This window comes from Eutrigla gurnardus (assembly GCF_963514095.1).
Source record: "Eutrigla gurnardus genome assembly, chromosome: 3".
Classification (NCBI taxonomy): domain Eukaryota; kingdom Metazoa; phylum Chordata; class Actinopteri; order Perciformes; family Triglidae; genus Eutrigla; species Eutrigla gurnardus.
The window spans coordinates 32,240,099-32,367,598 of NC_139917.1; the positions used below are offsets into that span (position 1 = coordinate 32,240,099).

The window sequence follows — 127,500 nt, forward strand, 5'->3', positions numbered from 1 at the left end:
GATAAAAAGTGAAGTATTTAATTACAGATTTGCATGTGCAATGTGCATGCCACTATGTGGGGTAACAAGTCAACTTCAGGAATTAAAAAATAAATAAATATAAAGAAAAAAGTATATATATATATATGTAAAAATATATATAGATAGATAGATGTTTTTAAGAGCAATGTGTTTCTTTTTCTTCTATTTTTAAAAACAAAAAAAATAAAAAAAAAACATGACTAAAAAAAATATATATAAAAATAAAAAAAACAATGGAAATGACTTTGGTGATGAAATCAAAGAATGTTTGTTTGTTATATTTGCCGGTTATTTCATGGGGGGGGGGGGGGGGGCACCGTGGGGGAACGAGAATAGATAACACTAACTAACATTGCAAAAAAAAAAATGAAGAAAAGTGATTTTAAAAAGGGGGGAGACGGAGTAGAAAACTTAAAATAATCCCTCTGAGGGTAAAGAGCTGCCTGAACCTGAATCTGGTGATGTTATTCCCGTTTGTTCCGGATATGAAATCCCTTCTTTCTCTCTCTTTCTCTCTTTCTCTGACCATCTCTGTCTCTCCCTCTGTTTCTTTCTCTATCTATCTCTGCTGTTTCTACCAGTGCATTTTGTAATTTCAAACAGAACTCTTCCTAAAGAACCTGAATAAACCAGAGAGAATGCATTCTACCCATCTTGTCTTCTTTATTGATCCTGCACCAGATCACATGAGTCCAGAGACCAGACCAGACTATGTGGAGTATTGCTGTATTTATGTCTAGATGACCTTATATGGAGTGTTGATGGAGCAGCTACCATGTTAGCGTAGCCTAGCACCCATCAACCAGACTCCATTCAGAAAACCAGCGTTTTAACAGTAGTTATCTTGTGGTCTTGCAGACAGACCTAACAAAGCATGACTCAGCACTTTTTACTGATCACCATCATGATGGAGTTATTTCAGCATCCTTTACATCTGGTTATTGATATTAAATCACAGATACATACTTTCTCCTTCAGGGAGTTTTACTGAACAGAGCTTCATTTGTTCCCAGAGAAGCAGGTGAGACGACGGGTTTAAAAGGCGTTGAAATCAAACGCCTCCTCCCAAGTGTCCTCATATTGCCTCTCTCTTTCTCCTCTCCGTCTACGTCACCGACACACACACACACACACACACACACCTCCCCCCTCCCTACGTAGTCACGTTTTATTGACTTCCCTCCTCCTTTCCTTCCCCTTCCTTCTCTTTGAACGCTACTGCTCTTCCTGCAGCCCTCCTCCTGCTCCTCCTGCTCCTCCTGCTCCTCCTGTCTGTCTGTCCGTCTGTCTGTCTCTCCTCACATGTCTGTGGGGGAGTCACATCTTAAGAACAATTATGCCCCAGTTTTTGCAACTATCTGTCATCTTCAGGGACATTTAAACGCTTAAAGCATCACTGTTGGCCATTCGCCATCCTACTGCATCATCACACACACACACACACACACACACACACACACACACACACACACACACACACACACACACACACACACACACACTCACACACACACTCACACACACACACACACACACACACACACACACACACACACACACACACACACACACACTCACACACACACTCACACACACACACACACACACACACACACACACACACACTCACACACTCACACACACACACACACTCAGAGTCATACAAGGCCAGATGTACCGGAGAGCTCGGTCCTCCTGCGGCTGAGTCTTAAAATAGACTCCTCCTACACATTCTGTTGTCCGCCGCCATCAGCGCATCACTTCCTGTCCCTGACAGCTCTGCTGCTGCTGCAACACACATGCACACACACACATGCACACACACACATGCACACAGACACACATGCACACAGACACACACACACAGACACACACACACCAGCATTCTCACTTGTTGACATTCAGTCGGTCCTCTGCTGTAATGAAACGTCTCAGTCAGACAGACAGCCGCCGCAGTGAGACGCATCAGGTCATGTGTTCACCGCCCTCCCAACATGTGATCATCAGATGATGACACACACACACACAGATAGAGAGAGAAACAGACGAGCCACTTTCCAACCAGATTAGCAGTAGCGAGCGTGACGTGCTGCTCACAGAAACACACTCGAGGCGGATCAATAACACTCGCTGGAGGAAAATATTCATCTTGATTCAGTTTTCTTTAACCGCTCAATTTAGAGATTTGTGTTCTATTTATCTTCCATAACGTCCACGTCTTCTGCCTCACGAGTGGGAAGACAACATCCAAAATACACATTCATTTGACTACTTTGTCTGTTTGTGTCTGTAGATTTCTACTAAATTCACTAAAACTTCACCATTAGATAGTTAGCCTCATTTGCATATTTAAACGTAAGATTGGTATCTTAATGGTGGTGTGTGTTTTTTTACGTTTTCTCTGAATGACATTTTTCCTCAGATTCATATCCAACTTTACACCTCCATTCCTTTCATTGATCAATAAACACCCATAAGATGACAGTTTGTCCTCATATGAATAAAAGCAACAATAAGCATCAACATCTTCACCCTAAGGACCTTAACGAGGTGATGTCACACGTTGGGATGGATCATTAGAAACATAAATGTACATTCATGGTAGCTAGCATAGATGTTAGCATCGGAATAAACTCACAAATTTGAGAATTCTTTTTTTCCTACCGTGGCCCTGATTTAGGCTAATGATGCCGTCGTGGTAAAAACGTTTTCAACTGATAGTTTCATGGCGATATGCATTTGTTAACTCTTTTTTTTAATTCACCCTCATTATTAGTGTTAACTGGTACAGTTTTAGTAATTAATGGTGAAACCAACACTTTGTGTGTAAAGTCCCTTTATATATAAATCTTAAACTTAAATCTTATTAGTATTATATTATTATAATGTATTATTATTGTATTATAATGTTCATGTATTTGTGTTATTATTATTATATGTATATATATATTTAAATGTTTTTTAAATCCACATTAATGTAATGCAGAGATAATTTACAGTATGAATTCCCACATAAATGTGCATTAAAACGGCAGTACTGTCGTCATCGTGGCTGTGCACACACACACACACACACACACACACACACACACACACACACACACACACACACACACACACACACACATCTGCACTTGACTCCCTCGCCCTGATTGGCTGCAGCGCTGATCTGCCAGGCAGCAGCTGCAGTGTGGCGGTCGATGCATGCATGCATCCGGTGTGCAGACGCGTCCTGCGGGTCTTTTTTTAGCTCGGAGCTGTCGGAGCTCCGCGTCACTGCGACTGTTCGACCTCGGCTCGCGCATCTCAATCAGTTTGCCTCACATCTCGCGGCCGGATTGGACCGCGGCCGGAAACGTGTCTACGGTTTTTGCTTCGCCTCTGTTGCAACAGCATATTTTAATAGAGAATAGATTTGTGCAGCAGGAAATGTTCCTTCCCTGGTTTTTAAAGGGCTATATTCTAGATATATTTATGTTTATCATAAAATCCTTCCAAAAACCTTCATATCAAGCCTCGTATATTTTATTTAAATAGTCGTCCAAAAACAATTAAACCCTCACAACCAGACTGTAGAGGAAGTGGACGTCGTCATGGTGACGTCACCCCTCGGTTTGTGGATTACGGATTTGAGGCCTCGAGTTGGCATATTAGCAAAACTAGTCAATTCAAACACTGAGAGACGGATCGATTCACAGAACCAGGAGGCGACCTCCAGTTCTTAAAAAGTGAAGCCAACGCTGGAGCGCCTTGAACCTGCGTTCTCTCTGCTGGCCACCGGGGGGGTCTGCTTGCCTTTTCTTTACACAGGGTTCCCTGTAGTAATCACGGAAAGAAGAACCCTCGATACGCCGCAATGGCACCGTTCTAAAGAACCAGAGAGGCCGTGACGTGTAACACATTGGCGTCGGTGGCAGTGTGAAGTTTTAAATAACCTTAGATTAGCTCGAGTGCACAAAAACAACAATGAAAAGGCAGCATCGAAGGGACTTTAGTCAACAGCTTCACCCCAGAATCCAGATGGATCCAGAGCTAGTAACGGTGCTGCTTGTGTTAGTGCAGAGATCTTCAACAGGGGCTCCGGGACCCCTTATTATTGGTTCCTTATTATTGGTTTAATAAGGAACATTATATGACATGTAATAGGGTCCCTCCACCAGGTCTCTATAGGCCTTGGGGGCCTGAAAACGTTAAAGACACTCTGCTCTAATCCACAAACTGACGGATGACGTCACCATGACAACGTTCTGATAAACAGTCAGCCAATGCACAGAACAGCCAATCAGCGGTCCTTGAGATTGTGTGATTTTTATTATGTTACAGAGCAGATTCTCTCAATCGACAAGCGACAAAACAAAAAAGGAGAAAATGATCCATCAGTTTCCCTTTAAAGGGAATATTTGCACCATTAGAGCTCCTCATACTAGCGAGTTGAGCCAGAGCGAGTTCCCTTTGTACAAGAATATGTCAGTAACACTGTTTACTGTCCAAGGACACGTTGTATTCTCCGGCCATGTGGAGGAACACGATGTACCAGACAGACAGCTCTCACACAGACAGACAGCTCTCACACAGACAGACAGCTCTCAGACAGACAGACAGACATCCATCTCTTTTCTCTGATCGGAGGAGCTGCATGTTTCACGTTCATTCCATCAGTCGTTATTGAAGTTTGATCATCCCTCACCTCGTTCATCCCTTAAACAGTGAAGCTGACGCTGCCTTCTCTTTGCTGGTCACCAGGGGGCGACTCCTCTCTGGTTGTATAGAAGTCTATGAGAAAATGGTCCTACTTCTCTCTGCTGGCCACCAGGGGGCGACTCCTCTCTGGTTGTATAGAAGTCTATGAGAAAATGGTCCTACTTCTCTCTGCTGGCCACCAGGGGGCGACTCCTCTCTGGTTGTATAGAAGTCTATGAGAAAATGGTCCTACTTCTCTCTGCTGGCCACCAGGGGGCGACTCCTCTCTGGTTGTATAGAAGTCTATGAGAAAATGGTCCTACTTCTCTCTGCTGGCCACCAGGGGGCGACTCCTCTCTGGTTGTATAGAAGTCTATGAGAAAATGGTCCTACTTCTCTCTGCTGGCCACCAGGGGGCGACTCCTCTCTGGTTGTATAGAAGTCTATGAGAAAATGGTCCTACTTCTCTCTTGATGTATTATCTCAGTAAACATTGTAAACATGAGTTTATGGTCTCAATCTCTAGTTTCAAGTCTTCTTCAATCCAGCATGATGTTCATTTAGTACATTATGGTCCATTTAGAGTCCACCAGACCAGAAAGCAGGGGATGCTTTAGGGGGCGGGGCTTACCTGCTGATTGACAGGTTGCTACCATGCTACCAATGCTAGTTAGCTACTAAGATGACTTTAACACTTTGCTGTAAAGTTGATCTTGAATCATGAAGCTAACTTTGTTAGCAGCTTCACACCAGAATCCACATGGATCCAGATCCAGTAAGGGTGCTGCCTGGGGTGCACGCTCAGATCCGACCGTCGCTCCTCCACACTCCTAATATGGTCATTGGTCACTTCCTTCTACTGGTTGCAAGAATCCAAGATAGCAAGAACTCGTAGTCGACAGGTGATGACGATGTCACCTTCTTATTGACAGATTATGAATGATATCAGAACAAACTTAAAACCTTCAGAATATTAATTTAGAGAAAAAGGCCTTTAAAGATAAAAAATATTGTAAAGTTACAAATATGCACATGAGACGTTATGTAATGGTAACTATAAATAGAGGAAGTAGTAAAACAGCACTCTGCACTAACAATAAACAGAAGGATGGCAATGAGAACCGGATCAACCGGATCCATATCACCGCCGCGACTCAGGTCGTAAACCCCTATACCTGCTGCTGGCTGCGTTATTCAGATTCAGGGTTTCCTCCCCAGCTGCTGCTGCGGTGTTGTTGGTGTTGCGTAACCCTTTTATTATTATCCCTCTGGATCTGTGTCGGGTCGTGTCGGGAAGGAAGGATGTGATTCAGAGTCCGTAATCCACAGGAAACTCCACGACCTGCTTGTGTGTTTGTTAGTGTGTGTGTGTGTGTGTGTGTGTCACTGTAACCATGAGATTAGCTCGGCAGGTCGGCCCGGCGCTGGCTTGCACCGACATCCTCCCTCTTATGAAAGGATTGACCCGGTGAACTGTGGCCCGATATAGACCGACGGGCTTTTAATTTGGAAGTAAGAGGGACAGTGTGTGTGTGTGTGTGTGTGTGTGAGAACTAGAGATGGACCAATTAATCAGCCAACATCAGATTAATCAGTATATGCAACATTTTCATTATATATCATCTACTTCATAATCAAAATCCTGTATTGATCAGGTTCAATACTCCAGAACAAACAGAGCAGGACAACTTTGTACCCTTTCAACGTGTTTATTACAAATATATACAACATTAATTCACACATTTCAAAATAAAGCAGCTTGTGAATGTGAGGTAATCTTATTTTTTGTTCACAGAACCATTTCTGGGCTTCCAGCTGGCTCGTTCCCGTGGGAACACAGCAGACCCCCGATCAGGAGTATTGATCGATTCAAAAGTCCTCCAGCAGCAGTTCGACGTGTGTGTGTGTGTGTGTGTGTGTGTGTGTGAAAGTTTCTTCTTCCTCTTTCGTGTGTGAGAGTCTGGTATTCCCGGTAAGAAGGCAGGAAACTCCCTCTGCTCTGTGTGTGTGTTGTTGCTCTGCGGTCTGACTCATATCACTCATGCTGATTCACACACACACACACACACACACACACACACACACACACTTTGACTCGGCCGGTCTCTTGTCCGGACTCATCTGTCTGAAGGTGAATCACCAGAAAGTGACTCGACTAGTTCCCCAAAACTTTCCAGCTTTAGTTCTGGTCCAGTTTTTCTTCTTCTTCTTCTTCTTCTTCTTCTTCTTCTTCTTCTACTACTCGGCGTGTTGCTCCAGCAGCCCGGCGGGCTCGCTCCGGTAGAGCTCGGTCCCGGTAATCCCTCTGTAACCGGGACCCGCCGATGTAGGTCAGCTCCTATAGGTTCCTATAGGTGCCTCAAAGGGGGCCAGGCCGCCCTTAGTTCAGAATCACTCCGCTCCAAAGTCCCATTGGAGGTCATATCGTCCCCCGCCCCCACCGTGCGTTCAGAAGGCGGGGATGACCCGGTTCAGAGACAAGGCGGCCAGCGAGTCCCCGACGCCGGCGCGGCAGCAGCCCAGCGGGGCGGCGTGCCGCTCCTCCCCGGGCTCCAGCCTCGCCCTCTTGCTGGGGAGGAAGTCGGGCGCCGCCGACGCCTTGCCCCGCCGCTTCCTGGACTGCCGCGTCGGGCTCATGTTCTCTTTGTCCTCCGCGGTTTCACCCTGGTCGCACCCTTTGTCCTCGCGGTGCGGATCCTCCTCAGGGGCCGGCGCGGCGTCGGCGGCGGAGTCCAGGACCGGCTCCGGCTGCGGAGCCTCGGGCAGCACCGTCTCCATCGGCTCCTCCTTCGAGGAGGAGGTCGGTGTCGGCTCCTCGCTCTCCCGGGAGGAGTGGTAGATGTCCCGGGCGGACCTCATGACCATGGAGAGCAGGAGGCTCCGGTGGAGTCTCAGTCCGCCTCTCTGGGTCCGGGACGCGTACAGCTTGCTTATCGACACCGCCAGGATCCGCCTGGCTTCGGCGTTCACTTCCATCGCGGTCGTGGCATTCATTCTCCCTTCTTCCTTTGTGTCGTTTTATGCGTAATTACGCACGGCTGGTTGGTGTTTCTTTTGGCACGACAAGATTTATCCGTCCGACTTCGGTGTCTGGGTTTTTTAGTGATCCGGATCAGCTCGGACTGGCTGCTCGGAGAAATGAGAGCTTACAAGTAGAAGGGTGGCGTTTTATTTCCTCTTTGACGTAACATGGACTTCATTCCTCAGTTAGTGACAAACAGGCGCCGCCCACACCTGCTGTAGCTGCAGCACACACACACACACACACACACACACACACACACACACACACACACACACACACACACACACACTCTCACACACACACACACACACACACACACACACACACACACACACACACACACACACTCTCTCTCACACACACACACACACACACACACACACACACACACACACACTCTCACACACACACACACACACACACACACACACACACACACACACACACACACTCACTCACGCACACACACACTCACGCCATCTGTTCTGTCTACCGGTTTTTCCCACAGTTGTTCTCTTTATTATTTAGATTTCTGCTGCAGCTTCTGTCGAATCAAACCCGGAAGTTTTTAAAAACTAGTATGTTGTTGTTGTTGGGCGTCGCATGTTCAACAAACATTATTATAAATGTCTTCTTACATTATTTATAGGACATTTTATTCCAGGATGTGAGAGATAATATTATTTTGTATTAGATTCGATTGGAATTCACAGAAAGGCATTACAGATATACACACATATTAGAAATAGTAATAATAATAATTATTATTATAATAAAACAGAGATACATTCTCAATGATTTAGTAATATTTAAGTGTTTCACAATTAATAATCTACAATATCAGGTTTTTATTCTACAATCTGACTTAAGTTTCTTCAGGATGAGTCATATTATTCGAAGAAGGCAGGTTTTAAATATTATTACATTATATTATGGTGCATAATGTGTATATGGTGTTTTTTATTTTTAATATTTTCTTGTTGAGTAATTTTTTTATTTGTATTTATTTTTTAATTTTGGGTTATTTTTTATTTGTATTATTCTTTTTTTCACGTTGGGTCATTTTTCTGTGTTATTTTATTCATGTTCTTGACTGCACTACTTTTCTCTATGGTTTATTATCGTGTATTCTTTGTAAATATCGTGCGCAGTGAAGACGAGGGAAAGTCCTTGTACACGAGGAAGAGTTTTAATGGTTACGGGACTAAAAGGGGGCCGCTTGTGGATCCGGATCCGGATTATGTCAGATGTGTTTACATTCTGTAGAAAACCAGCGAGCAGCGAGAATCTGTGGAGCAGAAAACGTGTCTCTCTCTCTCTCTCTCTCTCTCTCTCTCTCTCTCTCTCTCTCTCACACACACACACGCACACACACACGACGTCACTCACTCGCATGCTCAGCCTCCAAATATGGTCTTTCCGGTAGTAACCCCCCCTATCCTCTGGGGACGCGCATACACTGGAAAAGCCATGACGCGAACGCGCAGCCGCAGCCCTCCCCCTTCTCCTCCGTGTGCGCGCACACAGCGGCGATGGCGTCATCTCTGCGCCATATATGGAGTTGCCACCGCCGTAAATTAGGTTAGCGAGCAGCTGAGGTCAAACGGCAGGCGGCCGTCAGTCGCGGGCGCCGTGATGAGGCGTTCAGTGCCGCTGGGAAACACCATGTCTGAGTCAGTCTCTCCCTGGTCATTTAATAATGTGAAGTATTAATGACCACTTTATAGACGCACTATTGGTTTTGCACATTTATATAAACTTGCTATTATTGATCTCTTTTAGATGGCCGCTCAAGCGCTATATATATACACACACACACACACACACACTTTATTTATTCAGTTTTGTTTTGTTTTTTAATAAAACTCCCTGAAATTAGAATAAAATGACATAATAGTCCTAATAATAATCATATAGCCTAAAAATATTTTTCCCCACTGTATTGTTACATTTTCACACATCTTTTTAAATTTTTTTAATGGTAAACAAAGTCAGTTAAAAATGGGTACATCAGCATGGAAGTCTGGAATTATATGAAATAATATGACATAATAGTAAGTAAACTGTATATATTTGATCACGGCTCGACTCGGGTGCTGATAACTTCACACCCGGTCTGCTAATTAACACTTGTTATCAGTAACGACTGACGACGAAACTGTAAAAAAAAAATACATGCAAGCCGTAACCGTGGAAACCCCACTACTTGTTTTCCCTTTCCCACATGACATGAGCATTAGAAACAACCTGTCAGGATCTGTGTTTTGTCATGTTCTGTTTCCTTGGTTTTGATTTCCTGTTTTATTTTGTCCTCAGTGTGGTTCCCTGTCTCGTACTTCCTGGTCCTTGTTGTTTCCGCTGTCTTGACTCCCCCACCCTCTCGTGTTGATTACCATGCCTGCCCTGATGTGTTTCACCTGTCCCTCGTCAGCTCCCTGCCTCCCTGTGTATATAGTCTGTGTGTTTCCCCTGTCTCTTGTCGGATCATTGTCGCTGTCGATGTCGTCTGTCGTTGTCACTGCATGTCACTCTGTCTGCTGCCCCACGTCTCGTCCTTGGATTTGTTTGTTTCTGCCTCCCGTGTCCCTTCGTGTTTTGGTTCCTGTTTAGTAAGTGTTTCTTTGATAGTCGTTTTCGCCCTCGTGGTCTCCTTAGTTTGATACTTTGTTTGAGTCTTAGTTTTTGGTTTGTATTTCGTTTATTATTAAAATAAAACCCTTTTTCACTGCATTTGGGTCCTCACCTCCTGCTTCCTAGCCAAACCGTGACAGAATGATCCGACCACAGGAGGACCCAGCAGTTGATGGACTGAAAACCATGGAATGGTATGTGGACTACATGGCGAACCCTGCTAGCAGGGCTCGCCAAATTGCTGCCAGCTGACTTTTTTTTGGAGCCGCAGCTAAGCCACCAGACTATGTTGTAGCCACCGCACAGCTTCCCGGCTCCGGCCCCGACCCGTTTTGGGGTACTCGCCTGGCCCGGGGAGGGCCAAGGAGCGTCCAGCTGGCTAACCGGCAGTTGGCTCGTCGGTTGCCGGCCTCGAGGAGGGGCGGCACGAGGAAGCGAGCCTCCCCGATTCTGCGCTCATCGGTTCTGACGGGGGTTCGTCCGTCACCAGTTCCAGCGGAGGCCTGCCCGTCCAAGCCAACGGTCCAGGCCTCAGCCACAGCCAAGCATCCAGTCCAGGCCTTAGCCACAGCCAAGCATCCAGTCCAGGCCTCAACCACAGCCAAGCATCCAGTCCAGGCCTCAGCCACAGCCATGCATCCAGTCCAGGCCTCAGCCACAGCCAAGCATCCAGCCCAGGCCTTAGCCACAGCCAAGCATCAAGCCCAGGCCTTAGCCACAGCCAAGCATCAAGCCCAGGCCTTAGCCACAGCCAAGCATCAAGCCCAGGCCTTAGCCACAGCCAAGCATCAAGCCCAGGCCTTAGCCACAGCCCAGCATCCAGCCCAGGCCTTAGCCACAGCCCAGCATCCAGCCCAGGCCTTAGCCACAGCCCAGCATCCAGCCCAGGCCTTAGCCACAGCCAAGCATCCAGCCCAGGCCTTAGCCACAGCCAAGCATCCAGCCCAGGCCTTAGCCACAGCCAAGCATCCAGCCCAGGCCTTAGCCACAGCCAAGCATCCAGCCCAGGCCTTAGCCACAGCCAAGCATCCAGCCCACGCCTCGGTCACAGCCCTTGTCTCGGCCTGTGGTCTTCAGTCGGCGGCTCGGCCGACACCTGCCAGTGGTCTTCAGTCGGCGGCCCGGTCGACACCTGCCAGTGGTCTTCAGTCGGCGGTCCGGTCGACACCTGCCAGTGGTCTTCAGTCGGCGATCCGGTCGACATTCTCCAGTGGTCTTCAGTCGGCGGCCCGTCCGTCACCAGTCCCGGCGGAGGATCGTCCGGCACCAGCCCAGACAGGGGACCGTCCCACACTTGCTCCTCGCAGCCTATTGGGGGTTCGCCTGTCACCAGTTCCTGTTCCGACGGGGGACCGTCCCACGCCTGCTCCACGCAGTCTTCGGGAGGTCCGCTCGTCACCCGTTCCTGTCCAGACGGGGGACCGTCCTACGCCTGCTCCACGCAGCCTTCGGGAGGTCCGCTCGTCACCCATTCCTGTCCAGACGGGGGGCCGTCCGACGCCTGCTCCACGCAGCCTTCGGGAGGTCCGCTCGTCACCCGTTCCTGTCCAGACGGGGGACCGTCCTACGCCTGCTCCACGCAGCCTTCGGGAGGTCCGCTCGTCACCCGTTCCTGTCCAGACGGGGGGCCGTCCTACGCCTGCTCCGCGGAGCCTTCGGGAGGTCCGCTCGTCACCCGTTCCTGTCCAGACGGGGGACCGTCCTACGCCTGCTCCGCGCAGCCTTCGGGAGGTCCGCTCGTCACCCGTTCCTGTCCAGACGGGGGACCGTCCTACGCCTGCTCCGCGCAGCCTTCGGGAGGTCCGCTCGTCACCCGTTCCTGTCCAGACGGGGGTCCGTCCGACGCCTGCTCCGCGCAGCCTTCGGGAGGTCCGCTCGTCACCCGTTCCTGTCCAGACGGGGGGCCGTCCGACGCCTGCTCCGCGCAGACTTCGGGAGGTCCGCTCGTCACCCGTTCCTGTTCCGACAGGGGTCCGTCCGACGCCTGCTCCGCGCAGCCTCCGGGAGGTCCGCTCGTCACCCGTTCCTGTTCCGACGGGGGTCCGTCCGACGCCTGCTCCGCGCAGCCTTCGGGAGGTCCGCTGGTCACCCGTTCCTGTCCAGACGGGGGTCCGTCCGACGCCTGCTCCACGCAGCCTTCGGGAGGTCCGCTCGTCACCCGTTCCTGTTCCGACGGGGGTCCGTCCGACGCCTGCTCCGCGCAGTCTACGGGAGGTCCGCTCGTCACCCGTTCCTGTCCAGACGGGGGGCCGTCCGACGCCTGCTCCGCGCAGCCTCCGGGAGGTCCGCTCGTCACCCGTTCCTGTCCAGACGGGGGTCCGTCCGACGCCTGCTCCACGCAGCCTTCGGGAGGTCCGCTCGTCACCCGTTCCTGTTCCGACGGGGGTCCGTCCGACGCCTGCTCCGCGCAGTCTACGGGAGGTCCGCTCGTCACCCGTTCCTGTCCAGACGGGGGGCCGTCCGACGCCTGCTCCACGCAGTCTTCGGGAGGTCCACTCGTCACCCGTTCCTGTTCAGACCGGTGGTCGTCCTATGCCTGCTCCACGTCGCCTTCCTGAGCAGCCACGTCAGCTAGGTCGTCCTCAGGCCCGGCCTCCTGAGCGGTCCCGCCCGCTAGGTCGCCCTCATGCCCGGCCTCCTGAGCGGTCCCGCCCGCTAGGTCGCCCTCGCGCCCGGCCTCCTGAGCGGTCCCGCCCGCTAGGTCGCCCTCGCGCCCGGCCTCCTGAGCGGTCCCGCCCGCTAGGTCGCCCTCGCGCCCGGCCTCCTGAGCGGTCCCGCCCGCTAGGTCGCCCTCGCGCCCGGCCTCCTGAGCGGTCCCGCCCGCTAGGTCGCCCTCGCGCCCGGCCTCCTGAGCGGTCCCGCCCGCTAGGTCGCCCTCGCGCCCGGCCTCCTGAGCGGTCCCGCCCGCTAGGTCGCCCTCGCGCCCGGCCTCCTGAGCGGTCCCGCCCGCTAGGTCGCCCTCGCGCCCGGCCTCCTGAGCGGTCCCGTCCGCTAGGTCGCCTTCATGCCCGGCCTCCTGAGCGGTCCCGTCCGCTAGGTCGCCCTCATGCCCGGCCCCCTGAGCCCCTCCTCCTGGCCCCCTCCACCCGCCCTACGTATCATGGACCATGGTGACATCTGGGATCTGTCCCTTAAGGGGGGGGTACTGTCAGGATCTGTGTTTTGTCATGTTCTGTTTCCTTGGTTTTGATTTCCTGTTTTATTTTGTCCTCAGTGTGGTTCCCTGTCTCGTACTTCCTGGTCCTTGTTGTTTCCGCTGTCTTGACTCCCCCACCCTCTCGTGTTGATTACCATGCCTGCCCTGATGTGTTTCACCTGTCCCTCGTCAGCTCCCTGCCTCCCTGTGTATATAGTCTGTGTGTTTCCCCTGTCTCTTGTCGGATCATTGTCGCTGTCGATGTCGTCTGTCGTTGTCACTGCATGTCACTCTGTCTGCTGCCCCACGTCTCGTCCTTGGATTTGTTTGTTTCTGCCTCCCGTGTCCCTTCGTGTTTTGGTTCCTGTTTAGTAAGTGTTTCTTTGATAGTCGTTTTCGCCCTCGTGGTCTCCTTTGTTTGATACTTTGTTTGAGTCTTAGTTTTTGGTTTGTATTTCGTTTATTATTAAAATAAAACCCTTTTTCACTGCATTTGGGTCCTCACCTCCTGCTTCCTAGCCAAACCGTGACACAACCAACAACTGTAATGGAGACCAAATGTCTGAACAGTTTACAAAGTTAAGGAGGGAGAAAAGGAGAGAAATGTTTTGAAAAGCATCTAAAAAAACGAAGATTCCAGCTGAATGTTTGACCTTTAACTGCATAATGTAAACACTAAATATAGATACATGATACCTGAATGCACTTAGAGAAGAATAAATGCTCATGTTCATCATCATCACCATCATCATCGTCATCACCATCATCATCGCCATGTGTCATTTAAGGAGAACTCATCTTTTGTTTGGAACCAAAACCAAACCTGAAAGAAAAAAAAAAAAGTTGCCCTGCAAAGAAAACAGGCGAGCGTGAGCTCAGGTCTGTACCGGACCGGTCGCCATGGTGACAGTGTTATGTGTGATCATACTAACGCTGCTGCCTCCGCCTGAGGCCCAATGGGCGGTGGAGAGTGTGTGTGTGTATGTGTGAGTGTGTGTGTGTATGTGTGAGTGTGTGTGTGTATGTGTGAGTGTGTGAGTGTATGTGTGAGTGTGTGAGTGTATGTGTGAGTGTGTGAGTGTGTGTGTGTGTGTGTGTGTGTGTGTGTGTGTGTGTGTGTGTGTGTGTGTGTGTGTGTGTGTGTGTGTGTGTTGGAGGGTGGGGCCTCTGTGTTTTCACTCATGACCTACAGAGCTTCTGTGACCTAGTTGCCATAATACAACACTTAGAGACGGAACGCGTGGAGACTGTTGCATAATTAACGTGGTATAACCGTAATAACCATTAAATGTGTTTCATAAACAACTTCCTGGCACTTCAGGTCGTCGCTGCAGATTTTAAAGGAGCGTGTTTGCAGGTTTTTAGATTTTTTTCAGGGGGAAAATATTTATTTTAATTGCTGCCGTTCGTTTCCGTTCGTTTCTGAAAATTTGATTCACATTTTTTGTCATCAATCACCATCTCATTTATACGACGGCATATCAGGGTCACTGTAGCAACGAAAGCAGAAAAAACGGAGCCGAGAGAGGGCGGCAATATTCTGAGGAAACAAGTGGCAAATTTGCGAGTTTATTACGATGCTAACAACCGACATATTTGTCATCTTATGGGTGTTTATTGATCGGGCAGTTAGGCTAAGATGCTAGCGGTAGCTTTCACTTGTTGTCATAGCAACGGCAAACATCCGCTGTTAGCGGAACCAAGCAACTTTGCTTACATCGGCTACAACAAGTGAAAGCTACCGCTAGCATCTTAGCCCAACCGCCCCGATCAATAAACACCCATAAGATGACAGTTTGTCCTCATATGAATTAAAGCAACAATAAGCATCAACGTCATCACCCTAAGAACCTTAACGAGGCGTCGTCACGTTGTCACTTCATCTGTGAAACAAAAACGACAGCAAAGCAAAGAGGCTAACAACCTGCTCTTTGTTTTTGTTTTTTTTACATTATTCCCGCCTGAATGCGTTCAGCAGCAGCAGCCGGTTACAGATGATGAAAGTAGGTCATCCTTCCAAGGAGCACTTGAAGGCATCATTAAGGAATGGGTCACATGTCTATTTATAGACTCAAGGACTGTTTCCTGCTGTTGACTTGCAGCCAGATTCTCTTTTGTCCCTGTTTGAGTCATTTTAAAACACAACAAAGTTTCCAGTGAGGCAGATCTGGAGTCAGCTGAGCTGAAACTGTAGAGATCAATTAAGTGATGCAGCGAGTGGAAAATAATGAGCAACTGTTTTATTTGTTTTGACTTTTTCAAGAAAATAAACTAATGATTCTTTTAATTGGCTCCACCGTTCCAACAATCACCGACTTTCCATCGAAATAAACCCTTAATTCATTTTAGATGTGAAATAAACTCTTCAAAGCCTGCAGACTCCGGTGACAAAAACAGTGGCGTATGTGTGTGTGTGTGTGTGTGTGTGTGTGTGTGTGTGAGTGTGTGTGTGTGTGTGTGTGTGAGTGTGTGTGTGTGTGTGTGTGTGTGTGAGTGTGTGTGTGTGTGTGTGTGTGAGTGTGTGTGTGTGTGTGTGTGTGAGTGTGTGTGTGTGTGAGTGTGTGTGAGTGTGTGTGTGTGTGTGTGTGTGTGTGTGTGAGTGTGTGTGTGTGTGTGTGTGTGTGTGTGTGTGTGTGTGTGTGAGAGTGTGTGTGTGTGTGTGTGTGTGTGTGTGTGTGTGTGAGTGTGTGTGTGTGTGTGTGTGTGTGAGTGTGTGTGTGTGTGTGTGTGTGTGTGTGTGTGTGTGTGAGTGTGTGTGTGTGTGTGTGTGTGTGTGTGTGAGTGTGTGTGTGAAGAGTGCCGTTTATAACTGTGAATTTTCACAGGGCAGGAAGGCAGGAAGTGGAGAAGGAGGAGGAGGAGGAGGAGGAACCAGGATGAAGACAGGAAGGAAGGAGCTGGGTGGACTGAGAGAGAGAGAGTGAGACCCACAGGAAGAGAGACAGATGGGTGAGACAGGAAGCAGAGCTGTAAAGAGACAATGTGGAGGATTTTGCTGAGCATGACTTTTTTTTCAGCAACACTCTTTGACCGACTCCGTCCATCGATGAAGTTACTGATGACTTTTTAATGGGAGTATGATGTCAGATTTCATGTTCCTCTGATTGAGTTCCTGAGTTTTGATGAAGGAGATCCATGTATCCTATAGATGGGCGCCCATTGTATGAGCGGGGGATAAGTCCCACCCACTTTCTAAAAGCATTACATTGGAGTCGACCCCCCCCCCCCCACACACACACACACACACACACACACACACACACTTTTACCACGTGAGAATAAATCAGACCATAAAGAGATGCTAAATAACTATTAAACATGTATTGTAAGTATTTTGCATCTCTGTGCTCATTGTCTCATAATCATAATCTTCTTATAACTTAATATTGTTAGACAAGTCATCATGAAAGGTTTACATAAATGTAATTTATATACAAAGTATTGAGAAGAGTTCAAAGCTTATATAAATGGCTTGTTATATCATTGGATGCACAAATAATCTCATTACACACAAAGACAGAAGTAGAATGCATTTTTTGACAATTAAATATGAATAATCTCACCACAATGTCAAGTTAGTGAATGGACCTTTTGGGTCATTTGTCCTGTTCTTCTTCCCTGAGGAACTCCGTCTGCTTCCAGTCTGCTGTATGAACATCTGGACAACGTGTCACACAAAGAGTTAAACACTTTCTACCATCTTGTGTAAACTATATCTGCAGGCAGTTTACTCCCATGTTACCATAGCAACTAATCTCATACAGATGTGTACCAGTAACTGCTCCTCATTTCTTCACATTTACATGTACAGTTTGCTGATTTGATTGGTATGTGGCCCATTTTTTTTCAAGGAGGAATAGGAAATAAATGATGTGTAGCTGAAAAAAATTGGACTGTGTTGTTATTTATACAGGTGTCATTCATAATAAATGTGTATAATATAATATATTGTAATATATAATGTTGTCCTTCAACTCTACACTTCTGCTAATAAAGTCGGATATTTCAAAGAAAAGGGACATAAATAAGAACTGATATTTATGTTATTAATTATTCATTTTTAATTAACGCAGAGAAATTCTGGAAATATTTTTGCAGATTTGTCTTTGCTTATATCCTTATCCTCCTTTTTATTCATGTTTTATTGCTTAAACATTTATATCTTATTTTAAAATTCAACTTACAGAAAAATGCTTCCAGGATGCTTATCATTTGTATTTTCTGTATTTTTTACATGTATTATATTTTTGTCTAGTGTTTTTTTTTAATACGTACATTTTTTTCAGCTGTTTTTAACTGTTAATTTGCTGTTTTTATTGTTATTATTGTATTTTGCATCTGCTACTGATGCTTTTAGTATTTGCACTATCCCCTTTTTGCTGCTGTTACCCTGTAAATGTCCCTACTGTGGGACTAATAAAGGATATTATCTTGTTTTATTAATGTTTTATTGCTCAATGTAAATTAAACATTTCTATTTTATTTTTTTAAATTCAACTAACAAAAGCTGGCTTCCAGGAAGCTTATTATCTTTATATATATATATTCTATTTTTGTATAGTGTATCTGTTTTGTTCTTATATCAAAAAAACGAAGAAGGAAAAAAGTTTGAGCTCCGTCTTACTGCGCATGCGCTCGGAGTGAAGCGGAAGTAAAGCATCATGTCGGTAGAAGACCCGTTTTTCGTTGTGAAGGGGTAAGAAACGTCACAATTAACACCATAAACCCGCCGACACGTCACGCGAGTTGACGCAACGACGCGTTAAAAAGCTCGACTCGACTGTCGCGTTAAAGTTTTCCCCTCGAGACCAAGTTACGTTAGCGAAGTTGAGGCTAAGCTAACTAAGGCTAACGAGCTTTGCAGAGAGTCCGTGTTGATGTTTGGTTTAGTCCGGGACCCGAATCATCTCTGAGATGTGACCTGTAATCTGTTGTAATTTAGTCTCGGAGGGAGGAGGTTACACGCTCGCAAGGATGTGACACGATGTGACACGTACGGCGGAAGAGTTCAGCCAGGTGTGTGGAGGTTAGCTAGCTAGCTAGCAGTTTCCCTGTCATTCATGTGTGTATTTGTTTGTGTGTCTGTGTGTGTGCGCGCGTGCCCAGGGAGGTGCAGAAGGCCCTGTCTCGTGCCCGGACCCTGTTTGACAGGTGGGAGGAACTGTTGCAGGAGGGATCACAGGTGAGCAGAACCCCCCTCCACCTCAACACACCTGTCAGTCATCAGAAGTGCCTAAAACTCTGGTTGTATAGAAGTCTATGAGAAAATGGTCCTACTTCTCTCTGCTGGCCACCAGGGGGCGACTCCTCTCTGGTTGTATAGAAGTCTATGAGAAAATGGTCCTACTTCTCTCTGCTGGCCACCAGGGGGCGACTCCTCTCTGGTTGTATAGAAGTCTATGAGAAAATGGTCCTACTTCTCTCTGCTGGCCACCAGGGGGCGACTCCTCTCTGGTTGTATAGAAGTCTATGAGAAAATGGTCCTACTTCTCTCTGCTGGCCACCAGGGGGCGACTCCTCTCTGGTTGTATAGAAGTCTATGAGAAAATGGTCCTACTTCTCTCTTGATGTATTATCTCAGTAAACATTGTAAACATGAGTTTATGGTCTCAATCTCTAGTTTCAAGTCTTCTTCAATCCAGCATGATGTTCATTTAGTACATTATGGTCCATTTAGAGTCGTCCAGACCAGAAAGCAGGGGATGCTTTAGGGGGCGGGGCTTACCTGCTGATTGACAGGTCGCTACCAATGCTAGTTAGCTACTAAGATGATTCTAACACTTAGCTGTAAAGTTGACCTTGAATCATTAAGCTAACTTTGTTAGCAGCTTCACACCAGAATCCACATGGATCCAGATCCAGTAAGGGTGCCGCTCTGCTGCTTGTGTTCATCCGATCCACCCGTCGCTCCTCCACAGTCTAGATATGGTCACTTCCTTCACTGGTTCCGATAATTCCGATAATCATCGCAATATGTTATAAGTTATAATGGCACTTAAACATACTGGAATCACTTTGGTTTAGAAAGAAATATTTTATATTACGTCGCAAATAAGACACATACCTTTTTCTAGTGAAAAACAATCAAATAAAATGTGATCATTTATATATATATATATATATATATATATATATATATATATATATATATATATATATATATATATGAATGATATATATATATATATATGTGTATATATATATATATGTGTGTGTATGTATTCATAAAGTAGGTATATATAATTATATATTTTATTATTATTTTAATTTCTTTTAATTATGATTTTTTAAAATAAAATTATTTAACGCTGTATAATGTAAAAAAAAAATGTGATCATAAATCATAAGGTCTCCCTGCATAAATAAAGGATTAATACATTTAAAAAAATGTGATAAAACGATAGTGAGACTCGTGACAATATTATCCTGATAATGTAAATTTATATTGGGAGTGTGTTTTTTTAATAATTTTTTTATTGAAGCTAAGAAGGCGGGGCTTATAGCATGAGTAACAGGTGTGTGCTGGTTTCTGGTCTCAGGTGAGTCGGGATGAGCTGGACTGGAGCACCAACGAACTGAGGAACTGTCTGAGGGCTATAGACTGGGACCTGGAGGACCTCAGTGAAACCATCAGTATCCTTCAGACTCATTTAAACCTCAATAACAAGATCACTCTCTTTTTACTTCCTACACAAGGATCACATGATCCCCTCGGCTGCTTGCTTCCCATTGGCCGACAGTTCTCTGGCTCTGATTGAATCTGGACAAAATGTAAACAAACTATTACAATATCTGAAAATAGACCAAGTTTTGAAACATGGTGGAGGTTTATGTAAACTAGGTGGTGATGATGATGACATTTAATAACACTGACTGATCTATTAAACAGGGAAATCTCTCATCCTAACAACCGTATCTTCACATGACCAACTGTACTGTTAAAACAAACCCATGCTTTGTGCTATATATATATATATATATATATACACATAAATTAAAACATAAGAATCATGTTTTTACCAAACATTAGAACAAGTGAGTTTCTACTTATTATTAGTGTTTTCTTTTCCAAACCAATTTGTCTCCATAAATGATTTGAGTTAATGTTGCACGTGTTGAACGTGTTTGTGAAGGAGTTTTAACAGGAAGTACGCGGGGGCCAGCGGACGTTCCTTAACCAGCTCTCAGGTATCGTGGAGTCGAACCCGGGGAAGTTCAGACTGGGAGACAACGAGCTCCAGGAGAGGAGAGCCTTCGTGGAGCGAACCAGGACGTCGGTCCAGGTAAAACCCAGCTTCAGGTTATGTAGGGAGGAAAAGTACAAAGTAGTCAGATACCTGAAAACTCCACTGAAGTACGCTAACAAAGTATTTGTATTTGATATTAGTTCATCACAGATGTGTGTCTTCACAATTTGTATATAGATTTATTGATCCCGAGGGAAAGTCATGCATCATAAAAAAGAACACACGACAGACCAACATATATCACATAATAATAATAAATAATTGTTTATTATTATTAACATTATTATTATTTATGTATTAATTATATTATTAATTAATAAGCATTAACCTTATTATAAATGTATTAATTATCAATTATATTATTAGTTATTAGTTAGTTATTACTTCATTATTCTCTTCATTGTTGTTGCAGTTTTTATAATAATAATAATAACAGAATTATATAAAAGAAAAAGAAAAACACAAATATTACCTTAAGTGAATATATATATAATTAATTATCCACGCTGACGGCTGAGCTGAGTCAACGGCCACCCTGTTGTTAAATATGAGTGGGACTCTAACTAAGGGTACCCTCGTTACAGTCTTATTATAGACCTGAAGAAAGACTCTTATTGTTATTTTATGTTTTCTCTCTCTGTGTGTGTGTGTGTGTGTGTGTGTGTGTGTGTCTGTGTCTGTGTCTGTGTCTGTGTGTGTGTGTGTGTGTGTGTGTGTCTGTGTCTGTGTCTGTGTGTGTGTGTGTGTGTGTGTGTGTGTGTGTGTGTGTCTGTGTCTGTGTCTGTGTCTGTGTCTGTGTGTGTGTCTGTGTGTGTGTGTGTGTGTGTGTGTGTCTGTGTCTGTGTGTGTGTCTGTGTGTGTGTGTGTGTGTGTGTGTGTGTGTGTGTGTGTGTGTGTGTGTGTGTAGAACATGAAGGATCAGCTGTCCAGCCCTTCTGCTGTGGCTCAGGCAGAGAAGAAGAACAGAGAGGTCGGTTGATGTAATAACCTTTAACACTTGTACTTACATATCAGTACTTATACTCGCATGTCAGTACTTGTACTTACATGCCGGTACTTGTACTGACATGTCAGTACTGGTACTTGCCACTAGAGTAAAAATATGAGTACTACTACTATAATACTGTTACAGTTCTAACAATAACTTCATAACTTTCTGACTGTAAGACATTTAAAAATACAACATGTTGCTTGTCACCTTTAAAGGAGAATAGCTCTGGTCTACCATAAAGGTCAGTCCACCTTAAGTGTTCCTGAGCCGGAGCAGCTAGTTGTTGCTAACTGTGCGTGTGTGCGTGTGTGTGTCCCTCCAGGCTCTGCTGACCTCGTCAGGCCAGGACCGGTCAACGGGACTCGAGGCTCATCTGGTTTCTGCAAACTCCAGATATATGCAGGAGCAGCAGGAACAACAACAGGTGGGGGGGGGGGGGTTGTTGTTGTTGTTGTTGTCAGTAAAACGGGGAAAATTCCAATGTTGTTGATGCGAAAATGGACACGAAGCAAAACCATGTTTAAGAGGTGTGTGTGTGTGTGTGTGTGTGTGTGTGTGTGTGTGTGTGTGTGTGTGTGTGTGTGTGTGTGTGTGTGTGTGTGTGTGTGTGTGTGTGTGTGTGTGTGTGTGTGTGTGTGTGTGTGTGTGTGTGTGTGTGTGTGTGTGTCTGTGTGTGTGTGTGTGTGTGTATCTGTGTGTGTGTGTATCTGTGTGTGTGTGTATCTGCGTGTGTGTGTGTATCTGCGTGTGTGTGTGCGTGTGTGTGTGTGTGTGTGCAGCTGATCGTGCAGGAGCAGGACGAGCAGCTGGAGTTGGTGTCTGGCAGCATCCGAGTCCTCAAAGACATGTCGGGACGCATCGGAGACGAGCTGGATGAGCAGGCGGTGTGAGTGGTCACCAACCGGCAATGTTCAGAGAACACAGTAGTAGTTTACAAGAAAAATGACCCAAATTTATGAGAAAAAAATAGCAAATTTACAAGAAATATGTCCCAAAAGGTTGCAGAATTAAGATGCAAATGTACGAGATAAGACGCAAATAAACGAGAAAAAAGTCAAATATTTACAAGAATAAAGTCACTAATTTTTAAGAGATTATACATTTGCAAGTTTACGATAAAAAAGTAGTACATTTATGAGAAAACCGAGGCAAATTTATAAGATAAGGAAGAAAAGTAGGAACAAAGGTCCCAGAAGAAAAAAGTAGTACATTTATGAGAAATTAGTGGCAAATTTACAAGAAAAAAGTCCCAAATTCACACAATGAAAGTTGCAAATTTACGAGAATAAAGTGGCAAATTTATGAGAAAAAAGTTGCAAATTTACAAGAAAAAAGTCGCAAATTTATGAGAAAAAGGTAGCAATTTACGAGATTAGGAAGAAAAATTCTTTGCTCTGTTTGAATTATTGTGCTTTGTCAAATTAGTAACGTTCGTGTTTTGTACAGTAAATGATGATGCTAACAACCGGCATTTATGCTAGCGTAAAGTGTTATGATTGGTCATAACACTTTTAGTCTGGATAAAGAAGTCAGTACTTTTATTCCTATATGTTAATGTTTATTTTCATGCGTTTTTTAAAATGAAGTATCTGATAATTTGTCGGTGGATTCAGAACGTTTATTCATTTACACACAAATGAACGACATGAACATTTCCTGTTCTGGTCCAGGATCAGTTCGTTTAGACAACAGAGGACTTGATTGTCTTCAGGAAGTAGCACCACGATTATTAGTGTTTATTGTGACGTTGTTTCCACGTCAGCGAACAACAACAACCGTGAACACGAGCAGGAAAACACTCGTAACTGTATAATCACCACTGACTCACAGTAGAGTCACTAAATTAATTTAAATATTCTGACCTCGTTAAACTCTCACTCACACTTGAGCTGCTTAAAAATAGATTGTTTTTGTTGGTTATTGTTGTGCGTTCCCTGAAGTGGGCGGAGCCTCTGCTGAGTGTGTGTGTGTGGTTGTCTCCTCTGGGTGTCCAGCATGTTGGGGGACTTCGGGGATGAGATGGACCAGACCTCGTCCCGGATGGACTCGGTCCTGAAGAAGCTGGAGAAGGTGTCTCACATGACCAGCAGTAAGTTTCTCTCTCTGCTCACAATCATCCACGTAAACGTGTTGGGACGAGTTGTCGTAGCTGAAGAAAGACGATGATTATGAATATTTAATGAAGTCTCTCCTCTTCTGTCTGCAGGTCGGAGACAGTGGTGTGCCATTGGCGTCCTGGTCACCATCATGATCGTGGTCCTCATCCTCTTCTTCGCCCTCTGATGCCAGCGACCTCTGACCTCCCATCTACGCCCCCTCAAAGACAAACTGGTGACCTGCAGAGAGAGAAGTCAGGACTCAACCCTCCTTCTCTCTGCTTTTAATCATTCTGGTGGGAACAAATTAATATAGCTCGAGCCGAGGATCTGAACCCCGACGGCGTCGACACAACGGCTGTTGTTGGGAAATAGCGGTACCGGAGGGTGGGGGTTAAAACCACAAATACTTTAATCATCATTCATAACTTCTGAATAATGATGAACTCTGAACCACAATCTTAAAAAGAAAGTAGTTTTTCATTTTGACGGGGGGGGGGTTCAGTGTTGCCTTAAATATATTTTTATATAATTAAACGTGCAGTATGTTAATGTGCCTACATGTGTTATGATCGGGTCAGGGGAAACCACCGGTCGGCCGAGAGTCGCTGACGAACGAGTTTGTGTACAAAACAAAACAACCATGGTGACTCGTCGTCGTCGTGGTGACGCGGTGACATGGACTGGCTTTGTCAGATTCCTGGCCTGCGGACAGAAACGGGTTTGTGTTCTCTCCGTCCTGATTGGCCGAGACTCCGTCCGTCTCGCCAGGCGACGAGACAACCTTCGGTTTTTACTGAGAAGCTTTAGAGACGATGACGACGATGATGATGAGGAGGAGGAGGAGGAACGGTTGCTGGGCAGGACGCCTCCACGTGCAGCCCAGCTTCAGGCTGACGGCGCCCTCTGCTGGAGGCTCTGGGTCATGTTTCTTTGTGTGCAGCAGAGCTGTATAAATACAAACGTGTTGTGTAAATGGACATAATTCATGTCCAAAAGCTTTTTATGCATTTTATTCCTAATTTCTTCTCACTCTTGCTTTTTCTTTTCTTTTTTTTTCACCCAGTTTGAGAGAATGATGAAGTCGTCTGACATTTCTCCTGAGACATTTCCTATTGTTTTGTTTTGTTTTTAACCAAAGGGGTCAGAGGTCAGACATCCCAGGATTTAATGGGTTGTTTTCCTTTCGTTCCCTCGCTGCCGGAGCTCTTTAAATCTCTTCATGTCTGTTTTTTTTTTACTTATTCAGGCCGTCGTTTCCTTTATTAAATGGTGAGCTGAGAAATGTCTGCAGGGGGGCTGCACGGTGGTGTAGTGGGTAGCACTCTCGCCTCACAGCAAGAGGGTCCTGGGTTCGATTCCCGGGTCGGCCCGGGTTCCTTCTGTGTGGAGTTTGCATGTTCTCCCCGTGTAAGCGTGGGTTCTCTCCGGGTTCTCCGGCTTCCTCCCACAGTCCAAAGACATGCAGGATGGGGATAGGTTAATTGGTGACTCTAAATTGCCCGTAGGTGTGAATGTGAGTGTGAATGGTTGTTTGTCTCTACATGTCGGCCCTGCGATAGACTGGCGTCCTGTCCAGGGTGTACCCTGCCTTCGCCCAATGACAGCTGGGATCGGCTCCAGCCCCCCCGTGACCCTAAATACAGGATAAGCGGTAGAAAATGGATGGATGGATGGATGTCTGCAGGGAATAAATGAAGCACTCCGGTCACGAGTCTCTCTGCAGACGTCTGAGCAGGTGACGGCTTTTTAAATTGCATTTCTAGTCTCCGGAAGTGATCCTCTCGAACATAACCAAACCTTTTTGTATTCTTTGATTAGTGCTCTTGAACGTGTCCTGTTGGAGGATCTGAATGTTGCTGTTTTGTGTCTTCATTTGTTCGGCCGCTACTAAAAAGAAAAAGACGGTGGCTGAACATTCACTTTTCAAGTCGCTGCTCTGCTCTGTGAGATTTTTGTAAGCGTTGACTTTTACAAACACTACATGAAGAATAAACGAGCAGCTGCTGTTGCTTTGAATCCAATATGATTGTTTTTCTTTCTGGCTACCAGATATTTTCTCAGATTGCTCAGCGGGGTTTTAACTTTCAGTAAACTTGTTAAACGTGATGCGACTAAAAGGTGATTTCTCATCGTGAGTTTTCCTCCGATTATTTTGTGTTTAAGAGGTTTTTAACGTTAATTTTCAGACTTGAACAGGAGGTTTGTTCCCGTGTGTTTGGATTTGATCCATTTCCTCTGTGATTCGGATTTTAGATAAAACCTCCAACCTCACTGATGACTTAAATACCATAAAAAAAATATGTTGTACTATGTCATACAAAAATGTCCCAAAAATCATAGTAGTATTTCATGAAAATGTCATCAAACATAATATACTGTCATAAAAACTCTTTAAAATGTCATCGTATATATTTCTCAAAAAATGTCACAAAAGTAATAGTATGTCATAAAAATGTCAACATTATATACGTCATTAAAAAAGTCATAATTAATCATATAATTTCATGACTTTTCGACATTCTATTCTATGATTTGATTAAACTTTTCATGATGTTCTTTCTTCGATATACTATGACTTTTCGACATAGAATTTCATTAAAAAAACAAACATAGCATAGTATTCCATAAAATGACATAAATCATAATATACCATGTCATTAAGTCATAAAATATGTAATAAAGTACGTCATAAAATTATAGTTTGTCAAAAACGAATTAATTAGTCATAATATACTATGTATGACAACATTTTATAAAAACATGTTTTTATAGGAATGTGATAAAAATGATGTCATAAAAAGTCAGAAAAGTTAGTCATAAAAAAGCTCATTTAACACATTTACAAAGTCATACAAAATGTCACAAACAAAATCATCACAATATACCATATCATTAAGTCAGAAAATATGTAATTAAAATGATAGTATATGATTTTTTTTACTTTATTATAGTTTTTGACAAACTTTTAATAAAAGATTAAAAAGTCATGATATATGTATTACAAAATTTAATAAAAAATAGAAATGTCTTAAAAAATTATAATATACATCAGAAAATCTGTCATAGAAAAGTGAAAAAAAGCTAATTTAAAACAGTTACGATGTCATAAAAAATGTCACAAACATATTATTCTATAAAAATGTATAGAAAAAATGTAGATCATAATATACCATTAAAAGTCCTATATGTCAAAGTAAAGTATGTCATAAAATGATAGTTTGTCAAAAAATATAAGTTAAGTCATAATATACTATGTATTACAAAATTTAACAAAAAATAATGCTTTTAGAAAAGTGTTTATACTAAATAAAATATGTCAGAAAGTCAGACGATTTGTCATAAAAAGTTATTTAAAGGTGCTATTGATAACATTGATAACTAGCTTTTTTAAATTATTCGTTAACATAAAAATGTTATCCATATGACTTTTTAAAAGTCAGTTACGATGTCATACAAAATGTCACAAATGTCATAAAATAGAATTTAATAAAAATTCATAAATCATAATATACCAATATAAGTCAGAAAACATGTTGATCAACATTCATTTTAGAGATCTTACAATAATGGTACGATAGAAATCGGACAGTATTTCCATGACAACCGTAGTTGGTGCAGCAGCTCACCTGCACAGGTTCTCACCCCGGTCGGCGTTCAGCTGCATCGTCTCGGGCCGGAAACTCAAAACTCCTGAAATGTTCAGACACAAAATAACAGAAACACAGCAGCGGGTTCTTGTGAACGCCTCCTGATGACAATTCATTTTAATTAACAGGCACTTTTTTTTGTAATATTCTGATTTTCATACCGTCTGAAAATACACTTTCAAATCCAAGTCCAGTGATCTATAACAGTGAACTCCATCATAAAGAGTCTGTTTGGGTGCCTCTTTCCTGATGGCCAGCAGAAAGAATGCAAGTCTGGGGCACTTCAGCTTCGGCTTCACTGCTGAGAACTGGGAGGTTTCTGTAAACATTAAATGCAGCAGAAAAATGAGCTTTAACTCTTCTTAATGGAGGTAAATAAAAACTCAACATGGTGGTTAGGTCAGTCCTGTTTGTTAAAAACATTTTTATTAAGATATTCAGATTTTTCCTCATGTTTAATCAGTCGGGTTTCTTTTTCTCTTTACAGTAGTTAATGTGCAATAATCTGTATTACTGGGTCACAGTTAGGAATTCACAAAGTTATTGGCACTTGGAACACATGGGGAAACACTGGCATGTACACGGGGTGGAGCAGGGGGGCGGGGCGATTGGTTGGATGTGGGGGGCGGGGCAACACGGGAAGGGTTGGGGCAAGGGTCTGGGGGGACTTGTGTGTGGCGGGGGTGAGGTCGGTATTTTCTCTGACATCAGTAGACACTACTGCATCGCTTACGGGGGGTTTTAATTCCTTTTTTTTAATTTTACCTCCAAAAACTGTTTTTTCACTTTTTTTTTTTTTTTCTGGGTTATGAAGAATAATAAAGAATAATACCTCATGCTGCGAGTGCACATCTAACAATCAAACTTCGATAGTGCTTCTATGTCATAATGTACAGTTTATATATTTATATATTTATAGTGGGAAAAAAGGAAAAAGAAATAGTTTTTTCACCCAACGACACCAGAGACAAGGAATAAAAAATATCATTCACGGTTGCTATGATCATATGTAAGGTAAGCCCCTCCCCCCACCTCCACCCGCATCCTGTAGTAGATTTCTGAGGTAAGACTGTGTTGACGAGGACTCTCGGCTTTGTGTCCCGGTTCTGGTTTTGCATTCAGATGGTCCCGAGCGCTCTGCTGAGGCTGCTGGGTTTGGTTCCTGAAAAACAACTAAAGGAAGTGGACCTGCTTCGTGACGGCAACCACAGCAGCAACATCTCCGCCGGCTTCAAGGTCTGCTATGGCTGAGAGCTCCCGAGGTAAACTGGTACTTTTTTTTTTGTTTTTTTAAAACTGCATCAGTGACACGAAGACAAGCTTCTGTATCTCAGAGGTTTGCCCGTTTTGTATCCATTTATACATATACAGTATATATATATATATATATATTTATTTGTATTTATATTTGTGAGTGTGTTTTGTCTCTGGTGTGTGGGGGATTCTGGGAAATAGAGGAGTAAATGTTACTACAGCGGGGGTTGATGAGGTCACGCTGCAGCGCTGAGGAAGGTGAGGTGGGGGGGGGGATATAAACGATGAGGCTTCACCTCAGGACCAGAATCTCAGATCTAAGAAAGCGTCTCACATCCACTTCCCTCGCTCCGTTCCCAAGTTTAGCCAGTTTTTTTTAGTTTTTTTTTAACATTTAACGACAAGTTCCTGGAGGTCCTCAACCAGGGCCCCTCAGGTCCTCAACCAGGGTCCCTGCAGGTCCTCAACCAGGGTCCCTGCAGGTCCTCAACCAGGGCCCCTCAGGTCCTCAACCAGGGTCCCTGCAGGTCCTCAACCAGGGTCCCTGCAGGACCCTCCGCTTCCAAAAGTTAGCCAGGTATTGAGTGTTTTTTTTGCAGATAAACAGCCAGATATATTTCCATAAGATGGTGGAGACCAAACATGGAAAAGAGGAATCGTGGGTATCGGACGTAGCTTCGTCCAGGAGGGGGGGGGGGGGGGGGAGGGATATGACGGAACGAGTCGAACCCAACAAGCATTTTAATGGTAGTTGAAAGGACGTCAATGTCGCCCATCTTTGCTTCACTTCATTAATTTTGAAGTCGGACGTGAAAATAAATGTTATGTTTATCGTCACGCTGAAAGTTTTGTGCTTTTTTTTTCAGATCGAAACCAAAATCATCAAATGCTGCTGGGTGATTGTAAACTTTGGGATTTTTAGATCTACAAACTATCAGGACTGTGTAGGAACCCCGTATGAATCTTTTACTGGAGACCCCTCCCTCACCTGAACACCCCCCCTCCCCCATGCAGAGGGGAGTTTGCACAGTCGGTGCTCCCACCTCCCACCTGGAGGGGGAGACAGGTCGATTGGGCACATCATCATCATCATCATCAACATCATCAGTTTACAGTAAACAAATGTCATAAAGAGAAAGAAGATAAAACGTACAAAATAAAAAGAATAATAGTACAAAAAGATAAAAACAACAAAAATAAAGGAACTTACAAATAGACCCCCCCGCTCCTCCCCCAAACAAAAGTCCCACTTCTTCCACCAGCATCCAAACCACAGACAGGAAGTGACATAGGAGCGTGCTCAGAAAGGTGCAGAGGGCTTTGGCCCAAAGGTGCTTCTTTTTTTGTGTTTTGTTAAAGATGATTGGCCCCGCTCCTCGTCACCTCGCTTCCTCTCTGTGGATCGGCGGCGGCGGCCAGGGGGGTCGAGCGGTCGCGGACGGACGAGTCGAAGCACGAAACATCTACGGCGCTCTTTTTTTAATCTTTTGGAAGTCACGTCAGCAACTTTCAAATCTGCTGACAACTTTATTTGGCATCTCGGGCCGCGTGCGGCGGGTGTTTTGGCGGGTTTTGGCGTCTTGTGCGTTTTCGTAAAATGAGCAGTTAGAAGCCGTTCTGCTGTTTAAGGTGCTCGCATGGATACAGTGATCAAGACTCTCGTTACAATCGTGGCTCGTGTGGTCACTGCCTCTTGGGAGAGCAACCCCCTGGTGGCTGTCGGCAGCTACTGCAGCCCCCCCCCCCTTCTCTAAGCCGCAGTAGCTGTTTTAAGCCACCAGGTGGCGTCTAAAACAAAACAATAAAACATGGAAGCAGCAGTAGCTTATTCTTTGTAAAAAAAAAGCTGGTTCGAAAACCAGGTCAAGTAGACTTTTGGTCGATTTCTAATATATATTTCTATAAATTTATATTTAGAAATATATTTGTCGTCACAAGACGTCGGATTTCATCCGTGAAGAGAGATTTAAACAGACATTCAGACTTGTAGCCTTAAAATGATGTGAGCGCCGACGGCATTTTTTTTTTTTTTGCCTCGTCCGTCCATCCGTTCGTGTTTCCACCCCCCCCATGTCGCCATGGCAACAGCTGCAGTACAGTAACATCTGGTCCAGCATTAAAACCTCCACCCGCCCCGCAGCACCTCAGTCGTACAACAATTGCAATGCAAAAATATGTGGTTCTCTTTCTCTAAACTATTTTACAGCTAACCATGTCTCCCTCTTTTATTCTTTTTTAGCACTTTAAAAAAAAATTAAACACAATCTGCAAAAATCTACGTACACATGTTAATGTTGAAATATTAGTAGCATCCGTCGTAAAGTAACGTAAAAAAAGGACTACAGTACACTAGCGAGAATGTAGAAAACAAAACAACAACAGAAAACAAAACAGTAGAAAGTAAAATATTGAAATGTGTACAAAGCTCTTCTAAAACATTTAGTAAAAAAAGCGTGACCGAACTCGTATCGCTTTGGGAAAAATAATAATAAAAAAACGTCTGCTGTGGCCCCGCCCACCCAAGTGTGCTCAGACATCGAGGTGAAAAGCTGCAACGTGACGAAAAAAAACGTTCTCTCTTCAGTTCCGTGTTTCAACTTTGTTATGAAAATCACTTCTCGTTGCCATAGCAACCGGCTACGAACGTTTTCCAAACCAAAAAGAGGAAATAAAACAGATGTGGAGGACGCTAACAGATCCGACTCGGAGACAACTTTTCTTAATAAAAAAAAAAAAAAAAAACGTTCACAGCGATGATCAGAATAATATCGTGAATCATTTTTGGCCGGAGAAACGTGACATGATATTTTTTCCATATATGGCCCCACAACTTCCACATAATACCTTATTGCTTATTGTTCTTAATGAGATTCTGATCATCACTAATGAGGGCTGCAACTGTTATTTTTATATATGAGACGTCTTCAAATCGTCTTAAAACCGACTGAATTAAAAAAAATAAAACATTTAAATTATCATCACAGAATATTTAAGAAATCCAATTAAGGTCCAATATTGGTTTTAACTAAAAATGCATCTAAAGGAGGCGTTTTGGTTCCATTGATAGGGATGGATTGATTTTAGACGTGATTGTTGTTATTGATTAGGAGGACCACGGTCCTCATAAACACCCCGGGGTCCGACGTGCGATTTTAGAGACATTTTAGTGCAAATTTCAGCTTCAAAAAGCTCGTTTTTGTAAAAGTTTTAGATCCTCGCCGATCGACCCCGCCCTGGTGAAGAACGCCACGCTACAGAAATACAACCAGCGCCCAGGTATTTATCTTGGTGGCACAGGGCCAGAGAGAGAGAGAGAGACGATCACCCCCCTCCTCCTCCCATCATTAGCTCCTCTCTCTCCTCTCCTGTCTCTTTGTCTGGATTGTGGCTTCGCTCATGTGACGGCAGACTGCCGCAATGCCTCATCTGTCCTGGGAGATTCTTAACAAACATCTCCTCCTCAGGAAGAACGGCACCCCCTCCTCCGACTCCTCCCCCCTCCTCAAGTCAAGGATGATTATAATTATTCTTTTAAGCCCACTTGGTCACTTAGTTTTAACAGTCTGGTCGATATTCGCCTCATGATTGCTGCGTTGTCACACACACACACACACACACACACACACACACACACACACACACACACACACACACACACACACACACACACACACACACACACACACACACACACACACAAATGCAGCAACATATTTGGCAGCTGCATCTGTTGTTGTAGACAGGACACACACACACACACACACACACACACAGTCACACACACACAGACACACACACACACACAGAGACAAACACACACACACACACAGGGGTGAGGTTGGCAGAGATTTGCATTCTATGAAGAAAATGGAGTCGACACAGAAAGGAAGCGGCGGCGGAGAGAAGACGATGGTTTTACGTAATGAAGCGATGAGGGAGCGACGCTACTTAGCTGCTTCCTGTGTGTGTGTGTGTGTGTGTGTGTGTGTGTGTGTGTGTGTGAGATGGAGACAGCCATGTATACATGAAGAGAGAGAGATGTAAAGAAACAGTGAGAGATGCAGAAAAGGACAATTGAGGGGAAATGAAGTGATGAAGTGTGTCTGCAGGACGTCCAACCAGGTGGAGACGGGACATTTAGGGAGGGGAAGAAGAGTCGATGGAAGAGCTTGTGATCCACTGGATCCACTAGATCTAAAGAAAAGACGCTGTGTGGATTCAGTGACACATATATTATATATATATATATATATATATATATATATAAGTGACTGCAGATGTGTGAGGCAAAGAAAACAAACAGCCACTCATCTCAACCTCCACACACACACACACACACACACCTTGCAGAGTCGAGTACCCAAACCACCCACACACAGTGACAGACATGCGCAGTCGCCACACAAAGCCAGACGACACACACACACACACGCGCGCGCACACACTCCGAGTCAAAAGCTCTGTGGAGTGAGGAGGCAGACATTAATATGCCATAAATGGAGATGGAGGGAAGCGACCGAGGAGGGGAAAAACCTGCATACATACATTAATATGCACACACACACACACACACACACACACACACACACACACACACACACACACACACACACACACACACACACACACACACACACACACACACACACACACACACACACACACACACACACACACACACACACAGCCTTTACAAACAGCTCCCAAAACCACACAAGCTCACGCTTACGTACACACCAGTATGCATGCATTCACACCAAATCATCTGAGCGTCCCAGCCAACACCCCCCCCCCCCCTCTAGGGAGGCTCACACTGTCCTCTTCTTGCCTTTCCATCTCTCTCATTTAAGGCGGTGCTTTTGAACAACGCGTTGGAATAAAAGGATTCCAACAGAAATGTGCAAACTATCCCCCCCCCCCCCTCTACCTGTCTGTCTCTCCCTTTCTTTGTCTTTCTGTCTCACTTTTTCTCGTCTCCCTCCTCCAGTTAATGGACTTGGTTACATCTCCATAAATCGTACCATGAACCTCCAACCAGGAGGACCTTTAGGACCCAGGGGCTATTTGACCGACAGCCTCATTTTAAAAGAAATAATAATCATTAAAAAAAAACCTGATCTACATGGAAATATATATAACAAATAGTCATGCAGAGATCTTTCCCTGGAAAGCAGACGATGTGTTCTTCGATTACACCTGAAGTCGTTTTTCTTAGTTTTGGTTCTTTTTTGGGCGCCGTGGCGTTCTGATGGGGTTTTATCGATATAAACCTGTGATATTAAACAGCCGTTATGGTTTTCTTCTTATTTAAAAGAAAAAACACAAAAAGAGGCCAGATGTGCATAAAACAAAATATTAAAGTTTACAACAAAACAAATCCTGATTGTTTTTTCTCTTTAAAGATTTATGTCATTATTTCTGAGATGTTCTATAATAATCTAAAACATCTCTAAATGATCTGGATCAACTTAACCCGATGTTTTCAGCCCGACTACGTGTTTAACTTCTTCCCATTTGTCTCCACTGTAATCACAGTTGTGTATTCCATTAAGTATCTGATATGTTTGTGTGTTTATAGAACAGAAGATAATTGATTTGTGCCCTCGGCCGGCGGCTGAAAGCAAATTAAGTATGAATCTAAACTCCTAAATCGAAGCAGTGAGAAGTAGTATTTCAGAGTTTTAGAGTTTGCATGCTGATGATGGATAGAAAGTGAAGCAGGTGTTGTTGCCTGGCAACAAAATCCAGCTGAAGAAGCTGACACACAAGTGAACTGATGATGCAAATATATAAGAGAATATATACTAATATAGAGATTTATTGTGATTGTGGTTATATAAATGTAATTAATATTGTTGGAGTGCTGCTAGGCCGTCAAACAGGTGTGTGTGTGTGTGGTGCATGCTGGGAGTTCATCTCATTTGAAATGTTAGTTTTGGCATGATTAGATATTAATCATTACAGTTCATTTATTAAGTCTGTTGCAGCTGAAATAATAAAAGGTTACACACTGATTTAACAGAATACACACAAAGATATTGTGATATTATTATAGATATTATTATTATAGATATTATTATTATAGATATTATAAATCTCCGTCATTCACGCTGGATTAGGCTTTTAAATCATTTGTATTTCTGTGATATTATCAGGTTACATATGACAAATAAGCCTGAAGCTCTGATTGGTCGGCCTGCGAAGTCGATCTCGTATTGAGTTAGTTGAGCCGTTACCATGGCGATGCAAAGCCGTGAACCACCGAAGTCACCTCAAAGAAGCAGATATGTAAATTAAAAGGCAATAAAAACAGAAGAAGTGATGTATATTTATAGACGTGAACGTATGCACGTGCATGTGTCATTAAAGAGTTGCACCATATGACCAGGGAGGTTTATTCTCACAGATCAGTGACATCAACATCAACATGATAAGTGAGGTCATTCGATAATAAATTCAATTAAATCTACGTTTATTCAACGCGCAAGTCTGGGACCAAAACCAGGGGCCGGCTCAGTGAAGAATAGACGTAAACCTGTTCCCTCTACGGGACAGATTCTGATCTGTTTTACACGTAAAGATGTGCCAACGCTAAAACGATCGTCTGCGATTCATCTTGTGATTAAAAGGCCGAGATGGAGCTCAAATCTGGAGAAAAGGGCGCCACCAATAATCAAATATTCATCGCAGGTAAACTAACGTCATCGGGTTAAGATGCTCCGCCTCTAGAAAACTCCGCTGCATATCAAATCGCCCCTTCTAGACTAACCAGCAGGGGGCGATCCAGAGGTTTGGATATTTTGGAAGAATGAAATACACTATTCAAAGTCGTATTTTGACATTTTGATGGTATTTAACATATAAGTGAATTTTAAATCTTTTAATTTGTCCCTAAAAATCAGTGAATAACTGTGAATAATAATAATAATAAATGAATATTGATTGTTCATTTTGGCCATAACGGTATTGATAATAAAATGGTATTATAAGGACCAGAGGAGCTCCTGAACTCAGACTGAACCAACGACGTTGGTTCAGGGTCGATCCTTCGCCTTCGTTCTTCCAGAAGGAAACCAGGAAATCAACCGTTAAAACATCTCGGCTTCTGTGTAATTCCCCTTTAACTCCCATCATGCTCTGCTGTACTGTAGCTGATGCGGCTGACGGCGCCCAAATGCGTATTAGCACGTGTGTGTGTGTTCACTGCATTAATGGGTGAATGAATCGACCAAGCGTGTGTGAAAACACACCGTCTGGCTTCCCGCTCTCTCTCTGCATCTCACACACACACACGCGCACACACACACACACACACACACACACACACACACACACACACACACACACACACACACACACACACACACACACACACACACACACACACACACACACACACACACACACACACACAGCTGTATTCCTAGCCATGTAGCGATGCCTGGATTAGCACCTTTGTGTTCGCCAGGCGAGCATCCAACAGCAGCGGCGCCCGACAAACGCACTAACTGGCACAACGGCGAGAAACAATTTAAACATGAAGAGACACACAGACACAGACACAGACACACACACACACACACACACACACACACACACACACACACACACACACACACACACACACACACACACACACACACACACACACACACACACACTTCCTTTCCTTCAGACTTGTTGAGGGGGGGTATTTTCGTTGCATTTTCAAAATAAAAGCCTTTTCTTCTCTTTCTGATACGCAACAGAAACGTAGTTCGATTGTACTCATACCGCAGGAAGTAACAGTGCATTTATATCGTCCTTACAGGTTTCCTCTCAAACAAATAACATATAGAAATCACACAAAAATAAAAGGGAACAATTACGAATTTGACAAATGTCCTTTAGAGGATCAAAAAGGAGCTGGGGAGGTTTTTTTTTTTTAAATCAAGTAAATATTAGTTCAGTCAGAACTTACCAGCAGCTCTCTCTCTCTAAAAAAAAAAAGGCTGCTGGAGTTTCCCAGCATGCCCGGCGGAAGCGTTTTGGTGGGTTTGAGTGCAGGAGGTCGGGTAGATCATAAAAACCGTGCCCAATATACAAATCAATATTCACCTCGAACCCCTGACCTCATCAATCCCACGCTCAGAGAAGCTTTCAAAATAAGGCAAAATAATAATAATAAAAAAGGGAACAATCTGACTCACGACGCTGCGGTCCGGATGCTTCGCCATGCATACATTCAATATCAAAAACAACAGTGTTACCGGAGATTGGGAAAGGAAAGCCCCCCCCCCCCCACCCCGCCCCTCCCTCAGGAATGTCTGACTGACGATGTAAGAAAAGAGCCTCAGTGACAGAACACGCTTTTAAAACAGGAAATACTCAGGTGAAAGGTAGCGGAGGAAGGAGGAGGGGGGGATCCGACCTCTTCCCCCCGCCATCTTTCTCCGTCTCTCGCCACCAGAAACCCGAAGTGAGGTATTCTGGGCCGCCAAGAGACAAATGTGGAGAAATGAAGCAGAACAAACTGACCAAAAAAGAGGTGTAGAAGAAGAAAAGCCCAAACACATGGCGTTGCCAGGGGGAGGCGTGACTCATCATGACCACAGCGGGCCGCCGTTCTCTCTACTCACACCCCCCCCCCCCCCCCTCAAAGAGACATGGCATCCCTCCCTCCCTTCCTCTCCATCAATCTGTCCACTCTTCTGTCCCGTCCAATCAGAACAAAGTGCTGCCGTCTCCTCCCGCCCCTTGCAGGCCGTCTGCGTGCGTGACGCCGCTGACTCCACCCGCTTCGTTGTGATTGGCTGCCGCAGCGGCAGCCGCCGCCGCCGCCACTGCTTCCAGGGAGGCAGGGTCAAAGCCTTGCTCCGCCCCCAGCGCGTCAGCCTCCATCTTCACGCTGTCGGCGAGGAAGGCGGAGTAGGCGTCGCTGTCGGCCATCAGCAGCTTCAGCTTGGGGATCCAGCTCTTGCGGACGACGCGGCGGGCGTTGGTGCACATGTCGGCCGCGATGGCGTTCATTTCACTCTCCTTGAAGCTCGGAGCAAAGTTCTGGCAGTAAACTGGGAGGGGGAAGGAAGAGGAGGAGGAGGAGAGAGGAGAAGAAGATGAAGGAGGAGGATTCTGAAAACGTATGTTTTTAAAGCTGCAGGAGGCAACTTCACTTATGGGCCAAAATATCAAGAAGAAGAAGAAGAGAAGAGGAGACGAAGAAGAAGTGTGTGTGTCCTACATTTGACAGCGTGCAGCACCCGGTTGTCCAGCGGTTTGCGACTGGGGTCGTTGGTTGAGGAGCGGATGCCGGTTCCACAGCTGTTAGCCAGCGTGCTCCTGAGCAACAACACAAACACATGACATCACCTTGTGAGTGGATGGACTCCATCTTTGTAGTCCTGTTGGCGGCGGGCCGGCCACTGACCTGTCGAAGAAGGCAGCCAGCAGGCGGCGCAGCAGCACCTTGTGGCGGGTGCCGGCGCTGACGTGGCAGTTCATCAGCTGGGCGCGGGAGATGAAGACGGAGGTGCCGCTCACCAGCTCCAGCTTCTCCGCCGGGTCGCCCTCCTCGTACATCTTCGGGTGGCAGCGGTTGCCGATCTGGCTGATGAGCTCGGCGGGCAGAGAGGCCAGGTCCTGCCGGGCCCGGGCTCCCCTGCCCCCCCGCCCGCCGCCACCACCGCCAGAGTCCGGGGCCAGGTCCGGGAGAGCCTCCACCCGCTCCCCGACCACTGAGGAGAGACCGGGATGGGTTTCATTAACGATGCAAAAAACTTTACTGTAAATATTACACAAGAAAACCTCAAAAATAAGAGAAGAAGTGAGTGAAAAATGTTGTCTTAAATAATGACTTTCACACCGTTAACTAGCTAATTATCATCAACACATGCTGATAATTAACATCTGTTTATAAACAAAAAGCAGATACGTACTTACTAAACCCCCATCAACGTTTCATTTATGACCTTTCAAAACATTCAACAGGAACAAAACGCTGATTTTAACCCGAACCAAGTGTTTTTTTTAACTTTGCATTAAAATCACTTCCTTTTACTCGTTTAGGGACATGTGGATGCAGGAGGAGAAGAAGTAGAAGAAGAAGACAGAGAAGGAGAAGAAGTCACCTCCGTCCTGAAGGTGAAGCCCATGCTGAGGTGCCTAAAAACACGTTCTTGTAAAATAGCGATGACCGTGCATCTCTAATATTTAACAGCATGTGATCGATTACAAAAACAGCTGATAAGAGTTCAGATAAACCGAGAGCGTTGGACGTCCTCGAACGCCTCGCCAGGTGAACTCACCTGCGGCGCCGGCGTTCAGCATGCTATACATGGTGTACATGTTGCAGATCTGTCTGTACTGCTCCTCGGCGCTCTCGTCCGCCACGTCGTCCTCCTCCTCGTCGTCGTGGTAACTGATTGGCGAGTCGCTGGTGTACATGCTGAGTGTGCCGGGGCTGGTGCCCTCGGGGGTCCCACTGTTGTTGTTGTTGTTATGGTTATGGTTACTGTTGAGTCCTGCTCCGCCCATCGACGTGGCGACGCCGCCGCCCAACATGGCAGCGTTGGCCGCGGGTCCGCGTCCAGATGCATCCTGGGTAGTGTTGTTGGAGGAGGAGGATGAAGAGGATGATGAAGAGTAGCGTGCTGCCTTCCTCATCCCGCCTCCCCCGCCGCCTCCGGACCCGCCTCCGTTGTCACGGTTACCTCCCTCCCACAGACGCTTGGCGACGGGGGTGCAGACCACCGAGTAGGGGGAGCCCTCCTGCTGGGGGGGCAGAAACACCCGATCTGTAGACTTTCTAAACACATAACTATAACTAAGTCTATCAACCCGATGCCACGCTCCTAAAGGACGTTAATAATGAATCATTAAGTCGTTGATGACCTCATCAACGCGGCGGTGGCGTACCTGCTGTGAGTGCGGGGTGGGCTGAGGTGTGGATGCCATCTGTTCCGTCTTCACCTTGGACACGAGGGGGAGGGGCGTCAGACAGGAGGCGGGCCTCCCCGCTGCCGGGGCAGCCACGCCGACCCCGCCGCCGACCCCGCCGCCGCCCATCGTTTGAGTGACGGGGCTCTGGGGCTCGGAGGGCGGGGTCTCTTCGACATGTAGACCCTGGGAGTCACAGCTGGGGGACGAGACCTGCAGGGGACAGTTTCATTACTTCTACATCATCGGGAAAGTATAGACTGTATGTGAGGAGTGGACGTCGTCATGGTGACGTCACCCGCTAGTTTGTGATCACCAGCAACGCATCACATCCTGCAGAAGTGCTTTATACTTAACGTAACGTAGCTGGTACTACATTAACCGTGTCTGCAGGTGTTTACGGGGACTTTCAAGGAAATCAGTTTTTCCTCATTAATATGTAAATTTATGCAGCACGGGTACTTCAAACCAAATCAGATCATGTGCTCCTCTTATGGAGGGAACCTGCAATGTTTCAATTATTCTCGAGAGAAGGACACGTCTGCAAACACAGACACTGCCATCTCTCACACACACACACACACACACACACACACACACACACACACACACACACACACACACACACACACACACACACACACACACACACACACACACACACACACACACACACACACACACACACACACACACACAGACACACACACACACAGACACACACACACACACACACACACACACACACACACACACACACTTCATGCATAATTCATAGCATCAAACTGTTCTGGATTTATATATTTATTACCTTTTAGCCAACTAGTGTTCAAAACATGCCGAATGCAACCTCCGGTACTGAGAAGTAAAGCAAATCTGAAGTGCCTTTAAACTGTCATTCTCTCTGCTGGCCACCAGGGGGCGACTCCTCTCTGATTGTATAGAAGTCTGAGAAAATGAGCCAACTTCTCTCTATATGTATTATCTCAGTGAACATTGTAAACATGAGTTTATGGTCTCAATGATTGTCCTCTAAACAACCAACATGATGTTTGGAGACAGCTTTTTACAGAAGGACCACAAATGAAAGGAAAACTAATTCCACTAACAGATCCACAGAAATATAATCACCAACTATTTTCATCATCTGTTCATCATCAAAAGTCATTTTTCATAAAGAAATGTCAGAAAATGCTGTTTTCAGTCCCTCAGATATTCAAGCACTTTGTTCTAAATCAAAGCACTTTTTATAACCTTGAAAACACTACACTAAAATTCACGTGTTTTCAGGGATATAGTGACGCTCTTCTTCGTGGTTACCTTGAGGAAGAACTCGGTGCCTTTCTCCATGATCTGCTGGATCTGCAGGAAGCCGGCGGTGTACATGAGGAGGAACTGGTCCCCGACGTTCATGCTGAGGCGGCCCGTGTAGCAGAAGGCTAGGATCTGCTGGAAGCTCTGCGGCTGCACGGCCGGGGGGAGCTCCACCACCGAGCTCTTCCCCCCGGCGTTGAACAGGTCCCGGAAGTAGGAGCTGCTGGCTGCCAGCACCGCGCGGTGGGCCTGGGGGGTAAAACAGCGAGTCATTAGATTCAGACTCAAATCCACATCACAACACACAGCTGATCTGGTTCTACTGGTCTGCACTGTCAAGTATAACTAAGTAGAAAACTCACCTCCACCTCCACCATGTTTGCAGCTAACCTGCCGGTTCTTTACGAACAGCAATGGGAAAACTATTTCTACTGACTGTATGACTTGTATGTAACTTGTCAAATAATACAGCCAAATATCTACTTACAAACACCAGAGATGTATTCCCCTCTGTGAGGGCGGAGAATCTATTACTGATTATTAAAAGCACGACTCCAGCAGATTTTGACCTGAACCATTTTTCGCCCACCAACGACACCAAAAGCCTGCCAATGCTGGTCTAACACAGAGAGTGCATGCAAGAAAGAATATCTGCAAAAACTAGAAACGTTTAATGACTTAAACTCTTGCCTTTTCTTTTAAAAGTTCTTTAAAGGGCACTTTAACAAACTGGAATTAATTATAGATTTTGTTAAGAAAGAAATATCATTGAATCACTAAGACTTCCGTGAAGGTATATTTACTTCTAACCCTGATAATCTAAATCCACCAGCATCATGTAATCATTGAACAGTGAGAAGGAGGAAGAAGGAGAAGCTGTGACCTTGAAGGCGTGTCCCTTGACGACCACGGAGACATCGCAGTAGAGGCCCTGCAGACGCTGCTCGTTCAGACACTCCAGGATGTTGTTACCAAAGTTAGGGATCGCCATCTGCAGCGTCTGAGCCATAACGCTCTGCTCAGCACCACAGGGTCTGCCGGGGACAGAAGGGGACGTTAGAGGGACAAGGGGACAGAAAGGGGACGTTAGAGGGACCACAGGGTCTGCAGGGGACAGAAGGGGGACGTTAGAGGGACAAGGGGACAGAAAGGGGACGTTAGAGGGACCACAGGGTCTGCAGGGGACAGAAGGGGGACGTTAGAGGGACAAGGGGACAGAAAGGGGACGTTAGAGGGACCACAGGGTCTGCAGGGGACAGAAGGGGGACATTAGAGGGACCACAGGGTCTGCAGGGGACAGAAGGGGGACGTTAGAGGGACAAGGGGACAGAAGGGGGACGTTAGAGGGACCACAGGGTCTGCAGGGGACAGAAGGGGGACGGAGGAGGGACTACAGGGTCTGCAGGGGACAGAGAGGGGGACGTTAGAGGGACAAGGGGACAGAAGGGGGACGTTAGAGGGACCACAGGGTCTGCAGGGGACAGAGAGGGGGACGTTAGAGGGAAAGGGGACAGAAGGGGGACGTTAGAGGGATCACAGGGTCTGCAGGGGACAGAAGGGGGACGTTAGAGGGACCACAGGGTCTGCAGGGGACAGAAGGGGGAGGGAGGAGGGACTACAGGGTCTGCAGGGGACAGAGAGGGGGACGTTAGAGGGACAAGGGGACAGAAGGGGGACGTTAGAGGGACCACAGGGTCTGCAGGGGACAGAAGGGGGACGGAGGAGGGACTACAGGGTCTGCAGGGGACAGAGAGGGGGACGTTAGAGGGACAAGGGGACAGAAGGGGGACGTTAGAGGGACAAGGGGACAGAAGGGGGACGTTAGAGGGACCACAGGGTCTGCAGGGGACAGAAAGGGGGACGTTAACAGGACCACAGGGTCTGCAGGGGAGAGGAATTGCATTAACGCTTCTTTAAAACATCGCACTACCCCCGACGCTGGGGGTACACGTCTCACTCTCTGGTTACACGTCTCACTCTCTGGTTACACGTTACACGTCTCACTCTCTCTGGTGCCTCAATGAACCATCGGATGTTTGTGTAAAAAATGAAGTTCAGTATAAACGGTGCGATTGCAGCATATTGAGGGGGTCTACTTTCTGTGATTGTGGAAGGATATCTGTGTAAAAACACCTTTAGGTGAAGGGACGGTGAGTAGCGTGAAGGATGGGTGAACGGAGAAATATCAGAGAAAGAGCTGAGGGGGAAATGAAACATGTCAAAAAGAAGTAATGACAGAAAAATAGATGTTTAAAAGGCAAGAGAGAAATAAAGAGGAGGGAAGTGAAATAAAGGAACGGGGTATGTGAAGCGTCTGATCATTAATGAACGTAGTATTTTGGTAAACAACTTTAATTCAAAACTAACTTCCAAATGAAGGAGTTTTGGGGCCCCAGCGGCAGTTATACAAGACGCCTTTCTGTTTTTTTCCCTCTAACCTTGTTTCATTACATCTAATTCACAGTTAATAAACCGTTTGGTGCTTTTTGGCCTACTTTGTTATGTTCTCGTCGCTGCCTCTCAAAACACAGCCGCTTACATAACTCATCTATTTCACTCTTCCTCATCATCCAGCAAACGGGAGCGGGGCAACCGGAAAATAAACAACCGAACGGATCTCTGAATTCATTTTGGGGGTCAAAGGGTGTCGCTTTCCACCGGACCTAAACGTAAACACGGAGCCGGTTTAATGTTCGGTTTGATGGAGCGGAAGTAAACAGACGAGAACAAAGGGTGAGTCACCAGGGCTTTCCACCAGGAGTATTTATTATATATTATTATTATATACATTATTTATCACAATATATAACAATTATTAACATCAGCGTATGTGATGGAATAGTTGACCCAACTCTGTTTTATATATATCCAACTATTCCATCATATACGCTGATGTTAATAATAGTTATATATTGTAATAAATATTATCTATAATAATAATACATAATAAATACTTTTGCGTATTGTGTTGAAAACGTCTTGTAAACAAGTAAAATAACTTCACTACTGAGATTATTAATTTTTCCTTCAAGTGCTGGTCTACAGAAACCATCGACTCTGAACACAGCAGGTTCCTCACTGCTGCACCACCCGGCTTCATTATCAGTTAATATACCATTCTTCTACGACTGCTTGCACAGTCAACGAATCAACAGCCAACGAAAGGCCACGCTCTCCACTGCCACGTTACCGCTAGAAACCCAAAGAGATATATGTGGAATGAGGTACGAACACACTACAAACTCTCCTAGTGGAGCAGCTGGAGCCTTCTAAATACCTATCAGTTGATCAAGTCATTATTAATCATTAATAAAATAATCCATTTCGATAACAACAGATTAATTACTCCTGTTGTTCCCCAACATTTTAAGTTCATTTTGGAAAAAGGAGGTCCTTACTGGATCTGGTTCCATGTGGCTAACTAGCATTGGTAGCTTGGTAGCGACCTGTCAATCAGCAGGTAAGCCCCGCCCCCTAAAGCATCCCCTGCTTCCTGGTCTGGTGGACTCTAAATGGACCATAATGTACTAAATGAACATCATGCTGGATTGAAGAAGACTTGAAACTAGAGATTGAGACCATAAACTCATGTTTACAATGTTTACTGAGATAATACATCAAGAGATGCCACCTGAGAATGTCAGAGGTCGAGTAAAGGCTCATTTATGCTCTACGCTAGACACGCATACGGATACGGACGGAGCCTTCTGTCCGTTCTCTGCGTACATTTCGTCCGTATTTCTGTCCGTATCTGCGAGCTTGCGGATGCGTACCGATACGGACCAAACGTTGCAGTTCCAACAGAAATCGTGGGGGCAGTGTCGGGCATTGTACACAGAAAGTGCCGTGAATAGCATACACAAATTAAAAAACGTTTTAAAAATGACTGATCCCTGACGCGAGGAAGCGAATGGTGACCGCTAGTCGCTCAGCCGGCGTCACCGGTGAATTGTGCGAGTTCCCATGCTTAATGGGAGGAGCCACCCGGCGAAGCCAGTTGTCGAAAACCCCGACAGACATCCTGATATACTGAAAATGACGGTCGTGATAAATTTCTCTCATCGGTAAAACCAATGACTGGAAGTCTCCGTCCACACTCGGGATGTATTCAGTGGTCTCACAGACCACCGCCGTCTACAACGCTGCCTGCCATCTTGCCTCCTTCTCAATAGATGCAGGATCGTTATCTCCTCCATTGTCCAGTCGCCATGTTTGATGTTGTGATAAGCTTATTTTTTTTAAACTTTATTGGAGTAACGTTTTAATGTGAACGACGCCCTCTAGAGGATGTTTTGCTCAACGTCCATTCCAACGTAGAGGACGCATGAAAGCATGAGGGCAGCGACGTTTAGAACGTTGATAACGCACGTCTCTATTTACGCACGAAATGGAAGCAGAAATGAGCCTTAAAGAAATCAAATTGAGCGAAGCAAGAACTGCAGACTTGGAATGAGGAACAAAACCAGTGGAGCCTGTTGTTGATGGTGTTCATTTTGGTTGAAGCTCACCAATTGGCTGCTGCGACTGAGTCTCTGAGCCCCACTTCTACTACAGGAAACATTTAAAGGCGGTCTGCACCGACAACCAGGTCCAACTGGAGTTGTAACTTTAATAGGACGATTACCTCCACATCTGGAGAATGTAAACACCTTCCATTCACAGCACCGCCGGCCTCACATAACACCAGAACCAGACGGAAACACCTCGAGGACAAACACGCCGCGACCACCTACATCTACCAGAAGCATTGAGCCCCGTTCTGCTCCGTCAAAGGTTATTGAAGAGTTAAAATGTAGACTATTGAAGGATCAATAACAGGGCTTTAATGGTGGTTGTGCTAACGTGCATCAGCTTGCTGAAACTAAAATATATAGTTGCCATTTTTAGTCACGTTAGACTTCAGAAGTTAATCTGATCTTCAGTTTAATTAACACACACATGTAGGGATGGGACCATATGAGATTTATCCAAAAATATTCACAATAAAGTTGAGTGTGGAGAATTTTCATCGTCAGAATAATCGTGAAAAAAGCTGTCTCACTCTCTGTCATGATGAAAAATAGGACAAAGAAACACAGGACACAAATGCATTTTAAATTTATTTATCTATCTTATTTTAAGTAATGAAAAAAAAGTCCATTCGTGAAAAAGTGCTGACTAATCACTAATGACTCCATTGTATCCAAGAGAAAACTCATAATAGAATAAAGTTCTAGTAAATCACTCGCCACTTGACATCAATCAGCATCTCCTGTATTTCTGAGACGCGCTTCCCTCCACTTCCTTCTGGATCCAGCAAGACCCACGTGGGCTGGTTTACCACAGCTGGAGGAACCAGAATAATTTATTTGTGATTTAATATCAATAACCAGATGTCATTCTTTGTTAGGTCTGTCTGTAAGACCACAAGATAACTACTGTTAAAACGCTGGTTTTCTGAATGGAGTCTGGTTGATGGTGCTAGGCTACGCTAACATTGTAGCTGCTCCATCAACACTCCATATAAGGTCATCTAGACATAAATACAGCAGAGACCTTGTTGTTTGGACCACAGACAGTCTCTGGTTCCTCCACATAGTCTGCTCTGGTCTCTGGACTAATGTGAGCTACTATCTAGACCTCTGGGGGACCACAGACAGTCTGTGGTTCCTCCACATAGTCTGGTCTGGTCTCTGGACTAATGTGGGCTACAATCTAGACCTCTGGGGGACCACAGACAGTCTCTGGTTCCTCCACATAGTCTGGTCTGGTCTCTGGACTAATGTGGGCTACTATCTAGACCTCTGGGGGACCACAGACAGTCTCTGGTTCTCCACATAGTCTGGTCTGGTCTCTGGACTAATGTGGTCTACTATCTAGACCTCTGGGGGACCACAGACAGTCTGTGGTTCCTCCACATAGTCTGGTCTGGTCTCTGGACTAATGTGGTCTACTATCTAGACCTCTGGGGGACCACAGACAGTCTGCTGATCCACCCTAACTCAGCAGTCAGCGGCCTATCTCACGGGTGTAAAAGGTCAGCATTTCATCATCATTAATTTTAGTAAGTTAATAGCAACTCATTAATGTTAATAGATCACATATTTAGTTAGTGGGGCAGTGGGTGACGAGAAAGGGTAATGCATGACTATTAACTGTCTCGCTGTTACACCTGGACCCGAGCCCACGCAGATAAACCTGAAAAATAACCTCAGTTATCACCAACTCTGGAAGCTGTTCAAACAAAGCACTTAAAGATTGGCCAAAATGCTAATATTGGAAGGAGGTACTAATTGTGTAAAGCACCATTATAAAATTAATCACGCTTAATTAATTGAGCAGACACATTCAGGACAAAATACTAATTAAGATTGCAGACTTATTGGAATAAGAGCACTTTGTACATTTTGATCTGAATAACAGTCGCATCAAAACATGATTAGCGCCCGAGTGTATAAATTACACGTTAAGTTATCTTTGTTTAAAAATCAATAATGTTTTGACATAACTTCCCGTCTGCTGGGGCTCGACACATTATTGTATCTCCACAGTTTGTGTTGATGTGAAGAAATCAATATGCGTAAATGTAATTATCATCCGAGCGAAGAACGATGTATTTTTCTCCCTGTGCATTCTGGGTATTAACCAGTGATTTGTTTAGATGCATTACTCCTGCGTTAATTAGTTAATTAATGGCAACGTGTTTTTTTTTGTCTTATCAAAACAGGTTATAACACTTAATTCTGCTGACGGAGGCCTGGGATTAAACGCTGCTGGATTTGACCTCTGGGTCACAGGGTTCCTCCACCTTTTCCAAAGTCAAATTCAAGCACTTCCAGGTGCATCTCCATGCTTTTCCAGCACCTTCCAGCTGTGGTAAACTCCATCTTTGTACCAATCCAATGGTCAGTATTCAGTCTACTTATTATGTCACTTGTTCATCACATTAAATGAGATGTTATTGTCCTCTAAACAACCAACATGATGTTTGGAGACAGCTTTTTACAGAAGGACCACAAATGAAAGGAAAACTAATTCCACTAACAGATCCACAGAAATATAATCACCAACTATTTTCATCATCTGTTCATCATCAAAAGTCATTTTTCATAAAGAAATGTCAGAAAATGCTGTTTTCAGTCCCTCAGATATGGAGATCTTCTTTTCTCTGTTCTATCATAGATGTCATCACATACAACACACATCATATGTCATCATACAAACACCACACTAAAATTCAAGTGTTTTCAAGGATTTCCAGCACCCGTACGAGCGGACACCTTCGGCTAGTTTCCAGGTGTAAATCTGTGCTATCGCATGAATAATAATCAGCCGGCTGCTAAGACAAAGTCTATGTGTGAAGAAAACCTTCCTTCAATAATCAAAACGTTAAAAAAAAGAAAAGCACAAAATCTCCCATCGTTCATAATACGGCAGCAAAACTTCCAAGTTGGTATATTTGTCGCCCCTCAAAAAGTTAACTTTTCTTTTTCTCCCATCTTGCTCCCAACAGCTGATTTAGAGGTTTAGGTGTCAGCCGAGGTCACGCTGCCCGCCACCTTCTCTTCCTCTAAGGTCATAGGTCACGACGACTTCCAGGAAACATAAAGAGAGAGTTAATTCTCACCACTTGACCTTTGCCCTGCTGTTCCCATGTGCCCCATTATGTGCTCTGACTTAATGCTAAACTGTCTGTGTGTGTGTCTGTGTGTCTGTGTGTGTCTGTGTGTGTGTGTGTGTGTGTGTGTGTGTGTGTGTGTGTCTGTGTGTGTGTGTGTAACTGTTAAAGTTCATCTCCAGGTTACTGCATGCAGACTTTAACAGCCAAATACCAACTAATGTAAAAAAAAAAAAAAAGGAAAGAAAAAGTAACTTCACTGCATTTCATCTCTCTGGTTGTAATCAATACATATGACTCAAACACCAACACGATGCACGTGCATCAATCACAACCTGATCATAATCGGTTTCCTGTTTTTTTAGTGGAGGTTAAAGGTTAGCCTATTAGCAGGCTAAAGCTAAAGCTAAGGCTAACACTGGCATTAGGGAAAAAACACTTGAACGGCACATTCAACGCGCAGGAAAAAACACCTTTAAATCACACGTGATGGATTTTACAGCCTCCGTTTAAAAATATAAAAGGACATTTAAGGGCTGAAGACGCCGTGCGTGGCCGCTCGTTCGCGGGGAGACGGAGTGCTGCTACCGGTGTAGCCCCCCCCCCTATCCAGGAGCCCCGCTACGGAGCAAACTTCCAACATACACCGACATTGATTATACATTAATTAAAATCTCACGTGAAAAGACTAGCCGATGTCTCGCCGGGGTAGACGCCTCACGAAGGTTGGGGGGGGGGGGGGGGTGTAAAGAGCCGGACCACCAGCGAGCAGAGCTCTCGGTTGCCCCGCCGTGTGCCAGCCTCAATGCCCGGTTGAATTTTTTGGGAGTCCTCGGCTGGCCCGGGCCGGCGTGTGCGTGCTCTCCGCGGCGGGAGGGATTTCGGGAGGGAGGGGGGCGGGGGAAAATCTTCTTTATCTTGTATGCCAGCGCCGGGTTGAATTCCCTTAACACACACACGTTGACACAAAAATAGTCCCGAGGGGATCAAATATTCAGCCCGGCTCCACGGCTGTACGTGCCGGCGCGAGACCGACTCCCCTCCTCCGGGCCGAATGGTAGCTGCCGATACGGGACAGACACACGCGCCCCCTCCTCCTCCTCCTCCTCCTCCTTCCTCCTCCAAAATGTCGCTTATGATATATCACAGCGAATACATTATTTATCAACTCGAGGAAGCCACTCCGATCCCCTTTGGGACGGGGGCCGGGGGAGTTCGCGTGTTTTTTACCGGGGAGGAGAGCGGGGCGCCGCCGCCGCCGCGGAGGGAGACACCGTCTGATACTCCATCTTTTTTAGCCCGACATCAACAGGTCATCCCGGGACACAAATGCGCTGCAACTGTGGGGCGAGACGGACGGATGGATCCGGCATGGCGAGGCGGAGGAGGAGGAGGGGGGAGGAAAGAAGAGGAGGTGAGGAAGGGGGGGGGGGGGGGTAAACGGGACGATCTTAACCCGTTTACTGTCAGTTTTAAACATTAGAATAAATTGCGCTTCATCTCCACCGGAAACACCGAGTTCTACTTGTTTTAGAAAGAGTAAAGTTGAGAAGGAGCAGAGGACTTGAAGTGACTCACCGAGGCAGAGGAGGGGGACAGCCCGCGGCGAGCAGCGAGTGGAGCCGGTGAAGTGGTTAAAGTTTTGGTCCGTCCCGACGGAGCCCATCCCCCACCGCAGCTAGCGCAACTTTACCACCCAGCACCCGAAAAACCCCACAATAAAATAACAATAGCCCCCCCCCCCCCCCCCCATTCACCCATCCGAATTGAAGAACCCCCCCCCCCCCCACACACACACACACACACACACACTAACATATACAGTTCGTTCGGGATAAGTGACCGAGGTCTCGCCGGCCCCGAGTCCGAGCCGGTGTCCTCGTTGACCCGCAGAGCTCAACTCACCCCTTCGGCGTGTTAGTCCGCTGGAGAGAGATTCAATGGAGCCGGGATCAGCGGTCTAACGTCTCCCTCCGCTTCGCGCTACAGGCAGCCATTCATTGTGACTGTAAACGCTCTTCGCACGCGCATCCATACACATACATGCCTGCACGTGCGCGTTTTCTCTCTCTCTCTCTCTCTCTCTCTCTCTCGCGCACACACAATGCAGGAGGAGGAACAGAGCGCAGAGCGATCGAGTGAGGGAGGACGCAGAGGAGCGGTTTTTTTATTGTTCCAACTCTCCCAGGGGGTGCAGACTGATCGCAGAGCTACCGATCGGCTAGACAGACAGGCAGGTAGACAGACAGGCAGGTAGACAGACAGGGAGGCAGGCGGAGAGGCATTCTGCATCATTACTTTGTCACCGCTGCAATTGAGTCACATATGTTGGCTACACAGGAACTATAATCCCCCCCCAAAAAACTAAAACTTCCCCCATTAAAAAGAGATTGTTTGCTCCCTCCTATGTAAACTACCGGTATGTACACACACACGTCATCATCCAGACTAAATGATGATCATTTTAAAAATGTGAGTTTACCTGATACAATTGGACTCGGCGACCAAATTTGTTTTCTTCAGCATTTTCTAAAAATAACTTGAACACATGAATAATTTGGATGAGCGATGGAAAAGTTGTCTCTAAAGTGCACGTGGGAACACTGTGTTTATTATCCAGTCACAACAAAGAGATTCATGCTTTTTTTTATGGCATATCTTTTGTTTTTATTTTATGGTATTTTAATTTGTCTAAAGATTTTTTTTTTTAATGTAACGTAATTACATGTGAGGGGGAAGTAACTGATTACAGCCCACGCGCCGCTGCAGGCAGGTAGACAGGCAGCGTCCCCAGCCGACCCGACCGCCGTCTGAGCCCCACCCACCAGTCCACCCACTCAGCCCCACTCACCAGCCTCTCTCTCCCTCGGGGTGGTGGTGCTGGAACAGACACCCACGTCGGACCGTGGTGGTGGAGGGGTAGAAGGGAAAAAAAGCCGGAGTGGTTGCGCCGTGTGTTCGATTCCGCTGTCCTCCTCCTCCTGGCGTGTGTGATGGCGCGTCTAGACTCCGGGCAGGTGAGCCCTCCGGGGCCTCCAGGCGCTGCGCACAGTGAATACTAAACAGGATGAGACTGCATTCGGGCACGGCACTGCGCTCCCTCCCGCTCCCTCTCCCTGTCATGCCAAATACTATTAACTCTATAATTCTCCCGTGTCAGATGTATAGCGCCACGCTCTCTGGGCATTTATTGTCACAGCGCCCCCATCCAGATGTGCAGGCTCGTGTGCGTCATTCTACTTTATAGGAAATGGCTGCAAAGTACTAAATAAAACATATATATGTGTATATATATATATATATACTTCAATGGAGGTCGAGCATTTATCACAGACGTTTATCTCATCTTCAATTACGGAGTCCCAACGTGTTTCAATAGTTTCAAATTTAATTACTTTTTTTACTTGATCAATTCAGAATGTTTTATTATTTCACTACTTCTGTGTCTAAAGTAGCCTCATTTAAAACACACTGAGCGAAAAAAAAGTACTTTTATAAACGTTTATAAATTAATCAACCGATAAACTGTTTTTTAATTGTAGTAAATTGTTTATCAACAAAATGTCAAAACACCAAAAGGAAAGGTATTATGCAGGTAAAAGTGGACTGCTAAGTAATAGTTTTATTATTTATGTAATGTAGAGCAGGTGAATTCATTTGGTTGTAATGTGTAGCAATTTTTTGGAGATTGTTTGGGGAGGAGATTGTTGGTGAAAAGCACTATAAAAATGTATTATTATTATTATTATTATTATTATTATTATTACAATTAGTTTCCCCCTAAAATGATCACATTTTTTTAATGTGAAATCTGAATTCTATGAATCTACATGTTAGTAACTAAAGCTGATGAGTAAAGGCAAAGTATAATATATCCATCTTAAATGTGGTGAAAAAACCATAAAAACCAGAATATTCGTGTAAAGCACACTGATTAAATATATTAATTGAATTATTCAACATATAAGCAGAAAAAAGAAACCTGTACATTTGACTCAGTGGCTCTCTTTCAGAGCCTCAAGAGCACATCAGCTGATATTGTGCTTCCGTTCAATATGAACATAAAAGTAATTTTAACTTGACACATTAGCAAATACAACCTGCATCTTTGAGGCCGTCTGCATTTTTACACATTAAACATAATTCCAGGAATCAGCGCTGTCGAAACTAAATAACGTTGCCACATCTAATGAATATACGATGCATTAATTCATCCGCTTCATAGAAGTTGAGTTTAGTGACTACATTAACAGGACATGAATGATCCAGATGGATGGAGATGAGGAGCTCAGTGTATCTGAGGAAGTCCTCCACCAGTTTAGGTCTGTATCAGCCTCACTAAGGGCTGGTCAGAGGCACGCCTGAGCCAGCCCTTAGTATGGTTTTCCAATGTGCACCTGCCAACTACTGCGGTCAATCCCTAAATTAATATCAAATAAGGGTTTTCATCTGTATCAGCCTCACTAAGGGCTGGTCAAAGGCACGCCTGAGCCAGCCCTAAGTATGGTTTTCCAATGTGCACCTGCCAACTACTGCGGTCAATCCCTAAATTAATATCAAATAAGGGTTTTCATCTGTATCAGCCTCACTAAGGGCTGGTCAAAGGCACGCCTGAGCCAGCCCTTAGTATGGTTTTCCAATGTACAGTTAAACCCTAAATGAATGTCAAATAAGCGTTTTCACCCGTTTTCTTCGTGCTGTGTGCAACACATATATTCATAATGTTGTCCTTAAAGCGCATCGTGTCACGAAGAACCTAAATTGACTTCACGATTCCCACATCCAGCCTGAGCTGCTCGACATGCCTTGACAATATTTCCTCCAAGGCAGGTTTTTTTTATCCTCACATCATGGACCTGGGGGGTGTATTCTGGTTAATCCATAGGCTATGTTTAGCCCTTTTTCATCAGAATGCATCACCAACTTTGAGGCGCGCTGAGATTAAATTAGATTATTCATGAAAGCGGCTGCTGATGTGTTTTCCAGTCTCCTCACATGTTCACTGCGGAGGGAAAGTAGGCCAGTCCGCGGGCTGATCGACCCCCTCTCTCTCTCTCTCTTGTCCTTACATCACACCGGCTCCCTGACGTGAAGCGGCTCTGGCTTCGCGTTTTCCCTCTCTAACATTGTTTTGACCTTGCGGGCTTTCCGTAGAGAGAGACGCTGGAATGAAACATGGCGGCCTCCGTGTGAGCTAACGTGAGAAGTAACCCGTGGGGAGAAGCAGCAGCGAGGAGCTGAATCACAACATCACCGGACCTTTTTACATTTAAAACCTCTCCGCGGGCGGCAGCGTGCGCGCGGAGCGACGCGTCACAGGTAAACGTTGTGCACGAGGCGTAGCGACGAGCTAGCAGACGAGCTAACAGGCTAACGAGCTGCATTCCTGTGTTTAAGAGCTGAAGTTTCATTTAAGCAACAATTATACTCTCACGTCGCTGTGTTGGCATGGCAACTGGTTGCCCCTATACTGGAAGACACGACGATAGCAAGCTACAGGTCGGATTCATCTAATTTAATCTATTTGATCGATTAGTCGACGACGTGAATCAGAAGCTAAAAAGGTAAAAACTCCTGTTATGAAAAACTCTTATACGTTTTTGTGAATCGAAACATCTCAGCTCCACCTTAAACCCATGAAAACACACAAAAAATAATATATTCACTGCGTTTTATCCACATCTAGACCACATTTGACCTTTAAAAATACAACTAGACCTCCCTAACCCAGACTGGAAAATGTCACGTCACTGTTATCCTAAAATGTAAAACATTATGGTCGTTCTATAATCATGTTCTGTATTTAAAATCTAAAAATAAATCCAAAGTATTTTGCAGCATCCAGATGTGTCGTTTGCCTTCCAGTTGGCGAACCTTCATGCTGGTGAGGACGACTCGGCCCCTCCTCCTCCTCACCTCCTATCACCTGCATCCTTCCTGCACCCGTGGGACCAGACGCACATTTGGGTGCAGGTTCACCTCCGCCAGCCGAGGACTGAGATCCATGGAGCCCCTCAAAACCGGCCCCGAGGTTCCCCCCGCAACCACACCTCCTCCCCCCGCTCCCGCTGAGTCCATGAGTGTGGCGGCGCCCGTGGACACGGGGGAGGAGACGGTGGGGCTGTTGCCGGGGGAGACGGTGGTCAGGGAGGGCAAGGCGGCAATCTTGTTTCCCAGCGCCAACGAGGTGTTTTACAACCCGGTCCAGGAGTTCAACAGAGATCTGACGTAAGCAAAAAACACACAAGCAAGAATGAAAATGTGATGGGGCTTCAACAGAACTGGTCTCCAGTCCAGATCCCAAACCAGTGGTGCAGCTCCACTCACCCAGAACTCCTTTCTAACATCCACTGATAACAAACACCACAAAGGTCACAAAGGTCACAACAGAAAAATATAAACCTGCATGATGCTCCAAAAGAAATCACAAGGGTAACAAACCAGACACTAAGGTTACCATGACAACGTCCTCTTCTTCTAGACTAGTCTGTGAATAAATTGGAAAAAGTAAATGTAAACATATCATCTTCCAGGTGTGCTGTGATCACAGAGTTTGCCAGAGAAGTGTTGAGTCAGCGCGGCGTGAAGGTGGTGGTGCCCGGAGAGAAAGACCGGGTGGTGGTCTCTCTGTCGGAGGAGACCAACGACGCCGCCGACGCACCGACGGAGGAGAAAAACGGAGCAGAGACGCCGCCGGACACGGAGATGGAGACCGCCACGGTCGGGGAGAAATGCGAGGTATGGCGGTTTATTCTAACGTAGCGGTTTAGTAACACGCAGATGATGTACAACACAGACGGGGTGGAATATTAAGAGGAAAAATCCATACAAATATCAAAGGTATATAAGGATAACATTATATGGGAAAATAAATAAAAGAAGAAAATCTAAGAAAAAAAATTGAGATGTTAAAAAAGGTGTGAACTTCTTTTTCATTTTTAACAAATATTTCAGCAACTTAAGTTTGTATTTATAAAGTATTTTACATGAACCCAGTGGAAGAGGGGGTATAAATATATATGTGTGTAAATAAACACAAGATAAACAAAATCTAAAATACCACATGAACATTCTCCTTTAAATAAACAGAATTCAATCCTTCTGGGTGGAGTTTGCATGTTAGCCCTGTGATAGACTGGTTACCTGTCTGTCTCTACATGTCTCCCTGTGATAGACTGGTTACCTGTCTGTCTCTACATGTCTCCCTGTGATAGACTGGTTACCTGTCTGTCTCTACATGTCTCCCTGTGTTAGACTGGTTACCTGTCTGTCTCTACATGTCTCCCTGTGATAGACTGGTTACCTGTCTGTCTCTACATGTCTCCCTGTGATAGACTGGTTACCTGTCTGTCTCTACATGTCTCCCTGTGATAGACTGGTTACCTGTCTGTCTCTACATGTCTCCCTGTGATAGACTGGCTACCTGTCTGTTTCTACATGTCTCCCTGTGATAGACTGGTTACCTGTCTGTCTCTACATGTCTCCCTGTGATAGACTGGTTACCCGTCTGTCTCTACATGTCTCCCTGTGATAGACTGGTTACCTGTCTGTCTCTACATGTCTCCCTGTGATAGACTGGTTACCTGTCTGTCTCTACATATCTCCCTGTGATAGACTGGTTACCTGTCTGTCTCTACATGTCTCCCTGTGATAGACTGGTTACCTGTCTGTCTCTACATGTCAGTCCTGTGATAGACTGGTTACCTGTCTGTCTCTACATGTCGGCCCTGTGATAGACTGGTTACCTGTCTGTCTCTACATGTCAGCCCTGTGATAGACTGGTTACCTGTCTGTCTCTACATGTCTCCCTGTGATAGACTGGTTACCTGTCTGTCTCTACATGTCTCCCTGTGATAGACTGGTTACCTGTCTGTCTCTACATGTCAGCCTGTGATAGACTGGTTACCTGTCTGTCTCTACATGTCTCCCTGTGATAGACTGGTTACCTGTCTGTCTCTACATGTCTCCCTGTGATAGACTGGTTACCTGTCTGTCTCTACATATCTCCCTGTGATAGACTGGTTACCTGTCTGTCTCTACATGTCTCCCTGTGATAGACTGGTTACCTGTCTGTCTCTACATGTCAGTCCTGTGATAGACTGGTTACCTGTCTGTCTCTACATGTCGGCCCTGTGATAGACTGGTTACCTGTCTGTCTCTACATGTCAGCCCTGTGATAGACTGGTTACCTGTCTGTCTCTACATGTCTCCCTGTGATAGACTGGTTACCTGTCTGTCTCTACATGTCTCCCTGTGATAGACTGGTTACCTGTCTGTCTCTACATGTCAGCCTGTGATAGACTGGTTACCTGTCTGTCTCTACATGTCAGCCTGTGATAGACTGGTTACCTGTCTGTCTCTACATGTCGGCCCTGTGATAGACTGGTTACCTGTCTGTCTCTACATGTCTCCCTGTGATAGACTGGTTACCTGTCTGTCTCTACATGTCTCCCTGTGATAGACTGGTTACCTGTCTGTCTCTACATGTCAGCCTGTGATAGACTGGTTACCTGTCTGTCTCTACATGTCTCCCTGTGATAGACTGGTTACCTGTCTGTCTCTACATGTCTCCCTGTGATAGACTGGTTACCTGTCTGTCTCTACATGTCTCCCTGTGATAGACTGGTTACCTGTCTGTCTCTACATGTCTCCCTGTGATAGACTGGTTACCTGTCTGTCTCTACATGTCTCCCTGTGATAGACTGGTTACCTGTCTGTCTCTACATGTCAGTCCTGTGATAGACTGGTTACCTGTCTGTCTCTACGTGTCTCCCTGTGATAGACTGGTTACCCGTCTGTCTCTATATGTCTCCCTGTGATAGACTGGTTACCTGTCTGTCTCTACATGTCAGTCCTGTGATAGACTGGTTACCTGTCTGTCTCTACATGTCTCCCTGTGATAGACTGGTTACCTGTCTGTCTCTACATGTCTCCCTGTGATAGACTGGTTACCTGTCTGTCTCTACATGTCTCCCTGTGATAGACTGGTTACCTGTCTGTCTCTACATGTCAGTCCTGTGATAGACTGGTTACCTGTCTGTCTCTACATGTCAGCCCTGTGATAGACTGGTTACCTGTCTGTCTCTACATGTCTCCCTGTGATAGACTGGTTACCTGTCTGTCTCTACATGTCAGCCTGTGATAGACTGGTTACCTGTCTGTCTCTACATGTCAGCCTGTGATAGACTGGTTACCTGTCTGTCTCTACATGTCTCCCTGTGATAGACTGGTTACCTGTCTGTCTCTACATGTCAGCCTGTGATAGACTGGTTACCTGTCTGTCTCTACATGTCTCCCTGTGATAGACTGGTTACCTGTCTGTCTCTACATGTCAGTCCTGACGATGGATGTTATCAAAGCTGTTTTTATAGCTAATAAAAGACAGTAAAAGTATAAAATCGTATTTCTCTGACAAACCTGAAATGTTCTGAGGCGGGCGACTCTGCAGCACGGTTGGTTGCTCACCAACACGGTCCGGGTCGGTGGTTCGATTCCCACAGGGTCTTTCTCTCCCAGATAAAAACACACTGCTGCCGCTCTGGATAAGAGCTTCCATTAAATGACTTATGTTAATTTCACACTCGGCGGCGCCCAAGTGGCAGACGGAGGTAATTAGATCAGCTTTAAACTTTGAAGGATTTCATTATGTTGAAATAATGTCATTACATGTCAGTGAAGACCGGAGTTTGATTCTGTTGTTTACAGTGATGAGGTTTAACATGCAGGATGCTGGAAAACTTAAAACTTGAATTTTAGTGTGGTGTTTTCAAGGTTTGAAAAGTGCTTGCATTTAGACTAAAGGTCTTGAAATGTGTGTTGTATGTGATGACATCTATGATAGAACAGAGAAAAGAAGATCTCCATATTTGAGGGACTGAAAACAGCATTTTCTGACATTTCTTTATGAAAAATGACTTTTGATGATGAACAGATGATGAAAATAGTTGGTGATTATATTTCTGTGGATCTGTTAGTGGAATTAGTTTTCCTTTCATTTGTGGTCCTTCTGTAAAAAGCTGTCTCCAAACATCATGTTGGTTGTTTAGAGGACAATAACATCTCATTTAATGTGATGAACAAGTGACATCATAAGTAGACTGAATACTGACCATTGGATTGGTACAAATATGGAGTTTACCACAGCTGGAAGGGGCTGGAAAAGCATGGAAATGCACCTTGAAGTGCTTGAAAAGTACTTAATTTTTACTTTGGAGAAGGTGGAGGAACCCTGCCGACTCTACAGTTCTCCTTTAGCGTCTTTCAGCTTGTTGTTTTGGTTTTTACAACACCTTAATGGTCTAAAAACAGATTTTTTTACCTGTCCGTTTCAGCGTGGTCTCCGGGTGCTCGAGGGCCTAGCGGCGTCCGGCTTGCGCTCGGTGCGCTTCGCCCTGGAAGTCCCCGGCCTGCAGTGCGTCACCGCCAACGACTTCTCCGCCAAGGCGGCGGCGCTGATCGCCAGGAACGCCCAATACAACGGCGTCGGCCACCTGCTGCAGGCCAGCTGCAGGGACGCCAGGTAAGTTAGTTAGTTAGTTAGTTTCATTTATTGTCCACGGTGTGGAAATTTGTTTTTGGTCTCATAAAAACAACAAGCAGGACAACAACAACAACACTTACACACAGACATCTTCAGGGCAAAAAGCAGGACAGCAGTGGCAGTTAAATTACAACGCATCAATGGGGCATGGTGTTCAGTGCCCCAATTGCATTAGGAATAAAGGATTTTAAAAAAAAATTACGATTTGCCCTCGGCACTTTGTAACGTCTACCAGAGGGAAGAAGTTCAAACTCCCTATTAAGTGGATGAGAGGGATCGTTTGCTATTTTGACAGCTTTTTTCCTAAGCACTCCTAAGCATGACTCGGCACATTCTGCCTCGTCTTCACGCCTCTCTTCTTCTTCACTTCATCTTCCTCACTCGTTTCTGCTCTGTCTCCTCCCAACTAATCCCAGGGTTCCTCCACCTTTTCCAAAGTAAAATTCAAGCACTTTTCAAGCATTTCATTTCAGTCCCTCAAATATGGAGATCTTCTTTTCTCTGTTATATCATCTAGCATGCTGATGTACGAGAAGCGGAGTAAAAAGGAGCGCTATGATGTCATAGACCTAGATCCCTATGGAAGCCCCGCCTCCTTCGTGGACGCGGCGGTGCAGGCCGTCGGGGAGGGAGGCCTGCTGTGTGTGACGTGCACCGACATGGCGGTGATGGCGGGAAACAGCGGCGAGACCTGCTACAGCAAATACGGCTCGGTGTCCATCAAAGCCAAGTACTGCCACGAGATGGTGAGACACAGACAGGCACACAGACAGGCACATGGAGAAAAACGCAGACGCATCATAGTGTGTGTGTGTGTGTGTGTAGGCTCTCCGGATCATCCTCCACAGTCTGGACCAGCGGGCGGCGGTGCACCAGCGCTACATCCAGCCTCTGCTCTCCGTCAGCGTCGACTTCTACATCCGAGTCTTCATACGCGTCTTCACGGGACAGGCCAAAGTCAAGAACTCAGCCAGGTATCACTCTCTGCTGGCCACCAGGGGGCGACTCCTCTGTGGTTGTATAGAAGTCTATGAGAAAATGGTCCTACTTCTCTCTGCTGGCCACCAGGGGGCGACTCCTCTCTGGTTGTATAGAAGTCTATGAGAAAATGGTCCTACTTCTCTCTGCTGGCCACCAGGGGGCGACTCCTCTCTGGTTGTATAGAAGTCTATGAGAAAATGGTCCTACTTCTCTCTGCTGGCCACCAGGGGGCGACTCCTCTCTGGTTGTATAGAAGTCTATGAGAAAATGGTCCTACTTCTCTCTGCTGGCCACCAGGGGGCGACTCCTCTCTGGTTGTATAGAAGTCTATGAGAAAATGGTCCTACTTCTCTCTGCTGGCCACCAGGGGGCGACTCCTCTCTGGTTGTATAGAAGTCTATGAGAAAATGGTCCTACTTCTCTCTGCTGGCCACCAGGGGGCGACTCCTCTCTGGTTGTATAGAAGTCTATGAGAAAATGGTCCTACTTCTCTCTTGATGTATTATCTCAGTAAACATTGTAAACATGAGTTTATGGTCTCAATCTCTAGTTTCAAGTCTTCTTCAATCCAGCATGATGTTCATTTAGTACATTATGGTCCATTTAGAGTCCACCAGACCAGAAAGCAGGGGATGCTTTAGGGGGCGGGGCTTACCTGCTGATTGACAGGTGTGATATATCAGGATACCTTCATGCTCCTGTAGAAACGTGGTCTCTGGTCTTGTGTTCAGTAAACAGGCTCTGGTGTACAACTGTGTCGGCTGTGGGTCGTTCCACCTGCAGAGGATGGGGAGGAGAACGAGCAACGGGAAACAGTAAGGACATGTCTGTCTGTCTCTCTCTCTCTCTCTCTCTCTCTCTCTCTCTCTCTCTCTCTCTCTCTCTCTCTCTCTCTCTCTCTCTCTCTCTCTCTCTCTCTCTCTCTCTCTCTCTTTCAACATGAATCTCGTTGTGATTTCAGTGTTAAGTATTCTGCTGCCACGGGACCCCCGGTAGGACCCGAGTGTGAACACTGTGGTCAGAGACATCAGGTGAGACTCCAGCACGCACTCGCACACACACACACACACACACGCACTCGCACACACACGCACACACACACACACACTGAGAGACTCAGTCTTCTTCTTGTTGCCTTATAAAACTGATAGTTTAAAGTTGGGATGTCGGTTTTGGTAAAAAAAAAAAATTCTCGCTCCTCCAAATTGCTCATCTTGCGGTCACATGACTTCATTCCTCTGCCCTCCTTCCTGTCTGCAGCTGGGCGGTCCCATCTGGGCGGAGCCGATCCACGACGTGGCCTTTGTCCAGAAGGTTCTGTCTGCCGTGTCGGGGAACCCGACCCGGTTCGGGACGTCCAAACGCATCGAGGGGATGCTCAGCATGGTGACCGAGGTATTCATCGTATGTGTGTGTCTGTGATGTCATACGTGTGTGGTTGTTGCATCACTGACCTGCTGGAGTTGGTCCTGGTTCCAGGAGCTGGAGGACGTCCCCCTCTACTGCACCGTGGACGGTCTGAGCAGCACCCTCCACTGCAACACGCCGCCGCTGCTGCAGTTCAGGTGAAAACGCCAGGAAACCGGCTCGCCGTCACGCACACGTTCATCACACAGAATAATAAACACATGTCACATGACAGCAGGATGGATGATTCCCAAACGGTTGAATTATGCAAATGAGAGCGTTTGAGAAGAAGTTGGTCAAGTTGACGAGCTTGAAGTGATCTTAAGATCCTCACATTATAAGCTAATCTGCTGTTTTAATGTTCCTACCCTGAACCAAATTGTCTGTCTCTCTGTCTGTCTGCAGGTCTGCCCTCCTCCATGCGGGTCACAGGGTCTCCCTCTCTCACGCCTGTAAGAATGCCATCAAGACGGACGCTCCTCCCGCAGTCCTCTGGGACATCATGCGATGCTGGGTAACCCTACTCTTCTAACTCAGACCCCCCAGAACCCCTTACGGTCTGGTCTTTACTGCAGCCATGTTCACATGTTCTGATTGGTCGTCTGTCTCAGGAGAAGGCCAATCCTGTGAAGCGGGAGAAGTTGACAGAGACTAGCCCCGCCTTCAAGATCCTCTCCACTGAGCCCAGGTCAGTTCATCACATTGTGGACTACAGTTTCGACACCGCCATCTTGGATTGTGACAAGCGTGTGTGTGTGTGTGTGCAGCTCAGAAGCCTGTTTCACCGTGAGGGAGGACGCCAACCCGCAGTCCCGTAAGCGCCACCTGACCCGGTTCCAGGAGAATCCACAGGCCTTCTGGGGTCCCAAAGCCCGAGCCAAAGCCGGGTAACTAACACAACCTTACACACACACTAACACATCCTACACACTAAAACAGCCACACACATGAAAGTCATTAAAAATCATGAACCAATAAATCACATTTTAAATGTCACGCTGAGTTTAGTCGTTACCTTTTGGACCTCACTCGTCCGTCCACCTCTCTGACCTTTGACCTCTGACCCTCTCTCCTCCAGAGGCGGCATTGCCACCGACCTGCAGGACAAGAGGAGGAAGTGCCAGAACAAGAGGAAGAACCAGATCACAGACGCCAAGAACTTCCCCTGCAAGAGGTTCAGACTGGTCAGTTCAGATCACAGCTTTACAGTTACAGATCCACCCGTCGCTCCTCCACACTCCAATATGGGCACAACTCGAGGCTTCAAAACCATAGTAAAACTATGATCAAATCATTGTTTTAGGAGTTGACCAAACTTTTAGGTGTAAAATCTTCTGATAATTAAACTTTTATAGGACAAAAAAATAGTCTATTGTTAAAAAAAGTCCCATGGTGGGATCAACAGGAAGGGGCGGGGCTTAGCCTCTCTAAAGTAACGTTATGTTACTTAAATACTAATTCAACACAGTGGTTTAGTCGTCACTCACAGTTTTGGTTTCGTGCCAGAGAAGCTGTCTCACCTCACCTGTCTCACCTCACCGTGGTGTCTGTCTCCTTCCAGGGAACCTGCACACACGGAGAGCGATGCAGCTACTCTCACAACCTGGAGCCGACGAACCAACAGCCAACGGAGTGACTTCTGTCTTTTTGTTTTTTTGTTAATAATATTTTAGTTTACGGACAAAATCCTTAAATCTGTTGATAAGCAGAAACCTGTCCGTCAGTTTGGTTTTTTGTTTTAAGGTTCTTTTGTTATTTGAATCCAATAAAATCCTCAGGCTGAATTGAAATGATTCCAGGAGTTTATTTATTCACCACTGTGTTGATCAAAATTTCAATCATCACCGCCGTGCAATGCATCCTGGGATACTTCGGGTCGTGACGGATCCATCGATGTTTGATTTCACTTGAAAATGACAGCAGAAAAATGCAGTTTTAAAAAAGGTTCTGAAAGCTGTTTTCAGAATAAAAATATCCGTGTCCTGATGACGGATGGCTTTAAAAAAAACAACGTAACTTTAAAGGCGTGTTTGGGGGAAAAGGGGCGTCGCCATGTTCACATAGCTGTGACTTTAACACGCAGATTTGACACAAAGTAAGAATGATAAAACTTTATTGTCAGCTGCTTTATGATCGGTATAAAATCAACTATATACAGATTTAGCAGATATAAAAAGGTTACACTTAATGCACCAGTCAGTATGAGTCAGCACTTTGTGTTGTAGAAGAGAAGGTCTTTAAGGATTCGTGTTATTTAGAGGTTTACTATTGTTGTGTTCGGTACAAAAAGGCAGCTTTTTCTGATTGGACAGCCGGGTTTGTTTTCTTTGCTTGAAGGCAAATCACAAAATCACAGCCATGTTGTTTTTGTATCGTGATCATGTTTCTGGAATCCCAGACTTGATTGGATTGATTGTCATTCTTTGTAATCGTTTCTTAAGAGTCCAGAGATTTTCTATCTGTCTTCGCCTGATCGAATCAAACACAGGCGAGAGGCTTCCAGGAGCATGGAGGCGTGTGATTGGCTATCTGCGTCGGACCCTGAGCAGGAAGGTCCGGATCTCCATCGGCCTCAAGCTGAACTCCCACACCGACGGGTCTCGCTGCTCCTTCTTCAGCTTCTTCCACTTCTCTTCTGTAAAAAACCAGACTCGGCGTGTAAACGTGAACTAAAAACACACCGAACTTCCTGGAATTATTTGAATAGCAAGTTCAGTACCGCTAGCATGTTAGCCCAACCACCTCGATCAATAAACACCCATAAGATGACAGTTTGTCCTCATATAAATAAAACCAACAATAAGCATCAACATCATCATCCTAAGGACCTTAACGAGGCGTTAGATGCTGGTTGTTAGCATCGTAATAAACTCATACATTTGAGACATTTTTTCTCAGAATATTGCCCCCCCTCTCTCAGCTTCGTTTTTTTTTCTGGCCCTGAGACGCCGTCATAGATTTATCTTCCATAACGTGTTTTTGTTCTAACGAGTAGAAAGAAAACATCCTAAATACACATTTAGCTGTTTATATTTTACTACTTTATGTCAGTAGATTTCTTCGAAAGTTAAGTTACCAGGAGATAACGACTCATTTATATATTTTAATGTAACATTTCAGAAAACCAGGATCTAATGGGCAACGATCAGCTTTGACCGGGTTGAAGGAGAGAAAAAGCGGAAACATGAGAAAAACACATTCTTCAAGAACTCTGAAGGTGGGCTGACTTTTAAGGTGGACTGGCGTTATTCTCCTTTAAGTGACAAGCTTTTTTATTTATTTTTTTAAATTATTGATTTAAAGTAATTTTGTGGGTGAAGCATGCCGACACATAACTGCAGCGTAAATTATTTACTCAAAATATAAAGGTGGCATTTTTAGCCAACTTTATATTTTGAGTAAATAAGACACAATACTCACGAAGAACCATATTTTCAGTTTCTCCAGCCTGCTGACTCCCTGAATAACGTATTTATCTAGAAACACGTAGGCCGCCACCAGCTGAGCTTTTTAACATTTTTACTCTAATTTTTAACGTTTTATTACCCGTCTGTGCCGTCCAATCAAAACGCGTCATCTCTTCTTTCCACTGATTGGCCGACAGGTTCATCTCAGACACGCCCAGAACCTCCAGAGAGGAAAACAGCTTCTACACAGACAGAAAACAGTGGAATAGAAACATTTATTTATTTTTATCCTACTGTAACGATACGTTGAAATAAACAGGATCATTGAGGTGCGTCGCTGACCTGCAGGTTGACGGTGACAGGCTGTGAGTTCACTTTGCTCTCCCGGACCTGGAACTGGTGCTCGAGTCTCAGCAGCACCGAGTCCTGGTCCCACTGGGTCAATGTGAGCAGGTGGACAGCAGGGGGCAGCACAGCCTGCAGGCCCGAGAACTGTAGAATAGAGAGGAAGTAACTCCGGTCACACGGGCCAATCACAACACTCGGCTGCATAACGAGGACCCACAATGCACTTCTGCTGCTTCTGTGTTTAGTTTAGCCTCTCTATTGCAGCTCCCAGGCCAGTTTATCAGAGCTCACCTCCAGTCGGGTGTTCGGGTGCAGGTCTCCGTCGGTGAAGGTCAGCAGCGGCTGCAGTACCGTCTCCTGGGCCAGGGGGCGGTGTGCATCGGCCGCGCTGGCCGGGCGCTCCAGGGAGAGCAGGAGGCGGCCTCGGACCACTAGACCCTCCGGGAACACGGCAGAGGTCTCGTTGAGGGGTTCAGCCACACCGCGGACGTCATCGTACAGCAGCCGGCGGTGGAGCTGAGGGGGGAGGGGGGTTGAGAGGGGTGGGTTCAAGAGGGCAAGACTGGGTTTAGGTGGGTCCGGTTAAAGAGGATCGGCAGACCTGAACGGTGGCGAGGTCTCACCATGATCTCCAGAGAGCCGTTGTGGATGCTGCCTCCTCCCTGAGAGCGATCTGTCACTACGGTCAGCTGATCCTCGTCGTCCTGGAAACGCAGGGAAAAGAGAGGAAGATGAGCAAAAAGAACAAAGTGATGATGATAGAAGATACCACGAAGCCTAATACGCTGCAACAACAACCTGATGAACAAACACATCATCATCGTTAGGATGGAGTCAGCAGTAACGCTGCAGCAGTGCATTGTGGGTAGAGTTTGTTTCTCTATGAGTAAATGCTACAACTAGGTGCAAGCTAAGTGCCTTGATAGTTAAAGTGAAGTAGGTAAGCTACGAATTTAGCTACAAATCTGGCTGCTCCAGCTCACACTTAAGGTGGACTGACTTTAACGTGGAGCGGTGCTATTCTCTTTCAAACAAGCTTTTTATTATTATTATTATTTTTAACTTTAGTTTTTCCAAATAAGCTTTTTTTATTTTTACATTACTTTTAACATTTAAAATAGTTAATTAATCAAGGAAAACCAATAATAAATAGAATAAAAAGAATATTTGATGAAAAAAAAAATATATATATTATTATTAAGTAGTGATATCGGTACTCTGGTCAACGGGTCAAAGAAGAACATGCTGCTCACCTTGATGAAAGCGCGGGAGTTGACGGGGTAATAGTTTCCAGCGATTGGCTCTGACTGCACGAGGTTCCAAGTGGGCCGGAAATCTTTCCTTCAACACAAAACCACAACACGCTCGTTAGTAGTCCTCATTAGTGTGAAGTTAGTTACGATGTATTTTTAAGAAGCTTACTTCCTCTGCAGCACCTCTCGGCCGTTGGAGTCGGTGTAGAAATACTGGGAGGTTTTGATGCTGCTGTCCAGACGAGTGATGACCTCCTTCCCAAGGTCGTCGCTAACCGGAGAAGACAGAGACGTGAAGTTTAGCCACAAAACCCAAAAATATAGCTTGAAAGTCAGGTTTTTAGGTTTTTAATCTATGTGGAGTTTAGAGAATCAGAGTAAGTCCAGCGGTAGACCGATGTTGGACTCCTAAGAAAAAATATCTGTTTAATATTTCAACTCGAGCAAGAAATTAATTTAAAGCTGCATTCTCCCTGCTGGCCACCAGGGAGCGACTCCTCTCCGATTGTATAGAAGTCTATGAGAAAATGACGGTCCTCTTGAAATACGTATACTTTGGCCGGTTTGGATGCGGTGAAGTTGTGGTATTCCTCAAGGTTCCTTTGTGGGACATGTGATGTTTGCTGATAAACCTCAGATGAACTAGATGAACCATCTAGATATTTAAAAAGTCCTGTCCGAAAAATACACGTTTTCTGATTTACGTCGTCTATGCAAAGCAGTTTTATTCTATTTTCTTTTTAAATATTTGTATACTCTCTTTTATTTTCCACCAGGGGGCGACTCCTCTCTGATTGTATAGAAGTATATGAGAAAATGGTCCTACTTCTCTCTTGGTGTATTATCTCAGTAAACATTGTAAACATGAGTTTATGGTCTCAATCTCTAGTTTCAAGTCTTCATTTAGTACATTATGGTCCATTTAGAGTCCAACAGACCAGAAAGAAGGGGATGCTTTAGGGGGCGGGGCTTACCTGCTGATTGACAGGTCACTACCGCGCAACCAATGCTAGTTAGCTACTAAGATGACTTTAACCTCATACATCTGTCTAACACACTTACTGGATGGGCACTGGTCCGACGGTCCACTCCAGCTCAAGAGCTCTGCTGTCGGCATAGAGACGGACCACCTGAGACACCCAGGGAGAAAACCACTGTCTCACCTCCTGCAGCACGGCGGTCTGGACGACAGATAGAAAGTCAGATTAACCGTCGTTGGATGTTTTCTACCTGAACGTTTTCTACCTGAACGTTCTCTACCTGAACGTTTTCTACCTGAACGTTCTCTAGCTGAACGCTCTCTAGCTGAACGCTCTCTACCTGAACGTTTTCTACCTGAACGCTCTCTACCTGAACGTTTTCTACCTGAACGCTCTCTACCTGAACGCTCTCTAGCTGAACGCTCTTTACCTGAACGCTCTCTACCTGAACGCTCTCTAGCTGAACGCTCTTTAGCTGAACGCTCTCTAGCTGAACGCTCTCTACCTGAACGTTTTCTACCTGAACGCTCTCTACCTGAACGTTTTCTACCTGAACGCTCTCTACCTGAACGTTTTCTACCTGAACGCTCTCTACCTGAACGCTCTCTAGCTGAACGCTCTCTACCTGAACGCTCTCTACCTGAACGCTCTCTACCTGAACGCTCTCTACCTGAACGCTCTCTAGCTGAACGCTCTTTACCTGAACGCTCTCTACCTGAACGCTCTCTAGCTGAACACTCTTTAGCTGAACGCTCTCTAGCTGAACGCTCTTTACCTGAACGCTCTCTACCTGAATGTTTTCTACCTGAACGCTCTCTACCTGAATGTTTTCTACCTGAACGCTCTCTACCTGAACGCTCTCTACCTGAATGTTTTCTACCTGAACGCTCTCTACCTGAACGCTCTCTACCTGAACGCTCTCTAGCTGAACGCTCTTTAGCTGAACGCTCTTTACCTGAACGCTCTCTACCTGAATGTTTTCTACCTGAACGCTCTCTACCTGAATGTTTTCTACCTGAACGCTCTCTACCTGAATGTTTTCTACCTGAACGCTCTCTACCTGAACGCTCTCTACCTGAATGTTTTCTACCTGAACGCTCTCTACCTGAACGTTTTCTACCTGAACGCTCTCTAGCTGAACGCTCTCTACCTGAACGTTCTCTACCTGAACGCTCTCTAGCTGAACGCTCTCTACCTGAACGGTTTCCGTCTTGGCCATGGCGCTGACGAGGAACGGCGTAGAGGAGTTGGGTCTGAAGATGTACGCTCCTGAAGGTTGGTTGCTCTTCGAGTTGTTGCCGTCGCTGGCGTTGTACCTGGAAGGTGCATATTAAAACAGGAAATAAGTCACATGACAACTCAGATCATTGGCTCAAAGTGTGTTTTGTGTACCAGTAGAAGTTCTGCGTCAGCTTAATGGTCTGTTTGGTCTCCAGGTTGCTAAGACTGCTCAGGAGGCCGGTGTCGGGGTCAAAGGTCACCCGCAGAAACTGAAGAACAAAGGTTTTTTGTTTTAAAGAGAGATTTTTACAAATCTTCCATCACAGAAGATTTTCTTTCTTTCTTTCTTTAGAAAACTCAAAATTATCGTTGGATTTTCACATTTCTGACAGTCCTTGAACACATCATGTGTTCCAGGAAATGCAAAGTGAAGCTTTAAATTCTAATATTGTTGCGGTATTGTGGTGGTACTAGTGTGGTGGTGAGACCTGGTTCTGGATGGTGGGGGGAGTGCCGTGCCGGGTGGAGGCCGGCGGAGGCACGTCCTGCAGCCGGGACACGGAGTATGTGGAGAAGCCCAGAGGAGGAGCCTGAACCTGGAACACCAGCTCGTTGGCGGCGAAGCCTCGGTTCCGCCGAACCGCCCGCGTGGCCGCCGACACAGGAACCACCTGGACATTGACAACTGATTTTGCGCTTGCAGCTAAATAAAATTTGTCAACATTGGTGGTCAGATGATGATGATGATTTCTTAGTTGGAAAGTAGTTTGTAACAATTATAAATAAAAATCAGAGGTAATTATAAAAATGGTGATGCATTTTCTGAATCAGATCTAAATAGTTTAAGAACAGGTGATATGAATGGTTTTTATTTATTTTTCTACTTAATAATTAATAATAAAAATTCTATATTTCCCTAAAAAACACACTTACCTGACAGGCTACAGGTTTGCCGGCGGCGTCCGACACGGCGTACGACGAGCCGTTCACCGGCAGTCTGACCGACCATCTGACGGGGCGAGCGAGAGGGTTGTACACGTTCACCGAGAACTGAGAGAGAGAGAGAGAGAGAGAGAGAGAGAGAGAGAGAGATCAATAACAATACTGATTCATACGTTCACATGTCTGATGTGTGTGTGTGTGTGTGTCACCTTGCTGCTGGACTCGGTGAGAGGACACACACTGATGTTAAGGTTGTCGCAGTAGATCCGCTCGGCTGAGGATCCACTCAGAGCCGCCAGACTGTTGCTGACCAGAACCTGACGGACAGAACAAAGGTCAGAGGTCAAAGGTCAGTCGGCATCTCACATTCTCACCATCATATAAAAAAATGAAAGCAGTACAAACGATACCTGACAGCGCTGCCAGCCATTGGCGAGCCTCCTGGCGTAGTCGTTGGCGACGTGCTGCTTCTCGGTGCCCGACACCGCGTCGTGGTGCTGAGCCACCGCCATGGCCTTCTCTGACGATGACATCACAGATGAGAAGGTCAGCCAGAGAGCGTTGGGGACGTTTTACACAACACAAGTAATACAAATAAATAAAAACCTCACTCAGGGTCTGGCTCTCGCCCCGACCGAAGGGTCCGGTCCTGGAGGCCGGACCGCCGAGGACCTCCAGCTGGTTACAGGTCTGTAGAGCAACAACACAGTTACCAGTGTTCTACCTGAATGTTCTCTACCTGAACATTTTCTACCTGAATGTTCTTTACCTGAACATTTTCTACCTGAATGTTCATTACCTGAACGTTCTTTACCTGAACGTTCTCTACCTGAATGTTCTTTACCTGAACATTTTCTACCTGAACGTTCTCTACCTGAACATTTTCTACCTGAATGTTCTTTACCTGAACATTCTCTACCTGAACGTTCTCTACCTGAACGTTCTCTACCTGAACGTTTTTGTACCTGAACGTTCTCTACCTGAACGTTTTTGTACCTAAACGTCCTCTACCTGAACGTCCTCTACCTGAACATTTTCTACACGGACGTTCTCGACCTTAACTTTTCTACCTGAATGTTTTCTACCTGAACGTTTTCTACCTGAACATTTCAGTCATAATCTTCTCAGACTTCTATAAAATCAGAGAGGAGTGGCCCCCTGGTGGCCGGCAGAGAGAATGCACCTCTAGGGTAATTGTAGTTGTTTACCTGCAGGTTTGCGTTGCTGATCCTCTCGTAGCGTTTGAGCGCCGGTCGGCTGGTGAAGTATCCGGTCCAGAAATCGTGAGCGTCGTCTGCGTATGGGAAGAAATCGTCTTCCTTCAGCGCCCTGCGTCAAAAAAGTTGCGTTAGAAAACATTGGAGATGACTACTCCCTGCCGTCGCCATGGTAACTCGGTTTTAAAAGGCATGCCGCTACCAGCTGAGGTTGGCTCGGTGCAGCTCCTGCAGGTAGCAGGACGGCGTTGAGTACAGCAGGTTGACTCCGCCCCCGTCCGCCTGCCGGGCGTTGACGTAGCGGATCAGCTTGTCCAGGTTCTTGTACCACAGGTTGGCGTTCTCGTACTGGAAGTCCGAGCCCATGGTCATGATGATGTGGTTGGTCTTGTAGACGGCGGCCTGGCGGCGACAACACACATGTTTGGATTAGTTTTCATTCCTGGCTTTGGGTTGTTAATGAATGTCGCTTACAATTAAATAATTAACATTTCTACATCTTTATTATAATGAGCTAGACATTAGTCATCGTTAGTGGGACGATATTTAACATTTCATCTCACGATTAACCTGATAATCTTCAAAATATGCTTAAAACTCTTAAAATGGTGTGTGTGTTTCCGTGTGTGTGTGTGTGTTTGTGTGTGTGTTTGCGTGTTGAACCTGACTGTTGGCGACAGTGAGGAAACGTTTCACCACGTCGTCCACATTGTAGTCCTCCAGGTCCGGGTCGTCTCTGATCGGTGGATCATCACAGGACTGGTCCCAGCAGAAGCCCTCGGGGGGGTTGTACCCGTTGGGGAGGATCCCTGTCAGACGGGGCCAAGGTCAAAAGGTCAACTCGGCCAAATTAACCTTGAAGATCCACGTCATCCATGAGTCATTATGTGAAATTGTCACAATTAGCATATAAGTTATGGCCAAAAACGTGTTTTGTGAGGTCACAATGACCTTTGACCTTTAGACCACCACATTTTAATGAGTTCAGGGTGACTCTTAATGAACTATAGAACGGACCACAGGACCTGACAATGTAATGAGTTTAGTCACCGGTGAAGAGGTCTGCCATGGGGGGCGTGAGGCTCTCGGAGGCCCTCCACAGGAGCTCCTGCTCCCTCGTCACCATCCGGCGAGTCCGGTCCTGGTAGTCCAGACGGCCGAAGAAGAACCCGTCGTAGCCCATCTGGAAGAACCACACACAGGAAGCAGCTCAATGGCAGAGCAGGAAGTCACGGAACCCACAACATACCCACAGGACATTGTCATGGTGATGTCACCCACTGGTTTTGAAGCCAATTAGCTTAGCTTAGCATAAAAACACAACGTTAACTTATGTTTTTAATTGCTTAAGTTGTGAAGAAGGAGTTGGATCTATTTCACTCCTATTTTTAATAGATTTAATATTTATTTATGCTGCTTATTAATTTTGTTTATAAAAATATTTTTTTGAAAGCTTGCTGTATTTTTATTTAATTGTATTTATTATTTTAGTATTGTTTTTTATTAGAATTTGCTCAATCTACCTGAGCAAACATGGAGGCGTGTTCTCGGGCGTGGCCGAAGGGGTCGATGTGCCAGGCGACTCGGGGTCGACCGCAGTGCCCGAATGTGTCGTTGAGGAACCGGAGGCCCTCGGTCATCTGGTCGATGACGGCGCTGTAGTGGGTGGTGGCCTCGTCACTCATGCACCAGCCGCCGTTCACGAACTCCAGACGTCCTGATGGCGGGAAGCGAGGAGACGTTGGTGAGGGGTTTTTTTGTATTCAAATTTTTATTGGAATCTAAATTGGAGTACATTATACAGCACAAGATATATACATAATTTTCTTTTTAAAATAAATAAATTAAAAATAAAATAATAAAAAATAATAATAAAACCAATAATGATAATAATAATAAAAACTATACAGCACAACATAATAAAAATGAAACATTAAATAAAAATGTAATTATTAAAAAAATAATTACAATAAATTCTAATAATTATATATACCTACCTATATTCACATACATGTGCGGGTTTTGGGTTCACATACCTTCGTTCACCAGCTGTGTGACCGTCCGCTGCATGGCGGCGCTCTGCTGCTTCCACCAGCGGGAGAAGAACGCCGTCTCCACGTAGATGAACCGCCGCTCAGAGTCCTTCAGCAGCTGATCCACCACCGAGTCCAGGATGTACTGGACCCCCGCATGCTGGATGTTGTTACGGTCTAGACACACACACACACACACACACACACACACACACACACACACACACACACACACACACACACACACACACACACACACACACCAAACAAGCTGCAAAATCTGACGTTTATTTAGAATTTTCTTAAACTTTAAAAATAAAAAATCACATGGAAGTGTATGAAAGTTCAAACACACACATCACCATATAAACTGATCCCAGGTCAGTCATAAGAACACTATAAAAGACATGTGATGCTGAAACGATTATTGCCGTGTTTGTCCCAACGAGGAGACACATCGTTGACATGGATCAAATTAAATTGTATTTTTTAGAATTTTAAATGATTAATATTATTTATTTTTTGGCAATAGAAGAAATGTTAATTACAGCATAGTAATATATTTAGTATCTGTGTTTGTGAAGATGCTAGTGACCCAGAAGTTGGCTCTGTCCCCAGTTTTCAGGGTACAAGAAATTTCCGGTTTTGTGTGTGTGTGTGTGTGACTAACCTCCATAATAGTACTGGTCAACAGTCTTGAGCCAGCCAACGTCATCGTGTGTGTGTGGTACCAGGTGGACGTTCAGCATGTTGGGTTTGGTGGCGTGACATGACTGTAACACACACACACACACACTCACACACTATGAGGACAAATCTACAGCTCTGGACTAACACACCAACATCGACTGTAAGAAGTGGAAGTTGTCATGGTTTCACTTTTTTTTAGCCTCAAGTTCGATATTTTGGCACCAGAATCCAGATGGATCCAGATCCAGTAGGTAGCCCCGCCCCCTAAACCCCAACCATAATGTACTAAATGAACATCATGCTGGATTGAAGAAGACTTGAAACTAGAGATTGAGACCATAAACTCATGTTTACAATGTTTACTGAGATAATACATCAAGAGAGAAGTAGGACCATTTTCTCATAGACTTCTATACAACCAGAGAGGAGTCGCCCCCTGGTGGCCAGCAGAGAGAAGTAGGACCATTTTCTCATAGACTTCTATACAACCAGAGAGGAGTCGCCCCCTGGTGGTCAGCAGAGAGAAGTAGGACCATTTTCTCATAGACTTCTATACAACCAGAGAGGAGTCGCCCCCTGGTGGCCAGCAGAGAGAAGTAGGACCATTTTCTCATAGACTTCTATACAACCAGAGAGGAGTCGCCCCCTGGTGGCCAGCAGAGAGAATGACAGCTTTAAGGAACTTCAGCTTCGGAGGTTGTTGTCTGCACACGACACTATCGTCCGACAAGTAAACAAGTAAACAACAAGAGAAACACGTCCTCCTTCTGAGATTAATCTCACTTCAGACGAAAAGGCAGGCGAGTGAAAGTGAAAGCAGCGGGAAACTAACGGCCATTAGCCGTTAAAACAACTCGACTACGCGCATAAAAACGGCGGGAAAAGTGACAACGACTGACCTCATATCCGCAGGTGGGCGTCGGGTCCGTGTCCTGGCCCAGAGGGAGACTTAAAACCCCGGTCAGGGTGAAGAGGAGCGCGGCGACCCGCTGCTGCTGCGACCCGGCCACCATGTTGAAAAACAATCCAGGCGCGAGTCATATGACTTGTGTTTATGTTAGCTGGGATCACGTGATGAGACCTCCGTGGTAGTTTTTTCCCCTCAGTTGAGACTTGAAGGCACCGCTGAAGAGAAAAAATATAATAAACGTCATATCCGGGCTGGAGCCAAAGAGTGTCTATCCAGCAAGATGAATCACTGCGTCCCCAAAACGAAAATCCTTTTTTATGTGACATTACATTTTTGTAAATATATAAGGAATGACTAATTCTTAATGAATTATTTAATGAATATTTGTTCCAAGTAAAATACCAAGCAGTTATTTTTATTCAAATCTTTTATCTTATCTTTATTTTTTAATGATTCTTTCCTCATTTTATCCCACTGTATGTAAAGTGATATATATATATATATATATATATATATATATATATATATATATATATATATATATATATATATATATATATATATATATATATATATATATATATATATGATCATCCTGATGTGTTATTGTTATTATTAGCAAATTAACAGTAAAACTAATGTGACAAAATATCATTTTGCTTTATGGACTGTACAAAACATCCGAGAATCTTCAGATATGAGAACTAGGAATCAGTATTATGTTTGATACAAACAAATGAGTTGTTTTTATCATTTATTTGAATGTCAATGGACGTGACGGTGCCCAAGTCTTACATGTGAAAGTCATGGGCACAAATAAAATGTGTTAAAAAAGGTTTTTGGCAAAATGTAAAATAAAGCATATGCTTTATATTTAATATAATATAAACACTCATGAGGAAAATGGAAGAGAAATCCTGTTTTTGGATGCAAATTAAGGCTTTTTATCTGAAGGAAAATAATAAAATTATTGTAAAAACTGTATGAGGAACTTAACAAACATGAATACAATCCCTGGATTTACGCTCAACTTGGTGCATAATGAAGTGGAAATTATGTATTTGTGGTAAAAATCTTATATAATAATAATAATAATAATAATAATAATAATAATAATAAATCCTGCTATTTTCACGTCTGCAGGTCACAATATTAAGCAGCCTCAGACCTCCATGGAACTGTTTATTGCAATCACAACATATTTACAGTCACATTTAGGAAGTGAAGCACAGTGAGGAAACAATATGCTACGAGAGGAAACGCCACAGAGCAGCAGCTGGTGGAATAAAGCACTTCATGGCATTAAACAAAAAAAACAAACAAAAATCCAAAATCCCAAAAAATAAGGTTGCTTGTGAGGTTTTATGTAGCATCGATAGACTTTTAGGTTTACTGACGTGTTACTGATTTAGTGCATCAACATTTTTGGTTTATTATTTCTTTTAAAGATGAGCTGGTCACAGTTAGCACCTATTTTACAATAGATGAAACAAAAATATTGTTTTTAATTTTATAGCAAAATCCAATCTTTTTTTTTCTTCCTGGAAACAAAATATGACATGCTGACGTCAGCTTGTACCAACCAATAAAATAATGACATCCATCAATGAATTGGAACCAGAGATGATGGTGAGCTCATCTTTTCCAACCGTCAAATCAAATTCCTCCCAACGTTATGTCCCGCCTCCTCTCCTGCTCGCAGGATGTACATCGCCTCTGGATGACGTTAATGATAAGCTTCCTGTTGTCGGGTCTTTGGAATAAGAACAGCTGATCTCGGGTTTAAAGGCGGCGCACAGTGATTGGTCAAGTCTTCACAAACTGGATTAGCACCGTTCAAAACATCAATGAGGCAAAGAAAAGCAACTCATAATCCGGGAAAAGCCACTAAGGTCACTCAAGGTCACTCAAGATCACACTTTGACATCGTGTTTCAACCAGCGAGTCTCTCTTGTGACGTCTCTTGGATTTGAGATAATAATAATAATTCACCAAATTATCACCAGGTTTGCGTAGTCAAATGTTAGCAATTAGCATTAGCATAGTGGAGGTAACCATGGATATGATTGTATGCACGCACGCCTCGTGAAAACATTACTTTGAAATATTTGATCGTATATTGTGAGTGAATATTAGTTATATGGAGACACAGATATACGATATTCATCGGGGGAAGAAAATCAATCGTATTAACAGAAAGATTAAACCTGTGATGTTTAAAGGATATTAAAGGAATAGTTCCACATTTTGGAGGTTTGGATTCAAAGTCCGAGGTGAGAATATCTGATATTCTAAGAAGCTGCTGCTACAATTTGGCCTCTGATTGGTCTAAATGTGGAGCTGAGGTCACATGGTAATAATCTACTTCTGTGGGTATCAGGTTGTCATAGCTACTAAATATTCAGTCAGTTAAATAACAAAAAATCTTGTACAATGTAGAAAAAAACAGTCTCAAAAATTATTTACAATTGTTTTAGTACAAAGAAAACAATGTTAACCACAAATATGGGTGAATACTTATTTTAGTACCTTTATAGTGTTCAGACAATTGTTTTTTTTTTTTTAAAGTAAGGGAAAAAATGTTTCTTTGCTCATTTATGTTTCCTTTTTCACCGTCGACTCTTTGACGCGGAAAAACACACCAGACATAATAAAATCAATATCAATCTCTACTTTACTACTCTACTCTCCCCCATCTCATTTGTGGTCGTTGGGAATTAGATGATGGAGGATTATATTACGGATCTATTAAAAAATAGATAAATAATAGAAAAAAGGGACCCAATTAAAAAAAAAAACAGGACATGATATAAAAAAATATGAAATGAATCCATTCTTTCTTTATGCAGACACTTTAGGATTTTCAACAAAAAAAAAGTAAAAAAAAAAAGTGTCAAAGCACATTTTGATAATTATCGGGATAATATTGTGAATTAATGAGAAGTAGGCTAATTTTCTCATAGACTTCTATACAATCAGAGAGGAGTTGCCCCCTGGTGGCCAGCAGAGAGAATGCAGCTTCAAGGCACTTCAGCTTCGGCTTCACTTTTTAAATCCTGGAGGTTGCCGCCTGATAACGTCTATGCTTTTCCTACTATGACAAGTCTTAATGTGAGCTCGGAAAAATGCATATTATGAAAATTCAAATCATAAGTGAGACTCACAGAAGGAGATATTTGCAAAAAAGAAATTTATGGGAAAAAAAGTGTTATTCATTGTGATGTTGTTGCTCTGTCAGTCATATTTATTATTGTTTTATTGATTGAACAGCCCTTTGCAGTGGGGCAATAAGGGTCCTGGATGGAGAAGGGGGTCGGGGTTAGGGTGGGTTCCCTTTGCCCCAATCATAGGGGCAGATCAGCAGGGTGGAGTCCAGGTCCAGGGTTAGGGTGGGTTCCCGTTGCCCCCATCGTAGGGGCAGACCAGCAGGGTGGAGTCCAGGTCCAGGCGGAAGGCCGGGTAGAGCGGCTGAGAGAACGGGCACCGGAAGGTGTGCAGCAGCACCATCGAGTCCGAGACGCTGTAGAAGGACAGCGCCCCCTTCTGGCGCTCCAGGAAGACGCCGATGCGGGGGCAGGGCGGCGCCGCCACCGTGGTTTTGCGGTTGTCGTGCCAGGCGGCGTAGCCGGCGTGCGTGCACCTCAACCGCCACGAGTTCTCATTGCGCCCCAGCAGACAGGGTTTTCCGCCGCCTTTGCGTCCAATCCCTCGGTAGGTGACGCCGATGTCAACCCATCCGCCGCCGCGCCACTCCACCTCCCAGTAGCTGGCGCCGCCGAACTGGCCCTCCCTGCACAGCACCTGGGCCACCGAGTCGAAGCGCTGGTGGTGAGGGGGGTAGGACTGGGGCTCCTCGCCGCAGTGGGCCCCCTGGGGCCCCTCCAGGAGGACCAGAGTGGGGTGGGCTGTATCGGGGTCCAAGGACAGACGACATGAAACTGGAGGGAAGGAAACCAGAAGAGTTTTTACAGCCTAAAAAAAAACCTAAAGACCTCTGTGGCACTTTGGGACCCTGACACGTTAGGGACCTGACACTTTAAGGACCTGACATTTTAGGGACCTGACACTTTATGGACCTGACATTTTAGGGACCTGACACTTTATGGACCTGACATTTTAGGGACCTGACACTTTAGGGACCTGACATTTTAGGGACCTGACATTTTAGGGACCTGACACATTAGGGACCCGACACATTAGGGACCCGACACATTAGGGACCTGACACTTTATGGACCTGACATTTTAGGGACCTGACACTTTATGGACCTGACATTTTAGGGACCTGACACTTTAGGGACCCGACACATTAGGGACCTGACACATTAGGGACCTGACACTTTAAGGACCTGACACTTTATGGACCTGACATTTTAGGGACCTGACACTTTAAGGACCTGACATTTTAGGGACCTGACACTTTAGGGACCTGACATTTTAGGGACCTGACATTTTAGGGACCCGACACATTAGGGACCCGACACATTAAGGACCTGACATTTTAGGGACCTGACACTTTATGGACCTAACACTTTAGGGACCTGACACTTTAAGGACCTGACATTTTAGGGACCTGACACTTTATGGACCTGACATTTTAGGGACCTGACATTTTAGGGACCTGACACATTAGGGACCCGACACATTAGGGACCCGACACATTAGGGACCTGACACTTTATGGACCTGACATTTTAGGGACCTGACACTTTAAGGACCTGACATTTTAGGGACCTGACACTTTATGGACCTGACATTTTAGGGACCTGACATTTTAGGGACCTGACACATTAGGGACCCGACACATTAGGGACCCGACACATTAGGGACCTGACACTTTATGGACCTGACATTTTAGGGACCTGACACTTTATGGACCTGACATTTTAGGGACCTGACACTTTAAGGACCTGACATTTTAGGGACCTGACACTTTATGGACCTGACATTTTAGGGACCTGACACATTAGGGACCCGACACATTAGGGACCCGACACATTAGGGACCTGACACTTTATGGACCTGACATTTTAGGGACCTGACACTTTATGGACCTGACATTTTAGGGACCTGACACTTTAGGGACCCGACACATTAGGGACCTGACACTTTAAGGACCTGACATTTTAGGGACCTGACACTTTATGGACCTGACATTTTAGGGACCTGACACTTTAAGGACCTGACATTTTAGGGACCTGACACTTTAGGGACCTGACACATTAGGGACCCGACACATTAGGGACCTGACACTTTAGGGACCTGACACATTAGGGACCTGACACATTAGGGACCTGACACATTAGGGACCTGACACTTTAGGGCCTGTCCACACGAAAATGTTTTCAGTGCGTAAACGCACAAGTCTTGTGCGTTTCGCCCTTCCGTCCATACGGATCCGGCGTTTTCGCGGCCTGAAAACGCACTTTTTTGAAACCAGCTCTCAGGGTGGAAAAGAAAAAAATGGCACCCCTCCATTTCGTGTTCGTTTTCATGTAGACGGCGAAAACGAATACGCCGACGTCATCGGCCCGCCCCATGACCCTCGAGCCTGACTTCTTCCCCCGCGACGTCTCCGCCAACAACGGCGGCCTCCGTGCTCGTAGCAGATATTCTGCTCGTCTGTACGACGGCGTATCAGGGCCGCTGTATGAAAAAAAAACGGAGCCGAGGGAGGGGGCGATATTCCGGGAAAAAAAGTCGCAGATATGCTACTTTATTACGATGCTAACAAACAACTGCTAGCTAACTTCCCATGAATGTAGGCATTTATTTGTCTAATTAATCCATCCCAACGTGTGACAACGCCTCGTCAAGGTCCTTAGGGTGACGGCTGTTGATGCTTATTGTTGGTTTTATTTATACGGGACAAATTGTCATTTTATGGGTGTTTATTGATCGGGTGGTCAGACGGAGATTAGCCGTAACTCTCACGTGTTGCCATAGCAATGGCAAACATCCGGTCAAGCTCTGTCTCTTCTTCTGCATTTTTGTAGCAGAAACAGCGCCACATATAGGCCTGGAATATGTACTACAGTGCGCTGAGTTGTTTTCAGTGGATTCGTCTGGACGCAGATTTTCTTGAAACGACGCCAAGGCAAAACGGAGAAAAAAAGTTTGTTTTGCTTCGTATGGACAGCCCCTTAGGGACCTGATACTTTAGGGACCTGACATGTTAGGGACCTGACACGTTAGGGACCGACACGTTAGGGACACTTTTAACACCCATTCAGTAATCTATTCCTGGTTGGCACAAAGAGGATAAAGGACACACATAACCTTTTATCCTCTGACAACATGAATTATTAACTCCTAATTAGGTGACATGGGGCGGGGCTTAACAAACAGTATGATTAACATCCATCATTGATGAGGATCCAGTCTCAGATTTCTCAGCAGGACTCATTAACTTGTGAACTCAAAGCGAGGAGGAGGAGAGAGAAGAGGAGGAAGAGGAGTAAGAGGAGGGAGAAGAGGAGGATTCTGATCCTGATAGCTTGAATTTGAATCCGATACCAGGACGATACTTTGTTTGAATGACGAGGTTTTAGTTCATTGTTAGAGAAATGAACTCATTCTACCAGCCACAGAACTCTGTTCTCAACGATAATACTTTAAAGTTTCTTTAAATATAGATTTTCCAGATATTGATCATCAGTCCCTTTTCTAGATCCACATGAACTCTTCACATCGGCATAAATCAGATCCACCACACATCTGATTTAAAAAGAAAATACATCACTATTAAAGCTGGCTGATGACCGTTAGCTGACAAGCAATCTGCATTAAAAACCCTTTTTTCTAAATGGAGTCTGGTGCAGTGCTCAGGGCTTGGTACTTACACCGGAGGAACGTCGTCCTCATCCTCTGATCGGCCGGCTGCAGAGACACACAGGACAGAGGGAAGGAGGCCGGCACTGCTGGAGGGACACACAGGGAAACTTACTCTAATACTTTACATAAACTATACGGCAGAGGGAGAGCATGAGGGACACGCAAATGATTAAAAACATGCAAAATATGTAGTTCTAAAAAACTGGAAGGAACAAGCAGAGTAGAGTCGAGAACCCAGAGAGAGAGAGAGAGAGAGAGAGAGAGAGAGAGAGAGAGAGAGAGAGAGGGAGAGAGAGAGAGAGGAGCCTCATAACTCCATTAACTCTGATTCTTCACTAATGTTAACAAGCAACCATTTTATTGATTAGTAGTACATTTTTAATTATTTTGATGGCACGTGATTCTGTAAATAAAAAAGAGAATCTCAGTGAATTTGTGCAGTTTATGCGTCGCTTTTGTAGAATTCTTCACACTAGTGATGAGAAGATACAAGATTTTAATGCAGATCACAATAACTTAAATACAAGTACAGTATAATATATATATATTAGGGCTGTCAAAGTTAACGCGTTAATAACGCGTTAACGCAACATCCTCTTAACGCCGTTAATTTTTTTAACGCGCGATTAACGCTCGGTATTAAAAAAAAAAAAAAAACGCGCATTGTATGATTTATGGCCGTCGGTGGCACCTGTAGTCTTGATCCAGAGGGAAGGTACGTGTCCACAGGCAGCGGTGTTTCCCCGCGTCCCATTCATTGTCTATAGGTACGTGTCCACAGGGGCGATTTTAAACGCGTGTGGACGCGCCGCTTCCCAGTATTGCACGCTTGGTGGGCTGCCACTAGAGGATGATTGACAGGCGCTCTCCTTCATACAACAGATTTTTGCGAGCGTTCGCGAGGCGGCGAGTCGAGCCCGGCGCCTCTGATTAGCATGAAGTAGATTCGACTTCAAGGCAAATGAGGAGCGGCCAACTCGCGCGCCGTCTCTCGACATTCGCCGCGACGCTACCAGAATGCATTGCTCGGCTTTTCACATAGACAATGAATGGGACGCGGGGAAACACCGCTGCCTGTGGACACGCACCTTATGTGAAAAGCTGTTCACCTTCAAAAGACTGCCAGATGGTTCAGTCGATAAGACCAAAGTCATCTGCGTGTACTGTGGGTATGAAATGAGCTACCATAGAAGTACGTCCAGTCTGAGATATCACTTGCAAGCCAATGCACTTATATCCTAACTGTACTTCTCTCCTGTTACACTATCTCCTGTGACATGTTCACTTTAATTGTTTGTGATATATTCTTATAACCCTGTTTTGATCCCATGTTTTGGTAAGGGGATATTTGAAGTGTTAAATAAACATTTTCATAAATCAAGTATATTTGCCTTATGTTGTTAAAAGTATTAAGAATATGAAAAAAATACATTAAGGTACATTTAGTAGAAAAAAAAATGTGCCAAAAAATGCGATTAATTTGCGATTAATCACGAGTTAACTATGGACAAAATGCGATTAATCGCGATTAAAAAAATCAATCTTTTGACAGCCCTAATATATATATATTATTTATATAATATTAATAATAACTGATCCTGGTGGAATCCCATTATTGGATAATGATCAATATCGTCATGAGTGAATTTCAATGTTTTTTTCCATGATTTTTCATATTACAACCTTCACCAATGAAAGATGTGTTCTATCTGTGTTGTAAATAAAGCTTCTGGACAGAATGTGAGGTAACGTGACGTTTCCGTTTTCAGAGTTAGTGAGGAAGTGAACAAAGCTGTTAGTGTGAGTTAAAGGGTTAGTTCACCACACGTGTCCACTTACCCCCGGGGGTTCGATGCCCTGCAGACGGTTTGGAGTTCTCCACATTTCTGTCGCCTCCACAACACAATGGAATTGTACATTTATAAATATTTAATAAAACAAACGGTGAGTAAATAATAAAGTCAAACAAAACAAGAAAACAAAGTCCGAGTTTATCTGGAGAGTTTCCACAACACAGCATCCAGACGTTATCCTGTACCGACTCGACCATTAACTATGAACACGGCCACCCTCGCAGGTCGTGTGTGTGTGTGTGTGTGTGTGTGTGTGTGTGTGTGTGTGTGTGTGTGTGTATGTGTGTGTGTGTATGTGTGTGTGTTTCTTAGCCCCACCTTTTAAACACTCTCCGGACACGTAGTTCTCATTCACTGGAAGGAAAACACGATCAGAGCATTAAATATAGTATTTTAGATTTAGATGCTTAAAATGTCAAACTGATGAATAAAATACTACTACTGCTACTACTGTTAATACTACTGCTTCTACTACTATTACTATTACTGCTACGACTACTAGTTTAATCAAATTGAATGGCATTGAATTAATGAAAGTACAATGTATGTATGTGTATTAGTAGTCGGTATGCGTACTCTTTATGTGTATTAGTACTATGAATGTGTACTCTGTATGTGTATTCTGTATGTGTATTACTACTCTGCATGTGTACTCTGCATGTGTACTCTGCATGTGTACTCTGCATGTGTATTAGTACTCTGTATCGGTACTCTGTATCGGTACTCTGTATGTGTATTAGTACTCTGTATGTGTACTCTGGATGTGTATTAGTACTCTGTATGGGTACTCTGCATGTGTACTCTGGATGTGTATTAGTACTCTGTATGGGTACTCTGCATGTGTACTCTGGATGTGTATTAGTACTCTGTATGGGTACTCTGTATGTGTACTCTGGATGTGTATTAGTACTCAGTATGGGTACTCTGGATGTGTATTAGTACTCTGTATGGGTACTCTGCATGTGTACTCTGGATGTGTATTAGTACTCTGTATGGGTACTCTGTATGTGTACTCTGGATGTGTATTAGTACTCAGTATGGGTATTCTGTATGTGTATTAGTACTCTGTATGGGTACTCTGTATGGGTACTCTGTATGTGTATTAGTACTCTGTATGTGTACTCTGTATGGGTACTCTGTATGGGTACTCTGTATGTGTATTAGTACTCTGTATGTGTACTCTGTATGGGTACTCTGTATGTGTACTCTGTATGTGTAATCTGTATGTGTATTAGTACTCTGTATGTGTACTCTGTATGTGTCTGAAGGTACGTGTCCACAGGGGCGATTTTAAACGCGAGTGGACGCGCCGCTTCCCAGTATTGCACGCTTGGTGGGCTGCCACTATAGAGGATGATTGACAGGCGCTCTCCTTTAAACAATCACACGCACAGTTCATGGCTGCACCTGATTGGACGATCGCTTTCACTGGTGGCCTGCTGCTCCGGAGTTCACGCAGACCAACATGGCGGCTCGTTTGGAAACTTTCTCTTATTTTATGAAAATAGTTCACCGAAAGGTGTTTCTGAAAGCATTTTAAGTGAGAAATAAGCTATGCAGTTGTTGAATCTGTCTTTATTTTAGATCGACTACATTCAGTTTAGAAGATTCGCGAGCGTTCCCGAGGCGGCGAGTCGAGCCCGGCGCCTCTGATTAGCATAAAGTAGATTCACTTCAACTTAATGCAAATGAGGAGCGGCCAACTCAGCGCGCCGTCTCTCGACATTCGCCGCGACGCTACCAGAATGCATTGCACGGCTTTTCACATAGACAATGAATGGGACGTGGATAAACACCGCTGCCTGTGGACACGCACCTTTAGTACTCTGTATGGGTACTCTGTATGTGTATTAGTACTCTCTATGGGTACTCTGTATGGGTACTCTGTATGTGTACTCTGTATGGGTATTAGTACTCTGTATGGGTACTCCGTATGGGTATTAGTACTCTGTATGTGTACTCTGTATGTGTATGTGTACTCTGGATGTGTATGTGTACTCTGTATGTGTATGTGTACTCTGGATGTGTACTAGTACCTGCCCGGCTGACCTTGTCCACCTCCTCCCTGCAGACCTCCTCCATGCGGCTGCGGAGGTGACACAGAGCCCTCCTGGCGCCGCTGAAGCCCTCCGTGGGCAGGCTGAGGGCTCTAGAGTGCCGCCCGGTGGTGGGAGGGAGGCATAGCAGAGGAGCAGCCTGGGAGGAAGGGAGAGGGAGAGAGAATGAGAGAGAGAATGAGAGAGAGAGAGAGAGAGAGAGAGAGAGAGAGAGAGAGAGAGAGAGAGAGATATATATATATATATATATATATATATATATATATATATATATATATATATATATATATATATATATATATATAGGTACATACTGCAGACACCCTCCCTCCTCCTCTGGTAATTCTTTGTACAATTGAATTTGAAAATAGCTCCGAGCAGGTGGTGCTGTATTTTTCCACTGGTCACTGCTGACTCATCCTCTCCTCCACCCTTCACCCTCCATCCTAACCTGTAAGAAGTGTGCGTTGTCCTCCGTCTGCAGCAGCTGACTGATCTCCTCGTCTCTCCTCCTCAGATCCTCCAGGTCTTTCTCCAGAACCTCCATGTCTCGTTCTGCCCGACTGACCAGCGCTCGCTCCTTCGCCTCGAGCCGCGCTCGCACCTACGGCACAAAAGTATCAGAGACTGTCTGTGGTCCTCCAGAGGTCTAGATAGTAGCTCACATGAGTCCAGAGACCAGACCAGACTATGTGGAGGAACCAGAGACTGTCTGTGGTCCCCCAGTGGTCTAGATAGTAGACCACATTAGTCCAGAGAACAGACCAGACCATGTGGAGGAACCAGAGACTGTCTGTGGTCCAAACAACAAGGTCTCTGCTGTATTTATGTCTAGATGACCTTATATGGAGTGTTGATGGAGCAGCTCCAATGTTAGCGTAGCCTAGCACCATCAACCAGACTCCATTCAGAAAACCAGCGTTTTAACAGTAGTTATCTTGTGGTCTTGCAGACAGACCTAACAAAGCATGACTCAGCACTTTTTACTGATCACCATCTTGATGGAGTTATTTCTGCATCCTTTTCATCTGGTTATTGATATTAAATCACAGATCAATACTTGATTCTGGGTTCCTCCAGCATGTCATGAACCCAGACAGGACTCCTCCTCCTCACCTCGGCCTTGGTTTTCTCCAGGCGGAGTGTCATGTCTGCAAACAGAGCTTCACTGTCCTCCAGAACCGACAACGCCGACACCTGAAACACAGAGTTCCGAGTAGAAACCTTGTGAATATAATAATATAATATGTCACGTAGCTGGCGTCAGGAAGGAACTGGCGGCGTCTGAGCGGCGGACAAACAGCTGATCAAGTCAGTCTGATGTTTTGCTGAGTGGTTGTTCAAGATGGAGATGATGATGCTCTGGGGAGGGAGATTCTTGGAAGGCTGAGCGGCATGAGGGGAAAATCAATTATCTTCACAGTGGAAACTGATACAACAGAGTGTGTGTGTGTGTGTGTGTGTGTCTGTTGTGTAAAATTTGTATTACTCTTTATCTCATGAACTCCACAAACCACACGACTATTTCCATAGCCGAGCCCCGATCCAGCATCCGGGTCCATTGAGGACTGGATGAGTCACAGACAAGTCCGTCTCATTTCAAAGACCTCTTCGCAGCTGATTGCTAGGCGACAGGATCATACGGCGACAGCTCAGTATACACAGATAATTAAATTTTTCATTTAAAATGAATGTGATGTGTTGTAGTGACCAGAGGTCAGTGTCTCTACAGTGGAAAAGGAAGCTGAGACTCAGCGTTTCTTTTGTTGCCTTAAAAAGCTGATTTGTAGTTGGTTTCCGACTGTTACAGGTGGTGCAGCGATCACGACGAAGAATGTGTGTGTGTGTGTGTGTGTGTGTGTGTGTCACCTTCAGGGACTCGATGCTCTGCTGAACCTCCTCCAGCTCCGTCTCTCCGCTCCGTGTCCTCGCCTGCACCGTCCTCTGACTCTCCTGCAGCTGCAGCTAAGTGATGAAGATCATCATCATCATCACTTCAATTCCTCTGTTAAGTTTAAAAATGTATCAGATTATATCTAGAATGTTAAAAGATAAATGGTATTTGTGTGCCTGTGTGTAAACAGTGGACTTATGGAAAAAAAAAATTCTCTCCATAATTTCACTTGAAGCCGTTTTGCTCATTTAAACTCAAGTTCTTAATTAAATAATAAAAACAAATCTGTAATTTTCATTCATCACCTATTTAATTCACGTATTTATTAATTAAAGTACCAAAAACCTGCTATATCTTAATAGATATTATTATCAAGAATAGGGATGGGATGATATAATAATATGAATAATAATCGTGATAAAAACACTTCCAATAAATTGATTGTATCGGGATAATAGTCAATATAGTTGTGAGCAAACTGAAAAAGCTGTCTAGGTCACTATCATGGTAGAACAGAGGAAAATAGAAACATTTGTATTTATGATCATCATTAAAAAAACAAAATGTTGTTTTCTATCTGTGATACAATAAAAACATTTATCTTGGTTCAATGTTAAGTAAAGTATGTTCATTTTAAAGGTTTTAACCATTTGAGTTGTTATCGTGAATCAAATCATTCTGGCAGAATAATCGTGACACCGTCTTGCACATTAATCGAGATATGAAAATATATTGTGGGACTTTTGCATCTGTAAAGTGTGTAATCAAGGGTCCTATAGCTTCAAATTTAAGTACTTTTAAAGCATTTCCAGGTGCATTTCCATGCTTTTCCAGCCCCTTCCAGCTGTGGTAAACTCCATATTTGTACCAATCCAATGGTCAGTATTCAGTCTACTTATTATGTCACTTGTTCATCACATTAAATGAGATGTTATTGTCCTCTAAACAACCAACATGATGTTTGGAGACAGCTTTTTACAGAAGGACCACAAATGAAAGGAAAACTAATTCCACTAACAGATCCACAGAAATATAATCACCAACTATTTTCATCATCTGTTCATCATCAAAAGTCATTTTTCATAAAGAAATGTCACAAAATGATGTTTTCAGTCCCTCAGATATGGAGATCTTCTTTTCTCTGTTCTATCATAGATGTCATCACATACAACACACATTTCAAGACCTTTAGTCTACATCCAAGCACTTTTCAAACCTGGAAAACACCACACTAACATGCAAGTGATTTCAAGGATTTCCAGTACCCGTACCAACCCTGTGTAATAGTAATAATAATCAACCCGCGGTACCTGTCTCCGGGCCCTCTGCGCGTCCACGTTGTGGACCTCCTCCTGGTCCGCCTCGCACAGCAGGCAGTCCCCGCTCCAGTCCGCCTCGGCCTCGGAGCCGCTCCCGGCCGCCGCGGGCTCCAGACCGAGGCGGTGCTGCGCGCACAGCCGCTCTGCGGGCGCGTGCACCGCGGCCACCAGCTTGTGGCGCCGCAGCGTGCCGACGTCGCGGTGCGGCAGGACGTGGAGCGCGCAGAAGGACGCCAGGCACACCAGGCACGACTTGGCCGCGCGCAGCTTGCTCTCCGCCGGGCAGAAGTCGCAGGGCACCTCGCCGACCCCCCCCACGTAGACCTCCGGGGCCGCCGCCCCCTCCGCCGCCGCCGCGTCGCCGCTCCGCTTCAGCTTGTCCACCACCTCCGCCAGCACCGTGTTCCGCCGCAGCAGCGGCCGCGGGCTGAAGGTCTCGCGGCACTGCGGGCAGCGGAAGTGGCCCGAGTCCTCCTGGTCCCAGTAGTCGTTGATGCACGACATGCAGTAGGTGTGCCCGCAGGGGGTGGACACCGGGTCCTTCAGGATGTCCAGGCAGACCGGACACCGGAACTGGCTCTCCGTCACCGAGATGTTCGCCTGGGCCATGCTGGGACCTGGTCGGGACCTGGTCTGGACCTGCTCGGGCGGCTTCTCTGATCCGCCTGTTGATGAAGCAGCTGTTCCTGCCTTTTCCCGGTGTGTTGTTGTGAAGGGGAGGGGTCAAGAGGCGTACCGGAAATAGCACTTCCGCAATGTATCATCTGGTCGTTCCGCCCTGGATTCGGTCTGACAGGCGCGTGGAGACGTTAAAGGGGCAGTTCGTCCAAATCAGCAAGAAACACATTTCTCTCACGTGGTTTTGTTTTTATTTACCCCCCCAAGATACTACACACGTGTCTCTGAATTTCTAGAATTTTATTTATGAAATTTTTCATTTTGTCTAAATTGATAATTAAAGACAATTATAAATAAGAACCAAGTCCTTTAATTCCGAGTCAATAGACAAATGTAATGAAAAGTAACTACATTAAAATTTGAGTTGAAATCCTTCTTTTTTAAATTCATTTAATCAATTAATTCATTCATTAATCTGTGCATTTATTGATGAAATTATTTATTATTTACTTTTAATGTTAATATTTTTCTTAGATATTTCTTTGTTTTCATGTGTTGTTTTTGTTTTTATTTTTATACTGATTGTGGGGTTTTTGTCTCTCTGTGATAAAAAAAATCATTGTGGGAACAGATTCTCCTATTTCTAGAATAAAGCCTACAACATCAATAATAATAATAATAATAATAATAATAATAATAATAATAATAATAATAATAATAATAATAATAATAATCAACAAGTGCAATGGATCAAATACTACTTCTTGTTTATTTTCTAAATCATCTAAATATTAGTTTTAATTCAGACTTTTTTTCCAAGTATATTATATTACATAATAAATTATATTGTAAGAGGTTTTTATTACTTAGGCCCTATAAATGTGTATTTCATACGTTTTTTGAACGTATAAAAACTATTAAATGTTATTCTTTCATGTCACTCTCCCCTGTACACCAGATACACTTGTTTAAATAATAATACATCTAATCAAATAGATGTTTTATACACATAATTGTGGATCAATGTTGTCTGTGAATGTTTAATTGTTACATATTGTGGTTCGATAGCAAACAGAGGATGATCGTAGTAAACGTTATTTATCTACACAAGAGTCTGAGAATAGACCAGCGTTATAGCGCCCTCTGCTGGTCATTGACTCACAGTATAAACTCCACAGTGAAACCTTCCTGCTTCTCTGGACTCCTTATTGGTCACATTTAGTCACATGTTAATACAGGGCTGCCTTTCTTATGCATTTATCATTTTGAACCACATTAACAATTGATATTATTAGGTTACTACTACTAGTGATATAATTATAGTGATATTACTGTTATATGTGCACATTCTTTGATTCAAGGTTGGATTCAAATCAATCTGCATGACGTATCTCCAATATCTCCAATATCTCCAATACCTCTAATTCAGTGACAGCGGACAAAAAAACAGTAATACATCATAGTATCGTGATATATTTCATGGCAATGTTGAATCAACTCAACATTGTATCAATCTTTAATGAAATAAACTATTCATTTTGCAAATACAAATGAAACCTTTTGGTAGCAGTTGCTTCTTCAGGCCACTAGATGGTGCTGTTGGTGACAAACACATTTCATTAGACTAAAACTGATTGAATGAGTAAGAAAGAAAGAAATCAGCATTTTTACACTTATCGTTCCTTCGTCTGGAAATCAATGTTTTTTCTTTAAATGTGTTTTTGGGTTGATCCCTGAAATAAGGCGTGTGGTCTGGAAACATAAGATATTAACGTTTTGTTCTATGATATTAAAAACCTCTGTAAATATCTCACTTGCTCATTTTGAAGGTTTAAAGCTGCACCAATTAAAGGGACAGTACATCACTTCTAGATGTCAGTGTCGAGATGGAGATAAAAATGTACTTTCACCGGGAAGAGGGGGTCTAAAGAAAGCCACGTTGCATTATGGGATGTGGTAGTATTCCGAAAGCAAGGAGCTGAGCATTTTACTGAATTTGAATCGTTACCAACGAATGTCGTGGGAGTTACGTGTTGTCGACGTCTCTGATGTTTTCTGTCGCTCTGCGAGTTGAATTTCAGCAGCGGATCAGCCGGAGACCGAAGGTTAAGAGGGGGATTTCAGGTACTTAAGCTTTGGTCTGACCGAGTCATATCACACACACACACACACACACACACACACACACACACACACACACACACACACACACACACACACACACACACACACACACACACACACACCTGGCTGTGGAGTTAAGTGGTTTCCTCTGTGAGGTTTCGGTTCTCAGTGGGACCGAGGATTAGAGCTCCGTGTCACCTTGAACGCACCGATACTTTTCACAAAGTGAAGGAGTGAAGAGACTAAGTCAGTACAAGTTTTTCAAAAATGTTTCTCCACAATCTTGTGACAGTGAATTTAAATCTACTCAATTCAACTCAAACTTTATTTATAAAGTGAGTTTAAAACACTAGTTGACGGTCGACCAAAGTGCTGCACAGGACAATAAATGAAATACACATAATACAATCAAATAATCACTCTGTCAGCAGGTTGTTGGACTCGTCCTCCTCCCCACCTGCCTCTCCAAGTATTCTTCCTATTATTTCATATTTAATATATACATTTACGTCACCAGTTGATTAGACACACGACTGTTGTTATTAATGATTATTTCCATCCTGGTAACCGAGATGAGTTTAAAGGCTTCTGTTCAGTTTGGTTTATTAGTCTTAATCTGATTTTATGACTTCTCCAATCTCAGTTCTTGAGCGCCGTCCAAGTCCCTTGATCTCAGAAGAAGCAGACTTGACAAAAAGCCCTGAAAGGGGGGTCCGCCAGTCCCTCGACTCCTCCTAGGCCCCTTTTGTTCAAAGTGGAGGCTGCGATGTTCTTGCCGTTTCAAGAAAGAGTCCCTTTTCAGCGAGGCCGTAAGGTGATCCTGGTTTCCTTTCCTGGCCCGGGTCTGCCCCGCGGCGTCTCTGGTTTACCTGCGGGACCGGGGGATGGGCGGGGTCAGCCGGGCCAGGTAGGCGGTGGAGAGGGTGGAGGAGAGGCAAGCAGCTGTTCAGTGGGAGAGAGAGAGAGAGAGAGAGAGAGAGAGAGAGGAGGGGAGGGATGGAGGGATGGATGTAAGGCGAGAACGCTGAGAAAGGACAAACAAACAAAGGTGGCGATGAAGGTCTGAGGTGAATTAATTGTATCGAGCTCTTTCTCTCTTTGGTGGCGGTCTCCAGAGACGGGGCACCGGGACCCGCCGAGAACGGATACAGTACTGGACCACTATAGACCAGCTTAGAGAGACTAGACTGGCTGGGTAACACACACACACACACACACACACACACACACACACACACACACTGAAAATGTACAATTCTTTGTCTTCAGTTACACTTTGAACAAACGCAGATGAAGTGACATCACGTCTGTAGTTCCCACAGCAGAGAAGACACCTTCAACCTCAGGGAGACAACCAGAGGAGGGATCCCTCTCCCAGAATGCATTGCAGTAGATGTCATGTGTTTAGACAATCCATGATCGATGATGCATGTAATCAGAGCGGTATAGCAGATATAATAGTAGAAAAGGATGAAGGGAAGTCTCGGGTCGGTCTCTGTCTGTAGCGTAACTAAGGGCTGGTCCAAGACGAGCCTGAGCCGGCCCTAAGTATAAGGAAAGTCTATACCCACGAGTCTTCTTTCAGACCACTTTATGCGGATCAATGCATTTTGGAGCAGTTATTTTTGCCTATTCTAAAATTGTGCATAAGAATATTGCTGCATAAATACAGGCTCTTAATCTTGTAACTGCATGACTGGAAAGCTGAGACCCACGTGGATCCACGAGGAACAAAAAAATGGATTTTGTTCTAAAAAGATGAAGAAATCTCTCTTTCTCCCCTAATCATAAATAAAAAGGCAGATTATAACCGGAAGTTCACTCGAATTCTCACCCGTGTGGTTTTATTTTGAAATCTATGGCAGGAAGTGCCCTCCACTGACTCCATGCAGCTTGACGCTGGGGGGGCAACTGGTGGGCTGAACGGCGACAAAGTCACACAATCAGTGACTTTTACGCATAAAGTGATGAGGGGGAACCACGTCGTCACGCAGCGGAGCCTCGGGATTATAAAACGGGATTATCACATGATTGTGTTCGACGGTCTACAGTGACGCAACCTATGAGTTGATCAATGAGGAACAAGTGACAGTCAGAGGAGGAAGACGTGACGCGTGATGGAGAAACTCAAACAGACAGCTTTCTTTTTTCCTGCTTTATGAGAAGAGAAATCACTTTTATTCATCTCTAACATGCAGAAGAGATGGATGCGCCGGAAGCTGCCCATCTTCATCTTCACCTTCTTCATCGTCCTCTACGTGGATTTCCAATTACGCACCAGCAGCCCCCCCAAACTCGGCGCGGCTCAGCGGCGCGCGTCCCCCGGCGCGCTCCACCACCGCTCCATCCAGCAGCAGCAGCAGGAGACTCCGTCCCCGGCCAAGGGGCGCGCGCAGCAGCACCCGGGTAGGGACAGCGGACGCTCGATCCCCGAGGGCGCGCATGTGACCCCCCCTGAGGGCGCACCACATGTGACCCGGCAGAAACTGAAGCTGGACGACATCTTCATCGCAGTGAAGACCACCGGGCGGTTCCACCAGACGCGTCTCGCGCTCCTGTTGGAGACGTGGATCTCCAGGACCAGGACGCACGTGAGTGTCTGTTCTGGTCACCGCAAACCTTCTCTGAGAGAAGAACCCCTGAACGTGTTTAAAGTCAGTACATTAGGTGAAACACTAACTTTCCTGCGTTTGAAGAAGTACAGTTGATGTTGGGGGATTTCTGTCTTTAGTCAACTTTACTGGCAACTGATGGAAAAAGAGTCTAACAGAAACCTTAGAATCTCAAACCGCAGCATCGACTCACTTTAAGGGTTTAGTCAGTTTAAAGAGTTGCGTTTTTGTGTGTGAAAGGTTTGAAATGAGTCAGAAACACAGACTGGGTAAGAAGAGGTCGTTGTCATGGCGACGTCACCCATTGGTTTGTGGATGACAGTTTTGAAGCCTCATTATGGTCGTCACCAGCGCCGTCGTATAGGGGGGAAAGGTGATGACAATTCTAAGGGCCCACAGCCCGCTATAGGGCCCACACACAGCCCCCAGTAGGTGGCAATGAATGTGTAGAGGGGCCCACACCAATATTCTTTCAGGGGGCCCAGAATTCCTAGCAACTGCCCTGGTCGTCACCATCTTGGATTCTTGCAACCAGTGAAGGAAGTGACCATATTTGGACTGTGGAGGAGCAACGGGTGGATCAGAGCAGCACCCCGAGCACCTTTACTGGATCTGGATCGATGTGGATTCTTGTGTGAAGCTGCTAACAAAGTTAGCTTCTATAATTCAAATTCAAGTGTTAAAATCATCCTAGTAGCTAACTAGCATTGGTAGTGTGGTAGCGACCTGTCAATCAGCAGGTAAGCCCCGCCCCTAAAGCATCCCCTGCTTTCTGGTCTGGTGGACTCTAAATGGACCATAATGTACTAAATGAACATCATGCTGGATTGAAGAAGACTTGAAACTAGAGATTGAGACCATAAACTCATGTTTACAATGTTTACTGAGATAATACATCAAGAGAGAAGTAGGACCATTTTCTCATAGACTTCTATACAACCAGAGAGGAGTCGCCCCCTGGTGGCCAGCAGAGAGAAGTAGGACCATTTTCTCATAGACTTCTATACAACCAGAGAGGAGTCGCCCCCTGGTGGCCAGCAGAGAGAAGTAGGACCATTTTCTCATAGACTTCTATACAACCAGAGAGGAGTCGCCCCCTGGTGGCCAGCAGAGAGAAGTAGGACCATTTTCTCATAGACTTCTATACAACCAGAGAGGAGTCGCCCCCTGCTGGCCAGCAGAGAGAAGTAGGACCATTTTCTCATAGACTTCTATACAACCAGAGAGGAGTCGCCCCCTGGTGGCCAGCGGAGAGAAGTAGGACCATTTTCTCATAGACTTCTATACAACCAGAGAGGAGTCGCCCCCTGGTGGCCAGCAGAGAGAAGTAGGACCATTTTCTCATAGACTTCTATACAACCAGAGAGGAGTCGCCCCCTGGTGGCCAGCAGAGAGAAGTAGGACCATTTTCTCGTAGACTTCTATACAACCAGAGAGGAGTCGCCCCCTGGTGGCCAGCAGAGAGGATGCAGATTTAAGGACCTTTGCCAGAGGTATCCCACCTGTTAAAAAACCTCTTCTTTAGAGAGTATTCTCTGACTCTGAGAGCCCATTTTTCTTCATCTTTCTCTTTCACTTTTATTCAAAGTTGCTTTGTTGGTGTGAAATAGAAAAATCAGTTGCCGACAAAGCAAAAATTGACAGTCAAACCGGTTTCAACTAGACCTTTTGCTGCTTCAGGAAGAATCAGAATTGTGAACTGATCCTCATGGTTCAGGTTCAACAGACGGGAGGCTTTTATTTAAACACATCAACTGCAAAACCAATGACTTTGTCTTTCAAGTGAATATACACACAAAGGTTGCAAGTATCGAAGCAATACACGAACACACACACAGGAAACCGTGCAGGCAGGCTGTCTGGGCCGAGGGGAAGCGACACCGCTAACAATACTAAAACGGAAGCTGGTCACAGAACAGGAAGTGGAGAGGCAGATTGCAGAACAGACACACACACACACACACACACACACACACACACACACACACACACACACACACACACACACACACACTCAAAAGTCTTTGTCTGTTTTACAGGGTGAAAAGTTGCTTCAAAGCAGCTTCTTTTACAACAAACCTCAGAGCACGAAACTGTCCCCAAAACGGACCGTATGTAAAAACCACGCTAACATAGCTACCACGCTAACATAGCTACCACACTACCAATCCTAGTTAGCTACTAACATGACTTTATACTTAGCTGTAAAGTTGACCTTGAATTATAGAATCAAAATGGATCCAGATCCAGTAAGGGTGCTGATCGGGTTGCATGCTCAGATCCACCCGTCACTCCAAATAGCGTCACTTCCTTTACTGGTTGCAAAATAATCCAAGATGGCGACGGCCAAAATATTGAACTGGAGACTTCAAAACCGAAGACCACAAACCGACGGGGGACGTAACCACGACGACGTTCACTTCTTATTTACAGTCTGTGGTCACATAATAATTTAATCCATTGCTGATATAGAAACATTGATTAGAGCAGCTTTAAACTGCACAACAGCAATGCAACAACAATGCAACAGCAATGCAACAACAATACAACAGCAATGCAACAGCAATGCAACAGCAATGCAATAACAATACAACAGCAATGCAACAGCAATGCAACAACAATACAACAGCAACAACAATGCAACAACAATGCAACAGCAATGCAACAGCAATGCAACAGCAATGCAACAACAATACAACAGCAATGCAACAGCAATGCAACATCAATGCAACAACAATGCAACAGCAATGCAACAGCAATGCAACAACAATACAACAGCAACAACAATGCAACAACAATGCAACAGCAATGCAATAACAATACAACAGCAATGCAACAGCAATGCAACAACAATACAACAGCAACAACAATGCAACAACAATGCAACAGCAATGCAACATCAATGCAAAAACAATGCAACAGCAATGCAACAACAATACAACAGCAACAACAATGCAACAACAATGCAACAGCAATGCAACAACAATACAACAGCAATGCAACAGCAATGCAACAACAATACAACAGCAACAACAATGCAACAACGCAACAGCAATGCAACAACAATACAACAGCAATGCAACAACAATACAACAGCAATGCAACAGCAATGCAACAACAATACAACAGCAACAACAATGCAACAGCAATGCAACAGCAATGTAACAACAATGCAACAGCAATGCAACAACAATACAACAGCAATGCAACAACAATGCAACATTGCCACCTGGAGACTACGGGCTGTCATGGTTACGTGACTGTTGTTTTATGCTAAGCTAAGCCAGTCAGCACATCTCCCCGTCCTCGAGCCTTAAAGCTTCTGGTCCGACTCTTCAATATATTATCACGTTGTAAAAAGGAATAACTTCAGACATTAATGCGTTCTAAATAAAAGATCGGCTTTAATCCCCTCAGAGAAGATAAATCTACACAAATCATTTTTCACTGTTTGCTCAGTTAACTTTGATCATGGCTCCCCGAGGCCGCTGAAACACGGCGACGCTGCCAACGCCAGATTCTCCTCACGCAGTCCGATGGAATGTGAAGTATTGATCAGAATCCTGATCGATCGCACTCGTTCTGTGCCACAAATCTTACTTAATGGCCCTTTAACGGGAACGGCAAAACAAGCAGAGATTTATCTCCTTCTGTCGGACCGCCGGGAAACTTCCTCTTAGACCCCGTTTACGAGGACGTTTCCATGACGACGACCTGTCGCTGCTGCCTCTCCTCACCACAGGGTTAGTTTGAGGTCTGATCAGAGGAGAGGAACTCAGGGGGTCAAAGGTCAAAGTAGGAGTTATGATTTCTTTTATATCGATGCGTACAAACGAGGTCATGCAGCTTTGTTTCGTGATTTATTATTTATTTAATTTGTAAACTGCTGATAAGTAATACGTTTATTAACGTCATCACTTTTTAATGCATTTCCATCAAGACGAAACAAAGATGAAGGTCATGAGAAGAGGCTGAAAGCCCTGGAAGGAAACTAAAAACCTTCAGATTGTAACCGAGTGATCATGTGATGGTGACTTTAATACACTAAAACAAACAAACAACAATCAGGGTTTTAGGTTGATTCTGTTTTTTTGTAATTTGTTTGAAATCTTTGTAGTTTTCTTGTTTTCCTTCAGAAAGACACATGAACACATTTGCAGGTTATTTAGCATCGAACACGCCGCAAAAGTTCAAACCCTCCTGGATTTTATTCATGTATATTGAATTTGCAGGTTTTCTAACATGGAATATTAATCCTGTAGTGACCTCTCTGATAATTAACTTTACCACCACAAACTAGAGATGGAGACCAGATGATGGAGGACTTTCTTGTGAGTACTGACAATAAGGGGGTTTGTGGGTAGTTTCCAGAACAGAAGTGCTGTCCAAATGTGAATTATTTTAGATATCCAATCACATCCAATCATTCTTCCTCAAGGCCTTGGTGTCTTCATGCGGTATTTTGGAGGATTTTTTTTAACCAGTTCTTATTAATTCCAGAGCTTTGAAATTGTCTAACTTTAGCACCGAACCTGTGAGATTTAAAAAAGCTGATACCAACCAAACTGAGGACGATCCTGAGAAAGAGGGCAGGAACGTAGACTCCAGACCTGAGAGACCACCTGACTCTGTGGATGTTCTTATACACTAGTTATGACACCACGTTTATTACAGATTCATGAGGAGAAAAATGATTCTCCAGCCTCCCAGCTTTCAGATGATATGTATGTTGCTTCTACTGTTGACCCCCTAAAAAACAAAAGATGGATGTCTAAGGGTTAAAGGTCTTTACAATTTTACACCACCAGAGGTCAGTGTTGTACTATCTATCTATCTATCTATCTATCTATCTATCTATCTATCTATCTATCTATCTATCTATCTATCTATCTATCTATCTATCTATCTATCTATCTATCTATCTATCTATCTATCCATCCATCCATCCATCCATCCATCCATCCATCCATCCATCCATCCATCCCCTGGATCCCTTTGGATCATAAATGTGTGTTTGTGGAACCTTGTTTTCGTCACATTGAATTTGCTTCAGTGAAAATGGTATTGATTTGTGTGTGTGCGTGTGTGTGTGTGTGTGTGTGTGTGTGTGCGTGTGTGTGTGTGTGTGTGTGTGTGTGTGTGTGCGTGTGTTTGTGTGTGTGTGTGTGTGTGTGTGTGTGTGTGTGTGTGTGTGTTTGTGTGTGTGTGTTTGTGTGTGTGTGTGTGTGTTCAGACGTTCATCTTCACGGACGTCGAGGACGAGGATTTGAGTTTGGAAGGTAAACCGTCGTCTTGTATCTCATTTACACACACGGCCTCACAGTTAATCAATACTGACGGTGTAGTCACGTGAGAACCTGTCTGTCTGCCTGTCTGTCCAGGTTACAACATGGTGGTAACGAGCTGCCAGTCGGATCACAGCCAGCAGGCTCTGTCCTGCAAGATGTCTGCCGAGTACGACGGCTTCATGGCCTCAGACAAGAGGTGAGACAGGTTAAAGGGCTGTCTGTCATCCCGCCCTCACTGCAGTTAGAGATCAACATCTTTAGTGTTGAGTGTGTTACGGCAGCAGGTGGTGAGACAGGTCTCTGCAGACAGACAACACCACGGTTACACCTCAGCATTACAATGTTTACTGAGATAATACATCAAGAGAGAAGTAGGACCATTTTCTCATAGACTTCTATGCAACCAGAGAGGAGTCGCCCCCTGGTGGCCAGCAGAGAGAAGTAGGACCATTTTCTCATAGACTTCTATACAACTAGAGAGGAGTCGCCCCCTGGTGGCCAGCAGAGAGAAGTAGGACCATTTTCTCATAGACTCCTATACAACCAGAGAGGAGTCGCCCCCTGGTGGCCAGCAGAGAGAAGAAGGACCATTTTCTCATAGACTTCAATACAATCAGAGAGGAGTCGCCCCCTGGTGGCCAGCAGAGAGAATGGATGGATGGATCATGGCATTGGCTTGACTTTACACGACCGGAAGTTGCCTCCTGGTAAATAAAAAAGGTTTGCCCATGTCAACTTAAAGGTTTGTGCCTGCTGCCCCCATGTGGACAAAGAAATCAAACAGATTACAGATTTAAACATTTTTTTATAGGATATTCAGAAGGACGTCATGCTCCCTCCGTGTGTGGGGTTTACTGAGCTTCTCTTTTCTCATTCATACGGCGATTTCAGCTCGTAACTCTCTGCCACCAGCATCGTTACTTAATGTAACAACCATAAAAACATGAAAGTAGAGGATAAGCAGCACTTTTAGGCCACATCCTTTTATTGTACTCGGTTTCAGTGAGGCTGCTTCAGGCCGCCGTGCAGCGAACCAAGTGTTGTTGACGTACGGCCATGTTTCCTGATTTGTGGGAAAACACAGTGAGGCTCAGCAGCTTGTGCCTGGCGTGTGACTCAGGCTTCCACTGCTGTCGTGTGGATGCGATGGCAGAGAAGACGGCTGGTTTCGCTTCCAGGAGCCTCTTTGTTGTTTGGACTGAAAAAGGGAAGTGCAGCTGTTCTGTTTGGACGGACGCCGCTCGTGTTGTTGTTGTTGTGCAGCCACGACGCCGGAAACCAGACTTCACTCCGGGACCAGCAGCTCGCTTGGACCTTGAAGAGTCAGGAACGAGACTTCAACTTCATGTCCGGTCGTTAAGGTGCCAGAAGACATCAAACTGCTTTATTACTCTTTATTGGAATTCATTATATTCATGCTAAGAGGACAACAGGATACATTATAGGTGGTTTTTCTGCCTTGTAGGACTTTAATTCTTCTTGGTTGTAAAAAGTGAATCCAATGCCTTAAACTGTCATACTCTCTACTGGCCAACAGGGGGCGACTCCTCTCTGGTTGTATAGAAGTCTATGAGAAAATGGTCCTACTTCTCTCTGCTGGCCACCAGGGGGCGACTCCTCTCTGGTTGTATAGAAGTCTATGAGAAAATGGTCCTACTTCTCTCTGCTGGCCACCAGGGGGCGACTCCTCTCTGGTTGTATAGAAGTCTATGAGAAAATGGTCCTACTTCTCTCTGCTGGCCACCAGGGGGCGACTCCTCTCTGGTTGTATAGAAGTCTATGAGAAAATGGTCCTACTTCTCTCTTGATGTATTATCTCAGTAAACGTTGTAAACATGAGTTTATGGTCTCAATCTCTAGTTTCAAGTCTTCTTCAATCCAGCATGATGTTCATTTAGTACATTATGGTCCATTTAGAGTCCACCAGACCAGGAAGCAGGGGATGCTTTTGAAAGAAAATGTGAAGTCTTTGGGAGGTTTCATGATGTAAAACTCTGATCTGATATCAACAGGAGGAGAGAACATTGATTATATATATATAAATATGTATATTATAGTATAATATATATAACTACATCTTTTTTCTCCTCAGGTGGTTTTGTCACGTGGACGATGATAACTACGTGAACCCGGAGGCGCTCCTCTCCCTCCTCTCGGCCTTTCCCCAGGACGGAGACATCTACGTGGGCAAACCGAGCCTGGACAAGCCCATCACCGCCCACGAGCTGCTGGAGGGCAACGCCACGGTATTCCACACTGTTTATATCATTCAATTCAGAATTGTTCCGGCTAAATACATGCAAACGTCGTTGCTCAACTCACCCTAAACAAAGAGGCAGCAGGTGTTTTGCGTGATCCAGTTAGCTATGTCAGGGACTTCGAGAAAAAGTCGCAGTTACAAATCCGTCTTCTACTTCAGCACCATGGATTCATCAATATACAGCGCGTTTTTTTGTGCGATTAAATTGCATGCCGATATTTATGTTTTCTTTTTTCATCGTGACTGCTTTCGCCAAGCACACAAATATTATTTGGCGAAAAAGTGACTCGATTAAAAGCATCAACCAATCATGTTGGGTGTGTTAAGATATTTTCATGAGGGTTATGAAACATCGAAGCTCCGTAGTCCAAACAACATTTTTGACTTCCGAAGCTATCTTCACTAGAACTTGTTTCCTGCGACTACAGATTCTCACTTCCACCTTCGTCAGTGTGATAGAGGTCGGGCAGACTAGATCGTATCTGTGCTATCAGGGGACCGACCGAGGGGAGGGGGGGGCAGTTTAACAAGGGGCTCTGCAGTCTGGTCATTTTTGCTGACAGTCTCCTACCAGAAGATGTCCCCCCAGAGCCCCGGACCCCGGGATTGGAAACACTAAAAACTGGTCTGACACCCAAACGGACTTTATTTGCAGCGATAACTCGGCGAGGCAGGGTGACCCCTCAGAGAGACATTCATCTCCTCTACGTCCTCCTGCCTCCCGACATTCTGCTTCCTTCTCTTTCTCTACACACATTATTTATTTCTGCTAACCCTCCAGACCCTCAGGAATCCTTCTCTTACAACCTTTTTCTATCCTTGCTTACTTGGTCATATTCTGTCGTTCTTCCTTATTTGTGTTTTACCAACTATTCATATTAATCCAAAATAAGGTCCACCAGGGAGGGCGGGACCTGGCCTCTCTGTATGCAACCATAATATGCAACGATCATAAATGTTCTGTACAAACAGAGAAATAACGGTTCCTAACTGGTTCTTTAAAAGGCTATGTGTTTCCACGAAGAACCATCACCTACTAAAGAACCATTTAATCCTTGGAAGAACTTTTCACTGAAGAACCATTTGAAAGGGGTTCTTTATTGAACCATTTGGGCCCACAAAGAACTTTTTTTTTATTCAGAGAAACTTTTTTTTAAGTTCTTCAAAGAACCAGAAGTGTTTTTGATGGTTCTGTGACACAACTTTGTGGGTTCTTTAAAGAACCTTGGTTGAAAGGTTCTTTGTGGAACCAGAAGTGGTTCTTCTATGGCATCACTCTGAAGAACCACTTTGGGTTCCAGTTAGCACCATCACAGCAGCGTTCAGGCGGATCTCTGCTGATTGGCTAGCAGACGAAGCAGTGAGAGTGTTTTTCCTCTTTCCCAGAATGGAAATGTGAAACCGGTCCGCTTCTTTTGAATTAACAAATTAATTAAATGACATCTTAAACTCCCAAATAGTCTGTCTGTGGTTTAAGTTGATGTCATCATAACTGTCAGGAATTATGGCCAAAACCACAAAACCCACAATGTGGGGAAAAAAAAAAAAAAAAAAATTCTGTCTTGTATTTGTTCTTCCTTCACGCTTTTCTATCCATCCATTGTTCCTTCCTTTTTTAAACGTTCTCTCTGAAGACACTGATTAACTTTAAAACAAGGTGATGTCTCCTTTTATTGGTTTTCTGACAAACAGCAACCGACTGGGGTTAAACACTCAAAATCCATACTCCCACTTTCATTACCTCTATCACCAGGAGGGGTCCTTAGGGGGGTGGATGGACGGATGGAGGGATGTATAGATGGATGGAGGGATGGATGGATGGATGGATGGATGGATGGATGGATGGAGGGATATATAGATGGATGGATGGATGGATGGAGGGATGGAGGGATGGATGGAGGGATGGAGGGATAGATGGATGTATAGATGGATGGACGGATGGAGGGATGGAGGGATAGATGGATGGATGGATGGACGGATGGAGGGATGGAGGGATATATAGATGGATGGATGGAGGGATGGAGGGATAGATGGATGTATAGATGGATGGACGGATGGAGGGATGGAGGGATAGATGGATGGATGGATGGACGGATGGAGGGATGGATGGAGGGATGAATGGATGGATGGATGGATGGATGGATGTTAAGATGGATGATGGATGGACGGATGGATGGATGGATGTATAGATGCATGTATAGATGGATGGATGGATGTATAGATGAATGTATAGATGGATGGTTGGATGGATGTATGGATGAATGTATGGATGAATGTATAGATGAATGTATAGATGGATGGATGGATGGATGTATAGATGAATGTATAGATGGATGGATGTATAGATGAATGTATAGATGGATGGATGGATAGACGAATGTATAGATGGATGGATGTATAGATGAATGTATAGATGGATGGATGGATGTATAGATGAATGTATAGATGGATGGATGGATGTATAGATGAATGTATAGATGGATGTATGGATGGATGTATAGATGAATGTATAGATGGATGGATGGATGTATAGATGAATGTATAGATGGATGGATGTATAGATGAATGTATAGATGGATGGATGTATAGATGAATGTATAGATGGATGGATGTATAGATGAATGTATAGATGGATGGATGGATGGATGGATGTATAGATGGATGGATGGATGGATGGATGTATAGATGGATGTATAGATGGATGGATGTATAGATGGATGGTTGGATGGATGGATGGTTGGATGGATGTATAGATGGATGGATGGATGGATGTATAGATGGATGGATGGATGTATAGATGGATGGATGGATGGATGGATGTATAGATGGATGTATAGATGAATGTATAGATGGATGGATGTATAGATGAATGTATAGATGGATGGATGGATGGATGGATGTATAGATGGATGGATGGATGGATGGATGTATAGATGGATGTATAGATGGATGGATGTATAGATGGATGGATGGATGTATAGATGGATGGTTGGATGGATGGATGGTTGGATGGATGTATAGATGGATGGATGGATGTATAGATGGATGGATGGATGTATAGATGGATGGATGGATGGATGGATGGATGTATAGATGGATGTATAGATGGATGGATGGATGTATAGATGGATGGATGGATGGATGGATGGATGTATAGATGGATGTATAGATGAATGTATAGATGGATGGTTGGATGGATGTTAAGATGGATGATGGATGGATGGATGGATGGATGTTTAGATGGATGATGGATGGATGGTTGGATGGATGGAAGGATGGATGGATGTTTAGATGGATGGTTGGATGTAAAGATGAATGTATAGATGGATGGTTGGATGGATGTTAAGATGGATGATGGATGGATGGATGGATGGATGTTTAGATGGATGATGGATGGATGGATGGATGGATGGATGGTTGGATGGATGTTTAGATGGATGATGGATGAATGTATAGATGGATGGTTGGATGGATGATGGATGAATGTATAGATGGATGGTTGGATGGATGTTAAGATGGATGATGGATGGATGGATGGATGGATGGTTGGATGGATGTTTAGATGGATGGATGGATGTAAAGATGAATGTATAGATGGATGGTTGGATGGATGTTAAGATGGATGATGGATGGATAGATGGATGGTTGGATGGATGGAAGGATGGAAGGATGGATGGATGTTAAGATGGATGATGGTTGGATGGATGTTTAGATGGATGATGGATGGATGAACAGGAAGCATGCAGCACCGTGGTTTTTGTCCTCATGGGAAGGATTTCCAGATCCAAGTGGATCAATGAGTGATTAGTGTCTCATTGGGGATATTGATTGGTGGTAAAACACACACACACACACACACACACACACACACACACACACACACACACACACACACACACACACACAGGGAGACTCCCTGTGTGTGTGTGTGTGTGTGTGGAGGTTGTTAAACTGCAGGACGTCGATGTGTTGTTGGTGATGCAGCTCTTCTTCAGGTGTGTTCACGTCGAAGTAGAATTAAATAAGATCCCGTTGAGTTAAAGTGGATCCCGATTCCCTGAATTACATCCTCCCCCTCTCTCCCCTCCTCCCTTCCCTTTTCAATCTCTCTCTCTCTCATTTCTTGAAATTACTCTCCGTCTCCCTCGTGTCACATTCTCCGCTCTGATTGCATCAATTTACGCAGAAAAATAGATCTTTGCTCCAACTCTTTTTCCCTCCTCTCTTCTTCCCTCAGCTTGTCTCTCCATCCACCGTCGGATGGCTGGTGGAGAAAACAAAAAACGTGAACGCCCGGCTCCCTTGCCATCGCCTCCTCCCCCCATTTTCTTACATCTCACCGACTCTCTTTTTCGATTTCCTGTCACTTTTGTGAGGCTGAGAGGTAGATGAGAGAGAGGGAGGGAGAGAACCTTTACAATTAAACAAAAATTCACAAGGAAATAAATGATATATTATATTTTATATTATTTATATGTAATTCTAAATAATATAATTTATATTATATATAATATTATAATATTTTTTATTATAGATTTTTTATTTATATCTATATCTATATATTTACACACTATATTGCCAAAAGTCTTCACTCACCCATCCAAGTAATTGAAATCGGTTGTTCCAATCACTTCCATGGCCAGCACTGCTCTACTTTATATATAATATATAGAAACATTATTCATATATAATAATATAGACATATATAAATTATTCAAAGGAAATAAATGGAAAAGGAAAGGTAACTTAAAGGAAAGGAATGATGTTTCACACAAAGAGGAAGGAAATAAAAAAATAAAACAGAAAGTCCAAAAGTCCAAAGGATGGAACAGAAACGTTGGAAACAGAATATGTGAAAGAGAGGATAAATAAATAAACGGAGGTAAGTAGAGATGAAGTGAATGTGTTTGAACAAAAAGAAGATTACAGCATCCAGAGACTCTAATGCTGCCGCGGTGACGAACACAATAAACCGTTTTTAACTGAAGGAAATAAACACAAACAAACGGCCGAGTGAGCAGACAACAACGATCCATACATCAGAGCGACCAATCAGCAGGAGTCTGAGGGAAAGCCAGCAGATAGCAGAAAGTAGTGCACTTTATTATTCAGGGTCGGAGAGCGAATCGCTCTCCTGTTCTTCTTATCTGCTACAGACTTTGTTTGTCGGAGCGGAAGATTCTGTCACGATAAAAACAAAAACACCCAAGACAAAGTTGAGGGAAAAAAGGCTTAAAGAGAAACTGTGCTACCTTTTCTGTGGTCGTCCAATCAGTGCTCGGGCATGCTATGGTGACCGACGTGTATGCTAGCGATTAGCATTAGCTAAGTGTATTCTAGGGGTTAGCATTAGCTACGTGTATGCTAGAAATTAGCATTATCTATGTGTATGCTAGCAATTAGAATTAGCTAAGTGTATGCTAAGGATTAGAATAAAATAGGTGTATGCTAGCGGTTAGCATTGACAGGCTAATTGAAAGACTAACGGCTACTTCCTCTTTAACACTTAGCTGTAATGTTGACTTTGAATCATGAAGCTAACTTTGTTAGCAGCTTCAACACCAGAATCCACATGGATCCAGATCCAGTAATGGTGCTGCTCGGGGTGCTGCTCTGATCCACCTGTCGCTCCTCCACAGTCCAAATATGGTCACTTCCTTCACTGATTGCAAAAAAATCTGAGATGATCACTTCCTGTTTCTCGCCTCAGTTGTTGAAACTAGTGATTTAGTTTAATATGTATCAGCATATAATATACAAATATCTGTTTGTGTGTGTGTGTGTGTGTTTGTTTGTGTGTGTGTGCGTGTGTTTGTCGTTCAGAGGGAGGTGCGGTTCTGGTTCGCCACCGGGGGAGCCGGATTCTGTCTAAGTCGGCGTCTGGCGGAGAAGATGTCTCCGTGGGCCAGGTGCTTATAAAAAAGGTTCACATTAGTCCGAGTCCTGGACTCTCCAGGGTTCAGGTTCCATCAGAACTTCCTTTAATGATTTCATGAGTCCATCAAAAACACATTTACTCCAAAATGGTTTATAATTTTATGGCGTTCAATCAATAAAAATAAACTTGAAGAGACTCTTACGACAGCGTATCAGGGCCACTGTAGGAAAAACTAAACTAAACTAAAACGGAGCGGCAGTGAGTTTATTACGATGCTAACAAGCATCTATGCTAGCTAACGTCAAGCCATGAATGTATGTTTCTAATGAATCCATCATTGTGTGTGTGTGTGTGTGTGTGTGTAAATGTATGTGTGTTTATGTGTGTGTGTTCATGCGTGTGTGTGTGTGTGTATGTATTTGTGTGTGTGTGTGTATTTGTGTGTGTGTGTGTGTGTGTATGTGTGTGTGTGTATGTGTGTGTGTCTATGTATTTGTACTTGTGTGTGTGTGTGTGTCTATGTATTTGTGTGTGTGTATGTGTGTCTATGTATTTGTGTGTGTGTGTATGTATTTGTGTGTGTGTGTGTGTGTGTGTGTGTGTATGTGTGTGTGTGTGTGTGTATGTATTTGTGTGTGTGTGTATGTGTGTGTGTGTGTGTGTGTGTGTGTGTGTATGTGTATGTGTGTGTGTGTGTGTGTGTATGTATTTGTGTGTGTGTGTGTGTGTGTGTGTGTGTGTATGTATTTGTGTGTGTATTTGTGTGTGTGTGTGTGTGTGTGTGTGTGTATGTGTGTGTGTGTGTGTGTGTGTATCAGTGGTGTGCGGTTCCAGCAGACCTCGGCGAGGATCCGTCTCCCTGACGACTGCACGGTGGGCTTCATCGTGGAGAAGAGGCTGGGGGTCTCCATGGTCCACTGTCCTCTGTTCCACTCACACCTGGAGAACCTGCTGCTGGTCAGACACAGGAGCCTCCCGCACCAGGTAGGGACTGGCCACAAAAATCACACTGTCTAACGTGCCTCCTTTAATTAGTGATGACTTCCTAATTAAAGAACCGTCCCGACATGGGAAGCTGGTGTCACCGATCAGGAAGGTGTTGCCGGGCTGTAAGTCTCCTCTGCTGAGACACGTAGTGTCTGACCGCAGACAGCTCTTCATGCTCCTAAACAACAAGGACGGAGAGTTTGATCACCGCTTCAGAGTCCGTGTGGATGATTATGTGTTGCTTGCAACTTTGTCCACTGTAAAGTGTTTTGGATGTGGCGAAGAGGGACATCTGATCAGGGCTTGTCCTAGCCGGGTGGGTGAGGTGAGAGGTGATGAGTTGGTCAAGGATGTGGGTGAAACAGGTGAGGTGGAAAAGGCAGGTCAGGGTCCGGGTGAATGGTGCGAGGGAGACATGAAAGAGGGCAGTAGTGTTTAAAATGGCAGGAATGAAGCACATTGATGTCCTGTTTCTACAAGAAACACACAGCGATGTTGGGAACGAGGCAGACTGGAGCAGAGAATGGGAAGGAGGAGTGACCCTAAGCCATCACACCACCCTCAGCTTCCTGTTATCTAGTGGTTTTACTCCAGCCTCTCTGGAGGTCAGGCATGTGGTGGAGGGGAGGTGCCCTTTAGTTAAAGCTCGCTTTGAGCATTTTAATGTGGTTTTTATCAACATCTGCTCCAAACAACGGTACAGAGAGGAAACACTTCTTTGAAAAGGTGAACGATGTTTTAAATAGCGGTGACTCGGAGGATTATTTATTTGTGGGTGGGGATTTTAACTGCACTGAAAATGGATCGCAACCATGCAGAGCCTCATCCAGTATCCCAGCATGCCTTGAGGCAGCTGGTCTCCTCCTGTGACCTGGTGGACATGTGGAGAAGGATGCACACAGGCTGCAGACGGCACACATGGTCCCACGTTAGTGAAAACAGAATATCTTTGGCCAGACTTGACTGTTTTTATGTTTTTAAGCACAGAATTGGTATTGTAAAAATGTGTAGGATTTTACCAGTTGGTTTTACGGACCATTCTTTGGTTTTATGTAGTGCTGTCAATCGATTAAAAAAACCAACTAATTAATCGCACAATTAATCGCTTTCTTTCTTCTTAAGAATAAAGTATGTTATAATGGATATTTAAATGTAAAATGATGGAATTTATGTAGAATCAACACAAAGGAAGTATTTAAATTCAAATACTATTAAATAGCAGCTTTTTTAACTTTAAGCACAGATTCTCTCATGTGAACGACAGATTTCCAAAGAAACCATCAAGGCCATCAAAATTAACTGTCAGCTTGAAAAAGGCATATTTCTTATATTTCTTATTCACTAACAGAACATTTCAAAAAGGTCCACAATAGAACATGTAGATATGGAAACAAGAACAAGGAAATATTCTGCTGTGAAGTCAGAATGATAAATCCTTTTCACTCCATAGAACAACAAGCTTCGTCCTCCTTTACATTCAGCCCGTTACTGAGACAGACCTGTTTACATCGTCAGAGGAAGCAGCACACGCCACATCTAGTGTTTCTCACGCAGACAAATCACCGGGATCATTTAAAAAACTGCTCGGTGATCGCTCGCCACGATCCCCCCCTCCCCCCCCGCTGACGCCGCAGCCTCAGCCAAAATCTTACACTGAACTCCGTTAAAAACGAATGGCTAACGGCTTTGTGGCACAAGTCGTCATAGGTCTTACGTCAGCCGCCACGGGAAGTAAACAAAACACAGCGGCGTTAATTTCGTTAAAAAAGATAACGCGTTAAATATTTCATAATTAACGCAAAGATTAACGCGTTAATATTGACAGCACTAGTTTTATGTAACGTTTTTATCAGAAACATTTGACCTAAAAGCGCCTTTTAACGGCATTTTAACTCTGTTTTAACTGTTGATAAATCTTTCAGAGAGGCTTTTAGCTATTTTTGGAACGATTTTAGACAGAAAAAAGCCGAGTTTGTCAGTCTGAGGCAGTGGTGGGACCATGGAAAGATCCAAATTAAACTCTTATGTCAGCAGCACACTTTCAATGTCACACGTGACATCACCAGATCTATCAGAGATCTGGAGATTGATATTGTGGATCTCGAGTGTGTAAGTGAGTCCACAGGAAACCAAGGACATATGCTGGACACTAAAGTACTGGTCCGGTCCTGGGATCAGAACATAACGGAGATGGATGCTCCATCGGGTTTCTTCTTTGGACTAGAGAGGAGACAAGGTCAGAGGAGACAAATCCACTCTCTGAGACAGACGAGAGCTGACAGCGCCGGGCCTGATTAGGAATAGAGCTGTTGAGTTTTATGCCTCTACAGTAAGTTTAAGACCAAGGAAGAACTGATGGAGGAGGTCTGTGGTGGACTTCCTCAAATGTCCAGAGAGGCTAACTCGCAGCTCGACAGCCCACTGACTTTGCAGGAGCTGTATGCTGCGCTGCAGAGCATGCAGGGAAAAGGCTCCATCGACGGCCTCACTGTTCTATAAGGTTTCTGGAACATCTTGGCCCAGGACATCTTGGATGTTTCTAATGAGAGCCTGGTGTCTGGGTCACTGCCTCTGTCCTGTCGGAGAGCCGTCATCACCCTCTTACCAAAGAAAGGTAACCTACAGGACATCAAAACCTGTCTCTCTCCTCTGCACATTTTATAAAATACTTTCCAAAGTCTTGGCCACGAGACTGAGAGGAACCATGGAGCAGATTCCCCACCGGGACCAGACGTACTGTGTGCCCGGCAGGTATATGGTAGATAATATCTACCTCATTCGGGATGTTTTGGAGGTCTCCAGTTCATTAGGCATAAACACTGGGTTGATCTCATTAGATCAAGAAAAGGCTTTTGACTGCGTTGAACACGGTTTCCTTTGGAAGGTCATGGAGAGGTTTGGGTCTCATAGCCAAGATCAAGGTGCTCTACAGCGACATTCAGAGTGTGCTGTTGGTGAGTGGAGTGAGGGCCTCCCTGTTCTCTCTCAAAGCCTCATATGGAAAAGAGAAGGCTTAAAAAATATCTCGGTATCCACATCGGAAAGAAAAACTGTGAAAACATCACAGAAATAATAGATAGCCAAGTGGAGGTGGGTCCACACACAAATGTCTTTTAGAGGGAGGGTCCTAGTCCTAAACCACCTGGTGGCCAGACTGAGGCTGGATCACAGAGAACATGGATGTGTTTGAACAACAGGGCTCATGAGGAACTGCTGTGCATCGTTCCTCAACTGATTTATTGATTGTACAACTGTTTGTTTGTTTTTAAAGTACTGTTAAATAAATCAAAGAATCTCCTCCTCCTCCCCCTCCCCCTCCTCCTCCTCCCCCTCCTCCTCCTCCTCCTCCAGGTGACTCTGAGTTATGGGATGTTTGAGAACAAGATGAACAGCATCGAGGTGAAAGGAAGCTTCTCGAAGGAGGACGACCCGTCCAGGTTCATCTCCATATGTTGCACATTTTTCACTTATTCAACACAACATACATGTCATCGTAAAGGTGACATAGAGATACCAGATTATGCATAAATTGTTCTCACTCACTTTCCAACAATTTTCATCAAAAAAAGATGTTTTTGAGATTTCAGACAAACAAACAGCTAAAAACAAAATCTCCTTGCTGGAAGGTAAAAATGATGAAGAAGCACAAATATTCCAGTGTTGACGGTCACTGTTCTATTTTTAGTTGCTTCAGCTTTCTTTCCTTTAGCGTCGGTCCAGGTCCATCCTGCTGATGGGGGCTGGAATGCCTGTTGTCATGGTTACCGAGGGTCACTGCAGTCTCTGACCTGAGAGGGTCGTTTAAATAAAGTTATACTTAGTTGTATCAAAGAAAACCCCTGGACTTGAGGACTTCCTGGTTCCTGGTGGTCTCTTGGTTAACACATAGATTGTATAAGTGGACGTCGTCATGGTAACGTCACCCGCTCAATTTGAGCTTAAAACTTGGAGACGAAAGTCAAACATCAGTAACAGTGAGAAGGTTTAATCTCTTCTGTCCTCTGCAGGTTTAAGACCATCCACTGCATCCTGTACCCGTTCACCAGCTGGTGTCCTTGAGATCTCCATAGAGGACTCCAGCTCCCAGACAAGACCTGGGACCTGCAGGACGGACTACTTTTCCTGGTCTGGTCTAAAAGCAGAGAAAACTCCTGGATTTATTGTGATGGAACGGTTTGAGATGCAGTAGAAGTGAAGCCTCGGACAGATCTGCTTCTGCTGGACCTGCTTAGATAGATCAGACGGACTCTGCTGGACTCTGCTGGACTCTGTAAATAAGACTCTTCTTTAGATGTTACAAACAGACGTTATTAGGGGAAGATGTAGTCTCTAATACTGTTTGGGAGGATTTTATTTGATGTGGACGTGAAGCACTTAAGTGGATTTGTTGGATCCTGGTTCGGGTTCCTTCTGTGCGGTGTTTGCATGTTCTCCCCGGGTTCTCCAGGTTCTACCCGGGTTCCTCCTTCAGTCCAAAGACATGCAGGATCAATGAGGTGTGAATGTGATTGATTGTTTGTTTCTTGACAAAACTAAACATGAAATTGTAAATATTTCTTTTAAATTTACATTTATTTTATAACTTTGTTTGGATTTATTTCCTTTATGATCATCTAAATGACTTCTAAAGTTTTTCTATACGACATACAGAGCACATTGATAAGGCAGCAGACAACTGTTCCCTCTGTGTGTGTTGTTATCGGAGCTTCTCCTTCCCTTCGTGACATAGCTGGGTGTGCATGTTTGCATATGTTAGCATCTATTAGCATATGTAAGCTTATGTTAGCGTATGTTAGCATATGTTAGCTTATGTTAGCATATGTGCCCCACTAGCTAGCTCCCATACAGTGGTTACAGCTGATAACGCCGTCCCAACTCATGGCTTTATTACATCAAAGACAGAAATATCACATTTCTTTCAGCGGAGATCTTAAAGGACAAATAAAAGAAATATATAAATATGATGGACGAAATATACAATTATCCCAATAATGGAAATTCACCAGATCGATAGTAAATGGACCTGCATTTATAGTCTTTCGACTCCTTTATTTACATTCACACACGCATCGATGTAGTTTCTACTGTCTGCACCAACATTGAGTTTTTCAGGTGGATTATTTATTATTTGAGTTTGTATTGATTTTGTGTGTGTGTGTGTGTGTTGTTGTGAAGGCGACGGTGTCCTTGTCTGCACATAATCAACCATTCGGACCCCCATTGTCCTCCTCAGTCAGACCTCCTCCCCTCCCTCCTCTTCATCACCCCCTCCCATCTCCTCCTCCTCCTCCTCCTCCTCCTCCTCCTCCTCCTCCTCCTCCTCTCCGTTTACAGGTTTGTACACAATCTCCCGAGGTCGAGAGTTAAAAATGAACTTCCTCTCGGCCCCGTTCGCCTCAGTTGCATCCATTTTTCATCTTGAATTAAAAGGGCCAGTGAACGTCTGGAGGAGTTCAGCTGAAACCAGCAGAATGTGGGTCTGACAAGGTTTTAACAAAGTGTTTCTGTCACTTTTTCTTGCACACTGTGACTTTAAATGAGTTCATGTTTCTGATTGATCTGATTCTGATCACTTTACTTGACACACTTGACTGAATTACACGTGTTTGTGTTGGAATGTGATTAGTTGAGTGTTACAACTCTCCATAATGAGCAGGGAACAACATTTAATACACTTTCACATAGTTGTAGCTCTTTAAATGTGGCTTTACTGGCCAAAATATGCTTTTCTTATCAAGAGAGAAGTAGGACCATTTTCTCATAGACTTCTATACAACCAGAGAGGAGTCGCCCCCTGGTGGCCAGCAGAGAGAAGTAGGACCATTTTCTTATAGACTTCTATACAACCAGAAAGGAGTCGCCCCCTGGTGGTCAGCAGAGAGAAGTAGGACCATTTTCTCATAGACTTCTATACAACCAGAGAGGAGTCGCCCCCTGGTGGCCAGCAGAGAGAAGTAGGACCATTTTCTTATAGACTTCTATACAACCAGAGAGGAGTCGCCCTCTGGTGGCCAGCAGGGAGAATGACAGTTTAAGGCACTTCAATGTTGGCTGCACTTTCAGGAGCCGGAGCTTGCCTCCTAAGTGCTACTTGTATTTGCTAACTTCCCATATTGAACCCAGTAATGATTTATGGATATTAATCTAGCAAAAAGGTGCAATCGTCCCAACGCAGCGCTAATGACCTGGTATCTTCACTGTATTCATTATGCCACGCCGGTGGAGGTCGTCTCTGAGTGTGTGAAAACAATATTCCCGCGTCTCCTCGTTGGCTGGATTTACGGCCTCGGCTGTCCATAAACGGGAGTGAACGGTGGCGGCGGAGGACCGGGTCAATGTTACAGCTGTCAGCAGAACGCCGCCCTCGTCGCCTCCGTCCATCACGGAAAAGTGACGGGGCCTTGTAAAGAAAGGCTGTCTGGGTAACAATGACATGATGGAGGAGGCTGCGAGGACGCTGGAGGTGTGAGAGGCCAATGGCTTTTTACTCCAGAATCACCACGGAAACTTGTGTTCAAAATATATTCAAGCAATAAGATTGACAGTTTTCATTTTACTTCATTACTTACATCCCAATATTTAATGGGAGAATTGATCAGTTTGTCACAGCCGCTGTAAAGCTTCACCTCATACATGTGAGACACCAACAGCATGAAGAGCTTTAAGAGCGAAAACATTCTGTAATTCAATGAATGAATAGTGAATATTAAATAACCGCATGGTAAAGCCTGGTGAGCGAATTAAATACTTAATGAAGAGTATCCTCTCATTTAATTAGGATAATGCAAAAATGCTAAATCAACAGCAAGGTTTCAAGGGAAATTATAGAGAAAAAATATATTTCCCAGATGTAGAATTCTTATCAACAAATTATCACCCAACCCATCAGCTAGTATATAATAATATATAATAATTTCTGTGCATGAGAAGTAATAAACAATAAAATAACGATATAGAGAGAAATCTAGTAAAACATCCATCCATCCATCCATTTTCTACCGCTTATCCTGTATTCAGGGTCACGGGGGGGCTGGAGCCGATCCCAGCTATCATTGGGCGAAGGCAGGGTACACCCTGGACAGGACGCCAGTCTATCACAGGGCCGACATGTAGAGACAGACAACCATTCACACTCACATTCACACCTACGGACAATTTAGAGTAACCAATGAACCTATCCCCATCCTGCATGTCTTTGGACTGTGGGAGGAAGCCGGAGAACCCGGAGAGAACCCACGCTTACACGGGGAGAACATGCAAACTCCACACAGAAGGAACCCGGGCCGACCCGGGGATCGAACCCGGGACCCTCTTGCTGTGAGGCGACAGTGCTACCCACTACACCACCGTGCAGCCCCTAGTAAAACATGCAAACCAAAATAGAAAAAAGGAATATTGGCTGTGATGGTGAACAAACAAGCAGCAACACTGGTTGTAAGAACACATGGGAAACTATTCTCTTCCATCAAAAGAGCTGGAGGCCTGAGAAAAGGTCAAGGGTCAGAACTCCAAGAAGGTGAAACCAACCAGAACTGAGCTTTAACAATAAAACAAAAAGGCAAAACCAACAAGAAACAAAATTGAGGGAGAAGGTTGAGGAAAAAAAGAGCCAAAAGAACTAAAAGCAAACCAGAACGCAACAAGGACCTCAGGTCAACCAACACCAGAACAAAGACAGGAGGAAGTACAGCAGAGAACCTGAAACACACCGACTAAATACACCAGCAACTAACGAGGGAACAAGACACAGGTGGGCCGACATGAGGGCAGGCTGGAACCTGATTGGTGGAAGAAACAAAGGGGGGCGGGGCAAAGCCAACAAGTCTAATGCAACACAGGTGATACACAGAAAAAAGGAGGGAAAACCACAGAGACAGGAAGTCACACAAACACAGGACACTAGAGGTCAGGGCCCTTCAAAATAAAACAGGAAAGCAGAGATATAGTTGCACAGTTTTAAGAACAGAAAGAGTATGCAATGTAACTGATAAACTTACTCCCCTGCTTCCTCGTGGCATTTATTTTCTTCTTTAGAAACATCTTCAGTTTATGAGCTGTTTAAACTTCAGAATCAAGTGCAGATTTGCCTGATTCATCATATGTGAGATAGCAGAGAAAATCAAAACTCAATGTATTTATATTTTGACATGGAAGCTAAAAACAAAACATCAACTATTTAAAGATTTCTACAGAGATTCTCTTCATCTGCCTTCCAGTTTTATTCATTCTGTCAGTTCTGCATTCTAAGGAGCTTCACTGCCAATAATGTCAAATACGATCAATATTACAAATATATGATGTGTTTGTTTGCCTCTCTACCAAGGGAGTAGGTTTGATTTTGAGATTGGGGACACAAAAGTGCTCCAAGGCAGCACTCATGAAAGTTGACGTTTTTTTGCATTAGCAATCATAATTTCATGTCATGAAGATGTTATGGGTTAGATTACTTAATATTAATTCATTATATTTTATAATTATAAAATCACATGATCATCTAGAATCTGAGGTTTTTTTGTATTTCCACCACAAATTTTCTTTGTTTTTAAACCGTTTTTAAACCGTTGCTCTCTTCTACACAAATACATGAAAATTAAAAATAACTTTAAAAAAGTGTATCTTTGGCATTAAATATTCTCTTTTATTCAATATCTGTGTTGTTGAGCCTCTACCTATACACCCTTGAAGTAACTCACACTTTGACTCCTAAAGAAGTCTCTAATATCCACTTTTCTTTTCTTCACGCACACACGTACACGCAATCAGACACAAACACAAATGTCAATGACACCACTGATATTAGCTAACATCTAGCTGACGTGACCCAGGAAGAACAAATGCCAAACATGTTGACAACTTCAACACTCGCAGTTGCAGATAACATGCACTGCCTCTCGTCCGGTCCAACTAGCAGGTTGCAGGTAGTTTTAACAAGCAGAAGGAGTGACAGTGGGGACAGCCAATCACATGTAAGTTAGCGAGAAACCGGCAGCCCATCAGGGAGCGGTATTTAGGTTAGAGGCGGGACTTCTAGCAGAGACCGACATAACCCTTTGTGTGCCATAATCATTGACTATGACTCAACACTACGGACAGCGGTTGTATTGATAGTGACTACACAGTAGCGGCTGAATATTGGTAGGGACGTGTCCCTAGCCTCCCTACCCAATTCTACGCCCTTGCTCTCTACTAATGTCTGTCTCTGTGTATCTGTCTGTTTCCTCGGCCTCCTTCAACTTTCTGTTCATTTCTCCACTTCCCTCCCTCTCTTCTCTCTCTCTCTATATATATACAGTATATATATATTATAGAAGATAACTCTGTTAGCAGCTTCACACCAGACTCCGCATGGATCCAGATCCAGTAAGGTTGCTGCTCCACAGTCCAAATATGGTCACTTCCTTCTACAAGATGGCGGTTTGTAATGGAACAGTATTGAGCTTTTATCTTTCACAACGCAGCAATGATACTAATTATTATGTTAGAAAGCAAAGCAACACCTGCAACACGGTTGACTAGAGGTGAGTAAAAGATCCAGGATGAAGGTAGAATCAGGGAAGGAGGGTTCAGTTGGGAAAAAGAAAAGTCCCTGAGACAGATGGCGAGGGCTGCTGGGTGAATTCTCCCCCCTCCCATCATAACCCCGCCCCCCCACAAGCACGATACTCCAGCTGTGAACGGCAACCAGCGAGCCGCCGGCAGAGGGCTGCTGAGGGACGAGGTCTGGTCCAGGAGCAGCACAACCTCGCTGCATTATCAACGGTGTCTTTTCCGCTGCGATCCACAGATTGGATGGATTCGGAGACTGATCACCGGTGACGGGCGGGAAATCGAGGGAGTGGATTGTTAAGAGATTTCTCCGGCGGCTCCGGCAGAAATGAGACAGAAACCGAGCAGGAAAATAACACAATCACGAGGCCGAAAAAGAAATATGAATGAAATAAGTAGAATAGAGAGGAGCCGGGAGAGGGGGGCAAAATTCAGAGAAAAAAGTGGCAAATTTGCTTATTTATAAAGTGACAGATTGTCATCTTAGGGGTGAATATTTATGGGGGGCGGTTGGACTAAGATGCTCGCGGTAGCTTTCACTTATCATAGCCGATGTAAACAAGTTGCTTCTGCTAACACCAGATGTATAACACCAACAAGGGAAAGCTACCGCTAGCATCTTAGCCCAACCGCTCCGATAAATAAACACCCAAGAAGACAGTTTGTCCTCATATAAATAAAACCAACAATAAGCATCAACATCATCACCCTAAAGACCTTAACGACCTTCATTAGAAACATACATGTACATTCATGGGAAGTAAGCTAGCATAGATGCCGCTTGTTAGCATCATAATAAACTCACAAGTTTTCCTACAGTGCCCTGATATGCTGTCGTTCATATAAAACTAAAGCTATGAAGAGAAATAAAACAGAGAGTCAGAGAGGAAGTAAAGGAAAGTGGACGACCAACCGTCTCGTCTGTCCAGACTCGTTGCCCGAGTATCTTCGATCTCACAGTCGGCCTCGGTTTTCTTCCCCACAATTACTGTTTACAAGTCACGTCAATCTGGCCTCCCGTCTGCATAAGACCGGACGGGGGGGACGGGGTCCAGCTGTGATTGGTTGTGTGTGTTCACACAGTGCAGCATGTATCCTCTCCATGACCCATTAAGCACTGAGAGTGTTCAACGACCAACCGAGGCCAATATTCAACATTCACAGTTTGAGGCTGAAATTAATCCACGAGAGTCCAGAATACAAAACACTGTGATTCTGTGGGATTGAGGAGGATTAGCCACTCTGGCTGCTTCCACCTGAGTGGTGCTCGACCATGAGAGTTAAAGTGGGGCTGTCAGGCCGAAGAAATAAATATGCAATATATATAAGATTCAAGATTCAAAGGGTTTATTGTCATATGCACAGTAAAGAAACGTGTTTCCTGTACAATGAAATTCTTCTTTTGCTGTTCACAGAATGCCAACAATGTAACATCTAAGTATAATACATTGATAAATAGCATAAAAACAAGGTAATTTAAAAGGCAGCATCTGAGACATTAGTAAAAACAACAATAAAACAAAAATAACAATAATAAGAATAAAACTGTGCAAATTGAACTGTAAACAGTTCCAAGAGTCTTGGGCTCTTTAACAGCAGAGGAAGAGCAGCATTGTGAAATGGTCAAGTAAGCTGATAGGTGAGCCACAGCTGAACCCTTCTTCCCTGTATACCAGACAGTTACAGCGGATAGCCACGACCATTTTAAATGATAGTCTACACCCTTTGCACAGTGAATTCCAGTTTCTTCCCTCTGGACGGAGGTTGTCAGTCCCATACTGCAGAACAAAACGTTATAAAAACAGCTTTGTTCCAGCCGCAGTAACACTAGTAAACAAGCTGTAGTTTGCACAAAAGATGCACAAGTCACTTTTCAGAGCATGATGTATCCCCCTCTTTTTTTAATCTATTTATTTCATGAACTGCAGCACTTTCTGTCAAGACGAAGCTGTCTCTTGTTTTATGTGTATGTGTTCTTTTTAAATGTCCTGTTTCTAATTTGATTGTTCGTTTTCTGTTGCCCTCTGTTGCCTGTTGAACTCTCGACTGCAAAACTAGTTTACCCTTGGGTATCAATAAAGTAACCTGAACCTGAACCTGAACCTGGTACACAAGAGCTAAAAGTATGAATTTATTCATATTTATTTAATTTAATTAATAGCATAAAAACAAGTCTGTTAATTAAACAGGTTGCAAACATTAAAGTTCAGTGCAAAACCATAAAAAATGTGTCCAAACAGTTAAAACAGGAAGCTAAAAGTCCATTTTAAAAGATGGGTTTGAACTTCACTCAGGCTTCCATTTGAACGTGTAGGCAGAAATGATATGTAATATTTATCTGGCCAGTTCAAATCAAAAACAGATCGGAAGATCCCGAGAATGATTGTTGGTTTGGAAATTCAGAACGGCTTCTTCGTCAGATGTTCAAGAAGCGAGTCAGACAGTGAGCAAGCCTTCCCACCCATCACTCCGAGATCAGATCTGAGACCTGCTCCAATTATAAAGGACTCTTCGAGGAACATGGGAATCCAGTCCCGGTGGATTTATCCTGCAGCTGCAACACACAGTTTGACGAAGGGTTTCTCTTATGAAGGGCTGGTTTGCACCACAATTAGACGTATTGTATACATTTCTTCAAGAATGAACATAGTGTATGGAAGTTACCGATGTTTTTAAAATGCATCTGTTCCTTAAATAATAGCTGGTGAGGATGATCAGGCAACACATAGCCTTCACCCTGAAGGGGATTTTCAGTTTTTTTCTTCTCTCTTCAAACAAAAATGTACGTCGCCCGAATAATTGATGCTATCAGCTCATAAATTCAATACAACCTCTATCACCTCACATACAAAAGATACACTACAAAGTCTCCATGTTGTTAAATGGTCTTCAATTAAACCAGTTTTCATCTCCAATACCCCAAATACAGCACCTGAGAAAACCCCTTTTTCAAACGATGGACCAGTTCAAAGTGCTCCATTATTGGGGTCGCTTCTATGTTGACGACAACATCTTCTTCTAGTTTGATTAATCGTTTCCAAAAAACACCAACTATTTGTTGTTTTGTCCCGTGGTGGGACTAATAAAGGATTGTCTTATCTTATCTTGAAATCAGGTTGAGGTGATGCCACCTTTGAATAGAGAGAAGCTAACTGTTTCCACCTGTAACCAGTCTTTATGGTAAGCTAAGCTAACCGATTTATGGCTGTATGAGGGTGGCGTTATTCTCAGGATAACGCACATTTGGATGTAGACATAAATCTGAAAGGACACCAGTTTAATTAAAGAAGAGATTACGAGATATGAAACAAGTCGGTTTATTCTGATCGAAGGGTTTAATCCCTGATTGGTCTGTGAGTGACCCCTGATTGGTCTGTGAGTGACCCCTGATTGGTCTGTGAGTGACCCCTGATTGGTCTGTGAGACACTCACAATAACAGAGATCCGCCTCCACACATCCAACCCTCAGCATCTCTCCAGATAACGCTGCTTCCTCCACATTCTTCCTCCTCCTCCTCCGTTCCAGCCGACGTCTCCCTCGGACATCCCGGCTATTCACCCGTCACACTCTGCAGTTCCCTCACGTTCCTGTTGCCGTGGCGACGGGGCACTTGGCCTGGCCTGTAGGGGGGAAAGGGTTCTGAGAATCAGGCTCCTGGGATGACTGATGGTGTTTGGGGGGTTCAGGCAGGGCCAGAGTCACCCGGCTGTGTCTTCGTCTCGGGGTCACCTGCCAAAAAAAACATAATGTGAGAAAAAAACAAAAACAATCCACTGCTGTCAGTGAGAGGCGCTGCTGTTTATTACCCTCATAGCTCACAATAATATACTGTATCTGAGAGGTTCATACGGTGGTATATCATCATCAAGTGATTAAAATTAATGCACTGCCTCAATTTTCTTTAGGACCAGAAACTCCACCAGACTCCTCAGACCCTCTTTGAGGACTCTACCAGAGTTAACACTTAACATTTTATTACAAATCAAAAAACCGGCACCAATTCATCAGTTTGAAAACGCTGACGATGGATGTAAGTGTAGAGATTGTGTTGAGAAAAAGTTTCTTTTCATTTTGTCCTTTTCAAATCACAGTTTATCATTTTCTTTTGATGATCTGCATTAATCTGAGTTTGAATAGCAGCCGGTTCCCAGAGAGCCAATGGAAGTAATGAGTTCAGCGTCATCCTTTTATTTCCTCTAATTCTCCTGTTTGACTTGTTCACACGAGAAATAAAGAGCTCAAACCAAAACCTAGCACTCCAAATGAACTTCATGCTGGATTGAAGAAGACTTGAAACTAGAGATTGAAACCATAAACTCATGTTTACAATGTTTACTGAGATAATACATCAAGAGAGAAGTAGGACCATTTTCTCATAGACTTCTATACAACCAGAGAGGAGTCGCCCCCTGGTGGCCAGCAGAGAGAAGTAGGACCATTTTCTCATAGACTTCTATACAACCAGAGAGGAGTCGCCCCCTGGTGGCCAGCAGAGAGAAGTAGGACCATTTTCTCATAGACTTCTATACAACCAGAGAGGAGTCGCCCCCTGGTGGCCAGCAGAGAGAAGTAGGACCATTTTCTCATAGACTTCTATACAACCAGAGAGGAGTCGCCCCCTGGTGGCCAGCAGAGAGAAGTAGGACCATTTTCTCATAGACTTCTATACAACCAGAGAGGAGTCGCCCCCTGGTGGCCAGCAGAGAGAAGTAGGACCATTTTCTCATAGACTTCTATACAACCAGAGAGGAGTCGCCCCCTGGTGGCCAGCAGAGAGAAGTAGGACCATTTTCTCATAGACTTCTATACAACCAGAGAGGAGGCGCCCCCTGGTGGCCAGCAGAGAGAAGTAGGACCATTTTCTCATAGACTTCTATACAACCAGAGAGGAGTCGCCCCCTGGTGGCCAGCAGAGAGAAGTAGGACCATTTTCTCATAGACTTCTATACAACCAGAGAGGAGTCGCCCCCTGGTGGCCAGCAGAGAGAAGTAGGACCATTTTCTCATAGACTTCTATACAACCAGAGAGGAGTCGCCCCCTGGTGGCCAGCAGAGAGAAGTAGGACCATTTTCTCATAGACTTCTATACAACCAGAGAGGAGTCGCCCCCTGGTGGCCAGCAGAGAGAAGTAGGACCATTTTCTCATAGACTTCTATACAACCAGAGAGGAGTCGCCCCCTGGTGGCCAGCAGAGAGAAGTAGGACCATTTTCTCATAGACTTCTATACAACCAGAGAGGAGTCGCCCCCTGGTGGCCAGCAGAGAGAAGTAGGACCATTTTCTCATAGACTTCTATACAACCAGAGAGGAGGCGCCCCCTGGTGGCCAGCAGAGAGAAGTAGGACCATTTTCTCATAGACTTCTATACAACCAGAGAGGAGGCGCCCCCTGGTGGCCAGCAGAGAGAAGTAGGACCATTTTCTCATAGACTTCTATACAACCAGAGAGGAGTCGCCCCCTGGTGGCCAGCAGAGAGAAGTAGGACCATTTTCTCATAGACTTCTATACAACCAGAGAGGAGTCGCCCCCTGGTGGCCAGCAGAGAGAAGTAGGACCATTTTCTCATAGACTTCTATACAACCAGAGAGGAGTCGCCCCCTGGTGGCCAGCAGAGAGAAGTAGGACCATTTTCTCATAGACTTCTATACAACCAGAGAGGAGTCGCCCCCTGGTGGCCAGCAGAGAGAAGTAGGACCATTTTCTCATAGACTTCTATACAACCAGAGAGGAGTCGCCCCCTGGTGGCCAGCAGAGAGAAGTAGGACCATTTTCTCATAGACTTCTATACAACCAGAGAGGACTCGCCCCCTGGTGGCCAGCAGAGAGAATGACAGCTTTTAGCCTCTAGAAGAACTGCACCCTTCAGTGCATTTAAAGACTGAACACAGACTCATATAAGAAGCATCGATCTCGACTACATCTCAAACGTTACAAGCAACTCAGAGGGTCAAAGGTCAGATCCAGTGAACGATGATATTTGGAGAAACAAAGGGAAGCAAACATCAATGAGGGAGTGTGTTCTTCATCACATCGGGCTAATTGGCATTGATCGCTCTCTGGCTGCTGATCGTCACATGACGCCTCCTTGCTGCTGCAGCACATTTTAATCGCGCTGTTATTTGTTTGTTACCGCGTTGACGACGTTTTATGACGCTACTAGCTTCTTGCAGGTCTTCTTTCTGATGGGGGATCCCTGTAGTGCTGCAAACTGGATCCCCGACATCCTGAAGTCCACCTGGACCCCGATCGGGATTGTTGCTCAGCTCCCTTTTTGCAAAGAATATATATATGTATATATATATATATATATATATATATATATATATATATATATATATATATATATTTATATATATAAAAAACATCGGACTAAGTGTGCAAAGGCCTTAAGTGCTGCTGAGCAAGGCAGCGGTAGGAGGCGGGATGTGAACCTGCAGCTCTCAGACACACACACACACACGCGCACACACACACACACACACACACGTGCGCACACACACACACACACACACACACACACACACACACACACACACACACACACACACACACACACACACACACACACACACACACTGCAGTTGGAAGAAAAAGAAGAAGACAGATGCAACCAGATCAGCTGTCCACTAATCTCTGTACAAGAGAGAGAGAGAGAGAGAGAGAGAGTCTGTCTGTCTGCCGCTCGTCTCGCCTCGCTGCTGTTACCATGACAACGGGCCGAACCCCAGGAACGGAGCGCTTGAGATTCTCCTCGTCTTCCTCCTCGCCTGTCTTGCCTCTCTTCTCCAATCTGTCTCTCTCCTCTACCCAGTCTCCCTGCGCCCCCCCCCCCTCAGTTCACCCCCATATTCTCTCCCCCTTCACCTCATCCCTCCTCTTCACCATTTCCAACCCTCTGATTCCACATTTCATTTGCTTTAATGCCCCCTTTGTCCAGACCTCTGTTAAAAGCCCCGCCCCTTCGTTCAGACTTCCATTCAAAGCCCCGCCCCTTCTTTCAGACTTCCATTCAAAGCCCCGCCCCTTCTTTCAGACTTCCATTCAAAGCCCCGCCCCTTCGTTCAGACTTCCATTCAAAGCCCCGCCACCCCAGAACGCCATACGAGTGCTCGAGATCGGCCAATCAGGAAGTAAGCATCGACAGACAGTCCAATCATTTTCTCTGGTCTGACTTGTTTGGTTGGACGGTGGTTTCTACAGTCCTGCCGCGGCCACAGATGTAATGTCTTCATTGCAATAGAATCGCCTACTCAACCTTTAATGTCAGGTCATAGGTCAAGCAGAAGTAGATTTCAGCAGATTTAGCAGCAGGTCTTCCCGGCTCGTCTCTCTGTGGGTTTAAAAGATGACATCATGGAGCCTCCAGGTGACACCAGTTGTCACTCCAACACACAAAAGGTACTTGTTTTCCTCTCTCTCCCTCTCCACATTAGAGCCCGAGGACTTAGATCCAGATCCAGATCCAGATCCAGAAGCCTCCGAAGGGGTTCAGTCTGACTCCTCCTCGTCTCTCGTTAAAGCCGCCCCCCCGTCGTTGTTCCTTCTCCCACATATATCGGCCTCTTCCTCCTCCTCATCCTCCTCCCTCATCATCCCGCCTCCCTCCGAGACTCTAAAGCACCTTTTTTTTCCCTCTTTGAAGTTTTCCAACGCGTCAAAAGAAAACGGCGGCTTGCTGCGCGGGTTTCAAATGTTTCATCACTCGTATCGGATTTTTGATTTTTCTTTTTCCCCCACTAAAAGTTTCCTGGTGTTTAAACCTCGGAGGCTCAGCATCTTTGTTTTAACACTCTGAAGGTTCTCTGCCTGTTTGTAATTCTCCATGATCGTCATAATCAATATGACCAGAGAACAGCGCCGGGCCGACGCTCTCCAGAGGGTCACAGCTTTTAAAACCCCCAAAAACATTCACAGGAAATAGACTTTGACTTCTGCCTGCAGTCACATGACTAAACACACCAAACTGTCGTTATAGTTATGACAGAGAAGGACTTGGTTTAGTAAGAAAACATCACAGTTTGGATTAAAACAACAATAGAAACGAAAATCCAAGAAAAGTTCTCAGTTGACGCGGGACACGAACATCGGTCTCCTGGGTTAAAGTCATTTTCAGAATGAGCTGAATTTTCAGGACTAGAAGTTACTGCCTGATTATTGCTAATTGTTTTGAATGATATATCAGTCTGTTTCACATCAAACACACTTTCTGAGTAAATACATTTCATATCAAATATTAATTACATTTTTCTTTCCATCCACCAACACATTTTGCTGAGGATTCAGACGACACCAAAACTTTATTGGACTTCCCCCCTGTGATTCATTTTTTCCCTTACAGCTTATTTTTTCTGCTGGCGCGAGCGGAGCAATATGTGGACGGCCCCCGGCTGCTCTGATTGGTTGATTCATGGCTCCGCGAGGCCGGTAATTGGATGATGACGGTGCGGCTGAACACGAGAGAGCGATGACTGATGGCCGGTGCTGCCGTCATTTGCTGTAGCTAAGATGTATGTTTTATAGTGTGTTTGTGTGTGTGTGTGTGTGTGTGTGTGTGTGTGTGTGTGTGTGTGTGTGTGTGTGTGTGAGTGTGTGTGTGTGTGTGTGTGTGTGTGTGTGTGTCTGTGTGTGTGAGTGGTGTGAGTGTGTGTGTGAGTGTGTGTGTGTGTGTGTGTGTGTGTGTGTGTGTGTGTGTGTGTGAGTGTGTGAGTGGTGTGTGAGTGTGTGTGTGTGTGTGTGTGTGTGTGTGTGTGTGTGTGTGAGTGGTGTGAGTGTGTGTGTGTGTGTGTGAGTGGTGTGAGTGTGTGTGTGTGTGTGTGTGTGTGTGTGTGTGTGTGTGTGTGAGTGTGTGTGTGTGTGTGTGAGTGTGTGAGTGGTGTGTGAGTGTGTGTGTGTGTGTGTGTGTGTGTGTGTGTGTGTGTGTGAGTGGTGTGAGTGTGTGTGTGTGTGTGTGAGTGGTGTGAGTGTGTGTGTGTGTGTGTGTGTGTGTGTGTGTGTGTGTGAGCAGAGTGATAAGTGAAGCCTGAGGTCGTCCATCACACACGATGTCCAACGAGTGGAAGACGAGGAAGAAAAGGGAGTTGAGGCTTGGACGCGGCGGCCAGCAGGGGAGGATGATAGGAAACATCTCCACACACAAGGAACCTGACCCCGACCTGGGAATCGAACCCGGGACCATGCTACCCACTACACCACCGTGTCCCTCTCTCTGTCATCATGAGAACAAGATGTTGAAAAGCAGAGAGAAACCCACTTTGAGCCTGATGAACTCGTCTCGGCGGGACGGTTTGTTGTCTCAAATAATCCAGCTTCTTCATGAGTCGGGTGTCACATGACCGTCAGAAGGGAGACGGCAGACTGACAGCCGTCGGGGAACCCGGCGTAGCCAATTATCATCAATCAACCGGCTGTTTGCTGCAGAACTTCACGGCTGAACGGGATCATTTACATGCAGCACCTGCTCGATGGAATCAGTTATGACAGCGAGCAGATTCCTCAAACTTTGTCATCCATTTAAGCAATTTGGGAAAGACAACTTGATGTTTGTTTTTTTACCATGTCCATCATTTATTAAAGCTTTTATAATCACTTAACTGTTTTTCTGCAAATGAGGAACTCCAATCTGCCATTTCGGTGAAATACTTTTTTTTTTTTTTACCATGTCCATCATCTGAGTCCTGAAGCCAGAAGTTTCTCATGTCACAGTTCATCTAATGGCCACTAGATGGCGGAGAAACCACCAAGAAAA

At 44.7% G+C, this 127,500-nt stretch overlaps 7 protein-coding genes and 1 long non-coding RNA gene across 15 annotated transcripts; 4 read left to right on the forward strand and 4 right to left on the reverse strand.

The window, feature by feature from the left end:
• Positions 1-6,390: 6,390 nt before the first annotated feature.
• Positions 6,391-7,859, reverse strand: ier2b (immediate early response 2b). The gene has a single exon (XM_084002732.1). The coding sequence runs from the start codon at positions 7,693-7,695 to the stop codon at positions 7,150-7,152; it is 546 nt and encodes a 181-aa protein (XP_083858858.1). The 5' UTR covers positions 7,696-7,859; the 3' UTR covers positions 6,391-7,149.
• Positions 7,860-18,114: 10,255 nt separating this feature from the next.
• On the forward strand, positions 18,115-25,730 carry stx10 (syntaxin 10). Its single transcript, XM_084002719.1, has 9 exons — positions 18,115-18,189; positions 18,600-18,675; positions 20,033-20,126; positions 20,682-20,776; positions 21,648-21,710; positions 22,054-22,155; positions 22,511-22,617; positions 23,726-23,820; positions 23,938-25,730. Exons 1-9 carry the CDS (start codon positions 18,155-18,157, stop codon positions 24,012-24,014), a joined length of 744 nt encoding a protein of 247 aa, XP_083858845.1. The 5' UTR covers positions 18,115-18,154; the 3' UTR covers positions 24,015-25,730.
• A 1,692-nt stretch (positions 25,731-27,422) lies between these two features.
• Positions 27,423-36,392, forward strand: LOC311008829. The gene is made up of 2 exons (XR_014596571.1): positions 27,423-29,145; positions 29,236-36,392. It is a non-coding gene; the product is annotated as an uncharacterized lncRNA (long non-coding RNA).
• Positions 36,393-37,406: 1,014 nt separating this feature from the next.
• nacc1b (nucleus accumbens associated 1, BEN and BTB (POZ) domain containing b) lies at positions 37,407-51,552 on the reverse strand. Of its 5 annotated transcripts, none has more exons than XM_084002672.1 (8): positions 51,408-51,552; positions 41,843-41,993; positions 40,966-41,208; positions 39,625-39,858; positions 39,015-39,480; positions 38,138-38,444; positions 37,952-38,049; positions 37,407-37,781 (listed from the first exon to the last, which is right to left on the reverse strand). In XM_084002672.1, the coding sequence occupies exons 2-8, from the start codon at positions 41,966-41,968 to the stop codon at positions 37,435-37,437; spliced, it is 1,821 nt and encodes a 606-aa protein (XP_083858798.1). In that variant the 5' UTR covers positions 41,969-41,993; positions 51,408-51,552; the 3' UTR covers positions 37,407-37,434. The 5 variants fall into 5 exon arrangements, with proteins under 5 accessions (XP_083858798.1, XP_083858799.1, XP_083858795.1 ...); XM_084002673.1 differs by lacking the exon at positions 51,408-51,552 and adding an exon at positions 50,462-50,631 and having other exon boundaries at positions 39,015-39,477; XM_084002669.1 differs by lacking the exon at positions 51,408-51,552 and adding an exon at positions 50,462-50,631.
• Positions 51,553-53,237: 1,685 nt separating this feature from the next.
• Positions 53,238-63,274, forward strand: trmt1 (tRNA methyltransferase 1). Of its 2 annotated transcripts, none has more exons than XM_084002613.1 (15): positions 53,238-53,875; positions 54,422-54,784; positions 55,090-55,294; positions 58,888-59,075; positions 59,614-59,842; positions 59,922-60,070; positions 60,809-60,892; positions 61,039-61,108; positions 61,338-61,472; positions 61,557-61,642; positions 61,890-61,998; positions 62,096-62,172; positions 62,252-62,371; positions 62,563-62,668; positions 63,046-63,274. In XM_084002613.1, the coding sequence occupies exons 2-15, from the start codon at positions 54,435-54,437 to the stop codon at positions 63,118-63,120; spliced, it is 1,983 nt and encodes a 660-aa protein (XP_083858739.1). In that variant the 5' UTR covers positions 53,238-53,875; positions 54,422-54,434; the 3' UTR covers positions 63,121-63,274. The 2 variants fall into 2 exon arrangements, with proteins under 2 accessions (XP_083858739.1, XP_083858740.1); XM_084002614.1 differs by lacking the exon at positions 53,238-53,875 and adding an exon at positions 53,886-54,120.
• Positions 63,275-63,580: 306 nt separating this feature from the next.
• Positions 63,581-74,625, reverse strand: man2b1 (mannosidase, alpha, class 2B, member 1). The gene is made up of 23 exons (XM_084002588.1): positions 74,475-74,625; positions 73,556-73,658; positions 72,889-73,062; positions 72,376-72,569; positions 71,903-72,035; positions 71,516-71,661; positions 71,055-71,254; positions 70,844-70,964; positions 70,247-70,325; positions 70,046-70,155; positions 69,845-69,952; positions 69,627-69,743; positions 69,182-69,364; positions 68,865-68,962; positions 68,668-68,788; positions 67,555-67,673; positions 66,662-66,763; positions 66,493-66,580; positions 65,863-65,943; positions 65,531-65,755; positions 65,234-65,383; positions 65,031-65,133; positions 63,581-64,119 (listed from the first exon to the last, which is right to left on the reverse strand). Exons 1-23 carry the CDS (start codon positions 74,586-74,588, stop codon positions 64,010-64,012), a joined length of 2,979 nt encoding a protein of 992 aa, XP_083858714.1. The 5' UTR covers positions 74,589-74,625; the 3' UTR covers positions 63,581-64,009.
• Positions 74,626-77,213: 2,588 nt separating this feature from the next.
• Positions 77,214-89,330, reverse strand: LOC311008768 (E3 ubiquitin/ISG15 ligase TRIM25-like). 3 transcript variants are annotated; one of them, XM_084002637.1, is made up of 9 exons: positions 88,432-89,330; positions 87,097-87,192; positions 86,344-86,424; positions 85,679-85,831; positions 85,207-85,366; positions 83,489-83,524; positions 83,157-83,210; positions 81,326-81,400; positions 77,214-78,423 (listed from the first exon to the last, which is right to left on the reverse strand). In XM_084002637.1, exons 1-9 carry the CDS (start codon positions 89,047-89,049, stop codon positions 77,870-77,872), a joined length of 1,827 nt encoding a protein of 608 aa, XP_083858763.1. In that variant the 5' UTR covers positions 89,050-89,330; the 3' UTR covers positions 77,214-77,869. The 3 variants fall into 3 exon arrangements, with proteins under 3 accessions (XP_083858763.1, XP_083858762.1, XP_083858764.1); XM_084002636.1 differs by having other exon boundaries at positions 81,326-81,403; XM_084002638.1 differs by lacking the exon at positions 83,157-83,210.
• A 3,757-nt stretch (positions 89,331-93,087) lies between these two features.
• On the forward strand, positions 93,088-112,773 carry mfng (MFNG O-fucosylpeptide 3-beta-N-acetylglucosaminyltransferase). The gene is made up of 8 exons (XM_084002707.1): positions 93,088-93,773; positions 99,028-99,073; positions 99,176-99,278; positions 101,175-101,328; positions 107,166-107,251; positions 108,039-108,204; positions 111,559-111,644; positions 112,215-112,773. Exons 1-8 carry the CDS (start codon positions 93,375-93,377, stop codon positions 112,264-112,266), a joined length of 1,092 nt encoding a protein of 363 aa, XP_083858833.1. The 5' UTR covers positions 93,088-93,374; the 3' UTR covers positions 112,267-112,773.
• Positions 112,774-127,500: the final 14,727 nt, after the last annotated feature.

Coding starts and splice junctions, on each gene's coding strand:
- man2b1 (XM_084002588.1), bottom strand. CDS start 74,588: ATGGTGGCCGGGTCGCAGCAGCAGCGGGTCGCCGCGCTCCTCTTCACC. Junction 70,326..70,843: donor TCAGCAACGCAAACCTGCAG/GTAAACAACTAC, acceptor GTTGCTCTACAG/ACCTGTAACCAGCTGGAGGT. Junction 70,156..70,246: donor GGGCGAGAGCCAGACCCTGA/GTGAGGTTTTTA, acceptor TGTCATCGTCAG/AGAAGGCCATGGCGGTGGCT.
- ier2b (XM_084002732.1), bottom strand. CDS start 7,695: ATGAATGCCACGACCGCGATGGAAGTGAACGCCGAAGCCAGGCGGATC.
- stx10 (XM_084002719.1), top strand. CDS start 18,155: ATGTCGGTAGAAGACCCGTTTTTCGTTGTGAAGGG. Junction 22,156..22,510: donor AGCAGCAGGAACAACAACAG/GTGGGGGGGGGG, acceptor GTGTGTGTGCAG/CTGATCGTGCAGGAGCAGGA. Junction 23,821..23,937: donor GGTGTCTCACATGACCAGCA/GTAAGTTTCTCT, acceptor TTCTGTCTGCAG/GTCGGAGACAGTGGTGTGCC.
- nacc1b (XM_084002672.1), bottom strand. CDS start 41,968: ATGGCTCAGACGCTGCAGATGGCGATCCCTAACTTTGGTAACAACATC. Junction 39,481..39,624: donor CCACCCCGCACTCACAGCAG/GTACGCCACCGC, acceptor CTGCCCCCCCAG/CAGGAGGGCTCCCCCTACTC. Junction 38,050..38,137: donor CTGGCTGCCTTCTTCGACAG/GTCAGTGGCCGG, acceptor GTTGTTGCTCAG/GAGCACGCTGGCTAACAGCT.
- LOC311008768 (XM_084002636.1), bottom strand. CDS start 89,049: ATGGCCCAGGCGAACATCTCGGTGACGGAGAGCCAGTTCCGGTGTCCG. Junction 87,193..88,431: donor CGCAGAGGGCCCGGAGACAG/GTACCGCGGGTT, acceptor TTCATCACTTAG/CTGCAGCTGCAGGAGAGTCA. Junction 83,211..83,488: donor GTCCGGAGAGTGTTTAAAAG/GTGGGGCTAAGA, acceptor TGTGTTGTGGAG/GCGACAGAAATGTGGAGAAC.
- mfng (XM_084002707.1), top strand. CDS start 93,375: ATGCAGAAGAGATGGATGCGCCGGAAGCTGCCCATCTTCATCTTCACC. Junction 93,774..99,027: donor TCTCCAGGACCAGGACGCAC/GTGAGTGTCTGT, acceptor GTGTGTGTTCAG/ACGTTCATCTTCACGGACGT. Junction 101,329..107,165: donor TGCTGGAGGGCAACGCCACG/GTATTCCACACT, acceptor TTTGTCGTTCAG/AGGGAGGTGCGGTTCTGGTT.
- trmt1 (XM_084002613.1), top strand. CDS start 54,435: ATGCTGGTGAGGACGACTCGGCCCCTCCTCCTCCTCACCTCCTATCAC. Junction 59,843..59,921: donor CCAAGTACTGCCACGAGATG/GTGAGACACAGA, acceptor GTGTGTGTGTAG/GCTCTCCGGATCATCCTCCA. Junction 60,893..61,038: donor AGAACGAGCAACGGGAAACA/GTAAGGACATGT, acceptor TTGTGATTTCAG/TGTTAAGTATTCTGCTGCCA.